The sequence below is a fragment of the Stegostoma tigrinum genome, chromosome 1 (assembly GCF_030684315.1).
Source record: "Stegostoma tigrinum isolate sSteTig4 chromosome 1, sSteTig4.hap1, whole genome shotgun sequence".
Lineage (NCBI taxonomy): Eukaryota > Metazoa > Chordata > Chondrichthyes > Orectolobiformes > Stegostomatidae > Stegostoma > Stegostoma tigrinum.
This window is the reverse complement of record NC_081354.1, coordinates 59551167-59680907: the sequence shown is the minus strand read 5'-3', so window position 1 is coordinate 59680907 and position 129741 is coordinate 59551167. Positions and strand designations below refer to the sequence as shown.

Here is a 129741-nt window from a genome sequence, read left to right as displayed (position 1 = left end):
TGCAGATACAGCAAACTCATAGAATGCTAACACTTATTACAAGGGGAATTGAATACAAAAATAGGTTATCCTTTAGTTATACAGGGCTCTGGTGAGACCACATCTCAGAGTCAAGGGCTGTGGACAAAAAGCAAGAAACCGGAATTAAGGATTATCAGATCAGCCATGATCTCATTGAATAGCAGAGCAGACTTGATGAGCTGAATGGTTACTTCTGCTCCTATACTTTATGGTCTTATGGTGTACAGTATTGGTCACCTTATTAAAGGAAGGGTGTAAATACATCGGAGCCAGTTGAGAGAAGACTTACTAAATTGATACCTTGACAGGGCAGATTGTTTTATGAAGAAAGATTAGGAAGGCTAGTCTTGTGTTTGCTGGAGTTTAGAAGAGTAAGAGGTGACCTTTATTTAAATGCATAAAATCCTGAGGGGTCCCGATAAGTAGATGTGGAGAGGAAGTTTCTTCTTATGGGAGGATCGAGAAATAAGGAAATAAGGTTAAATAACCCATTTAAAACTGAGATGATACAATTTTCTTTTATCCAGGGGCGGAGTGCGGGCCCTCAGTTGGAATTGTCTCCCTAAAAATGTTTTGGAAACAGACTCCTTGCGTATTTTTGAGACAGAGGTAGGTGGATTTTTGTTAAGCAAGGGTTTGAAAGGATGTCAGGGGTTGACAGGAATGTGGATTTAAGGTTGGCTGTTTCAGCCATGATGTTGTTGAGTGGCAGAGCAGGCTGAAAGGGCTGACTAGCCTGTTACTGCTCTAGCCTATTACTGCTGCTGATTCATGTATTTGTATGTTTGTAAAGTCAGAGGGTAGGTTTCTTGTGGCATTCCTGCTTCAGCCCAGTTTTCCCTGGTACAGGTGACTTTCCTTAAAGGCAAACCTATCCAGAAAGCTGAGATGCCAGGTGAACCAGTTACAGAGGGACTTTTTCCATGGCATGACATAGGACCCGCTCAGTGTCTGATACTCTTTTTAATTCAGACAAGAGAGGGAACAATGGGAAGTCATTGACATTTGGTCTGACCTGCAATCAGATCAATAAAGAGGGAAAGCAGTATCCTGAGCTCAGGTACAAGCAGAGCTTTTCTATTTCAAAACAGCTCCTTATATTTATTGTTACTAATACCATTACAAAAAAACTTTTGCAGAATCTTCCCTGCAGCACGATTTCTCAATTCAGTGGGACTGCAGATCCTTGTGTTTATGAGAGGCTAAAGGGAGATGTATTCCACTTATTCTGAGGTCAAGCGGGCCACTGAGAGGATGTGGAGTACTAATGAAGGCATTTGGAATAGTTGTCTTTATTAATCAGTGCATTGAGTATGGGAATTGGGAGGCCATAGTGTGACTGTACAGGATATTAATTCGGCCACTTTTGGAGTACTGTGTGCAATTCGGATCTTCCTCTTCTAGGAATGATATTGTGAAACCTGAAAGGGTTCAGAAAAGATTTACAAGGATGTTGCCAGGGTTGGAGGGTTCGAGCTATAGGGGGAGGCTGCATAGATTGGGGCTATTTTCCCTGGAGCATCAGAGGCTGAGAGAAATTTATAAATTCATGAGTGGCATGGATGGAGTAAATAGGAAAGGTCTTTTCCCAGGGTGGGGGAGCACAAAATTAGAGGGCATAGGTTTCAGGTGAGAAGGGAAAGATATAAAAGGAACCCAAGGGGCAAGTTTTTCATCAGGCCATAGAATCGAGGGGTGTTAGTTCCTTCAGGTTTCATTCTTAAGAAGTCAGTTTTGTTGATTTTTCCAGTCTGCCTGAGTTTCTTTAGTGTTTTGAGAATCTTGTTGCCCAGTTAGTTGTGGTGTCAGGTCTGTCTGCACTTGCCAGTATGTGATCTTGTCGGATAGTAGTGCATGTGCCTTGGAGAGGTAGTCCCATTGATTTAGTATTACTGTCATGTGCTCCTTGTCTGCTGGTAGTATTGTGATGTTCTTGTCCTTTTTCTGTCTTTCTAGGGCTTTCCTTTCAGCTGTGTTGAGTTCGCTTTTTCTGGTCAATGTCGGGATCACTGTTGGTCTTATGGCTTGTTGTGTTACTTCATTGATGCTGTTGGTCTTCAGCGTGACTTCTAGTGTGGCTAGAAATTCAGTTTTATTGGCATCTCTGTAGTTGTAGTTGAGTCCGCGAATGAGAGCAGCTTTCTCTGTTCCTGACAGTTTTCTGTCTGACTTCCCTCACAAGCTTAATATTGTGAGGAAGCTCAGTCCTCCTTTCATGACTTTTGACCATCTAGTAGTCAGATGTCTTCTATTCAATTTGTAGTGTCGGTAATACATTTAAAACTGACTGCAATCTACCAAAATTTATACCTAATTCCCACGAGAAGCCCGCAACACATATTGTAGTTCATGGATTTCTGTAAAACAACATGAGCAACTACATCAAAGATTTAATAGTATATTACACATATACATATAATATTATATGAACATGACAAAGAAAACCAGTCTCCCATTAGTAGGGAGCAGCTGTACACCTTGAGCGTATACCCTAAGTGAATCGGTAACGAACTGAAGGGAGCAGGCCTCTCTGCCTACCCTTTTTAGATCCTTATGCAACTCAATTATTCCATCCTTTTGCTATTTTCCTCCGCTTCTCTCAGGGTGTACTGCTGCCCTTTACTAATGGGAGACTGGTTTTCTTTGTAATGTTCATGTAAGGGTGCTGGAAGGACCACTCACTCAATTCATGCCATAGAAGCAAATATAACACTTTGAGCGTGAGTAAGCAGAACTTTCAGTGTAACATATGAAAGGGGTAAACAATTTAAAAGTGTGGAAGAGACAATCATTGAAAAGAAGGAGAAGGACAGGAATGTTTGGAGACAAAGTAATAATGAGGCGAATGAAAGGGAAAGAAGGCGGGAAGGAGAAACAGAGAGTAAGAAGGATATATTGAGTGCACTCTGCATTAACAGGTCTTGTACAAAAATGACATGTTAGTTTGAATTTGTGTCATGACTTGGTACAGCATCTATCAACCATTATGACAATGAACTCATGAACTCGTGTAGTTTATTTCAGTAACTGCTATTATATGTGCATATACACAGAGAGAGAGAAGAGATTTCTTTTGCAATCTTGAGGTTGTGCTATCACACATGTACATAATTGTCACTAAATTATGCACTCTGAATTTTAGAAAATGGAAGTAAAGCTGTTTTGCTGTTAATTGGCAGGAAACTTCAATAAAAGAACAAGTACTAAAGTCTTATTTGCATGCAATTGAATGGAACTAAATGTTATCATGAAAACTAACATTTTTTAATTCCATATTCTATGATTCCAGAGGGCTGTAAAATGACAGTTTGGAAGACTAGGTTTGTGAACCATACATTAAGCCTCACTGGAACACAGTAGTAAGCTGTAGGCAGAAATGTCATCATGAGAAGGTTGGAATTAAAATAACAGACTCTTGGAAGTTCTGAGTCAATCTGATAGACAGAATGGAGGTGTTCCCCAAAGCAGTCCTCTAATCTTGTATTTGGTTCCACCAAATGTAAAGGTGATTCATTTTGAGCAGCAAGTATGGTGGACTAGATTGAGAAAATGTATGCGTAATTGCTACTTCATTTGGGAGAAGCTTGGATTTTAGAGTGATGAGGTGCAAAGGCAGGAGTGTATTTTTTCTGTGTTTACTTGTAAAGGTGCTATGGGAAGAGGACAAAGTGACAGAAGTGACTGAGGAGTGGATCATTATCTCAGGAATGGAATGGTCTGGAATTCTGGAAGAGGAGGGGAGGGAGAAAATGTGTTTAGTGGCTTCACAATGAAGATGATAAATGATCCATTGAACATGGAAGCTGGTAAGTCATAAGATGAGGGCAAAGGGAGCTCTACCATTGTTATGGAATGGAAGGGTAAGGGTAAGAACAGAAGTGTAGGAAATGTGCTGGAAAACAGATGGGGGCTGGGGTCTATGGTGGAAGAAATCAACACATCTCAGAAACAGTTCGTAGAATGTTGCATAACCACAACAGATGTGAAGGAGACTGAGGAACTGAAGGAATGGAATGCAGTCTTTACATAGTGTAGGGTGGGAGGAAGTAAACTCAGTGCAGATATGGAAGTCATTGCCCTTCTCTTATGAACTAGTTGATAGCCTGTTGCTAGAAATGAGATAGAAAATCAAAAAAAAAGAGTTGGAGATGAACCAAGTCAAACTCACAGAATGTCTGAAATATGAAACAATATTGAAATTTCCCCAACTTGGGGTGAAATGTGCTGTGACCACAATACAATCATTGGAAAAAGAGTTGAGGGAAAAGACCCAATTCGAACTGAAATGCGCCATGTTTTATATAGCTACACGTGCCTTTTTGTAAGGTAAGATTCGTATGAGTGCCTTTAGCAAATCTTACTAATTGAGTGAATTTTGTATTAATTGACAGATTTTGAAGTGAGAATGGTGCATTGCTGGGAACTGGTTGGGCCTTTGTTAAAGTAAGAAACATAGAGCTTTCAGACTGACTTTGTGGATGATGGAGGTGTAAATGGTTTGGATGTCCTTGGTGAACAGCTGGACAAGAAAATTTTAAATTGTAAACATTGCTGATGCCCTCCATTATTTTAAGAGATATGGATTTAACTGGGAAGAGACTGGAAAAATGGAGAAAAGAGTTGATTGGATTACCTACAGTGTGGAAACAGGCCCTTCGGCCCAACAAGTCCACACTGCCCCTTGAAGCATCCCACCCAGACCCTTCTCCCTATAACCCACACACCCCTGAACACTGCAGGCAATTTAGCATGGCCAATCCACCTAACCTGCATGCCTTTGGACTGTAGGAGGAAACCGGAGCACCCAGAGGAAACCCACGCAGACATGGGGAGAATGTGCAAACTCCACACAGACAGTCGCCTAAGGCTGAAATCAAACCCGGGTCCCTGGTGCTGTGAGGCTGCAGTGCTAACCACTCAGCCACTGTGCCGCCCATGTTGATGTAGGAAGAAATTGGTTTGGTGGGGCTGAAACAATACGTCTATCAAGTCAGCCTATGAATGGAGTTTGGGTAGGAAATAGAAATGAGCTGTCTGAGGTTCTGAATCTGAGGTGGGAAGCTGTGGAGAGAAGTCCCCAGAGGTGATGAGGTCATTCAGAGATAGCAAGAACTACAGATGCTGGAGTCAGAGTCAATACAGTGTGGAGCTGGAGGAACACATTGTCAGGGAGCATCAGAGGAGTAGGAGAGTCGACGTTTTGGGGCTGAACCCTCCATCAGGACTGAATGAATCTGAGATGAGTATTTGACAAAAAAGGAAGGCTTTCTCAGCAAATACTGAATCCTTTTTTGATAACTACAAATGCAGTGTGTATTGTGAGTTGGTAATTGAGAACATTTAGTTGTGGATTGTTTCATAATGATTTGAAAAAAATGCATTTTAAAGTAAGTATGCAGGAAAGGTTTTAAAAAAGTTGCATTTTAAGATAAATACACAGCAAAGGACACAAGTACTTTTCACAGAGAAGTAAATCAATAACTGTTAGCCTGCTCATTACAGTTGTTAATATTCTAGTGTCTCTTCACCTCTGTTGAAAACTCATGAGTCTAGGAATTAGAATTTAAAAAAATTACTAACTATGTCAAAGCCTGCATGCAACAATTTTTTGACATGGTTAGCCTTTTTCTGAGCACGTTAGACTTTATGAACACATGAATTGATTTTGCCTTTGCTGATCTAATTTTGAACCTACAACCACAGTAAGGGATTCTGGGTATCCAACAATAGAGATGTCATCAAAGTCACGTTGATGTATTCTGAAAACAATAAAGAAAATTTAATGAGGAGCAGGAAAGTTGACATTTTGGGTTGGGACCTTTCTTCAGAAATCTGATTTTCTGCTCCTCTGATGCTGCCTGGCCCATTGTATTCCTCCAGCTTCACACTGTATCAAATTTCCTAGAAAGTTTAATGCACTGATTACCTTCAACTTTGTAATATAATTTTACAAAGTGCAAAATAAAGGTTGGAGCATTACACAGATTGAGACAGAAGCTGAAATATTCTAACCCTTTTTTAAAAATTGTTTATATATATTTGATGTTCCCCAATCAAAAATAAGTTTTCAGGATCATAAAACTTGTTGAGCACCAACAATCACCTTTGCACTTCATTTTAACAATTAAGTTTCTTCTCATTTCAATAATTTATTTGGGCGTTTTTACAAAGATTAACAGCATAAGTGTGGTTTTCCTGGTCACTAATAATTCCTAATTGATTGTGATTGTATGACAACTTCCTTATAGACGTTTATAGATTCATGAGGGGCATGATAAGATGAATAGTCAAGGTCGTTTTCCTAGGGCATTGGCTTAAGATGAGAGGGGAAAGATGAAAAGGGACCTAAGGGGCAACTTGTTCATGCAGGGTGTAGTGTGTATATGGAATGAGCTGTCAGAGGAAGTGGTGGAAGTGGGTGCAATTACAATATTTAAAAGGCATCTGGATAGGTACATGAATAGGAAGGGTTTAGAGGGATATGGGCCAAATGCTGACAAATGGGACCAGCTCAGTTTAGGATATCTGGTTGTTGTGGATGTGTTGAACTGAACGGGCTGTTTCCATGACGTATAACTCTGAGAGTAATTAAATGAGTGAGGCACATGGGTCATGAGCCATCAGTCCTTATACATCCAGCAGACCCTGATGTTCCCAAGAGAGATGAGCCCTTGTGGATTAGCCTTTAATTGAGGTGCACAATGAAGAGTGAAGACATCTTTATCAGTTTGTAGGACAGCTCAGAGAAACTGAGGGATACATCATTGCAGTAGTTGCCTGTCAGTGCAGTAAGCAGCGGCACAGAGTCATAGGCAGCAGGTAGATCTGAAGACCTGGAGTCACTGAATGAAGAAGTATTCTGCAAGTGCGGAAAGCAGCACAGGAACAGTGGTAACGTAGTAATGTTACTGGCCTTGTAATCCTGAGGTCCAGGCTAATGCTCCAGGGTTCAAATGGTCCAATTTAAATTTACATCTGGAATTAAAAGTTTGTCTCAATACCAGTTGGTATTGAACTTAACGGGTTATTGTATAAGCCCATCAGGTCAGCTCTCGGTGGGACAACATTCAGGGGACAGTGGTCACTGTGTCATAAGGTTTATGGCAACTATGGAAAAGAATATGAATAATCCAGAGTAACTGGGAAACCCAAATTCAATGGGATAAGAATAAAGATTGGAAAGAAAATGGTAGGTGAACAAAAAGGAAATGACTCAGACACTGTCAAGATAGAATCCATTTGAGGGGAAAAGTGCAGCAAACGAATCCAAAACTCTGGATGGTGAAATAAGTAGATGGTATGATCACAAAGAAAAGATGTTCTGATGTCAATTGTCAGATAGAATTTACATTTGAGAAGCAGACTGAATACAAAGTGTCCAGAGGAGAGGTGAAAAAGCAAATAATAAAAGGAGGGAGTATGGAAAGAGACTGACTGCTAACTTCGAACATAGAACATAGAACAGTTCAGCACAAAACAGGCCTTTCAGCCCACGATGTTGTGCCAACTTAACAGGGAAACCCCAAGATATTTATAGTGCATATAAATAGTAAATAGATAGCAAAAAAGAGAAGTGGAGCCAATTTTGGACCAGAACAAAGATTTACAAAGGGAGGCAGATGGTGTGGCTAAAGCACTAAATGAATACTTTTAATCTGTGTTTACCAGGGAAGAAGATGCTACCTAGGCCATGATGAAAGATGAGGAGGTTCTCTTGTTGGAATCGTTTAAAATTAAGGAAGAAGTATTGGGTGAGTTGTCTATACTTAAAATTGACAAGGCATCTGGACGGTATGAGATGCATCCAAGAATATTGACGGAAGTGAAAATAGAAACTGTGGAGGGACTGGCAATAGTTTTTCAGTCTTCCTTAGACTTAGTGGAGGCAACAGAGGGCTCAAGAATTGCAGTTATTCTGTACTCAAATGTACTTGTTGAAGGAAGGGTGTAAGAATAAACAAAGCAACTACAGACCAGCCAGTAAACTTTGAAGGCTAGAACAATAGCTTTGATGGCTAGAACAATAATTTGGGACAAAATTAATAATTAAATGGAAGAATATGGGTTAATTAAGTAGACGCAGTATAGAAGCATTGTTGTTAGCTATATCATATTTAGCTAACTTGTTGGAGTTTTTTGAAGAATTAACATTAAGATCAGTAAGGACAATACTGTTAATGCAGTGTATATGGACTTCAGGAATGCATTTGATATAGAGTTGCACAATAGACTTGAAAGTAAAATTAGAGCTCATGGAATAAAAGGGAAAGGAGCAACATAAATACAAGATTGGTTGACTAGTAGGAAACAGACAGTAATGGTTCATGGATTATTTTTTGGGTTGTGGTCAGGCTTGCAGTGGCTTTCTCCGGTAATTAGTTTTAGCACCCTTGCTTTCTCTGATATATATTAATAATCTATGTCTTGGTGTGGAGGACATAACATCGAAATTTGTAGATAATATAAAATTTGGAAGCGTTGTAAACTGTGAAAATGATAGTGTGGAACAAGGACGGAATTAGTACAGTGAATGAATAGATGGCACATGAAAGTCAATGCAGAGAAGTTTTAGATGGCAGATTTTGGTAATAAGAACATGGAGGGACAATATAAAACAAAGGGTATAACTATAAAGGGGGTGCAGGAGAAGAAGGATCTGAGTGTATGTGTGCATCGGTCATTAAAGGTGGTTGTTGTTAGCTAAATCATATTTAGCTAACTTGTTGGAGTTTTTTGAGGGCAGTTTGAGAGCGGTTTATAAAGTCTACAGTATCCCATGCTATGTTAATGGGAGCATGCATTAGTGGAGAAAGAAGATTGTGTTAAACTTAAACATTACTTTGGCCTCAGCTGGAGTACTGTGTCCAACTGTAGGTGCCACAGTTTGGGAAAGATGTGAAGGCACTGGAGGGAGTGCAGAAGAGGTTTACAAGAATGGTTCCAGAAATGAAGAAGGTAATATTTCATTGAAATATTCAAAATTGACAGTGATCTGGAAAGAGCAATTTGGGAGAAAACATTCGCACTCACGAAAAGATTGAGAACAAGAGAACACAAATTTTAAGTAGTTGGTAAAAGAAGCATAAGTGTTATGAGTGTTATTTTCATGCAACAAATGGTTAGGGCCTAAACAGCCACTGGTTGTATCAAGAAGCTATAGAAAACTCAAAAATGAATATAATTGGATGGACCACCTCGCATTGACCCAAACATTTGAAAATGACAACAGCGCATTTTGTTCAGTTCCCCCTTGCTAAAGCCTCTTTTCCAATATCTAAAGGATTGCACAAAAGTTGGGAAAGCTGTGTCACAGTCTGACATTGTCATTCTTATCTAATTTTATCTTACATCCAACATCTCAAAGAAAAATAAACTGCTGGAGACACTCAACAGGTCTGGCAGCATCTGTGGAGAGAAAGCAGAGACCAGTGACCCTTGTTCAGAACTGATTGTAGCTTGGAAAAGCTTGTATATATACTGAAAATAGGGGCTGGGGCAGAGGGAAAGGGAATCAACAAGACGTGGAGATGCAGCCCAGGGAGCAATAAATAACAACATAATAATAAAATGTGAGGCTGGATGAACACAGCAGGCCCAGCAGCTTCTCAGGAGCACAAAAGCTGATGTTTCGGGCCTAGACCCTTCATCAGAGTGCTCCTGAGATGCTGCTGGGCCTGCTGTGTTCATCCAGCCTCACATTTTATTATCTTGGATTCTCCAGAATCTGCAGTTTCCATTATCACTGAATAAATAACAACAGTTGGGCAGACAAAGGAATGGATAATATGAGCCAAAGACAAAGAAAAGCTGCGAATGGGGACCTTTAGTGAATGAAGGTGTGTTGGCTGTGATGAAGCAACCCAATGTGACAACAAGTCCTGGTGTCTGTAGATGGGTAAAGGACAGAGAAGAAAGCTCTCAGTCCCTAAAATTATTGAACTCGATATAGAGTCCTTGAAAGCTGCTGCATCCCCAGGCAGAAAATGGGATGCTGTTCCTCCAGCTTGCACTGAGCCTTGCAGGAGCACTGCAGCAGGCCTGAAGCAGAAATGTTGGCTAGGAAATACTGTGATGTGTTGAAATGGCAGGTAAATGAAATTTCTGGTTCATGTCTGCGGAAAGAATGTAGGTATATTGCGAGCAGCGAATACAGTAGATTAGATTGAGTGAAGTGCAGGTAAATTGCTGCGTCACTTGGAAGTTGTATGTGAGGCCTTGGATAATGAGGAAGGAGGAAGTACCTCCATAAAAATATTAAGAATGTCCTGCTACATGGACAAGGGTAGATCCACTGGAGGTCATGACGCAGTATTATGCAATTGGGAAAGTGTTGCCCTGGGAATCACCAACATTGATCTAGGCCTCATGAAATCCCATGAGATTAAATCAAACATTGGCAAGAAAATCTACTGATTACCAGATATAATTGTCACTCAGCTAATTAATTACTGCTCCATGTTAAAAACTTGGGTAGCAGGGGCGCAAAATGTAGGCTGTGTATCAAATTTCAATGCAATCATCGAGTAGGCAATTAGCACTAATGCTGATCCAGTTGGCTAAGTCCGGAGGGACATTTCTGTCAGACTGAGCTTGTATTAAATGTCGAAGTAACCAACAAGACAAAAAAACTTATTCGCGCTAACTCATGTCCTCCTTAATCTACAAGTTATAGACTATCTGTTCACAACAGTACTGAACGTAGTTTGTGGAGGTGAAGTCCTGCTTTAACATTTTATATATCCTTTACTATGTTGTAGGTACTAATGCAATTCTAAATGGGGTGTGTTCAGAACAGATCTAATGACTCAAAACTAGACATCTAAGAGACACCATCATGTATCCTCAAAGCACAAATCAGGAGTGTGTTAGAATAGTCTTCACTTTCCTGGAAGAAACACTTAAGAAACTTAATTTCTTTCATGACATATCAGCCTACATAATTGACACCTCATCCATATCCTTAACTGTCTATTTCTTATACCGCATCACCGCCATATACACACACACACACACAAACACACACACACACACACACACACACACACACACACACAATATGCATATTCCATTATGCATTGCATAAAAACTGGCTAAACCTCATTTGACTGTATGCATGGGGAGCTGTATGATGTGGGAGCTGGCTGATCCCATTGTCAATGGCAGCGACCACATCTGCAGCAAGTGTTGGTTGCTGGAAGAACTCCGGATCAGAATAAATTATCTAGAATCTGAACTTCAAACTCTGCGGCACATCCGGGAGGGTGAGAGTTACCTGGACACTTTGTTTCAGGAGGCAGTCACACCCGGTAGATTAAATAATTCAAATTCAATAAATGTTCAGGGACAACAGGGTGTGACTGTAAGTGAGGCAGGTAGGGGGATTCCGAGTTCAGGAGTGCAGGAACCTCAGCCCTTGACCTTGACCAACAGGTATGAGATTCTTGCTCCCTGTACGGATGAGGGAAAGGACTGTGGACAGGATGAGCCAGCTGACCACGGCACCGTGGTGCAGAAGGCCATTCAAGAGGGGGGAGCAAAAAGACAGGTATTTGTTATAGGGGATTCTGTAATTAGGGGGACAGATAGTATCCTATGCAAGCTGGATCGGGAGTCCCGCATGGTGTGTTGCCTGCCTGGGTGCGGGACATCTCCGACCGGTTTGAAAGGATATTGGAGCGGGAGGGGGAGGATCCAGTTGTTGCGGTCTATGTTGGGACTTACAGCATAGGTAAAGCTATGGTAGAGGACCTGTTCAGGGATTATCAAGCACTAGGAAAGAAATTGAAGTACAAGCCCTCAAGGGTCATAATCTCCGGATTACTGCCTGAGCCATGTGCCAATTGGCATAGGGATAAGAAAGTTAGGGAAGTAAACACGTGGCTAAGGGATTGATGTGGGAAAGAGAGATTCCATTTCATGGGGCATTGGCATCAGTTTTGGAACCGGGGGGATCTGTACTGTTGGGACAGTCTCCATCTGAACCAATCTGGAACCAGTGTTCTAGCGAAAAGGATAAATAGGGTGGTCAGTAGGACTATAAACTTCTGAGTTGGGGGGAAGGGAAAGCGAAAGTGACAGGGAGTATGGAGTTAAATGGAAAGATAAGCAACAGGATAGCATGTGTACAGGTGGATTTAAGCTCGAGGCAGACTAGGAATACAGCAAAAAGGAAGGATAGCTTAAAACATTTTAGGATTTCCGATTTCTCTAATAATGATAAGAAAGTTAGCATTAAGGCACTTTACCTAAATGTTCGTAGTATTCGCAACAAAGTAGATGATTTGTGCAAATCATCTTGAATGATTATGATGTGGTTGGCATCACAGAGACATGGTTGCAGGGAACTTAACCTAGGACTGGCAGTTAAACATCTAAGGATTCACAACTTATCGAAAAGACAACGAGGTGGGCAGAGGGCGGGGTTGCCTTGTTAGTTAAGAATGAAATTAAATCTACGGCACTGAATGACATAGGGTCAGAGGATGTGGAGTCTGTGTGGGTGGAGTTGAGGAACCACAAAGGCAAAAAAACCATAATGGGAGTTTTGTACAGACCTCCTAACAGTGATCATGACCAGGGGCATAAGATGCACCGGGAAATAGACTGGGCATGTCAGAAAGGCAAGGTCACGGTGATCATGGGGGACTTCAATATGCAGGTGGACTAGGTGAATAATGTTGCTGGTGGATCCAAAGAAAGGGAATTCATGGAATGTTTGCAGGATGACTTTTTGGAAAAGCTTGTGATGGAGCCCACAAGGGAGCAGGCTTTTCTGGACTTAGTGCTATGTAATGAGCCTGACTTTATATAAGATCTTAAAGTAAGGGAACACTTAGGAGGTAGCGATCATAATATGGTAGAGTTCAGTCTGCAGTTTGAAAGAGAGAAGACAAAATCGGATGTAATGGTGTTACAGTTAAATAAAGGTAATTACAGGGGCATGAAAGAGGAATTGACGAAAATCGACTGGAAGCAGAGCCTAGCGGGGAAGACAGTAGAGTAACAATGGCAAGAATTTCTGGGTGTAATTGAGGACACAGTGTAGAGGTTCATCCCAAAGAAAAGAAGGATTATCCAGGATGGGATTAGACAGCATGGCTGACAAAGGAAGTCACGAAATGTATCAAAGAAAAAGAGACAGCCTATAAAGTGGCCAAGAGCACTGGGAAATTAAGATTGGGAAAGCAATAAAAACAAACAGAGGATAACAAAGAGAGAAATAAGGAAGGAGAGGATCAAATATGAAGGTAGGCTAGCTAGTAATATTAGAAATAATAGTAAAAGTTTATTTCAATACGTAAGAAACAAACGAGAGGCAAAAGTAGACATTGGGCCGCTTTAAATTGATGCGGGAAGGCTCGTGATGGGAGATAAGGAAATAGCTGAAGAACTTTATAAGTACTTTGCGTCAGTCTTCACAGTGGAAGACATGAGTAGTATGCCCACAATTAGGGAGAGTCAGGGGGCAGAGTTGAGTATGGTAGGCATTACAAAAGAGAAAGTACTAGAAAAGCTAAAAGGCCTAAAAATTGATAAATCTCCTGGCCCCGATGGGCTACATCCTAGAGTACTGAGGGAGCTGGCTGAGGAATTAGCGGAGGCTTTGGTTGTGATCTTTCAAAAGTCACTGGAGTCAGGGAAAGTCCCAGATGATTGGAAAATTGCTGTTGTAATCCCCTTGTTTAAGAAAGGATCAAGGCAAAAGATGGAAAATTATAGGCCAATTAGCTTAACCTCGGTTGTTGGTAAATTTCTAGAATCCATTGTTAAGAATGAGATTTCTAAATTCCTGGAAGTGCAGGGTCAGATTAGAACAAGTCAGCATGGATTTATTAAGGGGAGGTCGTGCCTAACAAACCTGTTAGAATTCTTTGAAGAGGTGACAGGTATGTTGGACCAGAGAAACCCAGTGGATGTTATCTGTCTAGACTTCCAAAAGGCCTTTGATAAGGTGCCTCGTGGAAGGCTGCTGAGCAAGGTGAGGGCCCATGGTGTTCGAGGTGAGCTACTAGCTTGGATTGAGGATTGGCTGTCTGACAGAAGGCAGAGAGTTGGGATAAAAGGCTCTTTTTCGGAATGGCAACCGATGATGAGTGGTGTCCCGCAGGGTTCAGTGGTGGGGCCGCACCTGTTCACTTAATATATTAATGATTGGATGAAGGGACTGGGGGCATTCTGGCGAAGTTTGCCAATGATACGAAGATAGGTGGACAGGCAGGTAGTATTGAGGAGGTGGGGAGGCTGCAGAAAGATTTAGACAGTTTAGGAGAGTGGTAGGTTTAACGTACAATGAATGGCTAAGGATCCTGGGATTGTATGCATCAGAGTTTAGAAGGTTGAGGGAAGACCTAATAGAAACTTACAAGAAATGTATGGCTTAGAAAGGGTGGACGCTGGGAAGTTGTTTCCATTAGACAGGGAGACTAGGACCTGTGGGCACACCCTTAGAATTAGAGGGGGTAAATTTAAAACGGAAATGAGGAGACATTTCTTCAGTCAGAGAGTAGTGGATCTGTGGAATTCATTGCCATGGAGTGTAGTGGAGGCCGGGACGTTAAATGCCTTCAGTGCAGAGATCGATACATTTTTGATCTCACAAGGAATCAAGGGCTATGGGGAGAGTGCAGGGAAGTGGAGTTGAAATGCCCATCAGCCATGATTTAAATGGCAGAGTGGACTCAATGGGCTGAATGGCCTTACTTCCACTCCTATGTCTTATGGTCTTACGGTCTTACGGGAAGTCTTATCATCTGCTGTTTCCCTTCCAAACAATGTACATTCTGACTTAGAAATGTTGATAGTCCCTTCATTATCATCAGATAAAAAATTTTGAACTCCTGTCCTAAAAGTATTGTGGCTGCATCTACACCAAATAGAATGCAGCAGTGGAAGAAGGTAGCAGACCATCACCTTCTCAAGGACAACTGGGGAGCGCAACAGCTGCTGACATTGTGAGCAATACTCACATCTATGAAGGAATGAATAAAAGGTCATGTGACTGGAGTCTTTTACGGACAATGAGTGATAATTTCAGGGAAATTTAATTCGCCAAATATCGCTTGGAATAATGTTAGAGTAAAAGGTAAGGGGGAAGAATTTCTGAAACTTCTTCAGGAGGATTTACATCACCAGTGTATTCTTTGATCAATGAGGAAGGTTCATTGTTGGATTTTGTACTACAAAATAAAATAATGAAAGTTTTAGGCATTTTTAATGGTTATTTTTAATGCGTTTATTGATTCCTTTTGCACTAAAGTTAATTCATAAAGCAATATTGCTTACCTTGCTGAAACTAAGCATGCTGGTACAGCAAGAGGCAAGAACGCAATGGTATGTTGACTTTCATCGTAAGTGGATTTGAGTACAGGAGCAGGGATGAATTGCTGCAATTGTACAGGGCCTGGAGGATTGTGTATAGTTTTAGTTCTACTTATCTGGGGAAAAATGTTCTGGTTTTCAAGGGAGCTCAATATTGTTTATGAGATTAATTTCTGGGATGGCAAAACTGATATATGGCGAGAGACTAGATTGGTCAGGACTGTATTCACAAGAGCTTAGAAGGTGAGAGAAGAATCTCAGAAACCTATAAAATTCCAGCAGGACTAGATAGGGTAAACACAGAAAGGAGGTTCCCAATAGCCAGGATTCACACGTTAAGGGTATGGGATAAACCATTTAGGACTGAGAAGAGGAAAAATTTGTTCACTCAGAGAATGGTGAGTGTCGAATTCTCTGTCATAGAAAATAGTCATGGCCAAAACATTGAAAGTTTTCAAGGAATTAAACATGGTTCTTATGGCTAAAAAGATCAAAGGGTTTGGGAAGAAAATGGAAACAAGGTATTAAGTTGGATGATCAGCCTTGGTCATATTGAATAGTGGAGCAGGCTTGAGAGATTGAATGGCCTAACCTTGTCTTGATTTCATATGTTTGTGCAAACCATATGAAAGTAAGGAAATATTTGCTTGTGAGTACAGAATTTAAATGTTGCTAAAAGGAGACAAAATGTTGATGCATGTAAGATGAGAAGCTTCAACTTCTCGTCTCCTTTTAGCACTGTTTACATTAAGAAAATGTACTTAGTTAGCAGGAACGGACTTGCAATGAGGATTGTTTCAACTAATGAAGAAAGAAACATGGTATGGAAGGTGATGTTGTATATGACCAGTCAGTTGATAATGTTGGAACATGGCTAGAAGTGGAAATATTATGACAGAAAAAGAGGATCTAAGAAGGAAATTAAAAATACATTAAAGACACAAAAGAAGCAAGTACTGGCAAAGATATTGCATGTGGCATGAAAAACAAAGAAACAAAAATTTCCTTGAATCACTGCCTATGTTAAGTATTGTATAATTGAGTGTTACTGAAAAAAATGACACATTTTGTTAAAGCACATTTTGTTTTTTGTCTGAATCAGGACAATTTGCAATAAATAACAACAGGAAAACAATATTTTATATTAAATAACAAGAAATTGCTGATTGTTTAGCAAGTTAATTCTGATTGGTAGAGGCATTATCTTGGAGAATGTACCAGTTACATGATGATTGACAGTTAACTGACATGCTTGTTTTAAATCAGACAAATAGATTCTGATTGATCATGGCATAGTTGTGAGAGATGAACCAGAGAAAGGCTGCAACCCAGTTTCTGAGTTGAAGTATTCACAATGTAGTGCTTCATATTTCTGAAGAAGAGGATCCTGGTATTAATATAGTAAGCTTCCAGTATGCACACGTGCACCACACTATGAGCTTGACCGGCCAAACTAAATTAAGTTTCAGCATTTTTTCACTTTCAGGATGATTTAGCAAATGATGTCCAAAGTTGGGCATGTTTTGTATTTTGCAAATAAAGGCTATGTATTGTCAGTATCTTGCCTCCTGCAAACAGCCAAATAGATATGCTGTTTGATACAATTGCCAATCTTTGGGACATAGTCTAGATAACTAGCATCACACTGGCATTGAAATTCATATGCCACATGACACATTTGAAAAATAGAGTATTTTGAAAGTTTGAGCAGCTGAGGAAGCTAGCAGTTTCTTGTCCTGTGGAAAAAGAAGTATATAGATTGTGAAGAGATCTTTGAAAAGTACGTGCTAGGTGACAAACCAGACAGAAAATATTGTATTTCTCTCTGACACAGGTGAGACAATTTTCTGTTCTCCCACAGAATATCCCCACAGGGCACGTTGCTCACTTTATTAGTTAATGTTTAACCACACTCAAGACAAGGTTTAATTTGTTTAAACCTGGCAAAGGGAGTCCAGCGAAACCTATTATCCAAATTCCTTCTACAGACCGAAGTGAAATGAAGAAAGGAGAAACAAAATAAAATTTTGAATATTGCCAGTGTTGCAAAATCCAGCAACAGAGCAAAGTTGGCTAGGGCCTTTGATTAAGCCACTCTATGTAACTGTCCCAACCATATTGAGGATTTGGTAATCAGAACTGATGTTGAGATTAGAAATGTTGATTTGGCAAGGTCAAGCCAATGCAAATAGAAGGAGATACCCAGACAGAATGAGAAAGTCTTCAGATAGCTTAATTGAAAGAATGTAGGAAGGAAGAAGAAGTAAGTTGTTTTCTTCAGAGATAGTAGGAACTACCGATGCTGGAGAATCTGAGATAACAAGGTGTAGAGCTGGATAAACACAGCAGGCCAAGCAGCATCAGAGGAGCAGGAAAGCTGACGTTTCGGTTCGAGACCCTGCTTCAGAAAAAAAGGTCTCAACCCAAAACATCAGCTTTCCTGCTCCTCTGATGCTGCTTGGCCTGTTGTATTCATCCAGCTCTACACCTTGTTATCTCAGTTGTTTTCATCATTAGTTTTTGACAGATTGTGATTTTTTTTTTGTTGTTGGACACATATTGATGTTACGCTAAACAAATGTTTGCATGTAAATAACTTTAGTCATATTGATCACATATGTTTTGGTTGCGGTTACAGTAAAAAGAAATGTGCAACTCAGTCTGATAAAAGTCAGATTTTGTTGATGTTAGTTTAGTCATTGTATTCTGGATATTATTTACACGCACCGTTTTACATTTTAATGCATAATTTTATTTAGTGGGGAGGGAGTGTCGCATATTACAAGATCTGAGTAGTTTGTTATATTTCTCTCTCTGTTCACAAGGTGTAAATCAGTCATGGCTTCCTGCAATTGAGCATATGTTAGACTCATTCAGCACAATGCCTAATTGAAATAGTCTATTTTCAGTTTTAAGATATTTCGAGTAAAATAAATATATTTCACAATGCAACTTGGCATAATACATTGTGATGGTAGTACTACTTTTAAGTGATCTTCACTAAACCTGGCACCCAACAGACGACTTTCCTTCAGTCAGACAACACCTTGTTATGCTTCTGCATAATTTTACACCTAACTAATTAACAAATATCTGGAGCCGCTCAAAGATGTGTGTGGATCTCTCTTTAATCTACACCGCAGTATCGCTCAGGAAAGATGCAAAGTTCCAAGCCTTCTGAATCTGGAAACTAACCGACCAGATTAGCTACATGATCTCAAAAGTATTGTGCTTTTAAATCCACAAAAGGTACTTAACAAAGTGGAGGTTTTATTATTATGAAGTTTTTGTCTTTGCTGAGCAGCTAAGCAGGAAAATTGAAGTATTTTCTGCAGATGTGCAGCTTCCAGAATTGAAATGAATCACACTGAAACATAGAAATTTATCAGCACAGAAGGAAGCTATCACCCTATGACAGCTCTTTCCTGAAGCAATCAAAATCAAAACCTCCTGTTCTATCCTGTTCTTTCCCTTCGGTCTTTTATCTTCCCCATCTTAATAGCTTCCTTAAAATCTCTATTTCAACCACTCTCATGGCACTCCATATTCTAACACCTCCTCAGTAAAGATATTTCTCCTGATATCCTTAATTCTAGAAACTACAAACAAACCTGGTCATTGTACTCCATCAATGACGAATGTTTTCTTGATTCATAATTGGATGATGACGTGGATGTTACTGAATCTTTTATGCAAAATGTTTTGCACTTACCATATAAAGTTTTTATAATTTATTTGCAGAACTGCAATGAAATGTTTTGCAAGCAACTGAAGAGCAATTTTTTTTACTTTGTTGCAGCCATTACATTGTTTATGTTAAAGCAGTTGACGAAGTAACTAAGATAACAAAGTGTGGAGCTGGATGAACACAGCAGGCTAAGCAGCATCTTAGGAGCACAAAAGCTGATGTTTCAGGCCTAGACCCTTCATCAGAAAAGGGGGATGGGGAGAGGATTCTGAAATAAATAGGGAGAGAGGGGGAGGCGGACCAAAGATGGAGAGAGGAGAAGATAGGTGGGGAGGTAGGGAGGGGATAGGTCAGTCCGGGGAGGACGGACAGGTCAGGGGGGCAGGATGAGGTTAGTAGGTAGGAAATGGAGGTGCAGCTTGAGGTGGGAGGAGACCCAACCCCTCATTTTCACCATGGACGTCCAGTCCCTATACACCTGCATTCCCCATGCAGATAGCCTAAAGGCCCTCCGCTTCTTCCTGTCCCGCAGGCCTGACCAGTCCCCCTCTACCGACACCCTCATCCGCCTAGCCAAACTTGTCCTCACCCTCACCAACTTCTCTTTCGATTCCTCCCACTTCCTACAGACAAAGGCGGTGGCTATGTGTACCCGCATGGGCCCAAGTTATGCCTGCCTCTTTGTAGGTTACGTGGAACAGTCCATCTTCCGCACCTACACTGGTCCTAAACCCCACCTCTTCCTCCGTTACATTGATGACTGCATCAGCGCCGCCTCGTGCTGCCAAGAGGTGCTCGAACAGTTCATCCACTTCACCAACACCTTCCACCCCAACCTCAAGTTCACCTGGGCCATCTCCAACACATCCCTCACCTTCCTGGACCTCTCTGTCTCCATCTCAGGCAACCACCGAGAAACTGATGTCCATTTCAAGCCCACCGACTCCCACAGCTACCTAGAATTCACCTCCTCCCACCCACCTTCCTGCAAAAATTCCATCCCCTATTCCCAATTCCTTCGCCTCCGCTGCATCTGCTCCCAGGATGAGGCATTCCACTCCCATACATCCCAGATGTCCTCGTTCTTCAAGGACCGTAACTTCCCCCCCACAGTGGTCGAGAACGCCCTCAACTGTGTCTCCCGCATTTCCCATAACTCATCCCTCACACCCCGCCCCCGCAATAACCGCCAAAAGAGGATCCCCCTAGTCCTCACATACCACCCCACCAACTTCCAGATACAACACATCATCCTTCGACACTTCTGCATCTACATTCCGACCCCACCACTGTATTTTTCCATCCCCTTGTCTGCCTTCCGGAGAGACCACTCTCTCCGGGACTCCCTTGTCCGCTCCACACTCCCCTCCAACCCCACCACACCCGGCACTTCCCCTGCAACCGCAGGAAGTGCTACACTTGCCCCCACACCTCTTCCCTCACCTCCATCCCAGGCCCCAAGATGACTTTCCACATCAAGCAGATGTTCACCTGCACATCTGCCAATGTGGTATACTGCATCCGCTGTACCCGTTGTGGCTTCCTCTACATTGGGGAAACCAAGCGGAGGCTTGGGAACTGCTTTGCAGAACACCTACACTCTGTTCGCAGTAAACACCTGCACCTCCCAGTTGCGAACCATTTTAACTCCCCCTCCCATTTCTTAGACGAAATGCCCATCCTGGGCCTCCTGCAGTGCCACAATGATGCCACCTGAAGGTTGCAGGAACAGCAACTCATATTCTGTTTGGGAACCCTGCAGCCCAATGGTATCAATGTGGATTTCACAAGCTTCAAATTCTCCCCTCTCCCACTGCGTCCCAAAACCAGCCCAGCTCGTCCCCGCCTCCCTACCATGTTCCTCCTCTCACCTATCCCCTCCTCCCACCTCAAACTGCACCTCCATTTCCTACCTACTAACCTCATCCCGCCCCCTTGACCTGTCCGTCCTCCCTGGCCTGACCTACCCCTTCCTTACCTCCCAACCTATACTCACCTCTCCACCTATCTTCTCCTCTATCCATCTTCGGTCCGCCTCCCCCTCTCTCCCTATTTATTTCAGAATGCTCTCCCCATCCCCCTTTTCTGATGAAGGGTCTAGGCCTGCAACGTCAGCTTTTGTGCTCCTAAGATGCTGCTTAGCCTGCTGTGTTCATCCAGCTCCACACTTTGTTATATTGGATTCTCCAAGCATCTGCAGTTCCCATTATCTCTGACTAAGTAACCTGATCTACACAGGTATCTGCGCAAAAAAAAGCAATCAAAGCACTGTAGCAGATTTCAGAACCTTTAGGTAATATGCTCTGCTGTTCAGAATGAATAATTTGGAACCCTTACATTCATTAAGAATTCTGTGGTCACATTTGAGATAAGAACAGGGAAATTTTCATTACGGTTTCTTTGATATTGCAATTTTAAAAATGTTACACATTTTAAAAATTGCTACAATGTCTTAAACCATTGTATTATCATGAAAAGGTTTTCTTTTCTGTATTCATTCACTACTTATGGATAGATGTTGCTGGCTAGGTCAATGTTTTTTGCTCATACAAATTGTCCTTCTTGAACAGCATGCAGGCCATGTAGTTTATGCACATTCACATGGCTTTTATGGATGAATTCCCAAGATTTTGATCCAGTCGTAGTGAAGGAGTAGTAATATGGTTGCAAATCAGGATGGTGTGTGACTTAAAGTGGGACTTGCAGGTGATTATGTCACTATGTATCTGCTGACCTTGCTGATCTTGGTGGTGGAGGTTGTGGGTTTGGATGGTGCTGTGTAGGGAGCCTTGGTGATTCCCTGTAGTGTATCTCATAGATGGCACATATTAAATTGATCATAGCAGTGAATGTTGAAATGTTTCTGCCGATCTTATTTTGCAGTATGAGAATTATTCATAATTAACTAAGCAATTACATCTCAAGGTACACTTTTAAAACATGTTGGAATATTTTTCTCTTTCTAGATGCTGTTTTGATCAACAAAAGAACGTCTATTATAACTGATTAGCCATGTGTCGTTTATTGTAATGTTCTAAGAAAATAATTTGACTCTTCAATCTCTATTAAAGATTGAAGTGGGCTTGGATTTTAAGATTTCAGAACTTTTACTGTCTTTCTTCATTTAATAATCTTCAGCATCACCAGTACAAATTGCCGAGAGAGCTGCCTCATAGTGTCCTGATGCATATTGCTGCAAGAGATCAAAATAAACACCATCTTAAATCTTAAGTATGCAAATTATAGTCCTGTTAATGTTCATGTGTAAATTCTTATCTATGTGTATTGTTAATATGTAAATGGAAATTTCAGCAGCTCATCTTAAGGGTTCAACTTTTTTTTGCATGTGACAATTGTGGAGGAGATGAGTGTTATGCAGAAACAATTTATCCCTTTAACCCTTTGTAAGTTTTCTTTTAATCTTTTGTAATTTTCTGTTTAATTATTCAAGTGGATATGTTGAGTGTGGCTATTAAGTCAGAACTAAAATCAAAATTTGCCTTTGTTAATCACCTTTTTGTAAAAAGCAACTTTTCCAGGTGTTAGTAAAGTTGAAAATAGTTTAGTGCTGATTTAACCTTGTTTGCCTGATGAAAACCATGCTGGAGGCCGTTAAATGCCTTGTGGGAGTTATCTGCACACATTCTGTTTTTTTAGTGGAGGGTCTGCTCTTGATCTGGTCTTTCGAACAGGCAAGCGGAAGACGCACTGGAAGTCAATGCTCTCCTTAAACCATGCTCATCAGGTTCTGAGAATACCCCAGGGGCTCTCTCTATTGTTTTAACTGGAGGCCAGTCTAGTATATTCTTTAAAGCTTCTCTGCCAGCTCAACCTAGCTGAAAAAAATATCCAGGGCCAGAAAACTCCCAGAAAGGTAAATGCTTCCTTTCCTTGGTGAGGCTGAAAGGAACGAGAGAGCTCCTTTAGATCTCCTGGAGAAAGTTTAAGCCTAATCTTCACTGAACTTTCTGAATGAGATTATCCATTTCAGTACAGATTGTGGAGCAACCCAGGACTTTCCTGGTCTGTCCCTCATAATGTGGCATTTATGTCCACTACTTCAGACTTGTCTCATAGGAACTGACTCTGAATCAAAAGTTCGTGGGTCTAAGCAATCCTCTACTAACTTTGGTGCATAATATAAACTAACACTTCAATGCTGTATTGAAGCAATGGTGCACTGTCGGAGGTGTTGTCTTTCCCCAAACAAGTTAAACTGAGGCCATTTTTGCTTGATTTGGTGGATACAAAAGATTCTAAGATTACCCTCCTATTAAATAATATAAGCATTCATTCCTTAAATGACATTACCCAAAGTAATTATCTTGGCTACTTATCACTGTCGCATGAAGGTCCACAAAGTGGATAAATTGGGTTGACATTGTTGCCTATATAACAACAGATTCTGTATCTCAAAAGTAAGTCATTGACAATGATGTGTTTTTAAGTTATTAAGGTACTAGCAAAAAAGTTTTCCCCCTGATGTGATACCATTTTAGAGATATGCAAAAGGAAGTATTGTGCTTTCAGAACAAGATTTATGGGAAAATTTTTTGTTCTGTTTGTAGCCTATTATTACTATTCAAATTCCAATCGGTTATTCTGCTAGATTCATGATTAATAATACACCAAATCAAATTGTTAGATATTGCTTGATTCCAATGTATATAGATATCACATAAGAGATGAGTAAGCCATACCCTGATATCGTGGTGTAGGGAATGCCCATATTGCTCCTTGTAATTTCTTTTGATATTCATCAGATCCAGTTCACTTCTTGAAATCAAGATTCTTATAACTGTTTTATTGTGAAAGCCAAATTCCTAAGTAAAATGATGATAATCTAGGTTATTTAATGAACTTCTGCAAAACATTCATCACGGTGCTGGTACAGTTTTGTTTTGTTTTGGCCATTATATTGTAAAACCATATAATTATTTGAAAATAGTCAAGCTGAATTTTGTGGAATGTGGTATTAAAAATGCCACAAAGAATGTATAGGAGGGATGGTTTGTACTTATATCACACCTTAGCATTCATGAGGGGAACTTATTGTCATCTGGTAGCACATAACCTATTGCAAGCTGTCAAGGATATCTCAATTTTGGAAGTAGCAGGAGTATTTTGGGGCTGTGGCATTGTCGTCTCCCCTGGTAGCTGGCAAGTTGAAGTGTCTCTTTTTGGGAAGGTGTACTGAACAACAAACTCATCACAATGGAAAGACCACCAGTGGACTTGACCCTCGAATCAAAATTCCAAGCTTGCTAACGAGAGCTGCTTGTTATTTCACAGCTCAAAAACTCCCGAGGAGATCATGCTGTTGCCAGAAGGACAACCTCTGGAGCCCCATGATAGTGAAGGACAGAGGCCATAGTTAAACATTGGGACATGGGACGCTTTGGTGGTTGGGATTCATGGGGAAAGGGGGCATGCAAATCAGAAGGAGGAGTTGGCTCTTAGTGTCCGGCTCCTTGCACAGACAATGATTGTCTTTGATCAAGAAACACCCAAGGTGACCAGGGTCCACAAGGTTGTAGCATGATTAATATTGGTGCTTGGAACATGGACTCCTTAATTGGTCACCTGGGGATCTCAGTTTTTAGTAGGAAGGTTGATCATGAAGCTTCCTGTCCAAGACTTAATTCTGGCCAAGACAGGAAGATGTCTTATCATTCCTCCTATGTATTCTTTGCCATTTTCAGATATGTCATCACCCACCTAATTACCTATTCTTCCTGGTCTCCAGGCTCACTACCAATGAAAACAGAATACTCTGCCTATAGACAGACTTCTGCTCTTTTTTAATCTAATTACTGGTATTGGATTCTGAAGCCATTGCATAATTCTGATGTATATGCAACAATTAAAAATAAACTGTAACTCTGCTTCAAATGGATGGAAATAATCATTCTAATACCTTTTATGATATTTACATGTATTTATTGAAATCCAGCCATTGAAGAAGTTATGGTAAATTTCAGATCTGCCCTCATCTGATTGGGACAATAGAAGTAGAAATCAGAAGATGTAAAATGTCCTGTTGTCATCTTATCACTCCTTTTACATGATTATGCAGATAGTAATCATGCCTCCTGCCTTTGCCATCATTGCTACCATATGCTTTAAGTGAATAGCACAAAGCTTTACTGAACCTAACATAAGAACAGGAGTAGGCTATTTAGCCTCCCCACTCAACATGATTATGACTAATCAAACACTTCAATAGTTTTTCTCTACCCTGTCCCTTTACCCACGTATGCCCTTGATAATCAGAAATTTATCAGACTTCCAAAAGGTTCAAACCTTCCAAACCTTATGAATAACAAAGTTTCTCCTCATCTTGGTCCTAAGTTGTAGCCCCTTAAAATTGTGCCTCCTGATTCTAGACTCAGCAACCAAGGGAAACAAATATCTTACCTGCATCTTATCCCTTCAAGTATTTTGTAAGTTGCAACACAATCATCTCTCGTTCTAGAAAATCCTTAACAACACAGGTCCAGTTTTCTCTGTGTCTTTTAATAAGACAATCCCACCAACCAAAGAACAAATCTAGTGAACCTCCTCACACTGCCTTTATAGCAAACTGAGAACAAATCTAGTGAACCTCATCGCACTGCCTCTATAGCAACCTGAGAACAAATCTAGTGAACTTCATCACACTGCCTGTATGGCATATCATCTTTCTTTAGATGTGGAGACCAAGCCTGCACACTGTACTCTAGATGTATTCTAACTAGGTTCCTATACAATTAAAGCAAACTGTACTCAATCCTCTTGCAATAGAGACTAATTTGTAATCCGCCTTCTAAATAGCTTGTGATATCTGCAGGTTATCATTCAGTGACTTATTGATGAGGGGACCCTGGTTTCCTTTGCAAATCTACACTTTCCAAACATTTACCTTTTAAGAAATTCTCTGCACATCTGTTTCTCCTACCAAAGTATTAACCTCGTATTTTCCTTATTATGTCCCATCAACCGTATTCTTGTCAAGTCACTAAGCTTGTTCAAATTTTCTTGAAGACACTTTACATCTTCCTCACAATACACTTGCCTGCTTAGCTTTGTTTTATCTGCTAATTTAGAAATAATGCTTTTGTCTCTACATCCAAATCATTGATATATATTTTGAAAAGCTGGGGCCCAAGTACTGATTCTTCAAGTATCTCACTCATCACAGCCTGCCAGCATAAAAATGACTCATTTATTTCCATTCTTGTTTTCTAGCTGTTAGCCAATCATTACTCCATGCCAGTCCATTACCGCCTATTGCATGTGTTTTAATCATTCTAGACAGCCTCCCGAGAGTCGTTTTATCAAAAAATTCTAAAAATCTGTATATAGACCTGCTTTTTCAATTTTATGAATAACATCTTCAAACAAATTTGTGGGCTGAAGGGCCTGTTCTGTGCTGTACTGTTCTATGTTCTATGTTCTATGTTCTAAATCTCCAGCAAGCTTGTAAAGTACATTCAAATCAATGCCGAATATAGCCAGTCAGATCACTCAACAAGTTTATCTGATTTATCTGATCCATTATAATAGATTCTATAATTTTGTCAACTGTTGATGTAGAGCTAATAGGTCTAAAGCTCCCTGTTTTCCCTCCTGCTTTCTTCCTGAGTAGTGGGGTGAAATTTATTACATTTCAATCCTCGAGAATTCTTCCAAAATTTGTAGAAGTTTGGAATATAATCACCAGTGTGTCGACTATCTCTGCAGCCACCTCCTTCAATATTCGAGGATGGAAACTATCACGTGGTTGGCACTCCCTCTAATTTTCTAACCTAGCTGCACAGGCTTCTGAGGTCTGTGTGTTTCAGTGACTTTTTTTAAACAGAAGTTGATGCTGCAGTCAGTGTGCCAATGCCGATCATTGTGCAAGCAACCTTGGAACCTTGGAGTGGCAGTCATGCAGCTTGGATGGAATGTTGATCCTGGAAATTTATCAATTTTCAGTCTCGTTAACTTTTCCAGAACAACATTCTTATTGACGCTAATTTTCTTCAACGCTTTATTCTCCCAAATCACTTGGATCGCTAATTATGGAAGGTTTCTGTTATTTTGCTCTGTGAAACAGACACAAAGTAACCATTTAGCTTCTCTTCCATTTCTCTATTTACCATTCTGTCTCTAATGGTCCCACATTTGATTTAGCCAAATGTGTCCTATTTATTTGCCTATGGAAGGTTTTACAGGTTTTAATGTTTTTTGTGAGATTGCATTCATATTTTATTCACCAGTATTATTTACGATGTTTTGTTTATCAGTTTCTTGGTCCTCTTTTTGTCATGTATATAATCATCCCAATCCTCAGAATTATTGTTGTTTCTGGCAATTTCACAGGTCTTTTCTTTTATTCCTACATAGTGTTGAACTTTCTTTGTCCTCCATGGTTGACTGGACTTTTTAAAGTTTTTGCACCTTAAAGAAGTGTATAGTTGCCAAAAGCCAAGTTTTTTAAAATGTATTTTTATACCTTTTCATGTATTTTCCCAATCCACCTTAGCCAATTTAGGCCTTATGCCTTCCTAATTTACCTTCTCCATATTTAACATCCTTCCTTCAGAATGAACTACGGTACTTCCAAGTGTAATGTAAAATTCTACCATATTGTGGTTACTAATCTGTGAATGTTCTTTTAAAAGAAGATTGTGAATTATCCCCTTTCATTACACAATACTAGATCTAAAATAACATGTCCTCAGTTGGATCCTCAACATACTGTGCTAAAAACCCATTAGTAACACACTCCAGAAACTCATGCTTCACAGTTTAGTTGCTCAGTTGATTTAGCCCATTTATATGCAGAATAAAGTCATTCATGATAACTGTGTCACACATGTTATATGCTTCTTTCATTGCCTGATTAATAGTATGCAACGCACTATCACTACTATATGGTGGCCTATAAATAACTAATCAATGTTTGCTGCCCCTTGCTGTTTCTCAGTTCCACCTAAACAGATTCCATGCATTGGTCTTTGATCTGAGATCCTTCCTTGCGAATGTACGTATCCCATTTCTTATTACCAGCACATTGCCACCTCCATTTCTGTCTTGTCTGTCCTTCCTAATTGTCAAATACCATTGAATATCCAGCACCCAACCCTGGTCACAATGCAGGTATATTTCTGTAATGGCAACGGTACAGGGAATGTTAAGGGAGGTCATCTTACTTGAGGCCTGCCAGACCCATGCTTTTACAGATGCTCAGTGGCCATACGTACTGGGGAGAGGTAGAGCCCATGGAAAAATTAGAAAAAAAAATAGAAAAAGGGAAAAGCCCATTGCAGGAAACCGGCCAAACTTCCAGTAAAAGCATGCATCCACAGTAATATAGTATCTTCCATCAGAAGACTTACAGTTATGTGGAAGAAGTGAGCACTCAAACTTCACCAATGACAAGTGCGCAAGGAGGAAGGATATGATCAATGAATTTGAGGAGCCCCGCCAGTTTTATAGACATGTGTGAATGGCAAGGGAGAGACTATGTCACAGTTACAGTAGAAGCAGAGAAAATTAAACATAGGCCACAACACTCTACAGATGTTCTGACAAAAGAGAACAAAGAGGGGAATGAATTCTTCCTGGTGAATAAATCAGGCCCGCAGCAGGATGTACAATATGTGCCTGTCCTTCAAGATGCAAAAGCTCAATAAAAGGTCAGTCAACTGTACCCGACAAAAAAAGTTCAGGACTGTATAAGATTAAGAGAAAAACCTGTGAAGTTGCCAGAAATCGTAGTAGTTCTAAGGTTTAGGAGGATTATATAATGCAGCAAAAGAGGACTAAAAAACTGATATGAAATCTATGAATAAAATTTGAATGCAATCTAACAAAAAAACATAGAACAGACTTTTATGTTGGGAATTCTTGGCATCTTGTTTCTATCCAGTGGGCGGGAGAATGGGAAGTTGAAGCTTACAACCCAAGAGGTGGAGTATCAAGAAGCCAGGACTTTCCCCTAGGCAATTAAAGATGTGCAATAAGTTCTGGCCTCACCAGCAAAACCATGTCCCACAAACAAATCAGAAAAATTATTTCTTTAAATGTAAAAGCATGCCAACAATTCATAATCGTAATGGGTGCCTTTTCTTTCCCACAGGGTTTTCATGAACACCCAAGGGTAGGTATTTCTTCCAGACGTGATCCAGAACCAGATCCAAAGGGGTGTCCCAGCTCTCCAGAGAGGTACAGTGGATAACTAAAAGAACTGCACTGAGAACAAAGTGTGGAGCTGGATGAACACAGCAGGCCAAGCAGCATTCTAGGAGCACAAAAGCTTTTGTACTCCTAAGACGCTGCTTGGCCTGCTGTGTTCATCCAGCTCCACACTTTGTTATCTTGGATTCTCCAGCATCTGCAGTTCCCATTATTTCTGCACCGGGAACAGACCTGCTTTTACCTGGTCTAATTTCCATACTCCAGGTTGTACTCGCCGTGGACTCCAAAATCAAGATGAAGCAGCTCCTTGTTTAAAGGGCCAACTGCCCCCAGAATCCGTGCTTATACTAACTTCAGACTGCCCCTAATCTCAGCACCACTGAAATTAGAGATGGTGAGTTTGAGGCAGACTTAGGATTCCTGACCTTTTCCAGCATTTTCATCATGGTGAAAATTTGGATCCCATGTTTATTGCAATGTATTATAACACACCTTGCAGAGGAACTTGGTAAATTTGGAAAGCAGCTTTAGAATTTTCACTTATATTTGTGTACTTGCTTATTCCCAAATTGTTGTCTAATTTACTCCATCGTAATAGTAATTATTGTCCGTGCAAAATCCAGACTTGGTAGTCTTGCCTTCACCAAGGTCTTCAAACAATCCACAGATCTCATTCCAGGTATTTGAAAACCTGTCTTTATGTTTGACACGCTTTGCCATCAGTATCTACAATAGAAGCATCAAATGATACAGCTGAAATTGTGACCTTTCGGGCCGTCAAATTTGGACGAGGTCATTCAAATAATATTCCAGTTGGTCTGACTTGCCAGTTCTTTCCTCGTGTCCCTGCAATAATTTCTCTTTCAAATCTTTATTGAATCCCGTTTTGAAGTCTATTATTGATTCTGTATGCACCGACATAGTGGATGCTGCATTTCTAATGCTAAATGCTCATTGCACAAAGAAAGTTTCTTCATGACTCCTCTAATTCTTTAGTGATTTACTGTAAGCTAGTGCCATCTGGCTACTAATCTTCAGTAGAAACATTTTAAAATCTTTCATATTATCTAAATATTTATGATTTTAAAATATCCATTTATCAAATCTCCTCTCAGCTTTCTGTGCTGAAAGGACTCCAACTTCAGCCTATCCACATAACTGTAATCACAATCCAAAACGTATTTTAGTAAATATCTTCTGCGCACTCTCTAAAGCTTTCACATCTTTCCTAACAGTATTGGACAGAATACACCAGCTGGGCGGAATTAATGTTTTATGTAGGGTTAGCAAAAGGTCTTGGCTTTTGTATTCGATAGAACATAGAACATTACAGCACAGTACAAGCCCTTCGGCCCTCGATGTTGTGCCGACCTGTCATACCGATCTCAAGCCCATCTAACCTACACTATTCCATGTACTTCCATATGCTTATCCAATGACGACTTAAATGTACCTAAAGTTGGCGGATCTATTACCGTTGCAGGCAAAGTGTTCCATTCCCTTACCCCTACACTCTGAGTAAAGAAACTACCTCTGACATCTGTCCTATATCTTTCACCCTTCAATTTAAAGCTATGCCCCCTCATGCTCGCTGTCACCATCTTAGGAAAAAGGCTCTCCCTATCCACCCTATCTAACCCTCTGATTATTTTATATGTTTCAATTAAGTCACCTCTCAACCTTCTCTCTAATGAAAACAGCCTCAAGTCCCTCAGCCTTTCCTCGTAAGACCTTCCCTCCATACCAGGCAACATCCTAGTAAATCTCCTCTGCACCCTTTCCAAAGCTTCCACATCCTTCTTATAATGCAGTGACCAGAACTGTGCACAATACTCCAAGTGCGAAATACTTCTGTGGGTAGAATCTTGGGTCCTACCCTGAACAGGGGTGATATGAGACTAGATCTCTGTCACTTTCCAAGAAACAGGCCTGCGTTTCTAATTATCAAGTCCAGGATCCCATATACTTTGTTAACTGGTTTGTTACCATTTCCTGCCAACTTCATAGACTTTATAAATGACTTGGATGAGGAAGTGGAAGGGTGAGTTAGTAAGTTTGCCGATGACGCAAAGGTTGGTGGAGTTGAGGATAGTGTCGAGGGCTGTTGTAGGTTTCAACGGAACATTGATAGGATGCAGAGCTGGGCAAAGAAGTGGCAGATAGAATTCAACATGGGAAAGTATGAAGTGAATCATTTTGGAAGGTTGAATTTGAATGCAGAATACTGGGTTAATGGCAGGATTCTCAGCAGTGTGGAGGAACAAAGGGATCTTAGGGCCCAATTTCATAGATCCCTCAAAGTTGCTACCCAAGTTGATTGGATTGTTAAGAAGGCGTATGGCGTATTGGAAGGGGGAAATCAGTAAAAGAGCCACAAGTTTATGCAGCAGCTCTATAAAACCCTGGTTAGACTACATTGGGACATTGTGTTCAGTTCTGGTCACCTCATTACAGGAAGGATGAGGAAGCTTTTAGAGAGGGTGCAGAGGAGATTTACCAGGATGCTGCCTGGACTGAAGGTCTTATCAGGAAAAGTTGAGGTAGCTAGGGCTTTTTTCATTGGAGCGAAGAAGGATGAGAGGTCACGATAGGGGTGTACAAGATAATGAGAAGCATAGATAGAGTGGATAGTAAGAGACTTTTTCCCAGGGTGGAAATGACTGTTACGAGGGGACATAATTTTAAGGTGATTTGAGGAAAGTATAGGGGAGATGACAGAGGGAGGTTCTTCACACAGAGAATGGTGGGCATGTGGAATGTGCTGCTAGTGGTGGTAGTGGAGCCAGATACTTTAGAGACTTTTAAGCGACTCTTGGATAGGCACATGGAGGATAGCAAAATGTAGGATATGCAGGGTAGATTGATCTTAGTAGAATAATAGGTCGACGCAACATTGTGGGCCGAAGGGCCTGTACTGTGCTCTACTGTTCTATGTTCTATGTTCATGGTATCTCTCTGTTCTTGCACTTCCTTGGAATCTGTACCTTTCAACTTGCATTATCTCTCCTCATTCACCTTGCCAGAGTGTGTCACCTTACACTTTTCAGCACTGAATTTCATAAAATATGTTCTGATTTGATATCAGTAGAGGTCACTAGTGTCTGCAGAATGTCTGCATTCAGTTTTACTGTAAGGTACAGGCAGGAAAAAAAGCAGAAAATTCCTTCTGTTCTAAAAAGGTAATCAGTCTGCTTTTAAAATGGTTAATTTTACGTGAAGTTATTTACAGGAAAATAATAATTCATCATTGAATTCTTATAGTGATATCTACTTCAAGTTAGATTTTATATATGTGGAAAATGGTGGTGTTACTGGAAATACTTTGACATTTCAGATAGAAGTCACTGCTGAATTGCAGCCAAATCAACCAAATCAATTCTATGTTTAAAATATCTGTAATATCACAAAAATGCAGTTTAGATAGATGTAAAATACTTACATATATTGCTCTGTTGAGCTTGTATGCGAAATAGGAAGCTTTGTCTCTGACACACAGAACTTTGAGAAATCAAACACAAGGTTACAGATTAATGCTGGTGACAACAAAAAAAACCATAAAACTTTTCTATTTGACTATTGTTGAGAAGAGCTTTGTTGCTGAATCTTTTTTTTGTCTTCAAAGAATAGCAATTTTTAAAAATCACCACAAGTTACGCGACTGGGTTGCTTTAAATTTGAGTTTAACACATTTGCAAGTAAAATTTAGAAATGCAACCTTAATTTAGTAAATTAATAAATATAATTCACTCACTAATTGCAATGAGTAATTGCTGGAAGTGCCCATCATAGCAGTCTGTAATTACATCCACAATATCTTGGCCAGACGCAAGTTGGAATTGTTGAAAAGCTACAAGAAAGATTATGGAACATAGCTGAAAAGCTTCTCAATGTTCTAATCATCTACCTGCACTGTTTCATAATGTCAAAGTGCCAGAACTTATGTGCAAACTACAATATGGAATGCAGTGACAAATAATTGAGTACAACCTCAGTGCCTAATAACTAATAAGATAAAACCATTAAGGATGAGGTCAACGTTACCATTAACTGAAATAATTGAAGTGGAAATATAGCCCTCATTTAATAAAATATCTGATTTTACAGAATGTATTTTGATGTCAGATTCTTATGTATATCTTTCCTAGACAATATCTGCCTATCTTTGAAATCGATAATCTTCTGAGTGTGCTCATTTTTCTCAAGCCCAAATTACACGGTGTTATCGAAAAATAAACCAGAGGCTTTGCGTTTATTTAAGATCTTACTGAATACAATCACACATTATGATAGGATAAAACCACAGTAGGAACATTTGATACCAGCCATTAGACTCCACCTATATTTTACTCTGGGTAGAGAGTAGTATTCATGATATTTATTTACTGTCATCTTCATTAAATGTGCCTAAACTAAACTAGATTTTGCCAGTCTCTCAGTGTATTTAACAGTGTTTCTGTACATTTAATTATACATTGGAGTTATTTTACAGTATTTATTATAAAGTAAATCTTATTGATAATTTTTCAGAAATTGCAGTCTGTTGCTGAGGTATTCAAATAGGATTTCACTCCACCTATTTGTTCTGTGCATCACCTGACCCCAAACATCAAGAAAGAAGCAACTTAAATAAAATCACTTGTGCTACTGGAATGAGTTGGATTTCAGGACAATGCTTACAGATGGTGGTCCTACGAGCATTCTAACTTGTAAGGAGTGATTTCCACTTGCAAAGGAGTGATTTCCACTTACTGTGGAGCATCTCTTTGTCCTCCTGAAAACTGCTGACCTGTTTAACCCTGCAGGAAGGCACCTTCCTTGTTCAAGCCTGAGCATTGCAAACATATTCCATTAATTTTATGAAATTGATACCTATTCCAAACCACATTTATTAAATTGCAGTGAGTACTTAAAATGGAGGCTGGCAAGAGTGGATCAAGAAGTCTCAATGTTCTACATTTACGTATACACCTGATAATTAAATCAGTTCGGCTTTGACTGGCAATTGAACAACAGTGAAGATGGTCCTCAGGGCCATTTAGCAACTGCAGAACTACAATCATAAGTGTCCTTCTGATGCAACATTCTCATCTTTCTGTGTGCTATCCATGATTGTTTTGTTCAGAGAATTAGTTGTGTTTAAAAATAAAGCTAGTTTAATTTGATAAATATGCAAATTGTCTTCAATGTTGTGTGTAGAATCTTCATCATCGTATTAGCCATACTGGGATCTTCAAGGATCCACTGGAGCTGCTTTGCTAGGTGAGAACCAGAAGAAGCTGAATCTCTGAGACTTCCACATTTTTCATTAGAACCTTGGTTTCATGGCACAATGGATACAACTTGCAGACAAGACTCTTGGCTCCATTACAGATTCCTAAACCATAGCAAGATGGTGAAACAATTCTCTGTATCTTTCTAACTGCTCTGTGATTTCCAGAATTTCAAGGACAAAGTCATGTTCCAGATACCTTGTGTGATGATATTAAACCTTCTCATCTGGCAGAAACAAGAACAAATGGGCAATAAAACCACTCATGTCTGTTTGAAACTGTTCTGAGCAGCAGGAAGACTGCCCAACGTTAAGGCAGCATGGTCATTCATTAAACCTGCAGATTAGACTCTGATAATGTAATTAGGCACAACTGCTTTAAACAATGGCCATGATAAAGGAATTGGTTGTGGCTTCCCCACCAAGTCAACCCAACAGAAGGGGTGTGTAGGAGTTAGAAGGGGGAAAAAGAGGCAGTTTATTTTATTTTCCCTATAGATCCTCCTGAAATCCTCTCCTGATTTACTAGACTGGTGGGTGACCCTGGCACTTGTCTCCTGCTGTTAGCCAGCTGCTGTTTCCTGGTAGGGTTGGATGGGAAATGCATTGGGAATGTACAAAGGCCTGGGAGTTAAAATTGTCCAGACCTCACATAGCTGAGGTCAGGAAGGTTATTGACCCATCCAACCTTTCCCAACCCCCACCTTGATCGTTGCTTTGCTGGATTGCCATGCTAGGTTAATGTTGGTCTTTTGAGAATAAGCTGGCAAGGACACTATCTTGTCTTTTAACGCTGTAATCCCAACAACCTTGGTAGATACAACGGACATGAGTAAAATTTGACCGAGATAAGAACAACAATTCATCAGATAATTAAAGTGGAGATACAGATTTGCAGACTCCTATGAGGCTAAGGCTGTGTAGGCTAAAAATATTATGACACCTAATTAAGTTATTGACCTCAGTTAAACTATGGAAGTGCGACTTTACTTTTGCAACTCAAGAGATCATTTTAAAGTGAAAGTGGTGCATTTAATCATGTAATAACAACATTTAATTCATAAAGCATTCTCAGTTTTTCCAGAAGGAAAAAGAATAAGCTGTGTTGATTGTGGTGAGTTTCAAGGAGTGTTTCTCACTTCGATTCCTAGCAATTTTCCTGAACTATTCTCCCCAGCTCACCCCAATAGCTGTGCTGTATGCCTAAATGGTGTCCTGCTCATTCTATCTTCCAGTCATCAATATTGAAATCAGTCTGCATTGCCAGAACCCCATTCTTAAGGCTCAGCTGTACATCTGGTCCAGCACTGCCAGCCAGCAGTTGCCCTTCACGGTGCATGCAATGAGAGGGGTTTATAGGTGGCATGGCTGCCATTTCATTCCAAACACAAGTCCCCATCTGTAAGTGTATTGGTATTTAAAAACTAACCTATACTGGTTACCGATCCTTAACATCATATCATCTTAGATTGGTAGGGATGTGCTATTCTTTCCCTGTTGTCCAACATCTTTTCAGTGTTCAGTATCGGTTTAAAATGATAAGTTTTGTTTAGCAACAGTAAAGGTGACAGTAAACAAAGAAATGCTGCATTTGCTACTGGGAATAAACAGGATCACTTGCCTTATGACAGTAAACAGTCCACAGTCAATGATTGATCACTGCCCCCAGCTCATAGCTACTGGAACCAGGTAATAATCGAGTCCTGCCTGACTTGTGGCATTTCCTCCTCCTCAATGTCCTTATCTTCCTTAATGGAAGACTGCTCTTGTTCTCCTAGCTTTTCAGCATCTGTCACATTCTGCTTTGCTTGCTTATCACATGCTAGGATTACATAGCAAACACTTGTTGGTCAAGAGTTGTGAGATCCCAAATAGGTCTCCATATCAATTCTTGGAAGCTACCAGTTGCCAAAAGGTTTAGTGCAGCCGTTACCTTGACGGCCACTGAACCCTTCAGGCCATGGATCCCGATCCAACAACTGATATAGTTCAGTGACAGTGGTGATTGGTGAGACACCTATTTACATCCATTTGCACATCATTATGTCCCAGTACCATCTCAGTGAAATGTGTTTTTCTGCTCTCTTCCATGCCCGATAGAAAAAGGGTCAGTGACAGTTACCAAAATCAAAGTCAGAAGGGGTACTTGAAGATTGCAGCTCACAAATTGCTTCTCTGGGCCCCTATCTTGGACAGTAGTCCCCAATAAATCAGGGATGCACCGTCCCACCATACACAGAGGTTGGCATCAGACACATACCAGCTGCACCATATCATCATGGCACATCTCTGACCCATTCACAATACAGTTTTCCATTACAATGCTATACTTTGGAGTGCACCAATATCTAACATTGCAATAGTGCTGCTATGACACTTTGCATGTAGGGACAGCACCTACCTCATGAATTCAACCACATAGCATCTCAATGTTCCTTGCTTGCTTTCCCAGTGCTCACTTCCTTTGTATCAGAGGTAATGGGAACTGCAGATGCTGGAGAATTCCAAGATAATAAAATGTGAGGCTGGATGAACACAGCAGGCCAAGCAGCATCTCAGGAGCACAAAAGCTGACGTTTCGGGCCTAGACCCTTCATCAGAGAGGGGGATGGGGAGAGGGAACTGGAATAAATAGGGAGAGAGGGGGAGGCGGACCGAAGATGGAGAGTAAAGAAGATAGGTGGAGAGAGTATAGGTGGGGAGGTAGGGAGGGGATAGGTCAGTCCAGGGAAGACGGACAGGTCAAGGAGGTGGGATGAGGTTAGTAGGTAGATGGGGGTGCGGGCTTGGGGTGGGAGGAAGGGATGGGTGAGAGGAAGAACCGGTTAGGGAGGCAGAGACAGGTTGGACTGGTTTTGGGATGCAGTGGGTGGGGGGGAAGAGCTGGGCTGGTTTCTTTGTGCCTACTTGAGTGCTCACAGCATCTCTGCCTTTCTTTGCCTTGACTTTGTGTGTTTTATCCCCTCATTTGGAACTTACCAGCCTCATAGTCCTTCTGGCTTTCCTTGTCTTTTAGTGTAGACGGAAAGCCAGGCAGCTTGCCATGTTTGCAAGTAATAATCAGTGAATAGAGTGGACATAAGAAATTGCTGCTGAAACTCAGCAGGTCACTAATGAGAGGTAGTCTGAGTAGCTTGATTTTTGTAGCTGCGAGTTACAATGACAATTGATCAAATTGAAGATGATGTAAAACAGCAATAGTTTATGGAGAGATAGTAGAAACTGCAGATGCTGGAGAATCTGAGATAACAAGGTGCAGAGTTGGATGAACACAGCAGGCCAAGTAGCATCAAAGGAGCAGGAAAGCTGCCATTTTGGGCCTAGACCCTTCTTCAGACGCTTTTTCTGAAGAAGGGTCGGCCTGAAATGTCAGCTTTCCTGCTCCTTTGATGCTGCTTGGCCTCCTGTGTTCATCCAGCTCTGCACCTTGTTATCTCTAATAGTTTATGGATGCAAGATTCTATTTCCAATGAAATGTTAACGATGCCACCTATATGCATTCAGAAGCTTTTCTTTTCTGTTTCCCTCCCACTGATTTCACTGTGAGGGGCTATTTGTGGCCTGATTGTGCTGATACTCAGCTGGGCTTCAAATACATTAGTATATCTACTATTAGTGAGCACAAGATACAGTACCATGGAGGCATGGTGCATACCTAATAAGGAGCGCCATGGCAAATTGAATGCTGTAACTCACTGGAGCTCAGAGAGGGAACCTCTTGATGAAACTCCCTGAATTCAACACTGCTTTTTTTCGTTAAAATCCAGGCCAAAATCTTTTTTTAGCTGAAAGGCTTCTTACAGAACCTTCTCAAATTATCGCTCTGATGGTTTCAGTTTTTGAGGCAATTAAATTGAATGGTCTTGTTTCCAGCAGACATGAAAATAGAAGCTGCAGAAAAAGATCAGCAGGTCTTTGAAGAAAAGTCAGAGTTAATGTTTTGGGTCTGGTGACCCTTCTTCAGAACTGATGAATGTCGGTTTACATGCAGAAGACAGGATGGAGGGAGGAGGTAGGAGTAAATGATAGATGAATATTGAGCTTAAAAAGGGAAAAGAACAGTTGGACAGACAAAGGAGCTGATAAAATATTTGATTAGAAGCGTGAATAGCTATTAATGGAGACGGTTAGTGGCTAACAATAGATAGTGTGCAATGGCAGACTATGTGATAACAAGGCCTTGTGTGTGGGGTAGGGGGAGAGTTTAGGCACTAAAGTTATTGAACTCGGTTTTGAGTCTGGAGGATGCAGGGTCCCCAAGAGGAAAATGAGGTGCTGTTTTCTGAGCTTGCGCTAAGCTTTGCTGAAACACTGCAGCAAGCCTGAGACAGAGATGTTGGCCAGGGAACAGGTGGTCTATTAAAGTGGCAAGCAACTGGAAGCTCAGGGTCATTTTTACAGGCAAAATGTTGATGTTCTGTGAAGCGGTCACCCAGTCTTCGCTTCGCTTCCCCAATCTAGAGGAAACCACATTGTGAGCAGCAAATACAGTAGACTAGATTGTGGGAAGTGCAGTTAAAGAGCTGCTTCATCTGGAAGGTATGTTTGGGCCGTTGGATACTGAAGAGGGAAGAGATAAATGGGCAGGTGTTACAACTTCAGCGGTTACAGAGGAAGGTACTGTGGGACTGTAGAGGTGTGACGTGAGTGAAGGAAGAGTGGACCAGGGTGTCTCGGAAGGAAGGTGGACAAGGAAGGGGAGGGGAATATGTGTCTGCTGGTGACATCTCACTGGAGGTGGTGGAAATGGCTGATGATCTTCTGGAAGTGGATTCTGGTGGGATGGTAGGTAAGGACAAGAGGAATCCTATGGTTGAGTGCCCCGTTGACAACAGTGCTGGGGAATCCTCGGTTGAGGACATTTTGGAGGCTTCCATGTTGAAATTGGCCTCATCAGAACATGCGTAAAGGAGACGGAGGAATTGAAAGAATGAAACGGAATCTTTACAGGAAGTAGGGTGTGAGGATGTATAGTCCAGGTAGCTGTGGGAGTCGCTGGATTTGTAGCAGACATTAGTGGCCAATCTATCCCCAGAAATGGAAACCGCGATCTCAAGGAAGCGAAGGGAGGAGTCAGAGATAGACCAGGTGAAAGTGAGGACAGGGTGGAGATTGGAAGTGAAATCAATTAACTTTTCCAATTCCGAATGAGAGAGGGAAGCAACATGGATGATATCATTGATGTATCAGAGAAAGAGTGGTAGGTGGGGGCTGGAATAGAACATAGAACAGTACAGCACAGAACAGGCCTTCAGCCCACAATGTTGTGCCGACCATTGATCCTCATGTATGCACCCTCAAATTTCTGTGACCATATGCATGTCCAGCAGTCTCTTAAATGACCCCAATGACCTTGCTTCCACAACTGCTGCTGGCAACGCATTCCATGCTCTCACAACTCTCTGTGTAAAGAACCCGCCTCTGACATCCCCTCTATACTTTCCTCCAACCAGCTTAAAACTATGACCCCTCGTGCTAGCCATTTCTGCCCTGGGAAATAGTCTCTGGCTATCAACTCTATCTATGCCTCTCGTTATCTTGTATACCTCAATTAGGTCCCCTCTCCTCCTCCTTTTCTCCAATGAAAAGAGACCGAGCTCAGTCAACCTCTCTTCATAAGATAGGCCCTCCAGTCCAGGCAGCATCCTGGCAAACCTCCTCTGAACCCTCTCCAAAGCATCCACATCTTTCCTATAATAGGGCTACCAGAACTGGATGCAGTATTCCAAGTGCGGTCTAACCAAAGTTATGTAGAGCTGCAACAAGATCTCACGACTCTTAAACTCAATCCCCCTGTTAATGAAAGCCAAAACACCATATGCATTCTTAACAACCCTGTCCACTTGGGTGGCCATTTTAAGGGATCTATGTATCTGCACACCAAGATCCCTCTGTTCCTCCACACTGCCAAGAATCCTATCCTTAATCCTGTACTCAGCTTTCAAATTCGACCTTCCAAAATGCATCACCTCGCATTTATCCGGGTTGAACTCCATCTGCCACCTCTCAGCCCATCTCTGCATCCTGTCAATGTCCTGCTGCAGCCTACAACAGCCCTCTATACTGTCAACGACACCTCCGACCTTTGTGTCATCTGCAAACTTGCTGACCCATCCTTCAATCCCGTCATCCAAGTCATTAATAAAAATTACAAACAGTAGAGGCCCAAGGACAGAGAATAGGACTGGAACAAGGAATGTTTTACATACCCCATGAAGAGATAGACATAACTGGTTGGCAGTGGGTACCTGCATATAAACCAACATTTTCCTAGCTACCATCAGTTATGAAGAAGGTCACCAGGCACAAAACGTTAACTCCAACCTTTCTTCACAGTTGCAGCCAGACCTGCTAAGCGTTTCCAGCAACATCTGCTTTTGTTCCTGATTTACAATAGGAACAGTAGATCCTGCTCATCGCTCGTGCTGCATAGCACAGATTCCAACATGACTAGAACACCTAATCGGAAAACAAATACCCCTGAGTCAGGATTGGTAATGGACTTCATTGCTGCTTGACAGTTATTATAAGTTTGGACCTCCTATATATTGTAGATGCCTCCCACTCAGCTCATTGTTCTCTGCACAATGCCACAATGATATCTAATGATATACGTGTTTGAAAAAAATTGTAATTCATACTGTCATTCTGTGGACGTTACACACTTGATGCTTTTGTATTTGTATATTAGTTCTCAACAAATTATAAGCAATAATCTTAAATATAACGACATTGAAAAGAAAGTGCTGAACAAGTGATAAAATGATGATCTGTTCTGTCTTCTTTACTCAGCATTTAATTGTGCAGTCCCCTGGCTTGAAGTGATTTTTCTGGTCATTGCTTGGAGCCACATTGTTAAATTATTCAGAGTTCTACCCTAGTCTCATTTTCACTTTGATCATTCTCTTTTAGTTGTGCAACATGCGGTTCCTCCTGCATCTTTAATATTTGCATATGTCAATGAAAATGTAAGTTTTTCTTCACTGTTGGGCCAGTGCCGTTTTTACATTGCTTGTTTCCAATGTTGTTGTAGGTTGCTGTTTTTCTTAACACTCTTGAAGATAGTATTTATCTTCGCAGTCATTTTTGATCAATTACTTTTGTTTTTTCTTTGTTTTTCTCCTCTGTCAGAAACCTTACAGCAGTTTCTTAAGCCACAGCAAGTTGTCAGTACAGTGGCTACAGCGTTAATGCAACACCCACAGTATCTTTTCAATTGCTGTAACTTGTCATTGCAGATTCTGAAATATACATAAATTTTTAAATGATATCCTTGGATCATTCTGGCATTTAAAAATTTTCAGTTGATTTACATCAGTTTATTATGAAATTGGTGTTTGTTTTGTTCCAGCCAGTTAAAAAATTGATCCTATACTTTTAGTAATGTTGTAAACTTTAATTTACATCATTAGGTAGCATATGTTTTTGTGATATCATGCAAAAATATGTTTTTTCATAGGATTGAGTGACATGAGTAAGATTGCACTTGTACTTGTCTTGTGTGGGTGATGATGAGAACTCTCGTTAGCAACTCCTTTATCTGTCCAACTGTCTTTCTCTCTCTTTGGGCTCTATCCTATCATTTACTCCCTACCGCACCCAAATCCCTATTTTCTGCATATAAACTGATATTCTCCCAGCCACCATCAGTTCTGAGGAAGGGTCACTGGACCCAAAATGTTAACTCTGTTTTCTCCTCCACAGATGCTGCCAGACCTGCTGAGCTTTTCCAGCAACTTTGTTTTTGTTCCTGATTTACAGCATCCGCAGTTCTTTCGATTTTTATGAAGAGAACCCTGTTTGAACTGCTGCAGTTCTTGTGATGATGTTTCTTTAGCTATAGTATCAGGTAATGAATTTCAGAATATAAACCCTGTGTTTTTGAAGAGGCGGTAATATGAATCCTAGTCAGGAATGGTGTTAAGAGAAATTCCTATAGTATTCCTGCTTTTGCCTTTCTGGGTGGATGAGGTTTCAAGGGAGGAGGGTATTACAGCTAGCTCAATAAAGTGCTGCATTGCATCTGTAGACAGTAATAATGCAGCCACTGTGTGACAGTGGTGGAGGAAAGAGAGGTTTAATTCAGACACCAATCAAATAAACTGCTCTGTCCTGAATGGTTTCTCATATGCTGTAAAATGTTGCACTCCAGCAAGGCACCATTAGTAAAGTAGTACCATGGTTCATAATTTGCCACTTGTGGATGGAAAATGGTGATACATTTGTCTAACATCAAACTTCAAAATAAATATGTCAAAGACATGAAAGGAAGAAACTAAGGAGGAGGGTCTTGCTTGTAAAGCACAGCTTGAAGAGACTTATGTCAATATCCTGTGACAAGTAGGGCCATGGTCTTTGAAGAGCCCCATGCAGACCCCTTGAGCAGATCTTGCCTGTATTGAATTAATTCCTTGGATGATTTTGAAAAGAAAATATAGTGATAAAGTGCATTCAATCACTTTGTCTCCTTAGAGTTTGAATTACAGTGTCTTTGTAACTTTTAAAAATAAAACATGATACAAGGCCAATTTCTTCTGTACTCACTTGTAGTTCAGTTAACTCCATGTAAACAGCATTAGCAGTGCTTTGGTGCCTGTGTGGTAATCACTCCGAAAAAGGACTACAGCTGCTTTTGACAAGTTGCTGCATGTCAGTGTTTTAATATAGAGATTCTGATTGTGCTGAATGTTTAATATAAACATGGGTGATCAGGAAATGTTCCTATTCTCACCACTTGCCATAGGCATAATGGATAGATTTACAATTTGGTTTGGCTGCATCATGACACAGCTTCCATGGCTGTCATTATGGAGGTGGGACTGGAACCTGGGGTTTTTGGCCCAGAGGTAATGAAGCTAACCCTGTACTACAAGACCTCCTAGTGCTGTTGCTTGTAATGATCTGAAATTGTGTTTCCAAACATCACAGTGAGCAGTCATGCTCAAAGCAGCATATTGCAGGGAATCATTGTGCAAGGCATATTGTCTTCCATCCATTAGAATTGATTGTTTGGAAAATGACAAATCTATTCTCCCAATTTCCTGGCAGATGCTCCTATGGAAACAGATCATGAGGAATGTGGAATGATAGAATTGCATCTAAAATGCAAGTTTAATGTTAAATGAAAGTTCTTTGATCATAGTTCATTAGCAAATCTTGGTGCCAGTATTACATTCTGCCAGCAGTCTAGGCAGTGTAGGATGTTCAATCACATCCACGCTGAAACATGAATATAAATTTGTTGACGATAGCTGTTCAGCTGCGGTGTCCCCTTTTCACTTCAAATAGTTAATAATGCTCTCATCTTGTGAATGAATAAGAAAAACACACTAAAATAAAGTTTCACAGGTTTTAACAACCCTCTGAAATTTCGCTCAAGTGAGCACATATTAACCTAAATAGTTAATATGTGCTCACTTGAGCGAAATTTCAGAGGGTTGTTAAAACCTGTGAAACTTGATTTTAGTGTGTTTTTCTTATTCATTCACAGGATGAGAGCATTGCTGGCTCCGCTGGGATTTATTGCCCATCCCTAATGGTCAGAAGTCAACCATGATGCTCTGGGTCTGGAATCACGTCGGCCAGGCCAAGTAAAGACAGCAGTTTCCCTCCCTAATGGCCATTATTGAACCAGCCTTCATCTACAGGAGAGGACAGAGAATAGAGTGGAAGGCTGGAATTCTTGTTTAGTATAAGATGGGCTATGTTAAAAGCAACAAAATTCACATGAGCTTCAAGATATTTCTGTTAAAGTAATACTGATTCTAATAAAAGCACATGCAACTTCTTTATATAGCTTATCACTGGTATAATGTTTGATTTTCTTCAGCAAAAATAATTTACCTCCTGTGAAAACTTAACAAGCTCTTTTAAAATTAGTTTGATCCTTGCTTTTGTGACACAAATTGTATACATACTCTTATGACTTCATGGTTTTTGTGTACTAATAAAATCATAGAGGAAGTCCAACAGTAGAATCTTTAATTACCCATCCACAATTGCTGATAGCTCTTTCTACACAGGATATCTTGCAGCATCGTTTTATGCTCCCCCGATTTGCCTTGGCATGCATCCCAAAGGATCTAGTATGTCAAAAATTAAAAGAGCGAATTTTCATTATCATGCTATCTATTAGCTCATCAAATATCCATTGTTCAATAAGTAACCATGGATAGCATTTGACAATATGTAAAAGATTTTCCTATTACCGTAGCATCCTCTGCAGCCATGGCTTGATCCTCATATTCATATCCCTCTTCTCTCGCTCCCTGTGAATTATACTCATCATTAATTATGGTAACATTACTAATTAGCCCAGGATGAATTTACAATAATTGCCCTCTATCAGGCAAAGTTTTCACACAGGCCTGTATTGTTTGCATTCCTTGCCTCTCAGAGGGCTTTCCTCTAACCATGCGCTGTGTGTAAACAATGTTGTGACTCTGCCTGCCCTGGCAGTTAGTCTGCTATGGGTCTGCAAGCTGCACAAACCGAAATCAGTTGGTTGCCTTAATGTCTACTTTATATCTGTTTGCAGGTTTCATGTCTCCTCTCTCATCCAGCAGTGCAGGTTGCCTCAGACCTTCACTCACAAAGTGTATTGATGCAATCTAGCATACAAGAAATGCCTTGAAGAGTTTCACTCCTTGACGGGTGCCATCTAACTATGCGCTTGTGTTACTTAAATGTAACATAAATGAAGTATGTTGATTCCTTTTGCTTGAGGATTTCTGCTGGGCCAATTTGCAGCCAATCTAAAAAATACAACAACATAATCTCCAGACACAACCTGGCAACTCAAATGTAACAGAGCTGAGAGCCTGCGCTCATGTGACAACGTCTGGATACTTGGCTCATTTGTAAGTTGGCTTCTAAATATGGGCATCATTCAAATGTAATAACACAGTAGCTCTCACAGAAGCATAGTCAATGTAAACAGTACCATCTGCTCAGAATGACCACAACTGAGCTCACAGGCATGGTTTCTGAAGATGTGATTCAGGTGCCTGGATCAGTCGGGTGGTGTCAGCTTCATTCTCAGAAAAATACCTCTTCAGAGAGGTTTTGGTCATCGATTACATTGTGAAGTTGGAAGGCACTAACTCTGGTGAAGAAGCAGGAGCAGGATGTGAAGGAGGAAGAAAGGAGACGGAGCCAGACGATGTTGAACAGGAATGTGCACCAACTGCATGACTATGTACCTTCCTCCTGTCTCCCTGCAGGACAAGGACCTTCCTCTTCTCTCTTTCTCATGACCTCCAGTATTGGATCTGGGTTGGCATTGATGAATTGAGACTCCACCCTGCTCCCGGGACAAGGTTTCCAGTTCTCCTAGGACATCACACTCGCCCGTGATAGAGTGGATGGCTTTGGCATGAATTGCAGAGTTGTTGTCAGAACAACCAGCAACCTCAGTAAAAGTTGCTGAGGATACCTCTAAATGAGTCCTTCAGTTGATCTTATCACTCCATTTCCACTCCTTACTGACTCTGGGCAGAAAACCATGTTTAGAAGCACTCACCACTGTGGAGATCTGAACTTTTAATAGTTTTCCATTGGATATAGTTTCGTACCCCACGAACAACCCTGTGGTGAAATACCTGTATTAGATTACCCTCGGCCTTCTCTTTTCAAAAGAAAAAACACCGAGTCTGTTCATTGGCTCGCAGATTTTGTATCATCCTTGTGCAACAAAAATGTTCAATCTCCCAATTTGTCTGGATCCATTGCACAATGTAACAATGTCTTTTGTTTTTATTTATACTTTTGGTCATTTCAGTTTTCCTTTCATTTCTGCTCTCATGAAAAGTGGAAACCAGACATGCAGCTTTGGTAACAAGGTGTAGAGCTGGATGAACCCAGCCGGCCAAGCAGCATCTTAGGAGCAGCTTTGCTGATGTTGTTGCCTCTGGTAATGGCTCTTAACTGCCTTTGAAATAAATATATGTGGCCACAGGAATCCTCTCTTTGCTTGCTGTTACCTCATGTTAAAATCCTATTTTAAAGTCTCTCCTTCACACCAATAGGTGGCAGTGTGACCTTGGGCATTGTATTGTTCTGAATCGCTTTCATTTCTGAAGGTAATTGCTAGTAAATGATTGTGATCATTTCCTTTGTGAACAATGTTTTAAATGAGTTTAAAAATGGATTACTGTAATACTGAGAATCATCCCACTTACAAATAAGCAACATTAAAAAAATGATTATGGCTGAAGATGGGGAGGCCCTCAAAGTCTTCCTGTAGTTTTTTTTATGCCATTAGCATCTGTGTACCTTCACTCACTTCTTAATATTATCCGGCAGAAGAGCTGCAGAAATCCTACAGAATAGTATAAATGCACTTCACATAATTATTGTGAAGGGTGCATTAGTTTCTGTTGCAGTTATGATGAGCAAGTAGGAGAACCCAGATACAAATTCACATTTCTACAATTCTTATTTGATATTTTAATGTATAAGACTTCAGCTACTGTTGTATTATTTGCCTGTTTTGGAAGCTAATACATAAATCATCCGACGAGAGATGGTTTTGCTCAGTGTGTGAATGAAACCATGTTGACATTAACTGAAATTTCCTTGTTCCACTAGCAGCAAACTCGCTTTGAAGGAACTGTTCCCCCAGTATTTTTCTTTCCTTCAAGCTTAGCCTGTTAGATCTATCTTACAGAAGATAGGACACAAGTCTCACTTTAGAACAGACACATGTTATCACCAACAAACCAAACTGGTTACAGCTTACCAGTTTGGAGTTTTCAATTTGATTGAACTCTGATCCACAGCACACATTTACAAGCCATAATAATGTGAGCCAGTGGTTCCTGATGTTCTGGCATATTACTTGCCTTACCTGAGATGATCTAGTATTGCTATATGCACACGAACAGCAGCCAACACCCTGAGCTGCAGCCAAAAATATGTGATGTGAATGCTATAACAACTAAATTCCCTGAGTCTGAGAAACATGTATATTTAAAAATGATTACTTTGCTGATATCTGCAAGGACATTGGAAAGCAAAGGAGAATATGACAATCTCCATCTGGTGACCACTATTGAGCCCACTCTAGGATAAGCAAGGGTGGCGCAGTGGTAGTATGGCGCACTGACCTCTACATCGCCAAGGCCAAACGCCAACTCTCCAACACCTCCTCCTATCGCCCCCTTGATCATGACTGCACCCCTGAGCACCAAACCATCATCTTCAACACCATTCATGACCTCATCACCTCACGGGACCTCCCACCCACAGCCTCCAAATTCATTGTTCCCCAACCCCGCACTGCCCATTTCTATCTCCTTCCCAAAATCCACAAACCTACCTGCCCTGGTCGACTCATTGTCTCAGCCTGTTCCTGCCCCACCGAACTCATCTCCACCTATCTGGACTCCATTTTCTCCCCTTTGGTCCAGGAACTCCCAACCTACGTCCGTGACACCACCCACGCCCTCCACCTCCTCCAGAACTTCCAATTCCCTGGCCCCTAACACCTCATTTTCACCATGGACGTCCAGTCCCTATACACGTGTATTCCGCATGCAGATGGCCTCAAGGCCCTCCGCTTCTTCCTGTCCCGCAGGCCCGACCAGTCCCCCTCCACCGATACCCTCATCCGCCTAGCCGAACTTGTCCTCACCCTCAACAACTTCTCTTTGATTCCTCCCACTTCCTACAGACAAAGGGGGTGGCCATGGGCACCCGCATGGGCGCCAGCTATGCCTGCCTCTTTGTAGGTTACATGGAACAGTCCCTCTTCCGCACCTACACAGGCCCCAAACCCCCCTTTTCCTCCGTTACATTGATGACTGTATCAGAGCCGCCTCTTGCTCCCTAGAGGAGCTTGAACAGTTCATCCACTTCACCAACACCTTCCACCCCAACCTTCAGTTCACCTGGGCCATCTCCAGCACATCCCTCACCTTCCTGGACCTCTCAGTCTACATCTTAGGCAACCAGCTTGTAATTGATGTCCATTTCAAGCCCACCGACTCCCACAGCTACCTAGAATACACCTCCTCCCACCCACCATCCTGCAAAAATTCCATCCCCTATTCCCAATTCCTCCGCCTCCGCCGCATCTGCTCCCACGATGAGGCATCCCACTCCCGCACATCCCAGATGTCCTCGTTCTTCAAGGACTGCGACTTTCCCACCGCAGTGGTTGAGAACGCCCTTGACCGTGTCTCCTGCATTTCCCGCAACACATCCCTCATACCCCGCCCCCGCCAAAACCGCCCAAAGAGGATCCCCCTCGTTCTCACACACCACCCCACCAACCTCCGGATACAAGGCATCATCCTCCGACACTTCCGCCATCTACAATCGGACCCTACCACCCAAGACAGTTTTCCATCACCACCCTTGTCTGCTTTCCGGAGAGACCACTCTCTCCATGACTCCCCTGTTCGCTCCACACTGCCCTCCAACCCCACCACACCCGGCACATTCCCCTGCAACCGCAGGAAGTGCTACACTTGACCCACACCTCCTCCTCACCCCTATCCCAGGCCCCAAGATGACTTTCCATATTAAGCAGAGTTTCACCTGCACATCTGCCAATGTTGTATACTGTATCCATTGTACCCGGTGTGGCTTCCTCTACATTGGGGAAACCAAGCGGAGGCTTGGGGATCGCTTTGCAGAACACCTCCGCTCGGTTCGCAATAAACAACTGCACCTCCCAGTCGCGAACCATTTCAACTCCCCCTCCCATTCTTTAGATGACATGTCCATCATGGGCCTCCTGCAGTGCCCCAATGATGCCACCTGAAGGTTGCAGGAACAGCAACTCATATTCCGCTTGGGAACCCTGCAGCCCAATGGTATCAATGTGGACTTCACCACATTCAAAATCTCCCCTTCCCCCACCGCATCCCAAAACCAGCCCAGTTCATTCCGTCCCCCTACTGCATCACACAACCAACCCAGCTCTCCCCCTCCCCCCACTGCATCCCAAAACCAGCCCAGCCTGTCTCTGCCTCCCTAACCTGTTCTTCCTCTCACCCATCCCTTCCTCCCACCCCAAGCCGCACCTCCATCTCCTACCTACTAACCTCATCCCACCTCCTTGACCTGCCCGTCTTCCCTGGACTGACCTATCCCCTCCCTACCTCCCCACCTATTCTCTACTCTCCACCTATCTTCTTTTCTCTCCATCTTCGGTCCGCCTCCCCCTCCCTATTTATTCCAGAACCCTCACCCCATCCCCCTCTCTGATGAAGGGTCTAGGCCCGAAACGTCAGCTTTTGTGCTCCTGAGATGCTGCTTGGCCTGCTGTGTTCATCCAGCCTCACATTTTATTATCTTGATGTTCACTTATCATTGGCAGCGAGTGTGCGTCAGCAACCTAACAAAAAAAATCAATAAATCATGTATCCCTTCACCTCTCTTTTTGATAGTTTTTGGTGGAGAACTATGAGCATTATCTTTTTCTAGGTCACACATTTTTACGAATACCTGACCAGAAAACATGTTTGACAGTTCTTTCAGAATAAATAATATTTGAAAAGTGTTTAAATAAAGCATCATTATTTTGAAATATGAATGTTTTTGTTCAAGGTGCTTTTCAAATATGCTTGTGAGCAAACTACAGAAAAGAGGTAACCTTCAGCCCTGGACAATATTATATCACATGGTTGAGCTGAGTCTAGTGCTTCACCAGTCTAGCAGCTTATTTTTTTCACCCATTCTCACTGTTTATCTAACTATGTAGTGAGCAGTTGCTGAGGAAGAGGTGTCTGATTGTATGTTGCTTCTATGCACACACCAGAGAGCCACTGAATGATGTTCAGCCAAGATTTGAATTTAAGACCATCACAAACATGGCTTGTGTGATATTAGCGATGGCTAAATGATCAACAGTTGTCTAATGGGCGCTCGAACCTCTATAACATTCACATTTCCTCTGTTTTGTTTTACTTCTTTGAGGATTTAATGAACTGCACTAGGGAATAATGTTTGTGTTTATTAAGGCCTTTTAATTGAAAACCAATTTTAGGAAGGCCGGACACAGTTATATTGTATTGAAAGATCTTTGAACAATCAACATTAAAATTGCAGCGGGATTTAATCAGTTAAAGCCTGTAAAAATGTCATGACAAATTTAAGTACACCTTGATAATGCAGCAGATTCTTTGTCCTGGAACATGACTACAATGGCAATTGACAGATGAATTTATGAGGGAGAGAAGCATTGGACAAGCCGGGAGAAGAGAAGGCATATATAATGCAGAACTTACATCAGGCACTGAACAGTAAACCTTCAGCTGACAGGATGATGTACTCAAAATTGTGACACCATGGTATACAGGGAATGGCACTGGAAATCCTTAATATTGAATCTGGACTTCATGAAGTCTCAAGGCATTAGAATCAATATGAGCAAGAAAATTTCCTATCTCAGCTGAAGAAACAACACTTTTCCTACATTTGAACACTACTTGGTGAGTAGTAAGGTCACAGCAATATATTCTGGAGATGTGGGGGAATTTCAACGTACATCACCAAGATGAATCATTGCTGACTGACCCGGTGAAGTGCGGAATTGCAAGGCTGGCCTGCAGCGGGTAGTAATGAAACCAACAAAAGGGAGAAAAAAAACTGTTTGACCGTGCGGCCATCAATCTACCTGTCACAGATACATATGTCTATGGTTGGCTACTGCACGGTCCTTGTGGAGCCATCAGCTCATATTCAGACTGAAGACACACTTCATCGTGTTATATGGCATTATGGAGCGTTACTCCTGTGAGAGTATTTCAGACCATCACCAGGCTATCTGGTCTTGTGACTGAATTGCTATTTCCTCCTAGCTTGCATATGGATGTACTTGGAATATGGACAAGCATATGGATGTACATGGAATATGGACAAGCATATGGATGTACGTGGAATAGTACAGGTTAGATGGGCTTCAGATTGGTATGACAGGTCGGCACAACATCGAAGGCCGAAGGGCCTGTACTGTGCTGTCATGTTCTATGTTCTATGTTCTATTATCAGAACGCTAAGTAGGATTGATTCAGAGTAGATCTAGAGCTCATATTGGGTTAAAAAAATTCTGAAGCTGAAGGCCATCAACAACAGCAGAATTATACTCCACAACAATCTGTAACCTCATAGGTCAACACAAACCACGCACAACTATTGCCATTGAGTCAGAGATCAACACTGGTTCAAAAAGAAGTGTAGGACTGAATGCCAGACACAACACCAGACATGCAGAGAAATGAAAACTGTACTGCTGAGGCTACAACCTTGGTCTATAGGCATACTTCAACATTGGAACCAGTATATGATAGATGGAGCTAAGTAACCCCATAAACAATGGATCATATCAACACTCCATTAAGCTGATACATCCAGACATGAATAATGGTGGAATATACACCGCTAAAGGGAGTAAGAGGTTCCATTAACATCTTCTATGAGAGCTCAGGGTTTGACTGCAAAGACAAGTTAAAGCATTTGCAATAATTTTCGGCCAGCAATGTTCAGTGAATAATCAATCTCAGGGTAAACTTGAGGACCTCATATCATAGATGCAAGTCTTTGGCTATTTCCACAATATCAAGAAATGCCTGTTGACACTAGATGCAGTAAAGGGTATGAGGCCTGTCAACATCCTAGCTATCATACTGAAGAATTGCGTTTCAGATCTAATCGCACCCTAAGCCAATTTCCTCCAATACAGCTACAACGCTGGCATCTACTGACAAAATGGAAAGTTGCCCATGTATGACTTTTGGAAAAAGGAGAACGAGTATTGCTCAGTTATCACCTCATCAGTCTACTTCCAATCGTCAGCAAAATCAGTAGAATGGGTTGCTGACATTGTGATGAAGTGGCACTTACTCATCAATAACCTGCTCTGTTTGAATTCCACCATGACCACTCAGCTCCAGATCTTAATATAGCTTTGGTCCAAACATTGGCAAAAGAGCTGAATTTGAGAAAAAAGTTCTGCAGTTGTAATCAAACAGCATCTGATCAAATGTGACACTAAAAAAGCCAAGCAAATTGAAGTCAATGGGAATAAATTGGAATCTTGGGTTGAATCTTCCAAGTTTTGGCCAAGCCCAACTTATGTTGAGTTTTTTAGAGGGTTTGTCACCTTAAGGCCTAATGGGTTCTCTTGGTTTATCTAACCAAACTCACCTCATTATAGAATCATTGAGTCATACAGCACGCAACCAGACTCTTTGGTCCAACTTGTCCATTCTAATTAAGTTTCCCAACCTAAACTAGTATCTATCCAAATAGCTTCAAAAAATTGTAGCTATATCACCATTTACAACTCCCCATTGCAGTTAATTCCACGTACAAGCCACCCTCTGTATGAAAAGGTTATTCCTCGGGTCCCTTCTAAATGTGTAGGTGCTACTCATTAAAGTCAGTCAGAGGTCTGGGTTCATTACAGTACTGGGGGACCATGCTTTGACTGTTAAGGAGGGTGCAAAGGGAGTTCTGTAGTAACAGTGGGTGGGTTGAAGTGGATGTGGGTGTTTACCACTGCCAAAAGAAAAGACGGTGTTGAGTCTGGCCATGGAAAATGTTTGTGGAGGTAAACGTAAGGGCAGTGATAGGGGTAGTCTCAAGGTGTCTGGGGAGCATGCAGAACAGCATCAAAGGGCATGGAAGCTATGGCCGTGGAGGCTATTGGCAATGACGACCACCATACTCCATGGTGAGGTTCAAGTACCAAAGTGATCATCAATAAGATATAATGATGTAGTTCAGTGGCAGAGAGGACAGTTGAAGATGAGGTTCAATGTGGTGAGTCTACACTTTTGGGAGCTGGTAGGTGTAAATGGTTTGTCGAGGTAGTGCAAGGTGGAAGAAGATATAGAAGCTCTGGGAGGGTGGAATGTGGGTGTGGGGGTAATTTATGACCAGGAAAAGCTCAGTGCAGATGCTGTCCAATTAATTAATTGTCTCTTTTATGAGCATAAGCACAGGATCTGCATCTGCTGGACTTTAGGATTTTGAAGGGACAAATACGTGAAGCCTACATTTGCAAACTCCAATTATATTTCATTTGCAAACAGTTTTTCACACAGAAGAAATTCATGCAGGTCGAACATGTTTGTCCGTCGAATGTTGGTCAAGATTTCACCAGGTTATTAGCGCTGGCTGAACTAACATTGTCATCTCAGTTTTGCAGGAGTCAGAGCTAATAACTTTAAAGAGGCAAATACTAGCCAAAAGGTGCTCACTACTTGTGGAACTTTGAAGGTTGCTGTGGAAGGGGGGACACCACTGTATCATAAGTCATGTAAGCATGATGGTGGAATATAATGAATGCTGTGAAAATTCGAATGGCTGAAGTGGATCCAGGATGCGAAGAAGCACTGCAGGTACTCCTTTTGGATGTAATGTGTTGGTCACTCAGTTGTCATGGCACCTTCACCAAGTTAGTACACAGACTGCACCCAGGGCCATATTTGAGCAGATGGTATGTCTGCTGACAATCTAACTCCGTAGCTTGAATTGGTCTCCAAGGGGATGCCATCCAGTATAGTCTGGACAGAGCATGCTAAACAATCCTGGCATGCTGTGCACAATTGAAGCAGACAATAATGTGATATGTTAGATGCTGACAATTCCCAGGACATGAACAATCTTCTCAGAAGGACTCTAGAGATGAGGAAGCTCTTCTTGTGGATGACAGAACTCAGCTGCATTAGACCCCACAGGCAGACAAGAGCTAATTGATTCCCAGTTCCTTTAGATGCAAGTTGGCTGCAGAAGACCATCATGGACTGTCAAAATCAGAAGCCCCTTATTTAGGTCATTTTGTTAGTGTGAACTGCAGCCTGTAGTTTTTTCCTTTGTGTTTGCTTTTGTTTTCCAGATGACAATTAAAGCTTGTGTTTAATCTTTGTCTGAATGCTTGCCTGCATCTCTTGCTCCCTGACTGGACAATGAAAACATGTGGGTAACCATTGGGCACTCGGGAAAGAGTTTTGTGGACTCAGAGAGAGCACGTTTAGATGAGATGAAACTAAAGACAGATAAATTGTGTGGCGTGGTGTTTGATTGGCAACTAGGGTGACGACATAGGGCTGTATGTGCGACGGACTGTCAGCCATGCCTGCTGTGTGCCATGAACAATGCAGCTTTATGCCTGCTATGCCAAGACATTGCTGGATTGTCAACACTTGACTGAGTGCACAGCAGCCTTTTAAAGATCATGCAAATGCAATGATGCAGTCTTTTAGCGAATATCCACTTTGTGTTGAGTTGTTCTGGAAATGGCATATGGTAAGATGCAGCTGGAATCGGACATAAGGGATACTGTTGGGCAAGGTAGGTAGTTAATGTTGTATCAGAGGTAATGGGAACTGCAGATGCTGGAGAATCCAAGATAATAAAGTGTGAGGCTGGATGAACACAACAGGCGAAGCAGTATCTCAGGAGGACAAAAGCTGACGTTTTGGGCCTAGACCCTTCATCAGAGAGGGGAATGGGGTGAGGGTTCTGAAATAAATAGGGAGAGAGAGGGAGGCGGACCGAAGATGGAGAGAAAAGAAGATAGGTGGAGAGGAGAGTATAGGTGGGGAGGTAGGGAGTGGATAGGTCAGCCCGGGGAAGACGGGCAGGTCAAGGAGGTGGGACGAGGTTAGTAGGTAGGAAATGGAGATGCGGCTTGAGGTGGGCGGAAGGGATGGGTGAGAGGAACAGGTTAGGGAGGCAGAGACAGGCTGGGCTGGTTGTGTGATGCAGTAGGGGGAGGGGACGAACTGGGCTGGTTTTGGGATGCGGCGGGGGAGGGGGAGATTTTGAAGCTGGTGAAGTCCACATTGATACCATTGGGCTGCAGGGTTCCCAAGCGGAATATGAGTTGCTGTTCCTGCAACCTTCAGGTGGCATCATTGTGGCACTGCAGGAGGCCCATGATGGACATGTCATCTAAAGAATGGGAGGGGGAGTGGAAATGGTTCACGACTGGGAGGTGCAGTTGTTTATTGCGAACCAAGCGGAGGTGTTCTGCAAAGCGGTCCCCAAGCCTCCGCTTGGTTTCCCCAATGTAGAGGACGCCATACCGGGTACAATGGATACAGTACACCACATTGGCAGATGTGCAGGTGAACCTCTGCTTAATATGGAAAGTCATCTTGGGGCCTGGGATAGGGGTGAGGAGGAGGTGTGGGGGCAAGTGTAGCACTTCCTGTGGTTGCAGGGGAAGGTGCCAGGTGTGGTGGGGTTGGAGGGCAGTGTGGAGCGAACAAGGGAGTCACGGAGACAGTGGGTAGTTAATGTGATGAGAAAGTCTGCTGGGCCTCATGATAAAAATCCTTAAAAATTCAACACATCTCACAGAACCAAAAAAGTAAGATTCAGTCAATAAAATTTAACTTAATTTCAAATATTCGAATCAAAATAACAAAAATCATAAGAATGTCTGCTTGAGCGTTATGGATATTGCATTTCCTTTCACGGTAAGTATACATTTAAGAGACACAATATATCAGTATAACTTTAAAAGACACAGTCATGATATCATCACTGTATCATACCTGAGGGTAGCAATGTCCTAGACACCAGTTCTTACTGGAATCACTTGAAGTATAGCACACTACTCGAAGCATAGTCTTTTTCTGTAACTGAATGGTATAATCCTAGCCGAACCACTTAGGTGATCATGAATGTTTACAATTATTTCTACACCATAGTCAGCTATAATAAACAGCATCTAGATCTTTCAGTACCATATTGTTCACATCTAGTTTCTTCTGCTATGAAGGATCCTATAAGCATTGTCACATCCTGCTGGAGGCAAAGCCCACAGGCATATTATGTTTAGCTTATTTCCAAATTTTTGGGTCAATCTAAGATGTCATCAAAGTTGCTACTTGGTTATAGTTAGTGCTTTTCCTATCATGTCAGTACACTTATTTCCCAAAATAACAAACTGAAGTAAGTGTCAAGATACCTGTGCAAGTATCATTAGGGCATCCCTGAAGTGCCCAGATGTTTCTGAATCAATGTCCTCTTGGAGTGGTACACCAAATTCTAAAAGCAAAACAGCAAGTGTACTTGTTATTAGCTGTGTGAAATATATATTTTAACAGAGTCTATGGTGGATAAGGCACTGTTAATAATTAGTTATGTTGGTACTAATGTTCAGTAATAAGAAAAAGAATCACAGATGAATTTATCAACAATAACCCAAACATCAGAGGAGGACAGAGCCTGAGTATTTTCATCTCAGTTGATCTTTTCAAGTCTTTCTCACTAACATTTGAGGCCCGTTGCCCGTGAACTACTCAGAGACTGCCATAATTATTTCCTTGGAATGATAATGACATAAATCTGCATTTTTATAGCATGCTTAAGGTAGTAAAACATCCAAAAGCATTTATCACATCTGCCAGTTTCCACCACAATCCCAGGGTACATCCTGTCCTATGTAGAGAATGTTGCAAAGCTCATTGGCACTGTATTCCATATTTCCCCATATTCTAAAGCAGACCACACCCACCGAGTCCCAACGTTAAAATACTGGAAGCACCATAATTTTTAAACATTGTAATTTATGAATTACAGTAAGGCCTTAGTAAGAAAATCTTTAAGTGAACTCTCCAAGGTGTGCAACTGCAAAATCTTAAATTATGTCATTTATAACCTTGATTTTTGGTTCGACACAATATCCATCGTTGTCTATCAACAGTGGACTGTGTTGCGGTATGTATGATCCATAGGGTGCACTACAGCAATTCATCAAACTTATTTCAATACAATTTTCCTGTCATGCAACTTTTATTATGTAGAAGGGCAAGAGCAACAATTTCAATGGAACATTATCACCTTCCAAATTGCTTCCAAGGAACAAAACTAAGTTGGACAAATATGGCCATTCCTTCATTGCTGTTGCTCAGAATCCTGGAATTCTCCATCTAACAGCATGTGGAAGTACCATCACAACGTGAATTTCAGCTTTTCAAGCAGAAAGCCCACTTCTAGGACAACTAAGCAGGGAGAAAGTATGACAGGGCCAGCATCACTCACATTCCAAGATGCAAAAGTAAAACAAATCACCATCTTAATTTCTGTAAAACTAAACTGACAGTCATTTTAAAACTTGAATGGAATTATAAAAGTTGCATTACGCATCATGTAGACTTCATTGATTGCGTAGATCTCACTGTTGGTTCTTGAGGCAAGAATCTCAATTAAACAGTTTTCATCTGTGCCCACACCCTACATTTAAAAGAACAAAGCAGTTCATAAAATGACTGCCACAAATTGAATTACATTAATCTGATGTTGAAACAAATACAATTTATAACATGAAAGGATGAATATGCTATTAAATATTGCAATTTGTACAAGTGGCAATAATTTTTTCTAATTGCATAGACATTATCTTGTATGTAATAATACTTTGAATATGTACATGCCTGGTTTGGTTTCTCATATTGTTCCCTGGAAAAGTTTTGAGACTAGACAAAGAGATTAATCATTTTTATCTCAGGAAAGATGCAAGAGTAGATAACTTAAATAGTACAGAGGTCTTCAATCTCTTCTTTAAGGAGCAGATTTAAATCTAACATTTCAAAGCCACATCATTTGTGAGTTTCAGATTTACTATTCATTCACAGGATGTGGGTATCACTGACTAGATCAGCATTTATTGCTCATCCCAAATTGCCCAGAGGGCTGTTGGGAATTAACCATATTGCTGTAGGCTTGGAGTCATATGACTAAGTTAGGTTGGCAGATTTACTTCCCTAAAGGACATTAGTGAACAAAATGTGTTTTTGTGACAACCATAATGGTTACATAGTCACCATTGGGCTAGTTTTTTTGTTTCAGGTTATTACTGAATTCAAATTCCACCAACTGTCATTTTGGGATTTGAAGCCATGTCCCCAGAACATTCAACTGGAGTTTTGAACCATTAGTGCAATGACATTGCCACTATGTCATCACCCCTCAATAATAATGCATGAAATATATTCATCTTATTGTGTAAATTTATAATTTGCATTCCCAATTCAAACCCTCTGAAGTGGACAATTGTAAAATTAATTGTACACGAAGCTATGTTGTGTAGCTTCACAACATAACAGGAATTGACAATATATACATCCTTGCTGTCAAATCATCAGCTACATTCTGGCCTGAATTAGGTCCATATATTGTGACACAATAACATCACTTTCATCTTGATGCAAAGTGGTTTTGAGATTGCATCGATGAGAAAGTGGTTGTGAGTTGAAATAGTCAGGGGATGGCCTGATTCCTAAGTGCACTGAAGCAAAATAGTATGAGATCACCTTAATTAATCCTAATCTCTGGGGCTTTGAAAGTACAGCCAGTGCAAAGTTAAATTGCAAGAATGCTTAGATGCACTAATATAGCTCATGGTTAAAAATTAACCAGTTAGGGATTGAAGCACTACATATGCCCAAAGCTCTCATTTTAGCAAATAGAATGAGAGAGCAGATAGTATAATTCATATCTCTCCCAAATGAGTATGCGTAGTCTAACAATATCTATGTTATTAGCATAGAGATAAATCGTCATGCCAAGAAATTGCCGGGCACAGCGAATATTGGCAATCCAGGTGAGAGTGCAAATGGAGAAAATTCAGCAAGGCTCCTTTACACATATACATTATAATCTTTAAATGATTATTGCATTTCTTACAGTACATTGGTTTATTTCATTGGTTGTATAATGAAAGGCCCTTTGGAAATGCAAGTTTCCATTTATTTCAGTAATTCCGTGAATCAAGGAAGTCCCTGTTTTAACATCCCAAGTGCGCCTAATATTGTAGGGGAACTGTCATTTTACTGTCGACTTTTCAGGTAGCTGGTCTGCAATGTTTAACCTCCAAGGGACAAGTTTTTCATTTCTATGCCAGGTGCAGTATCTGCAGGAACATAGACTTTGACAATGCAATTTTTTATTTTCTAGTGTGTTAACATTTTGAAAACAAACTCATTTGTCAGAATACAGGATCTGAAAAACAGTCATATTAGTGTACCAACATCTCCATAATTCTCGATTTCCCTGTTGCTAAATCTAACAATACCTTGGGCACTGTTGCCTTTTTAAGCTGCAAATATCATCAAAGATGGCCTTAGACAATCAATGACAATCAACAAGTTCCTAATATCATAATGAGGAGAGGAAAACTGTTTAAACTGAATGTGACCTTGAATCTAGTGGAAGGAACCTAATGGAATTTTTGTAAATGATTTCAATGTTTTTCCACCTACCAATTAGATTTTTTAACATCATCTTGGAAATTTAATTAGTGGCATTGAATTAAATTCACCAGGGCTCTCTGTCAAATTAGAATTTATTGCAACATTGAGTCACAGAGCCAGGGTGAAATATCAACTCTGCAACATAACACAACTAATAATATGAAATAGCTTTTTAAATCACCATTCAGCTGCTGTGCAGCGCTGTAATGCATGGTTACTCGCTCTACTCCTCTAAGCGATAACTAATCATACATTTTCAATCCATACAGCACAGCAGATGGGCTCTGGTTTATGCTGCAACCTAATGTCCCTGCCAGGGTACAACTTACTCCCTGATCAAGAGAACAGGCATTTGAGCTAGGTCTCTGTGAGCAAATGCACAAGGGTGACCTTGAACTTCCAGAGGTGTTGCACCTGTGCCCTGCTAAGCAATTAACTACCATTGAGTTGTTACAGTTATTCACCTATGTAAGATTACATGAAATAACTGAGATCTCATTCTGATTAGTGTGGCAGGGCAGTAACCACATTCAATATGTGAAGATAGATATCATGTGAATTTCCAAGGATCCAGAAATTGTCATAACTAAGAGTGCATATATATATCAAGGGGCACATCTTTGGGAGGTGTGTAAAATGTGCTGCTAAAGGCAACTTTGAGAGGCATCACTAGGCCCAACAGAAAATCCCAAATCCTGCAGATTGGCCTTTTTATATAAGAGTTGATTTTACAATGACTACATGGAGTGTTCCATGGTCATTGACTGGAACAACCTGTGGGTCTATTTATGTAGGATTCTTGCTGCAAGAAGCAGTCAAATTAGTGCAAAATCCTAAATGTGCAGATACCTAGAACCCCTTCTGAAAGACAATCCACGAGGGAAGTGGACTGCTTGTTTTTATGAAAATAAATTTCCCTGTTCGTTATCTTCAGGGGAGAAAGCTGGAATTTTCTGATATACCACACATCAGTTTTCATGGAGTTGAGGTTGAGGGTGCGCCAGAGTCCATGCGTGGGGTTATAGGGAAGCATAGTTCATGGGGGTAGCTGGCTATTTAGGTAATCTCTTTTCAAATTTGATTTTGATATATCCACAGTGTGGAAACTGTCTGCACAGCAAAGCAGGTCTGTTGTTTGTGCATTTTCTTAGATAGCCAAGTGATACCTCAGATATCTCTTTGGAGTGGCAAGTTATTTCTTGTCTGTGGCTCAGGGGCACATTTGGAGGTTTGCAAAGCATCTTTGGGGAGGTTAGTGGGAGGCTACTGGAATTCTTCAGGAGGGATGGTGTCAGGTATCCTTCTATTGTTAAACGAGATACGAATGTTCCTACAATGTGTACAAACTCATGAGAACCTGTAGAAGAACACATCAGAAGAGAGGTTGGTGCAGAGGGTAAGGGGAACATGGGGGCTGGGTATAAGTTGGCACAGGGAAAATAAGTGATTATGACTTTGTGTCCAGAACATATGGGGGCTATAGGGAAGGTTTTGGGCATAGGGTGGCATTACAAATATATGGGGGCATAGGGTGAGTGGAGGGACATAGAGTGGCAAAGAGGTGGTTGTGTGGATTATCCTGGATGGGTATGGTGTGTAAGTCTAACCAGTAGGGTATGATAAGTGAAGGGAAGAGGACTGTTTTTGGTTTTACCTTGCTGCTGTGGTCCTGAGGAGAAAAGCCATGCACCTAACCCCCATCTGCAATTCAAAATGACTGTACTTTTGGGGTCAACCACTTCCATGGACATATGGGACCTAAAATTAAGATCTGAACTTCCGAGTCAGTTTTTTTCTCGGTCAGTGGTGCAGAGGTGGGAAGTGTCCTTCCTCTGCACTCTCAAAGTGGGAGTGAAAATTGATGCGTAATCTTAAAGCATATAATGTTTTCTGCGTGTTTTTGATAGCAGACTGAAAAGGGATAAAAATTGGTTTTAAAGCCATAGATTGTTGAAAGATTACTGCCATTTTATAAAACAGATAATTTGACACCAATTCTAAGTGCTGTTTAGACACTGCTTGTCTTCACCACATCACCTGACAAAGGAACAGCACTTTTGAAAACTTGTGATTTCAAATAAACCTGTTGGACTATAACCTGGTGTGTGTGACTTCTGACTTCGTCCACTCCGGTCCAACCCTAGCACCTCCACGTCATGGCTTGTTTAAGCAGTAGGGGAAGGCTAGTTACAGACAGGGGCTGTGTATGAATAGAGATTTAGTCAGTAACACGGAGGTGATTGGTCTGTGAGCTAGTGACCACTTATTGAACACAAAGGCCTTCTGCCTGGCAACAAATGTATCATTGGCTTCCAGGTATCCGAACGGTATATGGTTATGGATGGTTGAGCAGAAGCAGTCAGATCTTGAAAAGTAAAGAGCTGTGATTCTGCTCTGTAGGAAAAAGAATCTGATACCCTGAACATATCCAATTTATATCCCCTATCAATTCCTATAACCTGTGTCATTTAATTAATAAATCAATGATTTTATCAGTGTAAACCAGTTTCTAGGGATCGTAGGATTTTCTGAAGAATGGTCTAGGCCTGAAACATCAGCTTTCCTACTCCTCTGATGCTGCTTGGCCTGCTGTGTTCATCCAGCTCCACACCTTGTTATCTCTTAAACCAGTTACTAAGTGCCTTTTACAAATAAGTGGAAGTGTCTGGAGACTGAAGATCTATGGTCTATGCCTTCTGTCAAACTTGATTTGAAAGCCTGATAAATTGGCTATTTTTCATACTTTTGAATGCTTTATCTTAGTGATAACTCTGGAAATAGCAGGGCTTAATTTCCAGTGTGCTACCCAAATGAGGAGTAACAATTATACAAGTTAAAATTATGTGAGCTCTTCATTATGAGAAGCCAATTATTGATCATGCTTTAGACTCACCTATTGGAAACACATAGCAGAAACATTGGGCATTCATATACTAACCATTTAAACTAAATTAAAGGCACCTGAATTTCTGGTATACAATGACAACAAGCAAAAGTTCCTGTTGGAAGTGCAAAGTTGAAAAATTACCCTTATAATTCCAAGCACATAAAATCAAATAGTGCAGAGTATAGAAAATAGAAGTTGTTATCCCTGTAACTTAAATGGCGACCGTAGCCTTCTCATTGAAATCTCATTCAACTTTGGAAGATCTAAGTCTCCTTCTTAGATAAATTTATGTTTAATATAAATATTCTTTTGATGCAGTAAGTTCAAAACTTGAATGTTTTTACAGCTTCATCCAAAGCACGAGTTCTTATGATTGAACTTTTGGGAATCATCGCAGGAATAATAATTTGAAACCCAGCCTTGACCGCTAGTTGAGATCACCTGCATTCATTGTGGTTAGTTTTGGGCATTAGATGACTTGAGTTATTTGATTAAGTGCCTTGGGTGGGGTTGAGGAAGGAAATTAAGGAAAATAGCAGGCAGGATCATTTCTCCACTATGTCATCAGACCTGAAACGCTAACTGATTTTTTTCTTCACAAGTGCTGCAAGCCTTGCTGAGCTTTTCCAGCAACTTCTGTTTTTGTTCCAGAATCATGTCTCCTGCTGGTCAACAACTTGGAGGTGAGATTGGCACATAATTAGGTGGGATGATGGTGTATCTAAACCTCTATGCCTTCACACCTCCGCTCGGATTAGGTTCTGGGTGAAAAAGCCCTAGACTCTCTTCTCCCATAGTTTCCAACTCCTGAAACCAAACCTCCACCCTCCCCACACCACTGACCTACACAACACACACACAGACATTCAGGGCTTCAGAGCTTGGCATTTGGGCAGCAGCAACAGTCTTCCCAGTGATACTGCTGAGGTCAAGAGCAGTTGGCCTCTGATCAACCACTAGCATTCTGTAGGTGAAAGCTAGCAGGGTCCTGATTCAAGGGAAAAGCTTGCCTGCTAGCCTTGCTACTGCTTGATTGGCTTCTGTCTTGGTGGGATTTCCCAAAGGGAGGAAATGCGGGTCATTTCTTGCTCTTCAGTCAGCTGGTGAAACCTCCAATTCTGACAACAAAATTCTAGCCTTTGTTCAAGATTGTGACTTTGGTACTGGAGGGCCCATTATTTCTGAAGGATTTCGGAAGTCAGACCTCAATCCTAAAATTCAAGGCTGCATCCCTACATCTCTTTATTTTGTCATGGCAATGCAGTCATCTTCCTCCACTCTCATCTCCCTAATTCTGTAACCACACAAATGCAAATAAGGGATTGGAATATTTGAATAGGAGAGCAGATATTCACTCAAAGAATGTAATTGGAAATAGTTAAAGAATATCAGTCCATTTAGGGTTGGAAAGATTTGTAATTTTAATTGTAAATGTCATTTTACACAATCCAAAAAAGAAAGTTCTGTTAGTGTCTGATCTTGCTACAGAAACACCTTTTAAACAGTCCAGTCCAATGAACTATTAGATCATATATTTCAGTGTAAATATCCTGCTAAATAAGTAATTCTGTTAAGAGCTGTTATAAAATAACAATCTTTCCATGATGCAATTTCACAAAAATGCAGAAGTATTTATACTGTACCTTCATAGCATGTCGCAGTTCATGAGCATCAAAAAAGGCTGGTGGATACATCAGACCCACCATCACCTCTTTGAAATGGTCAGATAATTTCTCCTTAAGGTCAGTGACCAGATCCTGTATTTCAAAGGAGATAAGTTCAGTCAGGAGGAACATGCAATTAACTGCAAGTTGCAAATTGTCAATAACCTGTGCCAATTCTTGTTAAATGAAATAACCTGCTATTTCTTTAAATGTTCTGCATTTGAAAAGATCCAGCAAACTTTAAATTGCACTTTTTAATTAATAAATGTAAATAGTGTAAGTTTAAGTGCCAAATTACATGAGGCATTGTTGTGGCAGCTAAGCAAACACATCTACTGAAATTATGCTAATAAGAATCATAATCATGTGTTCGTTGACCAAGATGTTGGTCATGATTTAACAAATACAGTGTTAGGTTCGATACGTATGCTGATGACACCCTGATTCACTTCACCACCACCTTTCCTGACCATGTAACTATCGCCAAATTGTCAAACATCTGTACTGGATGTGCACAAATTCCTTCCAACTAAATATTTGATTGTGCAAATTAATTTTCTTTGTCCTTGCCATAACTCTGTTCTCTAGTCATCAGCCCTAAATATTTCCCTGGCAGACATCTGATACTGAACCAGGATGCTTGCTAGCTTGGTATCATTTTTGATCGCAGCTTGAGCTTTTGACCATGCATCTGCGCTGTTACTAAGACCACCTACTTCCACCTTGCTTCAGTTCGTCCCTCAGCTCTTTAAATGGTGAAACTTTCCTTTACGCCCTCTTACCTCCAGACTTGATTATTTAAATATATTTCTGTCAGTCTCCCATAATCTATCCCCTGTAAACTTGAAATCATCCAAATCTCTATGCCTACACCTTAACTCACTTCTAGTCCCATTACCCATCACCACTGTGCTTGGTAACCTACATTGATTCCCAGTCAAATAAGGCCTCACTTTTAAAATTTGCACCCTTATTTTTAAATCTATTGATGGCCCCAGCTTTCCTATCCACTCCAACCACTTCTAGTTACTTATGGTTCTGTAATTTTGGACTCTGCAACTCTTCCAGTTTTAATTGCACTCGCCATGGCAGCTCTAGCTTTGGCTATCACGACCCAAAATTCAGGAATTCACTAATTAAGCTTCTCTTCTTCTCTTTTCTCCTTTAAACTCTCTTTTAAATATATGTCTTTGACCAAGTGTTTGATTAGCTTTCACAGCATCATCTCATGTAGTTTGGTGTTCAATTTTACTTTATAATGCTCCCGTGAAACATTTGAAATATTTTATTATGTTCAAAGGCACTATGGAATACAATGGTTGTTGTGATTGCAGTTTTATGTTACTTCCATACTGGAGTATTGATTCAATAGTTTCTAGCAAGACTGAAATAACAGAGAAATACTGAAATAATGGCAACAAAACACCAAAGTACAAAAAAGGACACATATGCTAAAAACAGGATCTTCAAAAAATTTTACACTGTATATAGAACTGAATGAAAATATCAGCCAGAAAAGAACAGATTAAATATACCTTTTGTCTTATTGGACAAATTCTGATAGCACTAGTACGTTTATTCAATTAAAGGATCTGAATAATCAGCTTTTCTTAATCGGTAGAAAGAGACCTCAGTCAAAGACTGACTAATAGCACTTCAATTTAACATGCTTTTTGAGCTTTCTCTGCTGCTTCCCAGTCTAAAGTGATGGAAGTGGACAGTGTAATCAGCACTGCATTAGGAGGTGCTGTATAAATACATTATTAGCTGCCGCAGAACAGTTGGTCCTAGTCAGATCAGATTACAGCAACTTCTGATATGTTCCATTATATGAGACATGATGAAAGGTCTGCTAGAAAATACACGAGCTCCTTCCCGAAATCTATAAAAGTGCCCTAGGAATAGCAAATTATAATCAACTCTAGTATTTTCTATTTCGCTATGCTCCACAACTTGTCATTTCTCCACACGCAGAAAGGTCAGAATGTGGAATTTGAGCTTGATACCACTTTTCTGATATATAGTTAATAAATGTTTGAAAAAAATTAAATTTTATGTGACCTGTAATTTATTTAAATTGATGAATATTTGACATCATGACTTTATGCAGCAGCCACAGAGACAAATTAAGAAAGTATTAGAATTTTAAGTATTGCTTTTTATTTCCTTTAGTCAGCTTGCCTCAGTTTAGCAGTCTCACCTGTGAAGGTTGTGGATTAAATTATATTACCAGAGTTTGCACAGTTAAAATTGCTAGCCTTGCCAGCCACACTCATGTCACATGAATGAATAAAAGGTATTGTTTGTTGGTACTGCAATCGAGCATGGAGTGAGGTGTTGAATTGTCAGAAGTGCTGTCTTTTTGATGGAATGTCATTTTCTCCACCTAATTCAATTGTTCAGATGGATGAAAACTGCTCCTTAAAATGAACAAAGGAACAATCTGGAAGCTTGTTGATATCCAGGTTAATATTACACTTTCAGCCAACACACTTCAATAAAAAAAGAAACTTTACCAGAGGAGAATAATAGCTGTCTTCGTCCATGCAACAACTGCAATTCAGATTGATTGGTTATGTGAAGTATTTTGAGGCATGCTGTTTAGCTAAATATACATTACCCTTTACCATGTTAAAAAATATGGCATGCCTCAATGTTCCACAGCTATTGCAATTCCAGAAGGTGTGAATTAACAAAGCAATATAAGAAAATTGGCATCTGAGTGACGTGGACTATGACACAATTTGTGGCAGAATTGGACAAGAAGCCCAGCAAGGCCTATTTCGACGTCGAGAGCATCTCGTTCTAACTTTCTATATGGTCTATGCTTTTAACAAGAGGTAAGTCAAATTTCTCACAAGGCAGTGATAAGTACCAATTAAGAAGGATTATTCTTAGTTAAATGCCATATTAATGCCATAACTTAGCTCATTAATATTAAGCTTCCTATTGTATCAAATGTGTGGAATAAGTTAGAAGTTGTGAAATCACAACATGGAAATCAGAGCAGATACCTGGTGACTTCAGCTCACTGCTTGATTCAAATGTTCTCCATGTTGCTTAGGATCGAACAGCATCTCAGGGCACCATCCAACAAATACCAGCCTCTCACAACCCTTATGAAACCTTTCTGATCCACTTGCAGCAGATTTCTCCACTTTAAAGGTGCACTTCAGGGTGCTTTGACAGCTAGCATTGGAATGCTGCTACAAGGGCGAGTTACATACAAGGAACCAGCTCACGGACTGGACCAGGCCGCATTTCAGGGCTGCTTGCTCTCTCTCTTTGTGCTCATGCACTTGGCACCTACCTGGGGTGCTCATAGCAATCCTGCCTTGCCCTGCCCTGCCCTGCCTTATCATGCCACGCCATGCCTTTTGGTGCAGTCATGGAGCCAGGCACCATGGAGCCAGGTAGGCTGTTGAGCTGGTCAGCAGTCCTTAGTCAAGGGAATTGACATCTTGCCATAAGCCACATTGCTATGTCAATCTCATAACTGCACCATGTGCCAGCAGCACATCAGGCAAACACACTGCATGTGCAGCAAGTAAAAAGTTATTACAAAGTCTAAGCGAAGTAGTCTTCTGTGAAGTCCATGGAGCCACACCTTCAAACCTGCTAGAAGGGAGCATAAAGTCAGCTTTGAATGTCTGATATCCATTTTTCAGTGGGTCCCAGAACAGTAAGTCAAGGACAGCCTCCAGAGTCTGTCCAGGGGCTTGGAAATAATCAGGTGTCTGCTTGTGGTGCACTCAATCCAGAGGTTTGTGCCTCAGCACTCTGGGTCATGGATCACAGTTATCTCTGTGGCTCGTTAATGGGCAGTCCAGGGGTTAATACTGGTGCAGTGCGGGAGATATACAGACATCCATCAGGGGTATGTGCACTTTTCATCCAGGTCTATGTGGTTAGGTTGTTCAAGGCAATCAGTTTGATGAGCTTCAGGCTAGAGGCCACAGGGAGATGACAGTTGTAAAGGGGGTCTTATACATTGCCTCATTGTGCACTCTACATCTTCCAGGATCAAACATTGCTGACCAGTTCATGGAAGACCATCACTGAATTGAGCAAGAGTTTGGCCACTGAGATCAGTGATGCCACTCCAATGACTGTGCATCTGGGAAAATGGTGCCCAATTTCTAGAGATCCTTCCAAATATGATGTTCCATTGTCCTCACACTGTTCAGCAGCTTCACAAGCCAAGCATTATGTGTACAAACTGATGTCTGACCTCATAGTGTGAGAGTTACAGTAAGGGCTATATAGAAACATGAGGAAACAGACTTAGTGCCATTCTGAGTATGGTTCAACAAACATCAGATTCTGCTTGCACTACCTGGGCCACCAGTGTTCCACTAGAGGTTTGCTTCTTCCTTTCCCTCCTACAATGTTTGGGTGCAGCGTGAGGTTCCACAGCTCGGTTAGAGGGAGCCTACCTTACAGTGCAGCCCATTCTCCTTGGAGGTTTGGTTAAGCAACACTGATGGTGTTTATCTCTAGAGGGCCAAGAACACTGAGTGTGCTCTGCCCAGGCAAATGAACTGTCCTCAGCTTGGACACACACAGGTCTGCAGTTGACCCATTCACAGTTTTACAAGCTGGACTGTTGCTTCATTCCTCTGATGAGCCTCACACAAAATGGGAAAGAAAAAAAACAGTAAGTGAGATAGTGCAGGAGTCCCCTAAGTCTGTTGATTGTCTAGCAGTTCCCCGTTCCCGCTATGCTCACCTCATCTTAATTTTGAGGTGACACCACAGGATGAGCCAATAGACTGCTTGGGCTTGGAAGTGGCAAGTCAGTTCTGTGGACATTGGGTGATAGGGTCGTGGTGGTAAACACAGACATCCTGGTGATCTGCAATATTTTTGTGAGTAGCACTTTTTTTTTCATTTGTGTACGGCCCTTTAAAGAATGCTGGATAGTCTATTCAGCCCTCACTAAAAATAGACAAAGTACGTATGGTACACTATCAACTGACTTGTATGACCAAAAAGTGTGAACTGAAACCTATTATTACTAATTTCAGTATGTAATGAGTCTTCTGCCCAAAACAGGCAGCTGTGATTTATTCGTATTTGCAGGCTTGCCTGAATACTGGGCAATCAATAGAAGTGGCCCCTATGATCTCACCACGCTGCTCCGCTATCATATGTTAAAGGACTATTTATTTGGCCTCTGTGTTTGCTGCAAACCAAGCTCTGTTTTATTATTTTGGTGGGTGCTTCTACAAGTCACAGAAACAAGCCCCTCCCCAACCAAAATTGTCCCACCAGCTCACCCAGTTAAATCTGCTGGGTTACCAGCTTTGGGTGGGTCCCTTTGCCTTGAGAAAAGTAGCAATGGAAGTATGTGATAAGGAAGAGATAACAAGGTGTGGAGCTGGATGAACACAGCAGGCCAAGCAGCATCAGAGAAGCAGGAAGGCTGATGTTTCAGGCCTAGACCCATCTTCAGAAATGGGGAAGCAGAAGGGGTTTCTGAAATAAATAGGGAGAGACGGAGAGGTGGCTAGAAGATGGATAAAGGAGAAGATAGGTGGAGAGGAGACAGAAATGTCAAAGAGGCGGGGATGGAGCCAGTAAAGGTGGGTGTAGGTGACGAGGTAGGGAGGAGATAGGACCGTCCAGGGAGGACAGACAGATCACGGAGGTGGGATGACGTTGGCAAGTAGGAGATGGGGGTGGAGCTTGAGGTGGGAGGAGGGAATAGGTGGGAGGAAGGACAGGTGAGGGAGGTGGGCACAAGCTGGGCTGGCTTTGGGATGCTGTGGGGGGAGGGGAGATTTTAAAACTTGTGAAGTCCATATTGATACCATTGGGCTGCAGGGTTCCCAAGTGGAAAATGAGTTGCTGTTCCTGCAACCTTCAGTTGGCACTGTTGTGGCACTGCAGGAGGCCCAGGATGGACATGTCGTCTGAGGAATGGGAGGGGGAGTTGAAATGGTTCACGACTGGGAGGTGCAGTTGTTTAGTGCGAAGCGAGCGTAGGTGTTCTGCAAAGCGGTCCCCAAGCCTCCATTTGGTTTCCCCGATGTAGAGGAGGCCACAACGGGATACAGTATACCACATTAGCAGATGAGCAGGTGAACATCTGTTTGATGTGGAAAGTCTTCTTGGGGCCTGGGATGGGGGTGACGGGGGAGGTGTAGGGGCAGGTGTAGCACTTCCTGCAGTTGCAGGGCAAAGTGTTGGGTGTGGTGGGGCTGGAGGGGAATGTGAAGCGGACAAGGGAGTCATGGAGAGAATGGTCCCTCCGGAAAGCAGATGAGGGTGGGGAGGGAAAAATGTCTTTGGTGGTGGGGTCAGATTTCAGATGGCGGAAGTGGTGGAGGATGATGAGTTGGATCCGGAAGTTGGTGGGGTGGTACGTGAGGACGAGAGGGATTCTGTTTTGGTTGTTATTGTCGGGACAGCGTGTGAGGGATGAGTTGCGAGGAATACGGGAAACACGGTTAAGGGTGTTTGCGACCACTGAGGAGGTGATATTGCGGTCCTTGAAAAACGAGGACATCTGGGATGTATGGGAATGGAATGCCTCACCCTGGGAGCAGATGCAGCAGAGGCGAAGGAATTGGGGATAGGAGATGGAATTTTTGCAGGAAGGCGGGTGGGATTCTAGTTAGCTGTGGGAGCCGGTGGGCTTGAAATGGATATCAGTTTCCAGGTGGTTGCCAGAGATGGAAACAGAGAGGTCCAGGAAGGAGAGCGCGGTATTAGAGATGGTCCGGGTGAACTTCAGGTTGGGGTGGAAGGTGTTGGTGAAGTGGATTAACTGTTCAAGCTCCTGGTGGGAGCATGAGGCGGCACTGATACAGTCATCAATGTAATGGAGGAAGACATGGGGTTTAGGGCCAGTGTAGCTACGGAAGGGGGATTGTTCCACGTAACCTACAAAGAGACAGGCATAGCTTGGGCCCATGCGGACACCCATGGCCACCCCCTTTGTTTGTAGGAAGTGGGAGGAATTGAAAGAGAAGTTGTTGAGGGTGAGGACGAGTTTGTCTAGGCAGATGAGGGTGTCAGTGGAGGGGCCTGGTCGGGTCTATAGGGCAGCAAGAAGCAGAGGGCCTTTAGGCCACCTGCATGGGGAATGCAGGTGTGTAAGGACTGGACGTCCGTAGTAAAGATGAGGTATTGGGGACCAGGGAATTGGAAGTTTTAATTATGAGTGGGCTGCCTGAGTCATTGACTCATTCCTCTACCCCTCATAAAATGGGAGACAGGCAGGGATGGGTACGAGAATGGTAGACGGTATGCGTGCTGAATTTATGAGACAGCCCTGCCTTCAAACATGCTGGAAGGGAGCGTAAAAAACACCTCAAATGCTCAATACCCATTTTTCTGCACTTCTCTTAGAGGGTGGTGAATCACAGAATTCTTAACTGCAAAGGGCTGTTGAGGCTGAGACATTAAGTATATTCAAGGCCAAGATAGATTTTTAATCGGTAAAGGAACAAAGGAACAGGAATAGGCCATTCAGCCCCTCATATCTGTTTCATCATTCAATGAGATCATAGCTGATCTGTGGTTGACCTCTATGTATCTGCCTTTGGCCCATGTTCCTTAAAACTTTGGTTTACAAAAATTTATCTATCTCAGATTTAACAGATCCTGCATCCACTACATTTTTTTGAAGAGAGTTACAAACATCTACTGCCTTTTGTGTGTAGAAATTCTTCCTAAGATCTCTCCTGAATGGTTTGGCCCTCACTCTCAGACTATGCCCCTGGAGTACCCCTGGTTCTACAATTTCCAACCAGTGGGGAAATAGTTTATCTTCATCTACCCTGTCCTTTCCAGTTGATATTTTGAAGACTTCAATCATATCCCCTCTTGCTCTTCTAAATTCTCGAGAAAAAATGGAATACTGCATTCAATTCTGGTCACCCTGCTGCAGGAAAGATATTGTGAAACTTGAAAGGGTCAGAAAAGATTTACAAAGATGTTGCCAGTGTTGGAGAGTTTGAGCTGTAAGAAGAGGCTGAATAGGCTGCGGCTATTATTGCTGGACCGTTGGAGGCTGAGGGGTGACCTTACAGAAGTTTATAAAATCATGAGGGGCCTAGATAGGGTGAATAGCGAAGGTTTTACCTCATAGGAGGGGGAGTCCAAAAGTAGAAGGCATAGGTTTAATATGAAAGTGGAAAGGTTTAAAAGGGACCTAAAGGGCAACATTTTCACACAGAGGGTGGTGCATGTATGGAATAAGCAGCCAGAGGAAGTGGTGTAGGCTGGTACAATTACAACATTTTAAAGGCATCTGGATGGGTATATGAATAGGAAGGGTTTAGAGGGATATAGGCCAAATGCTGGCAAATAGGATTAGATTAATTTAGGGCATCTGGTTGGCATGGACAAGTTAGACTGCTTCAATGCTTTAAATCTCTATGACTCTATGTCTCTGAAAAGACCTAACTTGTATAATCGCTCCTTATAAGGAAATTATAGGTTGTAGAGAAAAGGCAAGGAAGTGGAGTTTTGGATTATTTGATTAACCATGATCTCTTTGAATGAAGGAGTGTACTTAATGGGCAGAATGATCTTCTTCTGGTACAATGTCTTCTTGGTCTTATTTCAAGTTCACAGAATAGGATTCTTCAGTACGGGTTTAATTCTACCACAAGGTGGCACAACATATCAGGAAATCTACCCATGTTTCTAAATCGTTGCCTCTTGTCATTTTCCATGCCAACATAATGACTCAGCAATTGTGTACTCCTGCCACCCACACCCCTCCCCAACCACTCTGTAGCCTGCCTCTATTTATTTGTGACAATAAAGTGACAAAGCTAATGGTTTCTTTATCACATCTGTCAATATGCCTAGTCCCAGGTGCTCTGTGAACCCATTGGGACTGGTGCACTACTATTCATTCTAATATGTTTTGTTAAATGCAAACACAAATCTGCAGGCGGAAGGAAAAAGATGTGGCCTTTAATTCTCATGTAAAGTCCTGTGTGCTTCTATTTCTTCTTTTAAATTGCTAAAATGTGGCAAACAGATTCAAAACTGAAACAAGCCTCTCTGTATCTTCCCTGACTTCAGAAAGAGCCCACTAATTAAATAAATTGTATAGTAAAATATTCAGGCATGGTTAAAAATGCTGGAAAACCATAGCAACATTCGATTACCCAATCCGATGGACCACCTTGTTTTAATACTACACTTAATGCTGTTTGATTCATATTTCTGCTCTTCGGCAATAAAACTATTTTGTGAAAAATAATACCGTAAGTTCTTCTAACTAAAGAAAAATGACAAAAAATTACTATAAAATTCAATTACGGATTTAGCAACAGAACAAAATCATGGATTTTAAATTTATGAGATTTTCCATGTCAAAATGCTTTAAGGATGAATTCTAGTAAGTAAAACTTTCTGGAATAGACTGCAAGAAATTGTCACTGGAAGTTTCATTTCCTTGTCAGTTTCATTTTTAACGAGAGCACCATCAACTTGCTGTATTAAGCATTTATTAATGGCTTGGGAACTGCAGGAACAATAGTGGACTAAATTTAGCAACTAGTACATCATTTTAAATCATCTCACAGAAGGACAGCAATTAAATGCATCCAAAGTACATTAGAATATAATTAATAAAGCAGTCAATATGTTCTCTGGAAAGAAAAGGTTACATTGGGTTAAAAATGAATTTGCAATGGTGAAAATAATTAGTTCATTGCTCTGTGTGAGTACAAGAAATCCCAAACAACTGCCAAACCATTCTTTGAAAGAAAATTAACTCCTGAGACATTTTGGCATTGACAGTGGGCCCATGAGAGTATTAATCCACGACAAGAATGAGGACTAATTAAAGTGACCCCCGACAATCGCAACGAGGACAAGTTGGTGATGGTAAGGAAGAACAAGAGCACAAAAATTTAGGTTATCACTACTTTGCATATGTTAATTGTATCATGCCAAAGGGCTTTTAGTGTTTTGCATTTGCGAAATATTTCAGCATCTGTTGTTTATAGGAAATTATACACAATAAATGACTGACCAGGCATTGGGTTCAACTTGCTAACACTGAGGAGAATGTGTACTTGTTGTGGTATCTCTCATAAATACTGTGACAAATAGTTTAAATGCCAATTAATGGGACAATTTTAATGAAATGGCATATTGAGTAAGAGATATAAACTGGTAAACAAAGCAGAACTTTCCACTTAATTTTTAAATATTGGCTTAACATTGTGTGCATACATTCCCATATGCGCAGTCAGCAATCATCATTGGTATTTGTGTCAGCAAATGTATCATCCTACATACATTAGATGAACATAAATTTAGTAACTGTCACAGAATATTCCTCTCCCTTTAAATTTCCACAATTAGTATACACTGATGACATTTATTTGATCACCATACATTGACAATTCCTCCGATGAAGTGAGCAAATTATGAATACCCTCATCAACATGTTTCATGCTATATTGAAACATGTTGTATATTTCAGCAATGGGAATTGCTGTTAAAATATTTAAAAGAGGTAACATTTTTACATCAATGAATCAGCATTGTTTGTACCGATTAGACAATTTACAGAGGCATTTAAACTTTGAAATGTATGGTGGAATTTTCACATTTTTATTTAAAGTGTTTTGCCAGATAAAACACTTTTTTCATGGAAGTTTCTGCTCTGTATCTCAGCAATTATGCAGTTGTTCTCTTGGGCACCTTTCTTGGAGAATTACATGTCTGGAGATGTGGAAGTGCTTGTCAATGCCCAAAGATGTACTGGTTAGGTGGATTGGCCATGATAAATTGCCAATAATGTCTAGGGATGTGCAGCCTAGGTGGATTAGCCATGGGAAATGCAGTACAGGCATAGGGAAGGGGGGTGCATCTGGGTGGGATGTTCTCGGAGGCTCGGTGTGGATTCAGTGGAACTGTTTCTGCACTGTAGGGATTCAATGATCCTAATATCAGGCACTTCCAGCTTTCATTCATTTTTGTCATATAAGCTGCTGGGACATGCTGCAGGTATATCCTCAAACAATAAAGAAAGGTGTTTAAGGGCTGAATGGTGTATGAGTTAGTCCGAGGGTAGCCACAATAATGTGATGAGGCTGGTGGCATGCTGAGACCAAGCTGCAAGGATGGAGGGCGGAGGAGGGTGGCAGCCATGGATCAGACAGGGATAGTGCTGCTGTGAAGAAACAGTCAGATGATGCTAAGTTTTGTTGATCTGCAGGCACCAGGTGCCTGTGCTGATTTATGTCAGGAATTTGAGCCATCTTGAGTGGAGGAGACTTGGAAATGACTTAAGTAAGGGGAATTGGGATTTAATGAGATGCACATGTATGGAAATAAGATAATCAAGTATCAGGGGTGAGATTCTGAAGTTGATAGTTAAGTCTTAAGGGGAAAATTGGGCAAATTTATTTTGGAATTGCAGAATTGATTTTCTTTTCAACTCTAACCATAAATTCCTAGATTTTTCACTATTACTCACATCACACCCAGGAGAGGACCATCCCAATGCCCCCATAGCTCTGGAATATCCAAAGCAGCATATAGGAATTGACCAGAATTTGAACTTAATACTCTCCAGTCAATGTCATGTGGTCTGCAAATGTATTGCAAAGGTCAAGTTCTCTCTTCAAGTCAAGCAGCCTTAGACACTGAAGGGGTAATTAGATTGAGGGCGAGGAAGAGAGTAATGGGAAAGAGGGAATGTAAAAGGCAGTAAGAGTGAGGAGGAGAGGGGATAAATGGGAGAGGAGAAAAGTTGCGGGAGATAGAATGAGAAAAAGGTGTTAAAAAGTACAAGCTAAGGAGGGAATGATAAGTGTATAGGAAAATTGCCAGACACAATCACATCATGCCTGTCAGTCATCTTTACTGTCTTTTCACATCAGTGAAACAAAAGTATGTGAATTGCCATGAAAATAATTGCAGTAGATGACACAGAAGAAGCGTAAGAAAATGACATTTTTGGGAGTGAGGTGATGGAGTTCATAGCTTTGCTTCCAAATTTATAGCTGATGGTTGGAAGCATCTCTCTTAAAAAAAAATCCTGCGCAGACATAAGGAATAAAATTCACCTCCAGGCTGGAGCAGGAACCTGAACCACAGGAAATACCAGAAATAAGAAAACCCAGAAATACCCACTCCCACATGATATTCTAACTGTCTCTGCCTGGGAGTCAACATTGGATTACCCTGCGAATGCCTAGAAGTTAAAATTTTCTCATTTTGCATTCTGGCACAGAATATTTCCTTCCGATTTCCCATGTGGCTTTTATTTTTCTCTCTCCATTTCTCTCCCATTCTGAGAGTTGTGCGTACCTCTGAGGAAGATACATGAACAAAGATTCACTGCTTTTTCTTCATTGTACCTACACTCTTCAATTCACTGTTTTTTCAGAAAGCAGTGCGGCCTGTTGATCTTGCCAAATGAAAATCAAGGTGAAATAGGACGGCTTTGATCTGTACATTTAAACCATGTTTAAATTATGAGGCTGGGCTATCACAAATTGCTGATTGTTCGACACAGAATAAAATGCGCAGCACTGTGTACCTGATGACTCAAACTTCATTGCTGCTGTGCTAATTTGCATTGTTGACATTAGTTGCTGACTCACTTCTCAATCTGTGTGCGGTTTGTACTTTAGTGTGTAAACTACAGCCAGCTGTTTCACATCTTGAGCTGACAAGTCAGGAAAAAATTGCTAGAATTCTGATGAAAGGCACCCCACTGAAAATAGACCTATTTACTACAGTGCATTTTTGTCAGTAATCACAGTTAAAAGTGTCAGATTGGCCCTGTTGGTATTAGCATCAATTTTGAGCCAGAAGCCCTTCAATTTGAGGCGTACCACAGCTTTGTACATTTTGACTCCAGGCTTTTCTTTTAATGATGTATGGAAGGAATGCTACATTGAGGGACACACCAAGCAGATTTTTCTAGACCAGGGATGTAGATTTGGGAGATGGGCAAGAAAATAGTAAACAAGGTTGGGGGCCTGACACAAATCTACATTTCCCTGTATGCAGATTGACTTCATGGCAAATAGACATTGGCTGCATATTCAAATAATGAAAGGCCTTCATAAGGGTGACTTTCCTGTCCCAACATTGTTTTACCTTTACATTCTGCATTACCCGTGTCTCTCCCAGTGGAGGTGACAGCTGAATGATTATCATTTGACTGTTAATCCAGAAAACCAGCTAATGTTGTGGGGACAAAAGCAAAGTTTCTGGAAAAGCTCAGCAGGTCTGGCAGCAGCTGTGAAGGAAAAAACAGAGTTAACATTTCGGGCCCGGTAACCCTTCCTCAGTACTCAGTTCTGCCCAGTGGAATGGGTAAAAAGCGATGCCCTGACCAGTGATGTCCGCGTCCCAAAAATGAATACAAAAATATTGCTACAGAGATAGTAGGAACTGCTGATGCTGGAGAATCTGAGATAACAAGGTGTAGAGCTGGATGATCACAGCAGGCCAAGCAGCATCAGAGGAGCAGGAAAGCTGATGTTTCGGGTTGAGACCCTTCTTCAGGAGGGTTTTCAGACTTTTCTGAAGAAGGGTCTCGACCCGAAACATCAGCTTTCCTGCTCCTCTGATGCTGCTTGGCCTGCTGTGTTCATCCAGCTCTACACCTTGTTATCAGGAAAGTATTGCATCAAAAAGCAGAGGAGAGGCCTGTGCCACATTGGCTGACTGCTAACTTTATGGAGGCATCCTGTAGGGTTTCAAGGTTAGCATGGTGGGGAGGAGGGGAGAGGCTGTCTGATTTGTGGTAGAAATGGCTGCCCCCTCCCTCCCCTCACAAGCCCCCTGTCCAATTGGCCATCTGGAAGGGCCGAGTAATGGGAGGCTGCCTCAAGAAAAATTGTTGAATTGGTCCAGCACTGGGCAAGTTATAGCTTTGGAAATCCCCATTTCATCCTGATCTCAGGGTCTTGAAGCCTGTGGTAGAATCCTAATTACTACCTTTCAGGTGAGATTTTAAACCAAAGTCAGTCTACCTGCTCAGCCAAATATCAAAATTCCCACGGGAGTATTGGGGAAATAAAAGTGCCGTAATCAACACCCAGCCTTTAACCCCAACTGTGTTAATCAGGTTACCTGGTCATTTATCCATTTGGTATTTATGGAATCTTGCTGTGTGTAAATTGGTTGCCGTGTTTGCCTGCATATCAACAATGACTGAAGTTGAAAGTCAATCCCTGATGGTTGTAAATTGCTTTGAGGATGTGATTAAGCTTCATGAATGCAATTGTAAGTATTTACTGTGGCTGAATGGATAAAATTGGAAAATCTTTGAGCTAGCCCCCTGCCAAATTATTGCATCATTCTTCTTGCTCACTTCCTTCTGAAAACAGAACCAGTTCCCACCAGAAAATACCACTCCTTTGAGAAGGTCAGGCAGAGTTGGACAGATTAGCTTCATCTGTTAGAGATAATAGGAACTGCAGATGCTGGAGAATCCGAGATAACAAAGTGTAGAGCTGGATGAACACAGCAGGCCAAGCAGCATCTCAGGAGCACAAAAGCTGATGGTTTGGGCCTCGACCCGCAGACCAAGTGTCTAGGCCCGAAGCGTTTGCATCATGTGTTGTTAGCTAACCATCCCTCTTAGCAACATGGCCACGCAGCAACTTAAAAGTGCCTCTACAGTTTTCCCACAAGTCAGCCTCTTTAAATTATTATGTTTACACAGCCACATGAAACAGTGAATGAAAGATGAACTGAAAAAAAAAATTCAGGATTGCTGTTACCAGCCTCAAATGATTTTATGACTCCAAGCAGAGGCAAACAACCACTCTATGCTTGCAGGGCTGACTACAAGCTCTAATCATTTAAACTGACAGGCAGTATAGGTTCTAGGTTAATCACAGTCCTTGCACTCGTTTTCAAGCCTTGTTGAATTTAAGGCCAACTTGTACAAATTGTACTTACTCACCCCAAAGCCTGTCCACTGTCTACAAGGCGCAAATCAGGAATGTAATGGAATACCCTCCACTTGCCTGGATAAATGCAAGTCCAAGAACACTCAAGAAGCTTGACACCATCCAGGACAAAGCATCCCACTTGACTGAACACAGCACCCACAATTATTTAGACCACTCACAGGATACACCGCAGACATCTATCAAAACTCCTTGCACAGCACCTTCCAAAAACACAAACACTATCATCTAGAAAGAAAAATGCAGCAGATATATCATACCGTACAAGGCCCCTCAAAGCCACTTACTATCCTGTCTTGCAAGTAAATCATACTTGCTTCACTGTTTGTGTGGCAAGATTCTGGACCACAGTTTCTAACATCACTTTTGGTGCTCCTAGGCCTAGCTCCTAGCTGCTAGGCTTGCAGAAGTTCAAGAAGGAAGCTCATGACCAACTTTTCCAGCGCAATTAGAGATGGGCAATAAATTCTGGCCTAGCTAGTGAAGATCACCTCACCTGAATAGTTAAAAAAAAACACTTGCTATATTGACACCAGCATTCAAAAACTGGACAAGAAAGGGTTGACTCTGATTACATTTTTGAAAATTTATGATGGGCGTACCTTTGTTTTGTTGGGCTGCTCTGATCTGATTTTACAGTGGTTGAGTTGCCAATTCGTTGAGTGTGGTACCATAGTTCCCACATGGGTGAAAGCTCTTTCTCTGAGAGCTGCTGGGTAATCATGTGGCTCTCAAGTTCCGGCAGCACCACTAAGAGTGGTGGCTACTGCTGGAACTGCAGGTAATGAGGAGCTTTGGAACCAAATTAGGTGAGTTGGGAGTTATGCTGGGGCCAGTATGGAGAAATGGGTGGATGGATAGTCAGGAGGGTGTGGAGGGGTATATTTTTTAACCAGGTGGGATCTGTAGTCTCTTACCCCTCTTCCCTGATAAAATCAATTGGCCACTTGAGGCCAAGGGTGGGTAAGACAGCCAAAACATCCCCTGGTAAAATATCAGCATACGGCATCGCAAATACCAGCCCACTACCAGGGGAGGGATGCTGAGAGAATTTGGGTCTGATGAAGAAAAATAAGCTTTGTAGCCAATCAGATGGCACTTTTACAGGATCACCAGTGTCCGGTTTCCTAATGATAGTGTCTTTCAGTCTAAATGGTAAGTGGGAGTGATAACACTCTCCATCTACAAATGGAAAATTAGGAATATAAGTTCAACAACTGTCAAGAACTCCTTACTTGGTAACTTGATGATGTGACTCAAAGGATTGCAGGATATCTAACAGGCTGTTGTCTGTTTGTAATAGGATCTGAGATCTTCAACTTGTTGATTATTTTAGCTCACAATAAATGTTGGCAAAATGTAAAAATACATACCTGTCCATATGAACCACTGTAGATCTGAGCAATAATGAGCCGCTGGGCATTACAGCGCTGGGTCAAAATTTCAATAAGATCATCTTTATTGCATTCTATATGAAAACAATACAAAGAAATGAACATGTTTATATATTGATCTGAAGATGTTAGTATAAGTAATGTTGTCAAAAAGTGTTCTAAAACCAATAAAAACGATGAATTTGCAACGATGAAATTACAGTACTTCCATTGGCTGGTACTACCATGTAATAGGAATCAACTTAAAATCATTGTTGAAATAATTAAGAGGGTTTCGAGAAACAAATTGACACAGAGACCTGACTGAGCATGAAATTCTTTGTCACAAAATTGCTGAATTAGATGCATGAATTATTTTATAACTAACTCATAGAACTGCCTTAAAACCAGTAGAACATTAAAACATTTGAGAAGAATGATGACGAAGTTGAAGAATGTGAGTGGACTGCTCGAAAGAAGTATCCAGCTCAGGCTGTAGAGACAAAATGGTTTGATTTAAGTGCCACCACATTCTAGTGAGATAGATAAGAGTATGACTCTGACTAATTAGCAATCAGATAGATATCATGTTTCAATTAAAAGAAGGAGAAGTGTAATTAATCATTATCTGACCATCTAAATGACAGTGTCAATGGGTGCAATCCTGTGGAGGCCTGTGTGATGTAGATTATGGCAAGATGTATGTCAGCTTGCACTGTTTTCAGCATCATATATGACTTCACAGATACTGGAGCAGTCCAAGACCTGGTCAATATCGAGCTTCGGCTAACAAGTAGCAAATAACAATCACACCACACAAGTGCCAGGCAATGACAATCTTCAATACAAGAGAATCTTGTTCTAGTCCCTTGATATTCAATGACATTCACAATCCTCCAATATCAACATTTTGGAGTTACCATTGACCAGAAACTCAGTTGGACATGCTACACAAACACAGTGCCTACAAGAGAAGGTCAGGGCTAGGAATCTTGCAGTGAATAACTGTTTCCTGATTCCTCAAAACCTATCTACTAACTAAAAGGCACAAGTGAGGAGTATGATGAAATACTGCCCACTTGCCTGGATGAGTGCAGCTCCAAAAACACTCAAGAAGCTTGGCGCCATCTAGAACGAAGCAGTCTGTTTTATTGGCACCACATCCACTCCCTCCATCTCCAATGCTCAGTAGCAGCAGTGCACACCATCTACAAGGTACACTGCAGAAATTCACCAAGCCTCATTGGGCAGTGCCTTTGAAGCTGACAACCACTTCCATTTCAAAGATCAAGGACTGTAGAAACACAGGAGCATTGCCACAAATTCCCCTCCAGGCCATTAACTATCTTTACTTGGTAACATATCATCATTCTTTCTCTATTGCTGAATTCTGGCTGTGATGACATTGTGGGTCAGAGACATGGACTGCAGCAGTTCAAGAAGGCAGTTGACCATCATCTTCTCAATGGCAACTAGTGATGGGCAATATCTGCTGACCTAGCAAGCAGCTACCACAGTCCATGCCTAAATTAAAGAAAAAATAATGATGAAAAGTTGGTGAGGCCCATCTTGATGTTGGGAACATCTTATTTCATCTTTTATGCTTTTTACAAATGGCGAGGCAAATTTCTCACTAGTCAGTGGTGAATTGCCAATTAAGAGGGATTATTGTTTGTTGAATGCCTTGTTGATTGACCAACTCACCACAGTAATATTCAGCCTCCTATCTAACCAAACATTGTGTGCAGAGTTAGAAATCCAGCTTATGGATTGGACCAAGCTGTATTTCAGGGCTAAGATAACACGGTGTGAAGCTGGATGAACACAGCAGGCCAAGTAGCATCAGAGGAGCAGGAAAGCTTGAAGTTTTGGGTCGGGACCCTTCTTCAGAAATGGGGGAGGGCAAGGGGATTCTGAAATAAATAGGGAGACAGGGGAGGCAGATAGATGATGGGTAAAGGAGAAGATAGGGTGAGAGGAGACAGACATGTCAAAGAGGCGGGGTTAGAGCCAGTGAAGGTGAATGTAGGTGGGAAGTTAGGGGAGGATAGATCAGTCTAGGGAGGACGGGCAGGTCAGGGGGGCAGGATGAGGTTAGTGGGCAGGGGATGGGGATGGGGCTTGAGGTGGGAGAAATGGTTAGGGAGGCAGAGACTAGCTGGGCTGATTTTGGCATGTGTTCGGGGCGGGGGGTAGATTTTGAAGCTTGTGAAGTCCACATTGATACCTTTGGGCTGCAGAGTTCCTAAGCGAAATATGGGATGCTGCTCCTGCATCTTTCGGGTGGCGTCATTGTGGCAATGCAGGAGACCCAGGTTGGACATGTTGTCCAAGGAGTTGGGGGACGGGGGAATTGAAATGGTTCATGACTGGGAGGTGTAGTTGTTTGTTGCAAACAGAGCATAGGTGTTCAGGGATGTATTTCAGGGCTGCTCACTTGCACTGTTAGTCCTCCCTCACTGAGCATCCGTTTGCTCACAAATATTTGTGCCTTACCTTACATTGCTGTGCCATTTACAGCAGTCACATAGCTGGGCATCTTGACTTGCTGCTTAGCAGTCCTCAGTCATAGCGGTGTGAGCCTTGCTGTATGGCACGGTCTCACACCAGTACTATGTGCGAGCAGCTGACGTGGCAAACACACTGCATGTCTCAATGTCTTCAGGAATAGTCCCCACTGAAGTCCATGGAAGCACCTATCAGTCAGGGCATCCCTGCATAGAAAGTTAAGGGCTGCCTCCGATACCAGCCAAGGGGCTTGGCAGTATTCAAGCCATTTTGATCAGGGAGTCCATCCTTCTGCCGATCAGGGATTGGGTCATGGCTGGTCTGTTGACTCCATAGTGGCTGGCCTGGGGGTAACAACTGACACATTTGGAGATATTTAAAGTCAGGGTCTGACTTTAACTTGTCCAAGGCTGTTAGTTTAGATTAGTTGAGGAATGGGCTACAATCAGTCTGCCAGGTCTGATAATAAAGTAGAAGGAGGAAAGAAGGGTAGGGAAGTAAAGATGGCCGTTGACACAAGACTGAACATCAGTAGGTAATTCTTTGGCACTGACGCCTTCAGGTTGTAGGGGATGATGATTTTGAGTGGGGAGATGGGGCAGCATGAGTTGCAAAGGTAGGATATAGTAAAACACAGTCAGAAAGTGGGTAATGCAGGAGGGGGAATAGGCCATGTTCAGAGGCACCCTGACTTCAAGGACTGTTGGAGACAGTGAATGGCACACCTGGTCATCTCGTATGCCGGTGGCTGGGTAGAAAAGGTAAGCAGGTGTAGACAGGTTAGCTAGGGATGTGGGGAGCTGCAAAGCCTATACATTTTATTGGATGAGCTACTAGGAAGGAGTGTGGATATTTGGGGGCTCACCAGCATTTTCGAGCTGAGGATAGAAGCCTCTGGAAAAGAAATGCTCACTGTTGCTTTCCATTGTGTTGGAAATTGAAATTGAGCAATGGAGAAGAAATTGTGACCACACTCGGAGTGGCTGGGGTAAGCAACTCAACCTGTTTGGGAGGGGACTGCAGAACCCACCAATGATAGACCTTTTAAAGGGAAAGAAATTGGTCACAGAGCCATACTTTTTATAGGACACAGACACACAGGCTGCCTATTCCCTAGTCATCATTGATCCCGTCTGTGTGTTTCACTCCCTGGCACAGTCACTGTTGGACAACTCAGTAACACATTTCTGCGCAGAGAGAGAGAGAGAGAGAGAGAGAGAGACGATCATTAGAGATGGTGGATGAGAAGTGGCAGAATGGCTCCATGCCATGTGTACTCATTGAGCTCCTGTTTCCAGATGGTGCCATCGGCTTTCAATGTAGATCTCCACTGATTGATCCACATCTGTGACCATGAAGTGAAGCTTGATGGTGTAAAGTGTATTTGGGCCTATGCAGAGAGACTAACAACCTCATGTATGGTTAAAGAACAAACATTTATACATAATCTGACAGCCACATACAAGCCATTCTCAACTGTGCCACGGAAGCATTGTCAATAAGTTTTCTTCTTCTCTGCCTTCCACCATGTCTATGTGTTCTGCCTTGTTCTGTAGCTGGATGGAGGATGCCTGCTGTATGGTGGAGACTGTTAGTGCAGGAGGTTTGGTTGGGTGACCCCCGTGTCTGAACAGGCCAGACATACCAATGGTTTTCTTGCCAGAATCAAGTTGATTCTCCTTGGCTTGAACCACCAAAGACAGGAGGAGGTCAGGCAAGGTGGGCCGAACAACCCCTGGAGTGCCTGAAGAGGAGATGTTTTAGGGCTCTCAAAGTGGTTCCACCTCTGGCTAAGCGCCTTCCAGCATCACTGTCTTTCCTTGTGAGGAAGGGGCAACTGGACTGGGGTCAACATCCCTCACCCAATATAGCTGTGGCTTTGGCCCTAATGACCATTGAGTGTGCTGGGCCTGGCTCTTGTCCATGGATGCAGACAGAAGGTCACATGACTTGCTGCTCTGCTGCAATGAGGGCCATTGCCTGCCACATCACTGTCTGCTCCTGTCCCTCCCTGTTTATGTGGATGAAGTCCCTCATTGACAACACCCTAGGCTCCTCTTCTGCATGGGCCTGAGCAAGAGCCTGGTCTCTGGCAGTCCCTGAGCGTGAACGGCCTGGGACCTTTCTTCCTCAGCCACCAGCGGTGCTGTCACAATGAAGTACTCAACAGATTCTGCTTCAATAGTTTCTTACACTAATGTTCCTAACAAGGTGCCAATATCTAAGCTAATGCTTGAGACCACTGTATTCTCATTATCAGAAGTCCAGGAAAGTGCTTCTGGGGAGCTGGGTGTTTTTCTCCTGAGTTTGCAGGGAGGCTGGCTGTACTTGCAATGCACAAGAGAGATAGCATTAGAAGTATTGTGCAATGAATAAAACTGACAAGGGGGTGACTGTGAGAGTTGTAGTGGAAGGAAGAATGCTACTTACTAGGTTGGCATGATATAAATGTCTTGGCTTCCCTGTAGGAGTGTTCCTAGTCTTTGTGACAACCAAGATTCTTTCCTAATAGTTGGTAAGATCCAAATATCAGAACCTTCCACATATGTGTGGCCTCTGTCTGCACAATTATAGGCTGTCTTCTCCGTTAATGATATGAGCTGGGGTATGAAATCAGTAAAATAGTAGTGCATGACAAGGCTGTTAGTGCTGGTCCACATGAAAATGGTGGTGAACGTCATCGCACAAATTTGTAGCTTGGGTTGTGGGTGCAGTTGTTCATTTGATTGCTGAGCCGATTGTTTTGTGGTCTGCAGGTGTTTTGTTACTATCCTGTGCGACATCATCTGTGTGACCTCTAATTAAAGCATGGCTGTTCTGCTCTGTTCCGAATTTATATCCTCTGGTGTGGTGGGTCTTGTCACTTCCTGTTCTGCTTTTCAGTAACGGCCTGTGTATAGGGTCTATTTCTATGTGTTTGTTAAGGGATTCCCACGTTGACAAGCAGGCCTCCAGAAATCCTTACATGTCTGTTGTTTGCTTTCCCAGGGCAGCCACTTTGTCCCAGTAAAACTGACAGTCCTCATTGTAAGTGTTTTGAGACAAGTGAACATTGGTCGTGTCTTTTTGCTGCCCCTGGTGTTTGTGTATCCTGGTCATCAGTTTTCTCCCCGTTTGTCCAACGTAATGTTTACTATACTCGCTGCATGGGATTCTGTATGTCACTTAGTTCTGTTTAGTATCGGTATGGAGTCTTTAGTCTTTGATTGCACCCTTAACACATCAGTTTTGGTGCTTTCAATATATGTCAAACCCAGTTTTGGAAAGCCAGGCATAACAACCTAAAAGGTGATTTTGGACACAAGCCCAGGATACCTTGCAACTTTATGTTAGACATGCAATTCTGGCACAGAAAATACAATGCATGTGGCACATTGTATCAAATGCTTAGGCATCCATTTTGCACCACTGAGCAAATGAACAATTACAAGGTAATTCAGAGATAGTAGAAACTGCAGATGCTGGAGAATCCGAGATAACAAGGTGTAGAGCTGCATGAACACAGCAGGCCAAGCAGCACCAGAGGAACAGGAAGGGTAGGGTCTACGCCCGAAACGTCAGCTCTCCTGCTCCTGTGATGCTGTTTGGCCTGCTGTGTTCAACCAGCTCGACACCTTGTTATCTCTAACTACAAGGTGGTGATGGGTTCTGAGAGATTCAACAGACAGTCCCAAGGTCACGCAGGGCTAGTGGTATGGAGTAGTGGAGCCAGTGAGGAAAGTTGTTGCAGGCAATAGTGAGAGTGACAGAGCAAGAACCTTGGTAGGGGATGGGTGCAGCAGCTGAGATAGAGTGAGTATAAAATTGTAGACAGAAGAATTTGGCACTTAACCTGGGAACAGAGAAGGAAATTGACCTTCTTACTGCAATGCTGGCTATTATTTTGCTTCCTGGAGAAGGTATTGTCTCAGATGGCAACCTGGTACCAGGTTTGCTGGGACTGATGGCATGCCCTCCTCTGCCAGTCCTCCTTTCCTTTGCACAACAACCTTGACCAGAATCTCCAGCTCCCTGTCAGTGCATAGCGTTGCCATCTTCCTCTCTTTTTGCCATGTTCTGACTCTGTCCAATGACGAGCATGGCAACTTCAGAATGCCAGTGCCATCTGGATAGACAGATGCCTTTTAAAGATGGTGTGGGTGCAAGGGATGCTAATCTTGGGTGACGTCTGCTGAGTGGTGAGTTGTTCCAGGAATATCATATGCCAAGATGGGGAGGAAATCAAAGCTGAGGTACAGAATGTGGTGGGGCGGGTAATTTATGAGGTGAGTTTGGTAAGATACGGTGAGAAAACCCACTAGACCTTGCTTTAAAAAAAATTGATGCAACTCAGACTTAGCCAAAAGAAATTAAGATTCAGCCCAATGTTTTTAGTGTCTTCAAATTCCCTGTCAATCACATTTGGAGATCTCACTGCTCTAAGGGAATGTTTTGACGCTATTAATTGTATATTTTACAGCGGGTACCATCAATTTGCATTATGTGACAATCATTCACTCATGATATCTTACTAGAGAATTAATCCTGCTGTATTCAAGAGACGTTGCAATAATTTTGAGCATAAAAGTTTTGGTTCTTTAAATTAAAAATCGGAAGCTTTCACTCAGTTACATACCTGTAGACAAGGCTAAATGCAAGTTATTGCCTTTGCAAGACTGTGTGGAAAAATATAAAAGATAATTTACGTGTAATGGTGCAAGGATGCCTAAGCATTGGATGATGTGCCACATGCATTGTATATTCTGTGCCAGAATTGCATGCCTAACATAAAGCTGTAAGGCATCCTCGGCTTGTGTCTGAAATCAACTTTTTGGTCATTATGCCTGTCTTTCCAGAATTGGGTTGCATGAATATGGAAAGCACCAAATCTGTTGTGTTACGGATGACCAAACTCAAACGTAGCCTAACAGGTCAGCTACCAATGAATTCTTAGCAGATATCCATAGCTTGCTGGTCTAATTTTAATGAGGTCCAAAGCTTGATGTGGAAAGCTCCATGCGTTTATTCATTCTGGATAAGCATGTAGGTCTTTGCTAGCAAATGCTACCTCTATCCTTAATCTGTTTGAAGTGTTTGCCATTAAAAAGCTCCCATTGTGTTTAAGCTGATAATATGGGTTTGTAATTTCAACAAAAAATTTCAGTAATCTTTTCAATGTGGTAGCGTAAAAAAAGGAGATACGCAACTGTGTATGTAACGTGACCTTTGGTTCTTGGTTCAAGGTTAGAATCTGTTCCCTGGGTGTTATAGTTGCATGCCATTCATTGCGATGGTGATGCAGAATTACATGACGTTTGTTCAATTGATCAATTCAATCCTTCATTTTGTAGGAAATCACATTCCATTATGCAAATGCTATTCTTCAAACCTCATTTTAACTCTGAAGGATTCAAACATCTTAAAATGCATCACTTGTCTTGAAAGACATCACATGTTGGGTGTTTAAAACTAATTGTTACTTTGTCGAAAAGGTTGCATTTGAGAGATGCAGGTGGTGAAATGTAGATTATTTGATTGGCAATTAATATTTAATTAACAAAATAAAAACACAGTAGTAATAAAGAATAAAACAAAAATGTTTTTAAAATACTAATAGCACTGTCCAGTTGAATTGAACCTAGCTAGTTTATAGATAAATCTTGCCAGAGTGGAGGTGATTAATAATTGTAGAAACAAAACAAAAGCTAATACAATATTATTGCTTTTTTTTAATTCAAGTAATAAAATTTTAGTTCTTATAATGTTGTTTGACTGATCTGTGCTCTTGATATAATATACTTTACATTTATAAGGATTCAAAACTAAATTTTGGAAAGCCTTTCCATCTATTAAAGGTGTCATGATAACAGTGTGTAATTTATTTCCTTCACATCAGTGGGTGGTTTATTTTACATTAAATTTAAATAAAAGAATCAATACATACACTTTCTAGTGTGCATGAATGGAAATTTGATCATCTAAAACTACATTATTTATAAAGAATTTCTTTGGGAATTTAGTCTCTGTAATTTCACCTTGGACAGAAGATGATTTTCAGCGATGTTTAAAATTTCATTTCCCCTTGTGTTAAAGGATGAAACTGATCTAATTTATAATTAGCAAAAGTAAACAGTCTGGAATAACTGCTCCAGGAACACTCCCATTGCACCACGTGTTGACAGCTCCAGCTAGTGCATATTAGATTAGATTCCCTACAGTGTGGAAACAGGCCCTTCGGCCCAACAAGTCCACACCGCCCCTTGAAGCATCCCACCCAGACCCATCCCCCTATAACCCACGCACCCCTGAACATTACGGGCAATTTAGCATGGCTGATCCACCTAGCCTGCACATCTTTGGACTGTGGGAGGAAACTGGAGCACCCGGAGGAAACCCATGCAGACACGGGGAGAATGTGCAAACTCCTCACAGATAGTCACCCGAGGCGGGAATCGAACCCGGGTCCATGGTGCTGAGAGGCTGCAGTGCTAACCACTGAGCCACCGTGCCGCCCCAAAGGAATATCCAAAGGAATATTAAGGAATATATTATATTGCTGTACGCAGTCCCTTACAGTAAACTAAATTGAATGGCAAAATTTTTAACTAAGTGCAACACTGTAAATGGGTAATATTACATGTGCAGCCTGTTATGAATTTCTCCTAATTTTCATGGGCATTGTGGGAGTGAAGAATAAATATGGAATGAACATGTACTCTTCATTTAATTTCCTTTCATTTCCAAGGCCAAAATTACCCTAACTTCTTTTATTAAAGACAGAAAACTTTACAGACAGTCACCAGATCAGAAGCAGTGATAATGGGAACTGCAGATGCTGGAGAATCCAAGATAACAAAGTGTGGAGCTGGATGAACGCAGCAGGCCAAGCAGCATCTCAGGAGCACAAAAGCTGACGTTTCGGGCCTAGACCCTGGGTCAGCTTTTGTGCTCCTGAGATGCTGCTTGGCCTGCTGCGTTCATCCAGCTCCACACTTTGTTATCCCAGATCAGAAGCATCCAGCTTGTCTTTGCTGAGGTAGAAATGGTTTTCTTGAGTATCTCCAGTTTATGTTCATAATAATGATTTCCCATTGCAAGCATCACCATGTTGAATCAAAACTGTGTTCCCTCTGCGGCAGCCCTTTCTATGATGAGGAACTCAAAACATCCAACAGTGTCTTAAAATTGGCCTAACCAAAAGTATGCGTTAATTTACTAATATTATTGTTTTACTCCTCTGCTGAATATTTCTACTTATAACACCACAATTCAATTTTTTTTTTGGTTTCAACTATCTGCACTTACAGTGATTAGAAATTTAAAACTCTAGGTCTCTCTGTTCATTTACACTTTATAGTGGATTTCCATTACATTCTTTGTTTTTACTCTTCCAAGATGTATTTCCTCACACTTTGTTATAAAACAGTAAATTTAGTACCTGTCCATTCTGTTCATCTATATTCTCCTCGAGTATCTTATGGTTATCCTCACTATGTGTCAAAATTTTACATCATCAAATCTGAGTTTGTGTTTCCTTCACTCAAGTTCAAATCATGAATAAGTGCAGGGAAATATGGACATAGCAATGGCTATTGGCTAGTTCACTTGCAACTCTTCCCCAGTCAGGGAAAGATCCGTGTACGAATGTCCTTCCCAGATTACTGTAGTTGTGTGATCGCTATCAGGAGACACGCACGCTCATAGATGTATGCACACACAAGGCACATATCACAAGTTCACTTCAATAAAGTTTTGGACATAGTGCTGTGTTGTACACTCAAAACACAGTGTCAGAAGTGGTGCGGACATAGCTGTTGCAGAAGTGTGAGAAAGCACAGCTGCCTATGGGGAGATGGATATGTACAGAGCTGTGATCAGTGTTAATGAGATAAAATAAAACAAAGAAAGCCACAGTTAAAGAAAACTGGTTAAGTGGAAATGATTGCAGCTTCCCAATTAACCTCTGTTCAAATGACAGTGAATATGAAGGAAAACTTGAGATTTCTTCCCTGCAGAATTATGAAATTGCAACAGATTTGTTGAGCAAGCTAGAATGATTGCAAATTTCTACACTTTTGTCACTATTGGGAAGACAGTGCTTCAAAACATTTCCAACCCTAAATCTGGCGGAAAAGCAGAAATATCACAAGGCAGACTTCTTTTAAAAAAAGCTTTAAAGGCATATTTTGAACTTGAAATGAAAGTTACCCATGTACTGCACATGTTCAATATAAGGGATTACAGTGAAAAAGAGTACATAAATAAACATGCAGTGTCAAGCATATGTAGTGGAGAGATGCTGGACGAAGATTCAGATGATTACAGAAGGTTCAAATCTTAAGGTGAAAATAGCTTGTAACTTTTGCAATCAATGCAGCAGAACGAAAGCATCAAATGAATATGAAGTGCCAGATAGATACTAATGTTTCTTCCAACATTATGAGCTTCACAGATCTTGAAAAGTTACACCAAATGGCAATCCAAAAGTGAAACAATGTAAAGTCGAGAGCTCAGTGTTGGAACAGCACTCACTCTGGGAGGACAAATTAATTTGAGTGCCCAATATTATGACAAATCTGAAAATTCTAGATATTAGATACAAAAGTAAAGCCACTCATCTGAGCAGAAGCAAGTTGATAGCTCGGATTAATAACCCCAGAAAACATTTACAGTACTTTGCAAGCTACATCAACTGATGAACAGACAGCCAAAGAGTGCAGAGGGTTCAACTGCAGGAACACAAAGGAGCCTTGATGCTGAAGTCACAAACTGAAAAGATCACCTGCCCGATACAGCCAATGCTGCTGGAGCAAAGAGGAGTCCAAGGCAACAGCATAAATCAGTAGAGTCAGTTGAGAAGATTCTGAAACTGAACCAAGGAGTGAACCATTCAAAAAAGCAGATGTTGAAGGAAGAGCCTACAATCTACATATGTACCACAAGTTACAAGCCCTTTAAAAATCAAGCCTACCTTTTGTAAATAAACAAACTAGAGTAGAACTAGCTGGAATACCAAACAGTTGCTAATGCATGACAGCAGTCATGTATATTTTTGGTAACTTGGGCAACTCAAAATGCACACGATAATGCATGCATATTTTATATAAGAGTAGGATATTTAGATTAAAATGTAATCACATGTAAGTGTGCTTACTTGTTAGCTCTAGTCATGTGGACTTTACCAGGAGGCACACACATGTAAGTAGCCATCTTAATTTCACAGACATCTTAATGAAGACCTCATGTTGGACACATGGCTGTGTTGTATTCTCAACATAGAAAAAATCCTTTCCACCCCTCAATCACATAATTCTGGATCCTCAAATCACCAGCCTCATTACATTATTACGGTTGTTTTCATACCAACTCACACACCACTTCAGGCCCTCACTTTAGAGCTCAACGACATGTGACTTGAATGTTTCTGCCAGGTGACTGTGCACAGGAGTACACATGCATCTTAGGCATCTCCATAGGTGCATCTGACATCTTTTACATTGCTTTCTTAGTTGTCACTCACTTTGTGTTTACCTGCAATGAGATTGAGGCCTTTTGTGCCCTTTCTCTTTCCTGTTGATGCTCAACACCTATAGCTCCAGGAATGGATTATAGGCCTGTGCATATATCAAGCAGACAATGAGCTTGCAGGACCTGATTTTCCATGGTGATAGTCAACTGTATATGGAAAGAGGCAGGTACACATGTGTTGGAACTGGCAAGGTACCGCATTGATGGACTCCTTCAACAATTGATCCACCTTGTCAAATCTGCTAGATGTTCATTAACCTGTCTGTCTCATTTTTGACATCAACGATCGTAGTCTGGCAATTCTCTAAGTGCCTGACCTGAGCTTCTTCCACACTTTCAATTGCTTTTCTGACCATTCAATTTCCAGAGCTATTTCCTGAGGGGCCCCAGCAGTAATCTGGTTTTCCGGCCCAGCTGTTGATTTGGCTGGCCACTCAGCAGCTAAAAGGTATTAAAAATAACATTTTGATAGCCTGATTTGAATGGGTCAAGACTGCTGACTGCTCAGCTTTGCAAGATTCTGAGACAATCTTCATTCTCTTCCCATGCACTGTAAGCAATTCAAACTAGTTCCAGAAGTAATTTTACTCAAAAGGGTCATTTACAATGGTTAGTCATGTGCTTATAAAGGCAGTCAAGTCTGAATGAATATTAAATACCACTTGATATTAAATATATATTGTCATGAAATGATTTGTGGGCATAATTGCTTAGTTCACAATCAGTATAATGATTTTATAACTAAAGTGAACCAAGTTAAAAGCAATCTCCCCATTAATGCAATCAACACAACAACTACCAGAGCCCAAAGTATGAATCCAATTAATTAACTTGATCTATTTCAAATTGAAGGGTGTTTCTTTAATGAGCCTGATATCACATTTTCCAATAAAATATGTGCAATCTCAGTGATGTTGCAGTTTTGCTGCAGCCATTTTACCTTTACTAGAATAGTATCTGCATTCTAAATGTTGAAGTAGAATAATAGAAATGAAATAATATTAAGCAATAGGGCTTTTAAATGAAACAATTAACTCCCATATTTTTCTGTTGAGAAACATGGCACCTGGGAACACTAATGAGCTAAATCCCAGCTTTAATATTGGCACTGTGGTAAACTTATCTTTGGCTCAGTCTCCACTCCCTTTTTTAATAATTAACTGGTGTATGTTGGACAAAGAATACCTGAACGTTTGGAGACTCAACTCAGCTATGAACTAAAGTCTTCACCAGGGGAATTAAAGAGAAAAACAGGTGGAAAAGGGAGAAAAGTAATTACCTCTCAGTCTGCAGATATTTCTGTCAACTTCGAATTAATTTATTAAAGAGGGGTTACTGTTAATAAAATAATCTCCTGTGTGTTTTTTTTGTGCCCGAGATCTACTATGGCAATGGCCTGTCAAGCTTGAGAGACCAGACATGAATCTAATTTTCCATGAAGTTTGAAATCAACATTACATTCAATTTTGCATGTATTTTGGTTTGTTGAAATATGGGGGTTTTTTATTTAAATTGCTGGACAGGAAGCCCACAGGATTAGGTGGAATGCAAATTTTTCAAGTCACCCAGGCTTATTCTACTTTGACTTCAGTGGAACACAGTCCAGTATTGAACCTAACCCTGTCAGTTTCCTGATGGATGTATGAATTTAAAATTGTGTCTAAGAGATCCTGGCGTTCTGTTTAAATTTCATCAGCAGTTCTCAGAACAACACTTTCTAAGTTTATGAACTCACAAAAAATCTGCAAGTAAAATGGTGACTAAGCTATTGGAAGGCCTAACTATGGATGAATTTCTTGAACTTGGATGGACAGGCTCTCAAGATTTGAGGATTGAAAAGGCCATTGGCCCTCACCGAACAAAGTTTACAGGGAAACCTAATTTACACTAGGTTCCGTCACAGCTCTGATAAAGAAATGGTAACACAGTGAGAGTGACTGAAGGTGTTTCTGGTTCCTGTTCCAGTGTACTGCTATTTATTGGTGGCCATAATGTGCATGGTGCGGTTATAGACCAATGACAATAAGAGGAAAGGGGACAGGTCAATTGAAAATGCAGTACTAATCTAAACAATGAACCAGTCATTGGTCCTGTATTTAGAGTTGCTGCAAAAAGTCACCATCAACTGTACAGGTTGTATTTTACAAGAATCTGAGTGACATGGGCCAGGGTAAGATGCGTGGCAGAATCTGGTAACAAGTCTAGTGAGGCCCATTTTGATGTTGCGAGTGAATGGCAACATCACTTATGCTTTTAACAAGCATGATGTTAATTGATGGTCTTTATTGTTTGTTTGATGCCTTGTTAACAGCCCAACTTCCTCATCAATATTCAGCCTCCCATCTTTTCATACTTGTGAACCATGTTTGCTGTCAGGAAATTTCAACAAGCATGCCAGAATATTGATGGATAGAGCATTTGCTGCTTGTTCCTGGTAACCTCCATGTTGGAAACTGGGCACCAAAATGCCTGGGTATGCTCCAGGAGGATATGCCACATACACCCTACATCCAAAGTCATTGGCATTCAACACATCCCAGCCTCTAAGAAACCTTCTTGGCATAACTCCAATTCATTTACAACATGCACCTCAATGCTGCACAAAGGGCTGCAGCAGAAACTTTTGCAGCAATTAATGCTGCCGAAAGGATACTTTGTGTGGAGGGTCACACACCCAACTCACGGACCGGACCATGCTGCATCTTCATTTGCTCTTAGTGCTCACTCATTCTGAGTTACCTGGATGCCCACATCATCCCTGCCATTCATAGCATTTATGCACTTTGGCCTGTCACCAGAGATACTAGGCTCATATTACTGCAGTACTTAGTTCAGTCAAAGGGTTCACCCAAGGTTTCCCATCACAGTAAGTCACAAGTAGTCTCCAATGCCAGGCCAGACCCTAATCAGGCCATTCAGGGCCAGGTCCTGTTGTTATGAGTGGTGATGAGCCAAATAACAGCAGCACATCAACTGTCTTAACTCATCTCACCCCCGTTGTGGGCTGTTTTACTTCTGAAATGTGAGACAGGAAAGTATTAAGTGAAATGAAAGATTGTTACTGTTGGATTAGTTGGGGAGGTGCACTGAGCTAGTGAGTAAGAAGTGCAAAGGGCATGCTGGGTTTCTGGTGTCAGGATTGGGGTTGAGTGAGAATGAATGGAGAAAATGTTGCAGGCAATAGCGAGGCTGGTAGAGCATGAGCCTTGGTAGGAGGTGGGCATAGAGATATGGTAGTATGGTAGTGGAGAGAAGTTGGTAGAACTGATGCAGGAGTCCCATCCTGCAAGACTACCATTATCCTGTCTACAAAGCATCCAGCTGATTCACTATGTTTGCAATGTTCAGTAAAACTGTCAGGAACCATGCAGAGTAACTCTGGACAGATAGTGCTTTTCTGCATGAGCGATGGACTTTTAAAATTGGCATAGGGCACAGGGATGCTCATGAATTCTGGCATATCTTCTGAGTGGTGAGTTGTTCTGGGAATGGAGAGTGTGGGTTGAAAATGGGATGTGAGAGATGCCATTAATCACCATCTGACCGCTGGAGAAGTTAGCTTGGGGAAGTAATTATATTTCACCGTGTGGGATTTGTTTGACACATTTTCTGGAACTGACAGATTTAATTCACCTGCCTAACACACCAACCTTATTGCTTTTTCCCATGAGGGTCATATTACCTATTTATACCAAAACATTCCAAAAGTAAAAGAGGAAAGAGACTGAAGGAATACTGAAGTAATTAACATTTAGTCTAACTAGCTGATGCTGAACAGGCCATGGTTAGTGTAACATCTGGAATAAATGTTCAGGCTGTTTCTTCAAGAGGTTCAACAGAACAATTCCTGTAACTGATGTAACATAGAGTGCTATTTTTGTAAGCAACAAAATCTATCATGTATTTGGATGTTCTTCCTTAAATTTGCCTTGGTGATAATTAATGGACTTGATCAGAATCACATTTGAAAGCCTATTTATTTTGTTTAACCAAACAACAAATTAGCAAGGTCATTGGGGTCATTTAAGAGACTGCTGGACATGCATATGGTCACAGAAATTTGAGGATGCATACATGAGGATCAATGGTCGGCACAACATCGTGGGCTGAAGGGTGTGTTCTGTGCTGTACTGTTCTATGTTCTATGTTCTATGTAACTCCATCAATCAATAGCACTGAAAAAACCAAATGTACCTGAGAAGCACAATATCACACACAATTCACGTGATTCTGCAATATTGATCCAACTTAAAACAGTTTAGGTTTTCATAATTATTGGTGAAGTAACGTTCAAGATATTTATATTATAGGAATATTGTAGAATTTATTGTAGAATGTTTTTGCCATTAATTATCTCAAACACTGTGCTTATAAAATAGTGCTTTGATTTTCCTGTCTATGTATAATCATAGAGATCATCAAATCATTCTAAGACAGAAGGAGGAAGAGACCACTGGAAATATCTTTTCCATGTTGGATCTGTATGAAAGCAAGTCTGCTAATTCACCTCCTTTTCTATTTCCTATTAACCCTGCAAATGTTTGTTTTTGCCTGTCACAAGTTCCATGTTTTCCCCTATTCAACCTTTCAGAGATGTTATTACACAGCTCTAGAGCAGATGGGTCTTGAACCCAGGTCTGCTGGTTCAGGGGTAGGGACATTATCATGGCATCACAAGAGCCCCATTCCCCCAGCCTGCAAATGTTTTCATTTCAGATAGTTATCCATTTTATCTTTGAAAGGCATGATTGAATTAGCTCCCATTGCACTTTCAAGCTTACTTTCCAATCCTATCCACTTACTGCACAAAATAATTCTTCCTTGTGTAGCCTCTAGTGCTTTAGTCAATCACTATAAATGAGTGTTCTCTGATTCTTAACACCTCAATTCAACTCTGTCCAGTCTTTTCAGAATCATGATGATTATGCACACATCTGTAAAATCTCCCCTCCAAGGAGCACAGCTTCTCCAATTCATCTTCATAAATGATGTCCCATGTCCTAATCTCAGAAAATACACATTAGCTGCTGCCTTCAGATCCTTTCCAAAATGTTGTGCCCAGAAGCGTCCACGACGCTTCAGTTGAGGTGAAGCATTTTTTTAGATGTCCATCATAACTTGTTTGTATTTTTTGGGCCGATGACTCTATTTAAAAAGTTCAGGGGCCCATGTGCTGCGCTCTCGGTCTGTGCTCTGCCACATTCAACAATGTGTGCACATCTATCCCAAGGTCACTCTGGTGCTGCATATCCTCAAAACAGAGAAAAGTCCAAGTGCAGAAGGAAGCTATTGAGCCCGTTGTCTGTTTGCTAGCTGAATAATGATTCTAATTCCACATTCCAACTCTTGGTCCCTAGCCTTGCAGATTACAGCATTTCAGGCGCAGATCCAGGTTCCTTTAGAATTAGTTGAATGTTTCAGCCCCAAGCACCGAAGTGAGCAGTGAATTCCAGCTATCCACCTCCTCACTGAGTGCAAATGTTATTTAATATGCCCCACTCATCCTTCTACAAGTCATCAACATTCTCTCTAAGCTGTGTGGCTCCTGGGAGGTTCTGCACTTGCCGATTGACGTGCCAACATGTTGATGTCCAGTAGTAGAAACTGCTAAGGCACACGGATCTTGGAAATCTGCACAGCATAATAAATATTACAGGGAATATCGCCAATCTGTACTCCTGGAAGCTGATCTCTCAACTAGGAGAAACTCAAATCAAGATCCTCAATATTTTTCAAACCCCAATTAAGTCATACCTTAGCCTCTATTCTAAGGAAAGTAACCACCGCTTATCTAATCTTTCCTCATAGCCACGATTTTCAAGCCCTGGCAACAATCTTATATATCTCCTCTGTTACCCTAACTACTGTCTTAGATAATTCCAACACTACACCCTGACTTTTGTATTCAATAGCTCACCCAATGTGTGAAGTCATCCAAAAGCCTTCTTTAACACTTTCTTTACCTGTTGTGCCATTTTCACTGTGGACTTACACTCCCAGGTCTCTTATGGTCCTGTCAATACTCCCGTTTATTGCATATTCCCTACTTTGCTTGCTGCTCCCAAATGAATACCATCAAATTTCTCTGGAATGAAGTTCACTTGCCAGTTTTCCACGCAGTGAACCAAAGTACTGATATCATCTTGCAATCAATAGCCAGTCCATTTACTGTCAACTACCTGACAAATGTGTGTGTTGTCTGCAAATTTCCCCCTCAAGCCTCTCATGTTTAAGTTTAAATCATTAATATATATCACAGACAGCAAGAGACCAAACGCTGAGCCCTGTGGAGCACCCACTCAGAATTATAAAGACATCCATCTGCCATTCCCTTTCATTTCCTGCCACTGGACCAATTTTGAATTTAACTCATCATATTCCCCCTGTACTCCATTGGTTTTAATTTTTCTGAACAGCCTATCGTGTGGGGTCTTGACAAATGACCTAATAAAATCCATGTAAATGACATCTACCCTACAACCGTCATCAATTTTCCTTAGGTAACACAGTTTGGAGCCGGAGGAACACAGTAGGCCAGGCAGCATCAGAGAAGCAGGAAAGTTGACATTTCGGGTGGGATCCTTCTTCAAATTTGTTTGTTAGTTCCTCAAAAAATTAAATTCAGATGATAATATAATGAACTTCCCATAACAAATTCATTCTGACTCTCCTTCGTTAGTCCATATCTTTCCAAATAATCTCCATGGAATCCCTACAGTGTGGAAACAGGCTGTTTGGCCCCACAGGTCCACACCAACCCTCAGAACGTCTTACCCAGAACCATCCCGCTATAACCCACCCAACCTGCGCGTCCCTGAACACTACGGACAATTTACCATGGCCAATCCGCCTAGATTGCACATCTTTGGACTGTGGGAAGAAACTGGGGCACCTGGAGGACACCCACGCAGACACGGGGAGAACATGCAAACTCCACACAGACAGTCACCCAAGGGTGGAATCAAGTCCGTGTCCCTGGTGCTGCGAGGCATCAATGCTAACCACTGAGCCACCATGCCGCCAGTTAATCCTACTTCTCAATATTGATCCTGACAATTTTCCCACCACTAAGGTCAGATTAATTGGCCTACAAAAAACATCCTTTTTGAATAAGTCTAGAGAGTTAGCAAGCCTCTAATCCTTAGGTTTTCCACTTATGTTGAATGAAAACTGATACATTAGAATTGTGTCCTTTATTGTGTATTGACCTTTCTCATTCTTCTAACCAAATGGAACATGTTACACATTTATGCATTAAATTTAATGTTCAAAAAGCTTGCCCTATCAACCTGCCTACCCCTCTTGAAGTCTATCACTATCCTCCTATATTTCAGAATGCTTTGAAGTTTTGAGCCAACTGTAAACTTTGACATCATGACCTCACAACCAGGCTCAAGCCCTGATTTCTGATCCTCAGTAGGATGTGCAGAGTTGGGAGATAACATAAGGTGCAAAACTGCCTTTCCAAATGCCTACATGCTTCTCTCAATTTTTGATCGTGGGGTTGGATTGTTTTGGGAGTTAGACCAGGTGAATGTAAGGAGATCTGACAGCCTGCCTTGGGCTTCTGGCACTACTTAAAGTTTCATAAGGAAAGATAAAACAGAAAACAGAAAACATCTCTCCTCCTCTCAGCCTCACTCCTCTTGCTCTCCATGGTCACTCATATCTCCTATGCTGCCTCATGCCATCTACCTAATGCTTCTGAGTTCTCATACCATCATGAAGACTACCTATCTCCAATGTCCCCTGAAACCCCATAAGCTCCTAATCATCCCCATGGCCCTTTACAGAACCTATGGCAAGGGTGGCAGACTGGCATTTCATTTAGACAGCCAGGTCTAAAAAAATCAGGGCTGAGCATGCCCCGATATGGCTGGCTTATCCCACTGCTATTTGATAGTTGCTAGTCATTAACTGGCTTGAGGCGTAATTTCAGTCCCCACCAGGGAGGAAGTCCATTCTCTGAGAGATCCTGGTCAATTAAGTGACTCCAGGTCTCTGGTTGCAATAATACTAACTGGAGCACTGGCCAACTCTGGGACTTTTGGCATTGCATGAGGGAGAAACCGGACTTCAAGGCCAGCAGGTGGCAGCAGTGGGAACGATGAGGGGTAGTGGGGGACGGCTAGAGTAGACAGGGCAGGAGGGATTGAGAAAACAGATTGGAAAGGAATACCTTAGGTGGGCCTGCAAATGGCACAGGTCACCCAAAAAGCATGGGCTACCAACTTATCATGTTTCACTGGGAGAGCTGGTAAGTTGCTGCAGCCCACCCTTGGCAGGGGTAATATTGCACTGGGAGTAGGTGAGTTGGTGCCAGGAACATTGCTCGTTGCATAGTATCTGATCTTATGAACCCTCCCAGCTAACACTCCACCCCTGGGTGGCTGTAAGATTCAAGTCCTTGATACTGACACTCAGTACAAAAGGACACATTATTGAAATTACTCATTCCTGAAATAAAATTCATGATGTCAGGAAATGTTTGGTATTATGATAAGAAAGCAAACATTTAAGGAATGGCATTATTGAAAATAGTGATAAAAAATATTGCCCTTGCCAAATCATTTCTCAACATCATTCAATATCTCAGTAATTTTCAAGATTAACATTTGTATAAAAATAAAGGTATAATTCCTGAAACATGACTAAAGTTTTTATTTTGATTGTCAAATATGTCAAATTAATGATTGTTCTTCAGCCTTGTTGGAGGGTAAAGGATTTAAAAGGGTGACAAAGATGGATCTGTTTCTTTGAAGGTGTTTTTATAGCAAACAATATATTTGTTGGTACGTACCCATTCCTTGTAGTGCTGAGAACAAAACTTCTGCATCTTCAGCAGGGTTAAAGTCTGTTGCTGGAAAAATGGTTCCTTGATTCTGTGAAAATAAAATTCAAATTGCCAGCTAATTTGAATGAAAGGGCTTGGGCAACAAATTACGAAGTGAAAGGCCACCACAATGATTGAACAACACGTTCATTTTGCATCCAGCTCTTATTTTATATTTATCCTGCAAGTGTCAAAATTTATATAAGTCTTTTTATTTCACATTTTTCACTTATATATGTATGTGATTAATATAATCGTTAAATGGGACTGAATGTATTTTGCAAACATCACTATATAAAAGTGCACTTTTGGAAATTGTTTCCTATATCTTTGTACCATACATATTTTCAGGCAAGGGAAGCAGGTTCATGTGTGCACGGGAAGTTGAAACCTCTGTATATGATATTGATTCACGATGCAAAATCATCTCACCTACATCCGAACTTTTCTTGGGTAGATTTGAATGCAAGCAGCAAGCCTCAAAACAAATCTGTTGGCATAGCACCTAAATATTATGGTTGGAGTTTATCTTTATTTTTGACCATGGATTCTGGCATTGACAAATGGCTGACCGATTTTTCCAAATTGTGTAGAAATTGCCAGCCTGAGGTGATCGTACAGTGGGGAGTGTGTCTTTAGTAAAGCTGCCAGACTGCGAAGTCTTTGATCAGTGAGACTGAATAGCTCCATCCATAGGCAAGTTGGTGGTTGATGCTCACAGCGTTCCATCTCAGAGTGGCTCCAAGGTTTGAGAGCTTCTTTCATTTGTTTTGTACCTTCCTTATCCTTGACCAGAAACTAACTGGACTAGCCTGATAGTGACCATGGTCTTCAGAGCGGATAATAAGCTTGACATTCTGCTCTGGGTAACTCATCTTCTGCCTCTCCAAGCCTGTCCATCATCCACAAGGCACAAGTCAGGAATGTCATGGAAAGCAGTCCACATGCCTAGATTAATGCAGTTTCCCCAACAATCAAGAAGCTTAACACCACTGAGGACAAGATAAAAAAGTGTGAAGCTGGATTAACACAGCAGATCAAGCAGCATCTCAGGAGCACAAAAGCTGATGTTTTGGGCCTAGACCCTTCATCTGATGAAGGGCCTAGGCCCGAAACATCAGCTTTTGTCTCTTGAGATGCTGCTTGGCCTGCTGGGTTCATCCAGCTTCACACTTTGTTATCTTGGATTCTCTAGCATCTGCATTCCCCATTATCTCAGACCATTGAGGACAATACCGTTTACTTGAATGGAACTCTATCCTCTGAAACATTCACTTCTTAATCAATTGATGTACTGTGAACTATAACGAGATACACAGCGGTAACTCACCAAGGCACCCTTGACATAACCTTCCATATCTGTGCCCTGTACAAGTTAATAGGACAAAGGCAGCAGATACATGGGGACCAGTGTCTGCAAGGCCCTCTCCAAGCTGCACACCATACTGACCAGGAACTATGTTCTTGTTTCTCTACTATCATTGGGTCAATATCCTGGAACTTCTTCCCTCATAACCCTAAGGCCAAACCTACACAACACTGACTGCTGCAGTTCAAAAAGGCAACTCACCACCAATTTCTCAAAGGCAATTAGAGACATACAATAATTCCTGACCCAATAAACATTACCCACACTTCATGAAAGAATTAAAGAAAACTTATCTTCAACTGAAATTCCCTATTGCCAGTATTCAGTGTGGGTTGGGAACAATGTATGCAAATTCACTTTGCATCTCAGATGAGGATAAAAGGAGCAGCAACACCAAGGTGAATAGCAGCAGCTGCTTTCTCCTCAGCCACATACTGCGACATAGGACAGAGGGAATGGACGGTAAAATCTTGTTCCAAGAAGGGGAAACCCCCAACATGTGATCCATCTTCACATGTATGAGCACCAGAATCTTCTGGAGAATCAGGCTCCCGAGGCATCTCATCAGTGGTCTCCTGGAATTAAACTTCCATCCCAGAGATCAGGTGGGCACACATTGCCAATGGGCATTAAAGTGCCAGTTCACTTGGAGGGCCTTTTCAAATCCTCCAAGCCCCTTCTCCATAGCTGTCTACCTCTCTATGAGGTGAATCCATATGACAGAAGAGAAGGAAAATGTTCACTGAGGGCAAGTGTGAGTCTTGGTTGAAAGGACAGGAGGATAATTGGGGGTGTAAATAACGGCTGTTCAGAGGGGAATGTGTGACCATGCTTGAAATGATTGAAGCTATAGTGCATGCTGATTTGAGGATCTGTGCACCAGAAAATGCTGGGATGTCAGCATGTGGGGTATGTAAATGTAACACCAGTCACAATTTCCTCCTTCCTGAGGTGCTGGGTCCATTCAGTGCACTGCCTGCCAATGATTTCTTTGGCCACTTCCATCCACAACTGCTTAGCTTGCTACACTGGCCTCTCCCTTTCATCATCAGAAGGACTCACCTCAAAGCAACCCCTCAAATTCTGTAGCAGGCCTTCCTGGTAAGAGTGGGAGTCTCAGTGCATACTCTTTTCTGGTCTTCTCTTAATTCTTGCAGTTTCTGCAGTTTCATTAATACATGTACCAATTCAATCATTCTGTCCACTGCTAAGGTCCCTTTGATTAGAAATTCTACCATTGACAGAGCTGGCATGCCAGCCCACCACCCTCTTTGATTGGCCAGGTCATCTAGAGACAGGTAGGCTAATACAATGACTAAGTTCAAGAGATTCGGCAAAGTACATTGAAACTGTAAGTGTGTTTCTGACCCACTGTAAGTTCTACCTTTTCAGAAGTGGCCATCATTTAAAATTCCCCATTAGATTAAACTGTTTGAACTTTTTTTTATTTACAAGAAGAAATATTTATTAATTTTTTTTTCCACCAGCAGCATAACTCAGAGATAACATTGAAAAATTACTTGATGCTCATTTTACTAACATACAAAGATTTTACATTAGATATTAACAAATGACTGGAGAATGCATGTTCTTCTGTTGAAGACTACAAATTGTATACTTAACTAATAAACTTTCCAACTTAATCATGTATCTATTTCTATGAAGGAGTTTCTAAAACAAATTGGCCTTAGCATGTGGGTATATGGCTAGAAAGGCCAATATTTATTGCCTATCCCAATTGTTTCTGAGAAGGTGATGGTGATCTGCCTTCTTTACTTCCATAATATAGTCTTTAAACATATCAAACATGAATGGAACCGAGCCAATTGGCCCTTGAGGCTGCTCCGCTAATAAATAAGATGATGGCTATTCTGTTTGTGTTTCACTTTCCGTATTCCCAACCATCCCCAATGATCCTTGATTCCCATGCCTAACACCAATCTACCTAAATCTTCCTCAAAATATCAAAAAAAAATCCACTTCCACTGCCTTCTGAAGCAGAGAGCTCCATTACCCTATGAAAGGAAAAGAATACTTATCATTTCTGTTCTAAATAGGTGACCCCTAATTTTAAAACAGTGTGCCCTTGTTCTGGACTGAGCACAGAAGGAAGTATCCTTTCTACATCCGCTGTTGGAAAGGACATTCGGGATCTTATACATTGCAATATAGTCACCTTCTCTCTTCTATATGTAAGCGGAGGTGAGCCCCACCTGAGTAACGGATCTTTATCAAACAACCTGCTTGTTTCATTGCAGTGTAGTTACACCCAGTGCTGTTAGGAAGAGAATTGCCAGGTTTGATCCAGTGACAGTAAATAAACAGAAAAATAATTCCAGGTCAAGATAGTGCATGACTTGGAGGGAAATGCACAGATGATGATATTTCAAAATGCTTACTGCTTTTGTTCTTCAAGGAGGCAGAGATTGCTGTTGAAGAAGCTTTCATGACTGTTGCAGCGCCCTTCTAGACGGCATTGATATTAGCTATCATGCTGGAAGGGTTGAATGTTTAAATTGGTGAATGGGGTGCCAATCAAACAGGTTGATTTGTTCTGGATGGTGTTGAGCTTGTTGAGTGTTGTTGAAGGCAAGTGTATTGTAATCTATCACACTCCTGACTTACACCTTGTTGAAATCAGGAGTGAATTGACAAGCTGCAGAGTTCTCAACCAATGGCCTGATTTCTAGCCACAGTATTTATATGGTAGGACCAACTATGTTTCTTGTTAATGGTAACTCCGTAGGCTGTTGCTGTTCAGAGAACCAACAATGATATTATCTTTCAACAGTGAAGGATGACACTTGGATTCTCTCTTGTTGGAAATAGTCATTGCCTGGGGCTTATGTGGCACAAATATTACTTGTCATTTCATCAGCTCAAGCCTCAGTGACGTTTAATTCTTACTGACTGTGGGCATTGACTGTCTCAACATCTGAATGGTAATGTACTGTGCATTTGCCAGTGAACATCCCCATTTTTGATTGCATTATGGAAGGAAGGTCTGTGACAACGCAGCTGAAAATGGTGGGCCTAGAACACCAGCTGAAAGGAACTCCTACAGTGATAGGCCTCTGAGATGATAGGCCTCCAGCAACCCCAACAGACTTCCGTTGTCCTAAGTATGAGGCAGATTAATGGAGAGATGTCCCACCCCAACCTGGTACTTACTGACTTTAATTTTACTTGGGCTTCTTAATGCCATACTTGGTGAAATGCTGCCTCATTACTAATGGCAGTCACTCCCACATGACTTCCAGAACTACTTTACCCAGATATGAAACAAGGTTGTAATGACATCTAGAAGTGGAATCCAATGCATATTTGAGGATTGTGGGGGGAAATTATTCCAAGTGGTGTATTTAAATCGCCAAATTATACATGAAAGTAAAACTTGCAGCTGTATTGATGATCTGCTAGAAATGATAAGGAGAAAATGTCTGTTAATATATTTTTCCTCTTTTAAATATATCATGAATATTAGGCATCGATTAGAGCATCTCCTTTATTTTCACCTTTTTCAAACAGGAAGGTAGGACAAATTCAAACTGCAATTTATCTTACCAGGATTTATTAGTATTTGAGTTAAGTAGAGTGAGGCCTAAAGTGCACTGACTGTTTGTTTTCCACAAGTGTGTATATCACTGACTGCGGAAGGATTTCTGGGAGATCAATTCAACCTTCCCTCTCTGAGATGTCCCCGACTGGTAACAATGTTTAAAAGGCGTTTAGATAAGTACCTGAATAAAGAATGTTTGGAGGGATACGGACCAAGCACAGGCAGGCGGAACAAATGTAGTTTGGGCTTGTGGTTGGCATGGACTGGTTGGACCAAAGTGTCTGTTTCGATGCTGTATGACTCTATGGCTCCATGACTGATACCTGGCCAGAGGAGCTGAGAGAAATTAGTACTTCTTCCTCTGTTCCCTCACCAATATGTTTCAGTGTGGCTAACAGAAATTATTACATTGTTATTTTCAGCACTTGTTCCCAAAATACATACTTGCATTCAATAAAAACAAAAGATTTGAAGTGTTGGTTTTCATACAGAGTTATACAATCATACAGCATGGAAATAGACCTTTGGTCCAACCAGTCCACACCAACTATAATCCCAAACTAAACTTGCCACGGCTGCTGGTGCTTGGCCTATATCCTTTTTTTCAACTTGTTCATGGGATGAGGTCATCGCTGGCTAGGCCTGTCCTTAATTAAGAGTCAACCACATGTGATTGGAGTCACATGTAGGCCAGACCAGGTAAGGATGGCAGTTTCTTTCCCTGAAGGACGTTAGTGAAGCAGATGTGTTTTTCCGACAATTGAGAAGATCCGTGGTCATCATTAGATTCCTAATTCCAGATTTTTAAAAAATTGTTTTCAAATTCCACCTTCTGCCATAGTGCGATTCAAACCCATGTCCCCAGAATGTTAGATAATAAAATGTGAGGCTGGATGAACACAGCAGGCCAAGCAGCATCTCAGGAGCACAAAAGCTGACGTTTCGGGCCTAGACCCTTCATCAGAGAGGGGGATGGGGGGAGGGAACTGGAATAAATAGGGAGAGAGGGGGAGGCGGACCGAAGATGGAGAGTAAAGAAGATAGGTGGAGAGGGTGTAGGTGGGGAGGTAGGGAGGGGATAGGTCAGTCCAGGGAAGACGGACAGGTCAAGGAGGTGGGATGAGGTTAGTAGGTAGCTGGGGGTGCGGCTTGGGGTGGGAGGAAGGGATGGGTGAGAGGAAGAACCGGTTAGGGAGGCAGAGACAGGTTGGACTGGTTTTGGGATGCAGTGGGTGGGGGGGAAGAGCTGGGCTGGTTGTGTGGTGCAGTGGGGGGAGGGGATGAACTGGGCTGGTTTAGGGATGCAGTGGGGGAAGGGGAGATTTTGAAACTGGTGAAGTCCACATTGATACCATATGGCTGCAGGGTTCCCAGGCGGAATATGAGTTGCTGTTCCTGCAACCTTCGGGTGGCATCATTGTGGCAGTGCAGGAGGACCATGATGGACATGTCATCCCCAGAATGTTATCTGGGTTTCTGGATTAACAGTCCAGCGGTAATACCACTTGGCCATTTCCTCCCCTTCCATGCATTTCTTATTTATGTACTTACCGAAATGTCTTTGATGCTTAAATGTCTGTGAAGATTTACCACTGGCTTGTAACTGTACCCTCATTCACAGCTCCTTCAGACAATTCATCCCTCACATGAACCTCTCTCTGTTAAAAAATTGCCTCTTATGTCTTTTCCTAAAATCTTTCTCCTCTCACCTTAAAAAATAGCTCTATTAGTCTTGAAATTCCCCACCAAAGGGAAAAGACATCTGCCATTCACCTTATCTATGCCCCTTATGATTTTATAAACCTCTATAAGGTCACCTCAACCTCCTACACTCCAGTGAAAAGAGCCCCAGCCAATCCTATAACTCAAACCCTCCATTCCCAGTGACATCCTGGTAAATTTCTTCTGAAACCTCTCCAGCTTAGTAATATCCTTCCTAAAACAGAAACCAGAACTGGACATAGTACTCTGGAAGTGGCCTCACTAACTCCAGTACAAAGTCAACGTAACAAAATGCCAATTCCTATATGCAAAGGTCTAAGCAAAGAAGGCAAGCATGCTAAATGCCTTCTTAATCATCCTATCTGTATCATTCTAAATATTTCACAATTTTTTTATAAGATGGCCAAAAACTCCATGAAATCTCAGATAATTAATGAAATCAAATTGACATAAATGAATTTTAAAAAATGAAAGAACTGCAGATGCTTTAAATCAGGAACAAAGACAAAGTTGCAGGAAAAGCTCAGCAGGCCTGGCAGCATCCGGAAAGGAAAAAAACAGAGTTAACATTTCAAGTCCAGTGCCCCTTCCTCAGAAGTGACATAAATGAATAGCTTTCAGTGAGAAAGAGAGTTGGACTCATGTCCAGATAATGGACCAGTGCAATGAATGATTGTTTATAAACTAGAAAAGATTGCAGCGAAGCAATATGCAGAGCTGAGTATATTACTGGTTTTGTAAGGCTGCTTTGTCAACCATGTTATTGAGTTTGAGCACTGTGGTCAAATTCTGAATTGGCCAAATCAGGATTAGCTTTGTGTTCAAGTGAGTACCACACGCACAAAAATATTCAGTTATGGGGGTCAATTACACGCTTGCACTATGTCCCTTTAAGTGAGTCTATCTAATTCAGTTTCACTGAGATATATTTCCTGATAGAACTGACCAGAAAAGGAAGCAGGTTCAATGAGAGATGTTGATAAACTTTGCTAGTAGACTAATGATTGCACATATTTTCTGGAAAATCACAATGCCTAAACTTTCTGGGTTAATGTTAGATTCCAAGTAATTTTTACCCTACTTGTAAAATTATTTTCAGAACAAACTACTTTTTAGAAAGAATTTTGATTGTTCTTCAGTGTTCAGTATATTATTTGAACAAGGATAAACTGGGTAAATCTCTCATGCAACATTTACAACCAACATCAGACTTTTCAATGAAGATGCCAGGAACATATCAAAAACCCAGTGGGATACTCACAAGCAAGGTAAAGATTTACCACTGGCCTGAACTAATTATATGAATCATGACACGGATGATGAAAATTACATCTGTTTCTGGTACTGGCATATGGATTAATTGAAAACCACTGACATTAGTACTTAGCACTGTAATCACTCACTTGCCAGATATACAGCAATTACAAAGGACCTCTCCTTATGCAGAACAGTATGGTACAGAAGAAAGAGAGAATTTTCTTTAAAAAAAAACACTTACCATTTGACCACAATACATATTGAAGATTCTCTGCCTTGAGTTGGCGCTTCTGTAATATAAACAAATTGGAATGACAAATGTATGACTCTGACCTTGCAAACGATTTAAATAGCTCACTTAGTTTACATAAAACGGTCACACCATGAATAAATTGTGTGCCCAATCACAAGTTAGATGCTCTCTACGTGATGGATGAGGGCCCATGAACTATGAGATTTGTTCTGCAAACTGTGCCCTGTAATATTGATTGGTTTGCCTAGTTACACAAAAATCATATCACAAAATGTCATATTAGCATTCTGGCAAATATGCACTTCACCTCCAATATTGTACAGCCCTAAGAACATTACACTGTTCATGTCAAAGAACAGCTCAAATATTAATTTAAAAGATTGAAGGGAAATAGATTAATCATTTCAAATATTTCTGGGGTAAAATAACCCTAGTAGTCCATGTATAAGTTGATCTTTGAAGCTTAGAAAAATCCTTTCAATAATGATGGTCGACTTTCATACCAGATAGAAAATATATCAAGCCAAACAACACCAATGGATATAATGAGATTTGGTCTCATTTTCAGTGGGAGACACTGTGAAAATGTAAACTACCAAATTAGTCTTTTTTGGTAATGTGTAGTATTTTCAACATTTATTTGATAAATAAAGTTTGTTCTGGCGCCATACAATAATTGTTTGTGCCAACATAAAATAAAATAAATCATTTTCCAGCCATCTAACTGCACTAACTAACTATGAAGTAAGAAACTACTGTACGTCATTTTAGAGACATGGGACACAATCTTTTACACTGTGGGATAGGGGCCTCCACTTTCCTGTAATGCGGAACCCTTCAGTGGGTGACAGCACTAAACAAATGTCCACACAGTACAGGCGAAAGATAGCTGCAATTGCTAAGTACTGTTTGTGAACTGTTCACATTCTCCTACTATGTGGAGTCCAGGTCCTGGCTTCAAGACCACATGATGCAGCATTACAAATCAATCTCACTAAAGGCTGCGATACACAAGCAATGTATGGCAGCCTGGAAAGATTTCCCTTGTCACCAAAGCAATAATCATTTCAAAAGGTCCCATAGTCTGCACATTGTGCTCACTTTACATCTCAGACTATAAAACATAGTGTAGCGCTCAGGATAGTGAGACTCTGTACTTTCATTCTTGTAACTGCATCTAGAATGACATACAGTCACACTGCTGATGATGTATAATGAATATATATTTACAAACATGAGAAAGTATTTATAATGAAGTTTCACCTGTAGCAAAATTGTACCCACAGGATTTAATCTTCCTCCTTTATGTCCCTCTACATTTCAGCAGTTTGCATGGAGAAGACCTACCCTGTATGGTGTCTGTTGATTTAGATTTAGGTTTATTTAATACTTTCACTTCTGCCTGGGTACGATGAAAAGTGTATTATGTGCCACGCTCCAGCGCCATCTTAGATTACATAATAAATTGCTGAGTAGATTGTATAAGTTATAAAGCACTGAATAAAATGACATTAAATTGATGCTACTGAAACTGAAACAGCTTGGAACATTCATCTTTCCGTCTCGTAGACTTCACCCATTCTGCTCATCTCGTCAGCACCGACCAACATTGTCTCCGGGCAATGTGATTCCTTTCTGTCACCACTGGCGCTGTTGCTTCCACTTCTGCTGCCTCTGAGCTGGAGATGCTCACACTACACTGGTCCTGCACCTCCTCTGATGCTGGACATCAACCAACACGACCATGTCTCTAAGTCGACTGACAGAGTCCTGGCTCATCTTCCAACACTGCCACCCAAGATGAAGTGGAGATGGAGAAAAGCGGGCCCTGGCCTCCCATAGGAGGACATCAGGTGGAGACTCCAGAGCAGCCAAAACCAAAAACAACACCGAGCTACCAAGCTGTAAAGACAATGATAAAGCCGTGTACTTTGTTATCTTGGATTCTCCAGCATCTGCAGCTCCCATTATCTCTGATAAAGCCATGTGGATAGGGCAGAAATGTGGATGAGCCAATGAGCAGCCGAGTCAGATGCTTAGGAGCTGAACGTTGCTGTTCCCACCACTGCCATCTTGGAAAAGATGTTGGCTCTGCAATTTAGGTCAGGTGACCATGATGGTATTCATGGCCAGAGGCTCCAAACATGATGAGTGTCCTGATCTGATTCACCCTCTTCAGCTTGAACTCCCGCAGGCTGAAGGTGGCAGGCAAGATGGAAGGAGAATACTTGGCCACATTGTGGAGTGTTCTAAATGGAAACATTTGTGAGGGAGGGTTTGGGGGTGCGACCAGTATGTTTCCTGGTCTGTTTGGCTCTGCCTTTTCTCTTACTGAGCAAGGGATGCCTAGAGTAGGTCAACATTCCTCATCCCTCTGTCAGCTGGCAACAATGGCTGGAGTGATGGGTTGCTAGTCTGTGGAATCCAAAAGACAGTAAGTGACAACTGGCAACCTGTTCATGGAGGCAGCCAGGCACTTGCATATCAGAAGTGACATTGTACAAGCAGTGTTAGTGAAGCCCTACAACCTGGTATGTTTCCTCCCATATGCTATGGTCCGCGATGTCACTGAACAGCTGCAGGAAATACCGAGCGGTTTGGCATGATAAGCAGAGATCATGGCACATGTTGATACTAATGATATAGGTGGAAAGAAGGATGAGATCTGGCAGCATGAATTCAGGGAGCCGAGTAGTAGCCTGAAAAGCAAGGTAATGTCTGAATTGCTCCCAGTGCCAGATGCCAGAAAATACAGAAATAGTGCAGATAAATGTGTGGCTTAAGAGTTGGTGCAGGAGGTAGGTTTTTAGATTCCACTGGAACCATTCCTGGGGAATGTGGGACCTGTACAAGCCGGACAGTCTCCATCTGAACTGTTTCTCAGTGCAGTTGAGAGGAGTTTAATTTGGCAGAGGGAGGGGACATAAACTGTCAGCAGAATAAGGGTGCAGAATCATACAATAAAACAACTAAGTTGGAGGGAGTGCAGCTCTATTAATGTGCAAAGGAATAAAGCAAGGATGGGTGGTCTTTACTTCAATGCCAGGAGTTTGATGAGAAAAACAAATGAGTTAAGGTCAATGACTGACACAGGAAGCGTGATATATTAGTCATCACAGAAACGTGGTTGGTGGAGGGGGCAATATGGCAACACACCATTCTGGAATGTAGAGTCTTCAGGCTAAGCAGAGGAGGAAGCATTACACCATTAGTTAAGAAGTGAGTTAGTGCAGTAAGGAGAGACGATATCTTGGAGGGGACTTTGAATGAAGCTTTATGGATAGAGCTACATTGCTAGGTGTATATGACAGACCCCGAGGGAGTTAGTGGGAAATTGAGTGGCAAGTTTAAGCACGATTTATAGATGTGGGTAAAAATAATTATAAAAAGGTCATTCTAGTAGGTGAATTCAAATTTCCCACCATTACTTGGAATAGACATAGAGCATAGATGGAGTGGATTTTTTGAAATGTCTACAGGAGAACTTTTTAGACCAATATGTAAAGGTTCCAACAAGGAACAGAACTGTTATGGACCTAATTCTGGAGAGTGAAGCCCAGACAATTCATTGAGGTGGTGGTGAGGGAACAGTATAAAGATTGCAATCACAATATGGTACAATTTAACCTAGTTATGGACAAAGAAATAGATAATTTGCAAAAAAAAATGGATTGAGGGTGAGCAGATTTTAGCCAAATAAGACAGGATCTGGCCGAAGTATACTGGGAACAGCTACTTGTCGGGAAATCTTAGCAAGATCAGTTGGGGATGGGGGTTGTTCAAAAAGGTAATGGGGAGGGTACAAGCCCAATATGTTTCCTGTAGGTTGGTACAAAGGAGTAATAAGCCCAGAGAACCTTGGATGACTAGAGATATTCAGAATAAAATGAAAAGGAAAAGAAAGGTTTATAGCAGGTACAAGGGGAACAGCTACAATTCTGGTTGCCGCATCGTAGGAATGGTATGATTGCACTGAAGGGGTTACAGAGGAAATTCACCAGGATGCTGCCTGGGTTAGAAAATTTAAGTTATGAGGAAAGGTTGAATAGGCTTGACTTGTTTTCATTGGAGCCAAGAAGATTGAAGAGCAATTTGAGTCAAATGTAAAACATTATGTAGAGCATAAATAGGGTCGATAAGGAGCAGTTGTTCCCCTTTAGTTGAACGGTCTGTTACAAGGGACCCAGGTTCAAGGTGAGATGGGGGGTTGGAGGTTTAGGGGGGATGTGAGGAAAACCTTTGTCACCCGGAGTGCAGTGACGGTCTGGAATGCGCTGCCTGGGATGGCGGTAGAGGTGAGTGTCCTCACATCATTTAAAAAGTACCTTGATGAGCATTTGGCACATCATAACATTCAATGCGACAGGCCAAGTGCTCGTAAATGGGATTAGGTTGAAGGTCAGATATTTCTCATGTGTCAGTGCAGACTTGCTGGGCCAAAGGGCGTATTCTGCACTGTATGATTCTACGATTTTTCTTGTGTCAGGTGGCCCAGTGCCTTTGACAACCCTGTTTCTTCATTTGTATGAAGTTCTTCACAGATGGCACCACACTGTCCTCCTTTGCCTTGGGCTGATTAGATGTCTGTTCTACAATAGTCCTTCATGTGCCAGTGACCTAGGGTATATCTTCCTTTGCCCATGGAGATGTGGTAGTTATGAGTTCACCAGCTTGTGTTCCCAGCTCAAATCTAGCTTAAAAAGCAGGCGGAGGTTGCAGGAAGAAGCCTTGCAGGTGCATCCTCTGAGGGACCTGGGGCTTCTTCTTCAGCTTTCCATCTTGACCATGGAGACGATGCATATTCCACTGATGTTTGTAGGAGATGAAAGAGAAGATGTGCCATGTGAAAGGCCGGAGTCCAGACGTGTCAAACATACATGCAGCAATAGAATAATTACTGCAGATGCTGCAACAACAACGGCTGTTACTTGGTTACTGGAACAGGAGGTTTCAGCATCACTACAGACACAGCCACAGTCCTCACCAATCTGGGCCAGAGCCAGGAGCCCCTCATTGTCAGGGGTGCAGGACCGAATGTTGGGCAGCCCACCACTCACCTTCACTCTTCGGCCTTGTTGGTTTCTCTGGGAATGAGACAAAGGGAGAGATTGAGTGAGAGGAAAATGGCTGACTCATTGGTGAACAGTGATGCTGGTGGGGTGAAGGTGGTGAGATGTTTCGTGGGAGTGATTAGGCAGTGCAGAGGCCATGCACCGTCAGTGGTGTGGGGTATTGCAGTGGATGAGGGAAGATGTTGCATTCAATCGTGAGAATAGTCGAGCATTTAACTTGGTGGGAAGTAGGCTTTAGTAGCAGAGATAGCCTGAGTGTGAGGCAGCAGAGAGAAGAGTGAGTGTGATGAAGATGATTCACCTTCTTTCTGCACTACTGGGCGTTCTGGGGACCATAGATATTAGACTGCCCCATATATCAACATTGGAGCAAGCTGGTAATATTTGGTGATATGGTCTCCTCTGGGGGTCTAGAGGAAATATGTCACCTCTCTTCTAAATCATCCTGTTCACCAGGCTCTCCAGGTCACATTCAGTAAAAAGGGGCCCCAATTTTATTCTGTCTCCAGTAGCTCGGGCAATTCACTGTGCAGGGCAGCTCCAGACTAACAACATCTCACCTGATGCATAACTGAGGCCTATATATGACACCAATGCTGGGAATCCCAGGAGGGCTCATGTGGAAAGATACTTTTTGTAGGCAGCACAGAAGCATGGTACATAGCTAAAGCGACAGGCTTTGGAAAATGGTGTGAGAAATTTTGCTGGAGCTCACAGAGAGAAACCCTCCACGAAACTTGCCAAAGTTGACACTGAACTGAATTTGGGTAAAATTTGGCCCAGAGAATTGCACTTCTGGGATAGGATTGGGCATGGCCTATTCTGCCTGACTTCCTAGATAGGCGGACGTGACTGAGGAGCCTGGGTTAAATTGCCTTTACTCAGGAAACGGCTTCATGTCAGCACCTCACTAGTCTATTCTAATTTTAACTTGGAATTCGCTGACAGCATCCTGCAGAAATCCATTAAAGCAGAAGAGGAATTCCAATCTGAAAGCAATAATTGGAGTTAGATGAGGTGACTTCTTTTTCTTGTATATGTCGTTATTTTGTAGTTACTAAAAATCAGCCTTGCTTCTGTTTTCATCGACAGTTGTGAATGTGCCATAATGGGGTGGAAATTTGGAAATGGTGCTTTGAAAATGGGAAGACTGGGAAAACTTATCAGCAGAAAAGGTTGGAGTAGCTGAGATTTATGCCATGTAAATGTAAAAACATGATTTTTAGGCCCTTTAGCCTAACTTGTCCATGCCATCTAGCTTTCACAATTAAATGAGTCCCATTTGTCTGCATTTGGTCCATATTCCTCTGTACCTATCCCATCTATGTAACTGTCTAAATCTTTCTTAAATGACAAAATTGCACTCTCTTCACCATGCCCTCTCTGGTAGCCAGTTCCAGGCACTCACGACCATCTGTGTAAAAAAAAATTGCCCCTCTGGATCCTTTTGTATCTCTCCCCTCTCACCTTAAACCTATGCCCTCTAGTTTCAGATTCCCCTAACATGGGGAAAGTCTTTTGGCTATCTTCCTTATCCATGCCTTGCATGATTTTATAGATTTCTATAAGGTCATCACTCAGTCTCCTACGCTCCAATGAAAAAAGTCCCATCATACCCAATATTTGCTTATAACTCAAATGCTCCAGTCCAGTAAATCTTTTCTGCACTCTTTCTAGTTTAGTAATATCCTTTCTACATTAGAGCAACCAGAACTGCATGCAGTACTCTAAATGTGGTCTCACTAATGTCTTGTACTCCTGCAATAAGATATCCCAACTCTTATACTCAATGCACTTGCCAATGAAAGCAAGCAGGTCGAAAGCCTTCTTCACAACTCTGTCTACCTGTGACTCCACATTCAATGAGCTATGAACCAGTACCCTTAGATCTCCTTGTTTTATAATACTCCCAAGGACCCTACCATTGATGGTATAAGTCTGCCCCGGTTTGCCCCACCTTGCATTTATATAAGTTAAACTCCATCTATTGTTCCTCAGTCCCCTAGCCCAGTTTTGTACCTCACAATCCATGGTATATGAAATGAGAATCCTGAAAATCATGGTAACATTTTTGTAATTATTGTTTTGTGATTTTCAGAGGTTGACAGCCTAAAACTGTGTTAAACATTTGTAAGAGCATTTAACAATGTTCACACCATACTAACACAAATCAACATGGTATCAGCGCTGCTTTGTGTGAAATAACTGCTGCCTGAAATGAAGTAACAGCATAGTGATTATTTGTACCTGACTCATATTAAAGAGCTGGTCAAACTGCATATGTTAAATGTATATTCTTTATTTCTTCTTCATATTTTTTTCAAGTTTTTCTGAATTATGTATGATTTGATAGTCAAATATGTAAGCTTATGACATATCATTGTGTATCTGCCAATTTTAATCTGTCATCAGCTCTGAAGATGAATGTAAGTTTCCCAGAGACAATAACTGTTTCCTTGGGAAAAATGTTCTTGGTCTCCATTTCATGAGGCCAATTTTTGTTCCTGTTTCCAGAGGAGAATTGGGATATCTGAGCTTCAGCTACTGAGATTACATAAAGGACTACCAAAGAAGTAAGAGCTCACCAAGAATCCTTAACCTCCCAGAGATAAAAGACCATACATCAAATGCACCATTGAGGGTGACTTCTTCAGGGAGACTTTATCAGAGCTTTTATCTCCTGTAAAACAGGACCTGAAAGAACTGATAGAATTTGAATGCCCTGGCCTACATCAGTGAAAGTCATTGCTGCACTTAATTGCCTTACCTCCCGCTCCTTTAGGGCGGCAAAAATAAAACCAGTCAAGTGGAAGTTGCTTGTATCAGGCAGATAAACGGTACAAGTTTTTCTGGTACATATAAATTCATAACTTTTTCACAAGGGCCGTTGGACTAAATAGGCTAGGATTCCATTTTTGTGCACATTTCAGGCTTTCTTTAATGCAGGGCATTTAACTGCATAAATATTCCTTTAACAAGCTCCTTTAAGAGGTTTCAGTTTCTCCAAGAATTGTAGGCTTCCACACTGAGTGGTCAATTAGCCTAGGTCAAAAACACATTCTAATGGTCTGTACCCACTGTCACGCACAGCCGTGACATTTTTATACTTGCTAGTTTTCCAGCAATGCTAATATTTGACGTTACATATTATGCAAGAGGCTGATGACTCGGTGACAGAAGTTACCCTCTGTACATGTGGCTCTAATATTGTCTGAAGTGTTTATGTTCATCAGTTAAACTGGACCACAACCAGCGTGAGAGCTCTCATTAAGTAGAGGATTGTACTACTATTGCGAAGTTGGGATGGAGTACTTGTGGATTGCAAGGCAGGTCATTATAATTTGATGTTTGTAAAATGATGGGGGGAGGGGTAAGAGAGTGTGTGGTCCCTTTAAAAGATGCTGTGGTTTTTTTGAGGCTTGGAGATTATAATAAAATGGGGATGTGCACCAAGAGCTCCTGAAATTGAAACAGTGTATCAAAAGACTAACAACCTGGTTAACAACCCAGGCAGTAGTTTGTTTTGTTGTTAAGGCAACCAGTTTGAAAATCTGCCAAATAATTTAAATCAAGCACTTAGGAACTAAAAACTAATTAAATTTAAATCTTATGTTTTGACAACGTAAGATCAATCCCATTGTAAGAAATTAATAAGTTATCAGGGTATAAAAAAGAAGGTATTTGAAAATCATTGTGAGAGGAACTGCCATGTGTTAGACTTAACAATCAACAGTCCTAAAGAGAAATCACTGGTTCTCACAGAATTCTCTAAGCTCTCAGAAAACCATCATCTGACTAAGGGTACAGTGGCACTCTTAGCTAATATTCCTGACCCAAGAATTTGATGGAGAAAGATATTCCTGACTGAAGAACAATGGAGCATTCCAAAAGGTGTATCCTGGCTATAATTTCAACAGATTAAGTTTTAATTTATTTTATTACTGTTTTGGTTTAATTAAGTGGGATTTGTATTTATTGGAACAACATACCATTAGAGTTTCATTTGGGAATAGTTAGTAGTAGAGGGGGCCAGATTAAACAGTGCCACCTGAACTCAAAACTATATTCAAATGGCCGCAATTTTGCTGTATAATACACCTTAATCTGGATTGTATTACAAACTTTTAGTGTATGTATAACTGCTTGTGAAAGAACAGATAAGATCAGTAAAATTATTAAGCTGTGAAGCTACTTAAATGCTCTATTCTTTAATCATTAAAAATATTGTGTCTGTCAGCAATCACTAAAGAAAAACGTGAGACCCCCACTCCTTTATAAATAATAAACTGTCTAGTTCAGCAAGAGTTGAAAAAAAATCATTCTAGTAATTAAAATAGCTTTCGGTTGACATTGTCCAAGGCCTATGGTTATTAATGACTGGTTGCCTTACATATCCTATAATTAACACAGCAGGGATTAGTAGGTTCATAATTTGATTGAAAGCTCAAAGACACTTTAAAAGCTATGAGCTATTTTTAGCTGTTTTTGATGTGGGGTAATGAATACAAACCTAAAATTTTTAATGAGCTTTCATGAATGGGCGTGCATTTTGTATTATGTTAACGGCTATAATAGACATGCCGATCTTTGTTTTTCATCTCACCGTAATTCCTAAGATGTGTAAATGGTGGATATTGGTTATGTGGGGGATTTAAGGAACCATGCGGAGGAAGGGAATGGTTTTGCAAGGTGGTGGCCTGGGGAGCTAGTGAGAGATGGTAAGGTGGGAAGCGTGGTGTCCAAAGGCTTAAAATTTATGAAATAACTGGGATAAATCCCAAGAAAACTGGAATGGACCTTGTAAACAGCCTTCTCCGCATTTGGTAATCTCTGAGGAAGCCTCTGAATTATCTCAGGCATCAAGTTGCCCAAATCTACTCTGCACTCACTCTCACTGAATGTTGGCAGACTGTGGCAGACTGGACAATCTCCTAACTCACACAACCTGCCTCATGAATAAATATCCTTCCCTCCAGTGTGGGCTACACTGTGGTCTATAAAGAGTGCCTCTAGCTGAAGGGATTGATTACATAGTGCATAACTTTGCACTGCAACTGGAGTGACAACTAAGTCTGTATATTTACAAAGTTGGAAATATTCCATGGATCATCAAATTTATGTCACCAAGATCCAGTGTCCAGTTCCTATTTTTGACAGATCCCATTATCACTAATATGGAAAAGAGGACAAAGTGTAACTCAAACATGAAAGAAACCTATCCTTAGCAAGCTAGTTGAACTTAGTGCTGAGTTTTCACTCTGGCTAGAACCTGAAATCACAACATAGAGATATAAAGTTTAGAATAGATGTAAATGCTCTTTTGGGATATGGTCTGCTGAACTTTCAGGTTGTGAAATTACTGTAATGCCTAAATCTTTCTTTAAAAATGGCTGTTTTTGAGAGTTATTTTTAAAACCTGATCTTATAATTACAGTAGTTGTTTGTTGACATTTCTACAAGGTCTAACATCATGTCAATACTTATACTCGATTGTTTTCTCCAACCTATAATTCTGCCATAAATGGGACTCCTTCGTAAAGAGAAGGCTGCTATGCACATTTTGAGCATCGTTTTATTTCATCTCAACATGACTCCTGATTACTTCCACCTTTGGATACAGGGTGAGTTCGCATGGGGGCTGAAAGGGAAAATGATGAATTTGTAATAATTTGGGAAGGGAAACATGAGGACCTCTGGGATTTGGGGTGGGGCATGTAATGACAGGGGGGTATCGGGGATCATCCATGATGGACTGGGGGCATGGTTTGCATTGGTATGGATGAGGCTTAAGGAACAAAAGCTAGAATGACTGACTTGTGAGCAAACAACTGAGATGAAGTCCTAGAGATTAAGGTGGTCCTTTACAATATCTTGTCTTGTCACTTGTCAGACCTGGTGGCTTCCTTGATCATTGTCCACTGACAGATAGCCTGAATCCATTTTGTTCCCATGACTCCAGAATGAAAGTCTTGCCATTCAGGGAGCTTTTCACAATAATGTTAAAAAACATTGTGTGTGTTGAGCAAATATTCCAAATGATGTCTGATGTTAGACTTGGAGGTTTAACAATAAATTAATGAAGAGTGTTTCATCTGGACAGTCTTCTTCCCCAGCTCTAACAATTTTTAAGAAGTTTTTTAAGAAGCCATAGCTACCTACCCATGATGGGTCTGAGGAGAGGGCTAATAGATGTAGCTGTAATCTGGTAGCCATCATGGCTCCATGGATGGGCTTAATTAACTGTAATATGCTCTATAAATGCATGTCTTTAGATTTTTTTGGGGCTGAATGCATCTTCACTCAAGCCCCAGCTCTCTCCAGCCTTGATATCAGGTACACTCAGGCTGACCCTCATCCCCTCCCTGCCAATCACCTCACTTTCCCCCAAAGCCTGAATCCCAGCCTTCCCCATTCTTCTTACTGGAGACTGTCATCTGCATTTTGGTTTTCCTTCCAGGTAGTCGATTTGTCTGGGTGCATGATGGTAATTAGGAGCACGAAGTAGTAAGATGGTTGAGACGCTAAATTCCATGTATTTCTAATCGGTGAACTTAATAAAACGCTTATAGCCGACCCTGTACGTTCAAATGAGGTCAACCACAGAAATGGTTTGCTATCTTCTTAATGCCACTCCATCCATTCATGCCCAAAGTTATTGAGGAGGTGTGACGAGCACCCACTCACTGCTATCTCAATTAGCGCGAAACTCAAATATTGCTCCTCTCCACATGCCTTCTCCAATGGGAAACTCCCCAAGCTTGAAATCAGAGCCGTATTCTGCCATTATATGCCAAAGTGCTTTGAAAAACTAACACACAAGTCCTCTGTTTTAAGTCAAATGTGTCTTTTAAATCTTGCGTTGGTGATTAGCAACTGCTATACAACAGAAACACTTGGCTTAAATATTAAAATTTGCCATTTCGCCAAGGCTAAAACTGGCTGAGTGAAAACTGCAGACAGTCTCATCAAAGTGCATACTGAATCCCTAACATTTTGGTTTCAGCGGAACATAACAACAAAATCCTCAATAGTTTGATATTTTTGTGCTTACAACTGAAGCTGTCAGTCCTTTAAAATCTGGCTGCTGTTGTTGCTGATTATTATTGCTTCACGTAAAATAATTACTTCAGATAGTTGAGGTCTACAATAATGCATGCTTCAGGGAAAATCCATGGCCCAAAGTCATGCTTTTGATTCTTGACAGAGACTAACAAATGAACCAGCCAACCACAGTGTGCTTGACAGAATATTCAGCAAGAAGACCCCGAGAATCTGATGGATGGCCACTTCAGCTGAAGTGCTTTCATGCTGTTATGTGCAGCTTTAGTAACTGATCCATGGAATAGCATTGCCTGCAGCACTTTGCATTGCAACTCCCCTCAGGTAGCTGATATGAATGACAACATAAATGAATTGACAATAGCTTTCAATGTTCTGAAAAGAGAAGAAAAACCCTAGAAGGAATATACACATTTTAAAAGCATTGCACTGAGTTTCATTACTTCAATGCATTATGTTTCAAATGGTGTAGTTTTGCTTGTGATTTTTTAACAATAATACTGCAAAGATTATTTGAGAATTCAAACCAAGATTTGAGTCATCCTATAATAAGCGTGATGATGTAATCTAAAAATGGATGTTTTGTTGTAAATTATCAATCCTAATCTTGATTAGCTGCTAATGAACTTAAAAGACCCTGTTTAGCAGCTAATGAACTTAAAAGACCCTATACAGACAACAAATAAAACGAACGTCATCTACAAAATACCTCGCAAGAACTGTGACAAACACTACATTGGACAAACTGGCAGAAAGCTAGCCACCAGGATACATGAACATCAACTAGCCACAAAACCACATGACCCACTATCACTCGTATCCTTACATACAGATAAGGAAGGACACCACTTTGATTGGGACAACACATCCATCCTAGGACAAGCCAAGCAGAGACATGCACGAGAATTCCTAGAAGCATGGCATTCCAACCGGAACTCCATCAACAAACGCATTGACTTGGAGCCAATCTACCATCCCCTGAGAAAAAGAACAGGAAATGACATCACCAACCCAAGGAAACCTAACCAGATAAATAGAAAGTGGGACATAACACCAGCGCTTCGTCGGAGGCTCACTGATGATGTTACCTAGAATGGTGACGAAACGTCTGAAAACTAACCTTCCAGCTCAGCAAGCAAACTCACATCCAGAACCTCAACCTGAGCTACAAATCTTCTCAAAACTCGCTTTCTCTTTACTAAATATAATGCTCTATTGCATTAGTTGCTTGGAATGTATTTTATTCATTCTTTTTCTGTTTCATCTTCATCTCTGATTCATAATCCAAAAAGGACTAGGCTTTCTTGTCTTAACACTACCCTTTATGTGATTGTACCTTGACTATACCTGAACCACCTTCTCTTTAAATACAGTGAATTGTTCAGTTCAGATTGCCAATCTCTGATTCCAAGTTATCTGGCACAGATCTGTTACCATTCCTTCTATCCATGAATTATTTCTACCCTGCATTGTATGTTCAGATACTATCACTGCTAAATTGTGGTATTCTGGTTTGGGTTGTTTGCTGCCATCAGCCCTCCTTTCTTGATGTTGAGTATGGGACCTGTCTAATTGTCAGTGGTAGAGGATACATTACTGCTGAGTCTAAACAGAAGAGGCATAAGTCTCACATAACCAAGTTATGTATTGCTTGATAGTAATAGGCACAGTTTACATGAACTTGCTAGTTATAATTATTAAGGCCTCTTAGGAAACCTGTACAGAATACATCTGCTCCGTTCAGGTATGTATACAGAACTCACCTGTCTCCACCCAAGGACTGTAAGAAACTACAGAGAGTTGTGAACACAGTCCAGTCCATCATGCAAGTCAATCATCCATCCATTGACTCCATCTATACTTCTTCTGCCTCAGAAAGGCAGCCAACATCATCAAAGAGCCCTCCTACCCCAGTTATAATCTCTTCCAACCTCTTCCGCATTGTAGAAGATACAAAAGCTTAAATACACATAGCATCAGGTTCAAGAATATCTTCTTCCCCACTGTTATACAACTTCTGAATGGACCTTTCAAATTTCAAATCTAATGTTGATCTTGATTTTTGTACACCTTCTTTGCAACAGTAACTTTGTATTCTTCTCTCTATTCTATCACCCTTTGTTCTTTGTATGGTATGATCTACCTGCACGGCATGCAAAACAAAACATTTCACTGCATCTGGATACATGTGACAATAATAAATCAAATCAAAATCAATGTGACATCATCAAACTTGGTGGATCTCAATGTAACAACAGCATTAGCTCCTTCAGAAACATTACCTTATACAACACGAATCTCAAAGCTTTTCTTCCCCAATAGTTACAACTATACAATTGTATTACGTATATCATGGACTATATTTCATTTACTTCTCCCCCATCGTCCACCAGATCTGTCACTTTCCAAATGCAGGTGGTCCTTATTTTTCAAATTTGTTTCTCAGAACAAGGTGTCTTCAAACTTGGAAGAATGTCAGGTCTTAGGCTTGAGCACTATTGATTTTAAGTCTGATCTGTTGATCATTGCTCTGCTGGAAGACTAGAGGGAACTTTCGTCTATTTGCTGTTTGCAAAGAAAGTGGACTTGGAAAGTAGTATACTGTAATTTTTCTGGAGAAGGATAAGGGCACAGTTTTGGCCTTAATTGTCGAACAAGCAGACATGGAAAAATCTGAAAGATCTATGTTGCTATCATCAAGTAATATCCTCTGGATTGAGGTGCTAGGTGTTTCTCCAGCACATACTGAGAAACTGGAGGAAATCTTCTCCTCTAACTTTGGTAAATTCCCCATAATATCAGCTGGGAAGGCCTTAATCTCACGATTGGCAAACATGGCAGATTCTGTTGAAACATGTACTTTTTCCTTTGGCATAGCTTAGATTTCTGGATAAGGCTTTTTCATTTTTTCTTGAAAATAAGTATAGATTTTTAAAAAATGTCTTAGATGATCAGAACAATAAATTTCTTCTTTTGACTGTGTCCTGAATGTGTGGATGTTGAACTGGCTTCCATGGCGTTGTATGCAGTTCACTTCCTCATTGTGCAAGCATGTCTTTATTCTCAATCTGCTGACACGTCCATGTTGAAGGCTACAAGCCTTTTACTTCAACTTGTCAATTAAGTTGGATGTCTTCTAACATCTACTGTGATAGTTTGACTGGTAGATTAGACTTTTTTTCACATCCTGAGTTCTGAAAGTAGAATATTTCTGCTTGCTCTTTGTCATTTGTATTGATTGTTCTGTTGTAGAGGACAGAATATAGAACATTCCCACCAGTTCAGTAAAGTTTGTGATTTCTTTCCCATTGACAGTATTAAACAGTGCTCTTATTGCCAAAATAGGTAATTTGACAAGGTTTTTTTTGGCGATGGGTGTTCCACAATTAGTCTGAGAAACACAATTACATCTTCTACTGTTTGCCTTTTGACAAGCTGATTTAAAACAGGCCATTTCTGAACTAGTTTTTCTCTTGTTTTTCGTGTCACCAATATGTGGGTAGTCTGAAAAGTGAGGAGTGTTGCTTTTGAACATAAACATTTTCAATTCCTGCTGCTGTTTATGTCACAATGTTATTTGTAGCATACCATTAATTTTAGGATTTATTCTATCTAGAGCATATGCTCTAACATTTGTACATTTTATACTCAGGTTCATTAGTCATGATATCTGATCTGACTGAGCAGTGACATTGGCATTTGTATGAAGTCTAACATTGACAACCTGTCCACTGAGAAAAAAAAACTATTTCTGTGTAACCCAAATGGTTGATCCTAAGTCTGTCAAGGCCTATCTTGACAGCAGGAGCAACTGGCTGCATATTTAATGCATCTGTTGGATGTTGAGGTAAGTTTTTTGACCGGCAATGATGAGCGTCTGATCGTTTAGTTTTGAAAAAGTGCAGCATTCCTTAAACAATCCTTGGCTTTTAAGCCAGTCCTTTCACATTTCAGTCCACAATGAAGAATGCTGAAAAGTAAAAAGACACAATCCTTATAACAGTATGTCAAGGACAGCCTCTCTTACCAGTCCAGGTGCTTCAGTACAGTTATCCTGTTACTTGGGACAGTCAGAGTCAGGATCGTCTCCACATTAGGGTGTTGAGCTGAATATCGAGTCTTGACTCCCTCTTTCATGTTAAGCATTGCCCTCCTTCAGGAATAAGAGGTAGGAATGAAAGGAAATGACAGTGGGGCAGCATAGCTATTAGCTTTGGAGCAGGTGGGGACATATCCTAGTCAAGTGCGGGCGCAAAGAGCTTGCAGGGCTAATAGTGTCATGGATTTGTGGGTGGTAGCGAGTGATGGAAGATGTTGAAAGCAGTGTTGAGAGTGGTAAAGAGTGGTGGGAAGTGGGCACAATAGACAAGATAGAGTGAATGGGAAACATTGGAAAGAAGGTTGCCTTTTCACTAGTTGTGTTAAGAAGATAATCGACCTTCTTTCTATAATGCTCTATGTTCCTCCAGATGTCTGATACTGCATTGATTGTGGAAGGAACAGGAGCAGAAGGATTTGGAAAATGGAGCGGATAAAATGGAGCACAAACAAATGAAAGTTAACATCATGAACATCTGTGGAGAAACTGCTACTTACATAAAAAATTCTTCACCTGTGCCATCAAAGTGGTCTCAAAACAATATCTTCTTTCTCTGCCTCGCACTATATCTTAGTGTACTCCTTGGTTCTGCATGGGGTGGACAGAGCAATGGACCCTGTTAGCCCTACAGGTTTGGTAGGGAAGCCCTGAAGGCCTCTTGAGCCTAAGTGGGCCAGACAAGCTGAGGGTCTTCAGAGTTGACATCATTGGCTTGAGCCTGCAAGGGTTAGGGAGGGTCAAATATGGTGGAGGTGCGGGGCCTGGTCACTGTTACTGATGGGTGATTTTGACACTGATTTGCATGCCATTGGGAGGTAAATGGGCATTTCAGAGGCCTTGACTTACGTCTGGGTTCAGTCACTCAATAATTGCCTTATGAATTGAAAACATTTGGGAGGTGGAATAATTGGTCTGAAAAGTAATTCTTTAGTTTGACTGTTTAGCTGTTTGTTCATTTCTGAAGCTGTGGAACTCCCCATGGTTTACCTGGTACAAGAGGGGCTGGTGTGAGCTAATTGTAGAATCCCTATAATGTGGAAGCTCACTATTTGGCCCATTGAGTCCAGACCAACGCTCCAAGCATAATCCCACTCAATCCCACGCCACCCCCCTACCCTATCCCTGTAAACATGCACTTCCCATGGCTAATCCACCTAACCTGCACATCTTTGGACTGTGGGAGGAAACTGAAGCACCCAGAGGAAACCCATTAGACACAGGGAGAGTACACAAACTCCACACAGAAAGTCGCCTGAGCTTGGAATCAACCTGGTCCCCTGGCATTGTGAGGCTGCAGTGCTAACCACTGAGCTGCCATACCACCCAAATCAGAGGACTTCCTTAAGCACTTGCCCCTTGGCCTGGCCAAGATGGTCATCAATAGGTCCAGTTAGCGGGTCATGAAGGAGGCCGTAGTTCCTGACCATCTGCCCCACTTCTATGCCCCTTTATCATGCCTAGGTGTCTGTGGAGAGGGAGTATTTTGATGCCCACCAATACCCTTAAGGTTTTCAGTGAGAGATGGGCACCATGGATGTTGGATAGCATTATTTCCCCCTCCAACATCGTTTTAATTTAGCCCCCTCCCTTATTTCCTACTTCCCATTGAATAGCGATAGTTAATTGTTCTTTTAATCAGTAACATACGTGATTTGCTGGTGGTAAACAGAAACACCTCTGAAGAAGAGTGATACCAGACTCAAAATGTTTACTTTGTTCCTTCTCTGATGAGTTTCTCCAGCATTTTCTGTGTTTGTTCTGATTTCCAGCAGCCATAGTATTTTACTTGCACTTAAATACTTTCCCTGATTTAAAAATACAAATCTCTTGGACTGGGCTGTTTCTCATTGCTGTTTCTGTTATGCTGATGTAACTGGTAGTAATATGTTGGAGTCCAGCAAAGCTATGGCAGTGGAGAGGGAGTGGCTTAGTGGAAATTCACAGATTTCTTCAATTTGAAATTGCGGTGTTTCTGGAAGTAAAAATTGAGGGAGTGACTACTAATAAGTATTTGCGTAAGGCTAATAATGACTGTAATAATTCAGTTTGCTTTCTCTGATAAACCAAATAGTTTTCAAAGTTAAAATTACGCAATTGTAGTTAAATCACTATCATTTATGTAACTTTGCTATTTAGTGTCACATCACACCCTTTACTCCAGTTCTAATACCCATATAGTTACACGGAAATGATAATGCCGTAGCAGGCCGTTCAACCTGCACCATAGTGGTCGCTTTAATCTCATGTCTTTACAAGCTCTGAGATTGCTTTATACTCTTTGTCTGAAACCAGCCATCAAAGCTGTTTTAAAGCTTGTCTTGCATGTAGTTCTAAATGGGGAGTGTCAGATCAATTTTGTTGAACATCCTACTGAATATTCAGAGTTAACTGTGTTGCATAGTGGGCAGGGAGTATGATGTTTAACAGCATACTGATTACATTGTACAGTACCTATATTGCACATCTCTTTGCAGTTTAAATGGTGTTTAGTTGAAATGGATAATCACCAGGAATTACGTTTAATATTAACATCACAGCTTGCTAAACTGCTTGTATGTAAGAGGTAATTAGACTCCTATTAACGGTCCAGGTTGTTTAAGTGTTCTGGTGGCTAACTTTCCTTTAACTGATCTACCACAGTTGTCATTTTTTCAGGTCACTGGGAAGGTAGTTATTTGTTTCAGGCCGTTTTACAGGAAACATGTCAAAACTGTCAAAGCATTGGGCAGCTCTTGTGGAATCCATACTGTCTTTTTACTTCATAATAAGCTGCTAGACGAAAAAGTCAATGTGAGTAGACATTATGGGCCATATGCCAATAGTGCCATCAAAATACACTACAGACAGAGGCTACAAGCTGTATTATGGGCAAGGACAATTCATTGAGGGTGGAATCTTCTGCACAGGATAAGTGTGTAACACAGGATAAAGCACAATGCACAATGGGGTAGGTGATGGCCGAGGGGTATTATTGCTAGACTATGAATCCAGATACTCAACTAATGTTCTGGGGATAATGGGAACTGCAGATGCAATAAACAACTGCACCTCCCAGTCGCAAACCATTTCCACTCCCCCTCCGATTCTTTAGATGACATGTCCATCATGGGCCTCCTGCAGTGCCACAATGATGCCACCCGTAGGTTGCAGGAACAGCAACTCATATTCCGCTTGGGAACCCTGCAGCCCAATGGTATCAATGTGGACTTCACCAGCTTCAAAATCTCCCCTTCCCCCACCGCATCCCAAAACCAGCCCAGTTCTTCCCCTCCACCCACTGCATCCCAAAACCAGTCCAGCCTGTCTCTGCCTCCCTAACCTGTTCTTCCTCTCACCCATCCCTTCCTCCCACCCCAAGCCGCACCTCCATCTCCTACCTACTAACCTCATCCCACCTCCTTGACCTGTCCGTCTTCCCTGGACTGACCTATCCCCTCCCCACCTCCCCACCTATGCTCTCCTCTCCACCTATCTTCTTTTCTCTCCATCTTCGGTCCACCTCCCCCTTTCTCCCTATTTATTCCAGAACCCCCACCCCATCCCCCTCTCTGATGAAGGGTCTCGGCCTGAAACGTCAGCTTTTGTGCTCCTGAGATGCTGCTGGGCCTGCTGTGTTCATCCAGTTTCACATTTTATTATCTCTAATGTTCTGGGGATCTTGGTTCGTGGCAGATGGTAGAATTTGAATTCAATGAAGAAAAAATCTAAATTAAGAATCTACTAATGACCATGAAATCATTGTCGATTGTTGGAAAAACCTGATTCACTAATGCCCTTTAGGGAAGTAAGCTGCCATCCTTACCTGGTGTGACCACTACAAGTAACTCAAGACCCACAGCAATGTGGTTGACTCTTAACTGCCCTCTGGGCAAATTAGGGATGGGCAATAAATGCTGCCTGGTCAGCAATGCCCTTATCCCATGTATGAATAAAGAACTCCTCCATGTTGAACAACACTTGGAGGCAGCAATAAGAATGGCA

At 41.4% G+C, this 129741-nt stretch overlaps 1 protein-coding gene across 1 annotated transcript; it reads right to left on the bottom strand.

Moving 5' to 3' along the window:
• Nucleotides 1-22024: 22024 nt before the first annotated feature.
• On the bottom strand, nucleotides 22025-109621 carry LOC125455322 (annexin A10-like). Its single transcript, XM_048537102.1, has 12 exons — nucleotides 109519-109621; nucleotides 101338-101419; nucleotides 80523-80617; nucleotides 64211-64324; nucleotides 57572-57662; nucleotides 56395-56474; nucleotides 44672-44731; nucleotides 44452-44545; nucleotides 32946-33041; nucleotides 32634-32692; nucleotides 23728-23850; nucleotides 22025-22220 (listed from the first exon to the last, which is right to left on the bottom strand). The coding sequence occupies exons 1-12, from the start codon at nucleotides 109534-109536 to the stop codon at nucleotides 22152-22154; spliced, it is 981 nt and encodes a 326-aa protein (XP_048393059.1). The 5' UTR covers nucleotides 109537-109621; the 3' UTR covers nucleotides 22025-22151.
• Nucleotides 109622-129741: the final 20120 nt, after the last annotated feature.

Bases quoted from the DNA above. Each gene is read 5' to 3' on its own strand.
- LOC125455322 (XM_048537102.1), bottom strand. The intron at 32,693-32,945 runs GTGAGTGAATTA...GATTTCTCAAAG, and splicing joins GCAATTACTCATTGCAATTA to TTCTGTGTGTCAGAGACAAA. The intron at 22,221-23,727 runs GTATGGCTTACT...GATCTCTTGCAG, and splicing joins CCCTACACCACGATATCAGG to CAATATGCATCAGGACACTA.